This window comes from Balaenoptera acutorostrata, chromosome 6 (assembly GCF_949987535.1).
Source record: "Balaenoptera acutorostrata chromosome 6, mBalAcu1.1, whole genome shotgun sequence".
Taxonomy (NCBI): Eukaryota; Metazoa; Chordata; class Mammalia; order Artiodactyla; family Balaenopteridae; genus Balaenoptera; species Balaenoptera acutorostrata.
In genome coordinates this window covers 119,025,346-119,150,392 of record NC_080069.1, presented here as the reverse complement: position 1 = coordinate 119,150,392, position 125,047 = coordinate 119,025,346, and the positions used below count along the sequence as shown (strand labels likewise).

The following is a 125,047-nucleotide window of genomic DNA, read 5'->3' as shown; positions in this document are numbered from 1 at the left end:
TTTGGGTCTTCCCAGAATTTTTACACTGCATCTATGAAAACGTATGATAAACATCTTGGCACACGTTGCTTCCACACACCCCCCACCCCATTTTGGATTATTTTTTGAAGTGGGGCTTAGAGGTAGAATTACTGGGTGAAAGCATGCAAACATTTTCGTGGCTGTTGGTACATTTTCCAAAAGGCTTGTGCTGATGTTTATGCTGTGACCCCTGCTGGTGATTTGGGATTTGCTTGTTTCTTTGTCTTTGGATCAGGAGCCTGCGGCCACCTCTGGTGATCTGTGTGGGAGAGGGCCCTTGTTCTCCCAGCTCTGTGCCTGGTGGGGGCCCCACAGCGCCCTCCAGTGGCAGGCAGCAGAGGTGCAGGAGCTTTGGTCCCCAGCTGGTGCCCAAGGAGTGTGGGCTTGGAAGGGACAAGGGAAGAGCCAGGTTCTCTGAGGAGGGAATGTGCAATTTCACCCCAGAACAGGGAGTATTTTGACTTCCCTAAACTCCACCCCTTGCTCTGTGTTTTTCCACCGTAAACACCACAGCGCTCATTTATGGAGAGTAAATCTGCCAACAACCCTGTGAGGTGGCTTCTGTTATCACCCCATGTTACAGAGGAGGAAACTGAGGCCCGGAGAAGTGCCTTGCCCAAGGTAAAGCTCTGGTCTTAATTTCTCAGCTTTTGGGTTTTGCAAGAGCCAGACTGCCTTTCCTTCAATTTCTCTCTCTTTCTCTCGACTCAAGTTTCTTTATTTCAAACAAAAAAAACAGAAACAGATACATTCAATGCCCTGTCCCAAGCTTGCTTGGCCGAAAGGGGAAAGGGAATCAGAGGGAGAAGGATTCCAAGTTCTCCCAGCCCGGGACGGGGCCTCGGGTACCTTATCCTCACGGAAAATTATATCCCGGGATGGGTGCCCAGGAAGCTGCCCACACAGCCCTGCAATTAGGGCTACAATAGCGACAGCAATGTTGGAATATATTTTCTTTCACAAGGAGGGCCTCTGTGGCCCCTCCCTCAGCTCCCCAGAGCAGCATGTGTAAACGATTAGGCCGGTCTGTTTTCTCTTGAGTGCTTGAGAGGAAGTGACATTGACATCCTTGTGGCCCGATGGCGGGGCCAGTGCCTCTGTGGGAACTGGGCCCATGGCTTTTTCTGAAGCTGGTGTTCTTGATACCCACCTTCCAGGCCTTAGTGGGAGCCCCCCGCCAGTGTGACCCCATCTCTGCTGCAGGCAGCCCCAACCTGGTGATGCTTCACGGCCCCTCCCTCTGGACTGAAAATAGAAAGACCAGATGTGCCTTCATCTGAGGTCTGGGGCACTGCCCAGGGCCTGGGTGGGCTCGTCCACGTGCTCACAAAAAGGCCGCTCTTCCTGGCTGCCCGTGAGGGCACAGCTCTGGGCCCTGTGGGCCGGCCCTTCGCTGGTGCAAATCCCTGGGGTGGGTGTCAGCTCCTTGTGAGGGAGGACCCTGCTCAGACCAGGACGGCCCCAGCGCTTGTCTGGGTGGAAGGGCAGGCCAGCATCTTCCCGACCCCTCTATCAGGTGGGTCTTATTTCCAGGGTCTCTTCCTCCCAGGCATCCATGTGCCTAAGCCAAGTCCTGGCCCCCTGGGCTCCCCCTTGTTCCCCAGCCCAGCATCTAGTCATCAAGCCCTGTCCCTGCTGTGTCTGGGACACCTCCCAAATTGCCCACTCTGTCCCCATCTGGTCCAGGCTGCCACTTCTCCTGCCTGGACATCCAGCCCAGCCTCTGCAGGGGTCTCTCTGCTTCCAACAGGGTCCAAGGGGCAGGTCCCTCCACCAAGCAAATCCCCTCTATGGCTCCTCACTGCCAGGGTGACATCCAAACTTTATTTATTTAAAAAACAATTTTTTTGGCAGTGCCACACAGCATGTGGAATCTTAGTTACCCGACCAGGGATCGAACCCGTGTCCCCTGCAGTGGAAGCACAGAGTCCTAACCACTGGACCGCCAGGGAAGTCCCGACACCCAGACTTTAGATCTGGCCACACAAGCCCCACGTGAGCTGGTCCCTGCTTCTCTCCATCTTCATCCTGCAGGAGATCCAGGCCCAGAACTGTCCCCGCTGGCCCCAAGAGGCAGCTTCTGGCCTACTCCAGGGCCTTTACACTTGCTGTTCCCTTAGCCAGAAACACTGTTCTCGCTCCCCTCTTTGTCTGGTGGACTCTTCATCCTTCCAGGACACTTCCTCCAGGAAGCCTGCCTGGATGCCTTAGACTAGGTTTGGGGCTCCTTGGGCTTGGTGTGGCCTCTGAAGCCAGGGACCCCGTGTCAATTCTCTGCTTTCTCCTCAGGGCCCGGCATAGGGCCCTGCACACATATAGTATTTCGTAATATTTGTTAAGTGAATGAATGGCAAATAGAAGCCCAGAAATCACTTACCCAAGGCAGAGGCCAAACTGAGCAAGAAAACACAGCTCTGGCTGTACCCCCCGCACCCCCTTCCCCCGCCATACACACACACAGTACAGGGCACAGGCCAACCCTTTGCCCTGGCTGCCGTAGTCAGGCCGGCAGAGCCAGCTCCATATATCAGCAGAATGCCCCCTCCCCACGCCTTCAGCTGGAGTCTGTGCCTCCCCCTCATTGTTTCCCCCCTCCCCGCCCCGGGCAGAGTCCCAACTGCCCAGCCACAGGGAAGTCACATGACGATGGTCCCCAGGGCCTGTTGGCCCATCTGAAGGGGACAAAGCTCACCCCACAAGAACTGTGTTTTCTTTTTTGTTTGTTTGTTTTGTTTTCTTATTTATTTATTTGTTTATTGGCTGCATTGGGTCTTTGTTGCTGCGCGCGGGCTTTCTCTAGTTGCGGTGAGCTGGGGCTACTCTTCGTTGCGTTGCACGAGCTTCTCATTGCGGTGGCTTCTCTTGTTGTGGGGCGCGGGCTCTAGGTGCGCGGGCTTCAGAAGTTGCAGCACACGGGCTCAGTAGTTGTGGCTCGCGGGCTTAGTTGCTCCGCAGCATGTGGGATCTTCCCGGAGCTGGGCTCGAACCCGTGTCCCCTGCGTTGGTGGGCGGATTCTTAACCACTGCGCCACCAGGGAAGCCCAGACCGTGTTTTCATGGTGGAATTCCCGATGGAGGATGGGGAAGAATCTCTGGGGGTAAATTGGGGGAGATGGGGAGGGTCCTCACCTCACTCAGGGGTTAGTTACACCTTCTAAAACAAAAATGGGGACCATCCCTCGTGTTAGGATTGTCACGTGGCTTTGACCTATTCAAGGTCACCTGGAAGATGCAGCCTGTGGCTGGTGGGGGGGGACACTGGCCCTTTGGGGGGGCTTTGATGTGGTGTGGGTGGGGCAGACTAGAGAAACGGGGTCCATCCATGGAAGTCCAGAGGTGTGATGTCTGTGTCACTGTGAGGGCCGCCCCTCTGGAGGGGCTGAGCATCTTTGCGTCCTCTGGGGGTCGGGAAGTGTTGTCTCACTTTCTGGGGGCTGGTTGCAGAAATGATCGCTTTATTTTATTTTATTTTTTCCGGCCGCATGGCTTTTGGGAGCTTAGTTCCCCGACCAGGGATGGAATCCGGGCCCTGGCAGTGAAAGCAGCGAGTCCTAACCACCGGATGGATCACCAGGGAATTCCCAGAAATGATCTCTTAACTTCCCTGGAGGGTGGGCCCATCAGGAGGCGTGGCATGGGGCCAGGTGGAGAGGGCTGGCTTCAGACCATTCCCCTCACCCCCCATTTTTCTGCAGACTCCTCATAAGTGATGTCAGTGCCTGGTGGCACATGTGTCCTCTGTCACCCCCAGTGATCATCTCTGAAACGGCAGGTTGGAGGACTTGGAAGAAGGTCTCTGGTGGCCCTGTCTGTTAGGACCACCCGTCTGTCCTGTGAGCCCACCTGGGACCTCCACTCTGCACCCCGACATTCTGGGCCATCTGCCCGGGTCCCTCACAGTCAAATGCCCAGGGGACCCCCAGCTTCTGCATGCCCAACAGCAAGGGATTTAATTCTAGCGTCTGCCTCCACACACCCTCTGCTCCTGCCATAGGGCAGGGGAGACACTCCCTGCACAGAGAGGGTTCGGGTCCTGGCCAGGGTCACACATCAAGGTTTCTCCCAAACACCCAGGTGTCAGGGGTTCCAGGGCAGGTCTCTGTCTTCCTACCCCGCTCCCCACCCCTGGGGCTCTACAGGGTGATGGAGGACTTCCTGCAGAAAGAGGCACACAGACGAGGGCAGCGGGCCCCAAAAGGCCGTTCCTTCATCGGTTTGCTGCCCTTGTCCGCCCTCCCGCAATCTTTTGGGGCTTAAAATTTTTTTTTTTTATTTCTTAAAGACAACAGCTTTTTGGCTTTAATACACAAAGTAAGTGAGGTCCTTGGTGAGCCGCTGCTCTAGCCTTCCAGCCCAACACCTCCAGGGGTCAGGGGCCGCAGTCTCCAGCGGCCGTGGATGAGGGGCTGAGCCAGGCTCTGGGCATCTCAGCAGCCTCTTGGGCCCAGAAGTCCGGGCTGAAGAGAGGGGCCAGGAGAGCCCACCCAGCCTGTCCTGGAGACAGGGGACAGGAGAAGGTCACCTTCCTGCGTGTCTGCCCTCTTTTCTGCTGTTGTGAGACCAGGGAGGCAGCGGGGTCCTGGTGGGGCTGGCTGTCAGTTCACCGTGGGCACCTGGCTATGATGCAGGCTGAACTCCTTGGCCTTGAGACGGAGGCTGGCGATGCTGTTGGCCATGTTGACCCCCGGGGTCGCAGGGCCTGAGCCTCCTGGGCTGTACGGCGGCACCGTGCTGGGGGCGACATAAGACACAAGGACATATTGCTGTGGCTGGCAGACTGCCGGGGGCTGGCCACCTCTGGTGGCCAGTCTTGGACCCCAGCCTCTGGTCCTCCTGCCTCCCCTCCTCAGCTCACTCGGCTGGGAAGTCTTCCCCTGGGGCTACAAGACTGGGGGGAAGAGGCAGAAGTGCCCACAGTCAGCCCTGGGACATGGAGCGGCCCCGTAGGCTTGTGGTCCTTCCTCGCTGGACCAGGAGCTTCCTGAGAGCAGGGCCTGAGTCCTTTTCACCCCTAGCGCCTGCCCTGGGCCTGGCACACAGCAGGATGGGGCTGGGATGAACGCACACCTGTATGGAAGGAGGCCTCTTGGAGGTCCTCCTGCCCCAGGTAAGAGCAGGGCAGGGAGGGAGCTGGGAGAGCTGTGAGGCTAGCGTGGGCATCACTAGGACTCAGATCCCACGACCCACTGGCTCTTGCCTCTCACGAGACCATGGCTCCAGCAGAGCTGCTCGCACAGACTAAGGGGTGGATGGCACTCCCTGGAGCTGCGGGGTGCAGAAACCCAACTCGCCAGCACCCTCCTCCCTCTCCCTTCCTGCCCTGCCACCCTTCCCCAGCTTTGACCGGGATAAAACTGCCCCAGACTTTGACTCTGGGTCCCAGCCAGGCCCCTGGGACAGGGAACCACTCCCTCGGCCCCCCGGCCTCTCTCCAGGATGGTTGACGAAGGGTGCTGGGCCGCTCGTGCCAGCCTAGAAATCTGCAGGTTTTCAGCTTCCTCAGGATGATGTGGGTTCTCCACTCCTTCCAAACAGGCCTCATTTTCTCGCCCCTCCACACACTCACACGCTTGCCCACACACCCCTTGGTGCACCCCAGGTCCACGGGGCACTGGGCACCTTTCCCAGCTCTCTTCAGATCCTCAAAGGAGTCTGGGCCCTAAAACACCCCACGGGGTCCCCTGGTTGCTTGCGACCCAAAAGGGTTCCCGCTCTCACCTGTAGGGGGACGAGGCCGTCCAGGAGAGATAATCGGGGCTCAGGGCAGTGGGCCGGGGAGCCACGGGCTGCTCGATGGCGGCTTCCTGGCTGTAGGACTTGAGCAGTGAGGCTGAGCGGTTGGCCAGCATGGCCCGCTCATTTCGGCGGAACTTGGCCCGGCGGTTCTGAAACCAGACCTGGGGGCGGGAAGGAGGGGTGAGCGGGCTGCCGAGGGGACCCAAGTCCTTTCGGACCCAGTGTGTGCCTGCTCTGCCACCCACCCTGCACTGGCAACTTCACCTCTCTGAGCCTCAATTTTCTCATCTGTAAAATGGGGGTGATAAATGGTGCCTGCCGCCGGGTAAGTATGTGTTGGAGAATGTGCAAGTGGATGAAAGAAAGAATGAATAGATGAGCACTTAGCTGCTGTGAGGTTGTAATGAGAGAGGTGCATGCTGGGCACTCAGCTCAGGGGTGGCACGGAACAAGCACTGAACACTTTAAAACGACTTTTATTTATCCAAACCCCCTGTGCCAGGCACTGCTTTAAGCTACAAAGATATCAGCTTCTTTCATTCCCGTAAGAACCCTATAAAACAGACCCACGTGATCCTCATTTTACAGGGAGGCACCTAAGGCACAGAGAGGCTGAGTAACTTGCTCAAGGTCACACAGCTGGTCAGTGGCAGGGCTTGGATTTGAACCTCAGCCCTCCTGGCCTCAGATGGTCCTGCTCTTAAACACCTCACTTTGGCAACTCCTTATCCCTGGGTGAGTGGTGGCTGCACGCTCCCCCGGGGGGCCCACGGATGGGAAGCACTCACCTGGACACGCGCCTCGCTGAGGTTGACGCGCCGGGCGAGCTCCTCCCGCACGAAGGCGTCGGGGTAGTGCGTGCGCTCGAACACGCGCTCCAGCGCCTGCAGCTGGCTGCTGTTGAACGTGGTGCGGTTCCGCCGCTGCTTCTTCTTCCGCTTGGCGGCGCCGCCGCGCCCGGGGCTGGGACACTCACCTGCGGAGGGGCCCGAGGGTCAGCGGGGCGGCGGACAGCGCGCGGTGGGTGCCCGCAGCGCCCCCAGCCCGGAGGTGCCGAGATGGTCACGACTCAGGCGCCAGCTCAGCAATGTGCTCTGAGCCTTTTACCTGTGTCTCCCTCTGCTGATGGATGGTGCAGCCCGAGAGCAGCAGCACCTCCCTTTAATTCACTCCTTCATTCATTCCTTCATCCATCCATCCATTCTGCAACACATTTACTGAGCACCTACTAGGTGGCAGGCACAGGACTAGGGCCCTGGGGATATAATGGTGAACAAAAGCAGCCAGGTCCCCATCTTGCGGAGCCTGGGGACAAACACCCACCGCCATGAGGGACAACTGACCTGGTTGGGGTGGGGGGCGGGCCGCTGGAGACATCTACGTGTCCTCGGCTTCTAGCTCAGGCTCTGGGGCATGGTAAACCCTCCACGGGTATTTGTTGTTGAATTATATTAATATATTAAAAAAGAGCAGTGAGAGTCACAGTTCCAAGGGTCCACTGCAGGCACCCACAGATCATTGGATGCTCACAGGAATCCTATAGACAGGTGCTCTTCACACCCCATTTACAGAGGGAGAAGGGAGGGGGGATGTTCAGCTACTATTTCCACATTTCAATTTTACCCAAGGGCTGAACTGCTGACCCTTCCTCCTGCAGGGCCCAGCTCATTGTTCACTCCTCCAGGGAGCCCTCCCTGACCACTTGAGTCCATATGGAATCCCCTCTCCTCCACTGCACTCACCCAGCACTTAGAACCAACCCTGTCTGGTTCAGGGTCTGGTGTACCTTAATAAAAAATGTATATTTTATGGATAAATAGCAAGGTCTTACTATATAGCACAGGGAACTATATTCAATATCTTGTAATAAACCATAATGGAAAAGAATATGAAAACGAATATATATATTTAACTGAATCACTTTGCTGTGCACCAGAAATTAACACAACATTGTAAATCAACTATACTTCAAAAAAAAAAAAAAAGAATATTTAATCAAACATTAAAAAATCTGGATCCTTAAAATTGTACGGAGACACAAAAGACCCCGAATAGCCAAAGCAGTCTTGAGGGAAAAAAACAGAGCTGGAGGAATCAGACTCCCTGACTTCAGATTATACTACAAAGCTACAATAATCAAGACAATATGGTACTGGCACAAAAACAGAAATATAGATCAACAGATCAATGGAACAGGATAGAAAGCCCAGAGATAAACCCACTTACCTATGGTCAACTAATCTATGACAAAGGGGACAAGGATATGGAGAAACGACAGTCTCTTCAATAAGTGGTGATGGGAAAACTGGACAGCTACGTGTAAAAGAATGAAATTAGAACACTCCCTAACACCTTACACAAAAATAAACTCAAAATGTATTAAAGACCTAAATGTAAGACCCGACACTATAAAACTCTTAGAGGAAAACATAGGAAGAACACTCTTTAACATAAATCACAGCAAGATCTTTTTTGATCCACCTCCTAGAGTAATGGAAATAAAAACAAAAATAAACAAATGGGACCTAATGAAACTTAAAAGCTTTTGCAAAGCAAAGGAAACTACAAACAAGAAGAAAAGACTTGTTTGTTGTTTCTGAATGGGAGAAAATATTTGCAAATGAATCAAGGGACAAAGGATTAATCTCCAAAGTATATAAACAGCTCATGCAGCTCAATATTAAAAAAACAAAAAACCCAATCAAAAAATGGGCAGAAGACCTAAATAAGCATCTCTCCAAAGAAGACATACAGATGACCAAGAGGCACATGAAAAGCTGCTCAACATCACTAATTATTAGAGAAATGCAAATCAAAACTACAATGAGGTATCACCTCACACCAGTTAGAATGGGCATCATTAGAAAATCTACAAACAACAAAGGCTGGAGAGGGTGTGGAGAAAAGGGAACCCTCTTGCACTGTTGGTGGGAATGTAAATTGATACACTATGGAAAAAAGTATGGAGGTTCCTTAAAAAACTAAAAATAAAATTACCATATGACCCAGCAACCCCACTACTGGGCATATACCCAGAGAAAACCATAATTCAGAAAGACACATGCACCCCAATGTTCATTGCAGCACTATTTACAACAACCAGGTGATGGAAGCAACCTAAATGTCCATTGACAGACGAATGGATAAAGAAGATGTGGTACATATATACAATGGAATATTACTCAGCCATAAAAAGAACTAAATTGGGTCATTTGTAGAGACATGGATGGACCTAGAGACTGTTATACAGAGTGAAGTAAGTCAGAAAGAGAAAAACAAATATCGTATATTAACACATATATGTGGAACCTAGAAAAATGGTACAGATGAACCGGTTGGCAGGACAGAAATTGAGACACAGATGTAGAGAACAAACGTATGGACACCAAGAGGGGAAAGTGGGGTGGGGGGTGGTGGGATGAATTGGGAGACTGGGATTGACATATATACACTAATACGTATAAAATAGATAACTAATAAGAACCTGCTGTATAATAAAAAAAAGAAAACAACAAAAAAAGAAAAAAAAAAAAAAACCTCAGTGAAGGGTCCACTTAAGATTTCTACACTATTGTATGCAAACTTTACCTCAAAATTCAAAAGTAAGAGAGAAACATAAATAAATATTAAATTTAATTTTTAAAAAATCTGGAGATTTCATGTAAGGAAAAAAAAAGTATATTTTAATAACCAAATAATGTCCCTGCTTGTTGCAGTAACAGATTCAAGCAACACAGAAAGGCACAAAGTAAAACAAGCTACTCCTTTCTCCCGACTCTGCTCCCCAAGATTTACAAAATTACAAACGTGCATTTAAAAAAACTTACAAGCATGAGATCACGCTGAACACACTGGTGCTGCAACTTGTCTCTCTCTTTTTTAAAAAAAATATTTATTTAGGCTGCACCAGGTCTTAGTTGTGGCATGCATGCGGGATCTAGTTCCCTGACCAGGGATTGAACCCAGGCCCGCTGCACTAGGAGCTTGCATTCTTACCCACTAGACCACCACGGAAGTCCCAAAACTGAAGCTTGCCTCTTCGTATTTAATTGGCTCCAGAGATCACTCCACCTGGCCCAATAAACCCAGCCCTCTTTATTTGCATTAATTTCCATATTATATTTTCCCTCCTGTTCCCTCCCTCCACATATCAGAACAATTTTTAAATTAGTCTTTGCTCTATCCTTCCAGCATTGCTTTTTTAAAAAATATATATTTTATTTATTTATTTATTTATTTATTATTTATATTGGCTGTGCCAGGTCTTAGCTACTGCATGTGGGATCTTTGGTTATGGCATGTGGACTTCTAGGTTGCAGCATGTGGACTCTTCGTTGTGGCATGCATGCGGGACCTAGTTCCCAGACCAGGGATCGAACCCAGGCCCCCAGCATTGGTAGCACGGAGCCTTACCCACTGGACCACGAGGGAAGTCCCCAGCATTGCTTTTTGCAAATATTTTTTTCAAGTATAATATTTTCTCCCCCTCTTCTACTGAAAGATAGCAGACCATCTCCTGTTGTGCATCTCCCTTTTTTCCCACTGAGCAATACATCCCAGGGATTCCTCCATCCAGTGCAGAGAAGTCCTGCATGTACCTTCTCACAGCTCTGTACCACTCGGTTGTGCGAATGTACCGTGGTTTAGTCAACTAAAACCAGAGCCCTATGGATGGGCACGTAGTGTGTTTCCAATCTTTTGCAATTAAAGAATGCCACAATTAATAACCTCGTGCAAACATGATTTTCTGTTTTTGCCAGCGAATATTTGGGACAGATTCCTAGAAGTGGGATTGCTTGGCCAGTGAGTAAAATGCTAGATGTGGCCAAATCCCCCATAACGCTTCCCAGCAGTGGTGGATAGGAAGGTCGGTTTTGCCCACAGTTGGGCCAACAGAATGCATTGTCAACGTTTTGGATTTGGGGCCACACCTTGTATTTTTGCTTCCCCAGTTACACATTCCCTTTATACATGCTATGTTCTTCACACGATGCTGAGAAGTTGTTCAGCTGAGCATCTAGAACATTCCAGGCCCAGCCATGGATACCACTCAATCCTGGCTTTTGAATGAGCTCCCAGGTTAGCAGGGTTTACTGACTCTTGAGCAACCAGCTGATTTGATCGGAGGCTAAATTGTTCCATGAGCCTGGTAAGTAATTGCATCGGGGGTAGGGTCGGGGGTTGTCAGGCAGGAATCAGGCAGGATGCCTGGAAGAAGATGACCTTACTTGGTTTGGACCAGTGGTTCTCAACAGAGGGCAATTTAGCCTCCAGGGGACATCTGTCCGGAGACGTTTCTGATGGTCAGGACTGGGAGAGGGGGAGCTCCTGGGATCGAGGCAGAGGCTGGGGATGCTGCCGAGTAAGGCCCCGCATGCGGGAATTCTCTGGTTCACCGTGTCCATAGAGCTGAGAGAGAGAGGCCCTGGTTTGGAGGGAGGACCAGGAGTTGAGGTCCAGTACTTTTCCCCTTTGGGAAGTACTGCAAACGTGGGACACATCTGGGGGTGGGGTAGGCAATGGCAGGGAACACGGAGCGGCCCCGGGCGAGCTGGCCTCTTCTCCTGGACCCGCTTCAGTCTTCACTCCTCACCCCTTTCCTCCAAGAAAAGGTGAAGATGGATGAGAATGTCTGGTGCCAGCGAATGGCTCTCCCCCCCCCGCTCCCCACCCCCTTGAGCTGGAAGAAACCTTAAACTGAAATAACAAGGGCTGAGCGCTGAAAACCTGTGTGATCAAGAGCCCGAGAGCGGACGGAAGCTTCTGGAACACCAGCCATCGCGAGCCGATTTCCGCCCCCCTTCAGGCAACGCTTCTTGGGCACAAACCCAACGCAGGAGGCATTTCTGCCAAAAAAGGAGAATTTTTCAGGAAATTTAGCAATTCAAAACTGAGGGTGTTGAAATGAAAATCATTTTGCAGCCTCGGCCCCCTCCAAGTGGGCGCCGGAAGAAACAACTCCGCTCTTTGGCCAAACTGCGTGGTACCTTGGAGCTGAAACCCTCACACAAGGGCGCTTAACCCCCCTCCCAACAACCCCAGGCTCTCACCACCCCTGATACCAGCTGGTCTCCACCGGTCTGGAGTCACATCTCCCCGGGGGTTCCCATCAAGGCAGCTATGATGGGATGCGCTCAAGAAAAGTTGGTTTGGGCAGGAGGGATGCCAAGCGCTCTGTCCGCTTCCATCCACTGAATCCTGGCATCTGCCCTATGAGGCATTACCCCATTTCACACACTGGGAAACTGAGGCTCTGAGAGGTTCACCCAAGATCACACAGCGGGGACTGGAATCCGTGTCTGTGGGAAGGTTCAGGCGGCCTGGGCTGTGAGCCTGTCTCCGAGGGGGTCGCCTCCCGCGGTTCCCAGGGAAGGTGATGCGGGGGTCTGTCACACTCTCCGCCCCAGCTCTGGGAGACACTGTGGATCATGTCATCTCACGGGTGCGGAAAGGTCCCCGAGTCTCCATCCTATAGCCCCCCGGGAGGAAGACCTCACCTCTGGGAGCCTTGAGGGACAGCGGCTTGCCTGAGGTCACACAGAGTTCCTGGAGGAGCTGAATTGAACTCAGTGCCAAGAGCATAGTAATCGCTTGATAAATGCTCGCTGCTCCTGGCTTTCTTCCTTGTGTGCAACCCTCTTCCCGCCTGAAGACAAAGATCTTTCTCCCTCCGCCCCGCCCACAGTAGAAAGATGGCTCTGGTCCCTGCTGTGGGCAGAGGCTGAAGAGAGGCAGCCGAGGTTCAGGAAGATTCACAAAGCCTCTTGGAGGTGACCCAGGATTCGAACCCACAGCTTTGGACTCAGCCAGGGCTCTCGGGCTGGACTCTGCTTCCCAGCAGATGTGCTGGATATTCGTTACCATGAGTTCCTGAATCACCCCCTGAGAAGTGGATTGTGGTAGGCGTGTGTCCTCTGGGGGTTCCACGCTTGAGCTTAAAGCATTTGGAAAATAAATACTCTTGAAGCCTCAGGCCAGCGAGTACTGGGGCCAGCTCCGTGCAAGTCAGGGCTGTGCCCAAAGTTTCCTTTTGTTCCGTAATAAAAGTTCTGCTTTCCTCTGGGATTGAAAATAAAGCCTGAAACCACCTCCATTTACGTGGGCTGTTTAGGGGCTATTGTGAGGGGCGGGATGAGGGAAGAGAAAAACAGCCTCACATAGGGGAGGCCAGCCATGCTGTCTCTCCCTTATTACATTACAATGAAAAAGAAGTGACTGGTGCTCAGTTTTCTGCCATTAAATTATTTCACACATACAATTTATTTGGCTGACTTCAGGCCAAAGACATTTAAAAACTCTGCTCTAGGCCAAATGATCAAGTGTTCCTGGCTCCTTCCCCTGCACCCATGGTTTTTCTTATTCCCTGTAATTTAAGGGTCTAAATAGTCTGGAGGGAATTAACTGCAAATTCTTCCTAAGACAAATAAATCTAGCCTCTTCGTTTCTGCCTTTCTCAAGCTGTTGAGAGACACTCTCTGTTTGTTTTTGCTTCAAATAGTCAGTTTGTGCCTGACCCTGGGGCCACGGCAAGCTCCAACCCAAATAAATAACTTTTATTAATTAGCATTTATTCTGACCGAATAAGCAGCCTCCCCCCACCCCAAATGTGATCTCTGCCAACACGTTCACAAAAATAAACAACGCGTCCCCAGGACCTTGACGTGGATTTAACAAATTAACACTGGGCCTTGGTCAAAGGAGCTTCGGAGCTGCAGAAATACTTACAGCCAGAAAAGTCTGAGGAAGGAAGTGGAGGTGGGGGGTACAGAGAGGCTGCCCCCCCCCAAACACCCAGGTCTCTTGGTAGAGACTTGGGTTCCTTTGAAAGACCCCTGGGAGAAGGGCTCAGACAGGAATTCTGGAAACGGTGTCCCTAGTTGCTGCGAGGCGGCATCCCTGGCTCAAATGCCACCAGGAGAGACTTGGGGGAGAATCTCACCTCCTCGGATAGGAAGTGAGAGGCAGTACAGGCGGTTAAGGAGCCGGGGGTCCTCCTGGTTTAGGACCTCAGGCTGGCCCTGGCGCACCAGCAGCGTGGCGCTGGATGAAGCCTTTATTCTGTCCCAGCCTCAGGAATTTCGCTGAGAAACGGAAGTAACAGGAATCACCTCATTGAACCCTCACAACCATCAGACCTGCGTGCTCTTAGCCTGATTTTATGGACGAGGAAAATGAGGCACAGGGTTAAGCAACCTGCCAAATCCATGTGGCCAGTCAAGGCTGGAGCTGGGACTTTTAAACCTGCGGATGGGCACGGAGCCTAGGCTTTTCACCAGTTTGGCATGGGCGGCCGGCCCTAAGAGTACCCCCAGGTCTTCATGCAGGGGGATTCTGGGGGTCTCTCCAGGGGCTTAGGGTGAATGGGTCAGCCAAGAAGAGGGGGGCTGAAGTCAACAAGGGCATCTCTAGAGCTGGGGTCTGTGCTGGAGCCCCCCGCACACAGCGCAGGGGGGCTGTCAACAGCACGCAGGGTGGGGTAGCTTTGAGGGGGTGGGGCATGTGAGACCTGTGAGGGCAGAGCCAGGGTCAGGCCTGGCACCAAGTGCGTCACCCACATTGGAAGGAAGGAAGGAAGGAAGGATGGACAGAAGGGAGGAGGAAGGAGAAGAAGCATGGAGCCTGCAGCCATCTGGAGAAGGGCGCCTGGGCTTCCGGGGGCTTCCCCAGGAGGCCAGCTCCGCCCCAGCCAGCATCTCAAACAAGGAGCTAAGAGCTGCTTTCATGTTTGGACAGGCCGGCCTCAGTCCAGGACACTCAGGGACCAGGGCTAAGGCACAAAGGGGGGTGAGATCACACAGGCGGACTTCCCAGCATCACCTCCCTGGAGGCCCCCAGCAACCTCAAGATGGGAGGCAGGGATGTCTGCCTCACAGAGGAGAAGAGGGAGAGAGGCCCAGAGAGGGGCTAGGACCTACCCAGGGTCACACAGAGAGTGACAGTCCTCCCCCTGCCAACCCCAGGTCCTTTCTTTTCTCCCCTGGTAGCCACTTGGCAGGGAGAACCGAGGGAGGAGATAGCCCCAGCCTCCAGCCCAGCCCTGGACAAACTGACGGTGAACATGACAGAAGGATGGGGCCTTTGTCTTGAGGGTTTTCGGGCTCTGTCCACTGGATGGGGCCCCTCAGGCCCCCTGGGTGGGCAGTGGCAGGTCAGGGGGACTGGGGTGGTCTCAGTGCTGCTGTCCCAGGTTCGCAGCCTCCCTGAGGTCAGGATTTACATTGGACGTGCACATCCTCTCCCCTGTGGACCTCTGCCCGCTCCGTTCGTGGGCTTGCGACTTCTCTCTGCCTCCCTGGCTCACCTTGAGGTCTCCCCAGAATGCCGCTTCCTCCAGGAAGCCATCCCAGACCCCCCATCATAGCTCTGTCACGTTGCAGCGTATATGTAGGGTCATTTGTCTGGCAGGGACTGGAACTTACTGTTTTCTGTCTCTCTGGGACCTGTCACAGGGCCTGGCTCAGGGTAAGCTCTCCACAAATATTTGGTGAGTGTTGAGTGAGTGAATGAATGAAGAGATGAACAGACAAATGAGGAGGCCCTGGAAGAGCGTGGGAAGACTTCAGAGTCTGCCCCGGTCCCGGGCTGTCTCCAGGGTCCAGGTTCTTCCTTATGGAGCCATAGCGACCTGGCCAGGGCTGAGTCATGACAGCATGTGTCACAGGGCAGGAGGGAGGGGCTTGGGGCAGTGGGGGAGGGGAGTCAGCCACCGACACCCACTGTCCAGCTGCCCCTCCGAGGATGTTTCACCTCACTCATTTTGAACAAAAACCCAAGGTGCTGATACATTTTTATAGCTACCAGTCTAGAGAAGGAGAAAATATCTCAGGAAGGAAGACACAGCGGGGCCCAGGGAGTCAGAGAGGTCCCCTGGGGCCCTATCCATGTCCCTATGATCTCACAGGCCTCAGACAGCATGTAAGAACACAAGGTCGTGGGCCACCTCAGCCTGGGACTGCTGCGCCCCCCACCCCCTCCCAGCCCTAGCCCAGCCCTATGAGGAGGCCTCTGCAGGCTTGGGGTAACCCTGGAGTCTGGAGGAGGCCGGGGGAGGCCCCTGCATGTCCTCTCGAATCCTCAGCAGGGTCCTGGAGGCAGCTGCAATGCATCTGGATCTCTCTGGGGTCTAGAACCTCTTCTGTATATGCACTAAGGACATGGCATGCTGCACACACTTCCATCGGGCCACTGGACCCCCCCACCCAAGAGACCTCAGTGGAGGGGCCAGTGCGCCAAGGTGATTTGCCTTACCGGACAGCAAGAGCTCCTGCCACCTCAGGGCCTTTGCACATGCTGTTCCTGGCCTGGAGCACTGCACCCCTTTTGCCTGGCTAATGTTTCCCGGCCTTTAATCTCAGACTAGATGCCCTGTCCTGGGGGGTCTTTCCCAGCCCTCAGACCAGAACAGATCTCCTTGTTACAGGCTCCTGGGCCCTCCTCCCTCTCCAGTACATCTGTAATTAAGTCATTCTTCTGTTTTGGTTTTCTGCTTCATGCTTGTCTCTTCCATTCCATTCTAAGCTCTAGGAAGGTGGGGGCTGGGTTTGCCTTGTCACTGCTGTATCCCCAAGACTGGGCAAGTAGTTTGATTTCAGAAATATTTCTGAATGAATGATTATATAGATGAAGGAAGCCCTCATTCCAAAAAGGGATGAAAGTCTCAACTTCCAAAGCCAGTTCCCTTTACCCTCAAAAGGGCCAGACAGTGGTTTCTTAGATATGACAGAAAAAGCACAAGCAATTAAATGAAAAAAAAAGAGAAATCGGACTTCTTCAAATTTAAAACTTTTGTGAACACCATCAAGAAAGTAAAAAGAGAACCCACAGAATGGGAAAACTATTTACAAATCATATATTTGATAAGAGACTTGTATTTAGAAAATATCAAGAACTCCTGTAACTCAACAATAAAAAGACAAATAGTCCAATTTAAAAATGAGCAAATGATCTGAATAGCCATTTCTCCAAAGAAGATATACAAATGACCAATAAGCACATGAAAAGATGCTCAACATTATTAGCCATCAGGGAAATGCAAAGCAAAATCACAGTGAGATACCACTTCACACCTACTAGGATGGCTAGAATCAAAAGGCAAATAATAAGTGGTGGGAAGAATGTGGAGAAATCAGAACCCTCAGGCACTGCTGATAGGAATGAAAAGTGATGCAGCCACTTTGGAAAACAGCCTGACAGTTCCTCAAAATGTTAAAAATAGAGTTAGCATATGACCCAGCAATTCCACTCCCAGTTGTATACTCAAGAGAAATGAAAACATATGTCCACACAAAAACTTGGATACGAATGAATGTTCATAGCAGCAATACTCATAATAGCCCAGAAGTCGAAACAACCCAAATGCCCATCAGCTGATGAGTGGGTACCCCAAATATCCATACAATGGAATATTATTCGACTATAAAAAGGAACGAAGTACTAATCCATGCCACACCGTGGATGACCCCTGAAAACATTATTCTGAGTGAAAGAAGACAGTGCCATTGACAAAAGGGCACATAATGTACGATTCCACTCATATGAACTGTCCAGAATAGGCAAATCTATAGAGACAGAAAGTAGCTTAGTGGTTGCCAGGGACAGGGGGAGGGTGATGGGGTGGGGTGAGGGGGTGAGGGCTAAAGGGTGCAGGGTTTATTTCTGGGGTGATGAAAATGTTCTAAAATCGATTGTGGTGATGGTCGTACAACTGAACAGACTAAAAATCACTGGATTGTATGCTTTAAGAGGGTGAATTGAATGTCATGTGAATTAAATCTCAATAAAGTCGTCATACAAGTAGAACACAGAAAAAAGGGAGGGGATAGAGAGAAATACTGGGATTGGCTGAGAAGAGCAAGGAAAGGAGATCCCCTGAACGCTTGGCGGGGATGTGACAGGGAGTTGGGGGGGGGGGTACAGAATCTCTAAGGCCCAGATAGTGGCTCAGTACTGCCTGGGAAGCCCCAAAGCCACTCTGGGTCAGGGTCTTTGGGGAAATGCTCAGTAAGACAGCCGCCACAAGGCGGGGTTCTCCGGACAGAATGTCTCCACGTGGGGGCCGCCACAGGGGGATGCGTGAGGCCAAAAAACTTCTTCAGAGACCCAGGAGCCTTTGAAAAATGTGATCATTGGGCCCAAGTAGGGAAAAAGGGATGAAGCTACCAGGCAGAGAACACGTGTGTCCTATTCTTAGGCACAGAGAAGGGTGGGAGGTCAAAAGCCAGATACCCCCGACCATCTCAAAGGCTCTGGGGTCCCTGGAACCTCCCCTGCTGCCCCCAAAACCTCTGGGTCCGGGGCCTGATCACCTCCCACCTCAGCATTCCAGGACCCAGAAGTTCACATCTGTGGTCAGCCCTGTCTTCTCTGTTCCCGACACCCCCAAGCCGAGCTCCAGAAAGTGGGTGCACATGGCTGGAATGGGGGTACAGGGGGATTGGGAGCCCGGGAACCAATCAGGACGAAGAGCAGCCCTTTGCTTAAAATTTGGTCTAAGAAGAGGGCTAGCGTCTGTCCCGTCTGGTTTTAATCTAAGGTTGGTGGCCAAATGCCAGATTTATTGTAAAACCTACATTTTAATAAGGGGCTGGTATCTGGAGGAAAGCTCATTAACCATTTCCAGACCAGGGTGAAGTTGCCGCTCAGGGCTCAGTGTGGGGTTTCCTCTCCCAGCTCTGAGCTCCTGGGCCTCTCGAAGCCCACAGCCAGCACCTGCTGGGAGTCAGGGCGAGGGCTGGGGGTCGGGCGCAGAGAAGGTCCGATTTCGTGTGGCTTGGTTCTGAAACAAAGCTGCAAATGGCTCTGGGGATCTCAAGCCTGTTACGCTTGTCTTCTCAGGACTCAGACCTGAAGGATCCTTACAGATTATCTGTCAAAGCCCCTCATTGAAAAAAAAAATTTATTTTAATTATTATTATTGTTTTTGGCCGCGCTGCGTGGCATGCGGGGATCTTACTTCCCCAACCAAGGATCGAGCCGTGCCCCCTGCAGTGGAAGCGCAGAGTCTTAACCACTGGACCGCCAGGGAAGTCCCCAAAGCCCCTCATTTTTGCCGATGGGGAAACTGAGGCATGAGGGGGGGCAGCAACTTAGCCAAGGGCTCCCAGCAAGGCAGTGGGACCCCAAGTTCTTTCCACTGACGTCCAACCCCCTGAGAACACACATTTTCCTCCTTCCTGCTCTCTCTCTGTTTCTGGGTTCCCTGGGGAGGGGCGTGCAGGAGCGCGTCTCTGACCCAGCAATTGGGCACGGCTGGCAGGGGGCGGGGCAAACCAGCAGCCCAGCAAGAGAGCCTCTCCCAAGCATCTGAGCTTGAGGAAAACGTTACCCTGTGTGTCCTTAGTCAAGAGACTTCCCTTCTTGGGCCCTTGGTTTCACCATCTGTGCACTGGGGCAAGAAGAGTATCTATGCCTCCCTCTCAAGCTGACACAGAGAGGATGGAACAGTCCAGGGCTTTCCCAAGAACATGCTAAACGCAGTGGGCTACACAGATGCCCACTACTCTATTACTTTTCTTTCTTTTTTTTTGTGGCCGCGCTGCACGGCATGCGGAATCTTAGTTCCCCGACCAGGGATCAAGCCCGTGCCCCGTGCAGTGGAAGTGTGGAGTCTTAACCACTGGACCCAGGGAAGTCCCCTCACTATTACTTTTCCAAAATGAAACCCAGGCCGTGGCTCATTGGTTCTTCCTCCATTTCAGTCATGAACCCCTTGAGGAATCTGAGGAATTCTATGGACCCTTCCCCAGAAAAAAACAGGTGCACACAGAAGTTTGCAGGTAACTTTTTTGGGGGGTGTGGTTCATAGACTTTCTGAATCGTGTGCACAGACCGCCACGCTAAAAAGTCAGCTTGATGGAGAGTCAGCTTTTGTGCCCCAGGAGAACCTGTCCCTTTGCCCCTGTTTCACCTTGGGGTCCCTTGCACAGCTCCCCACAGATAGCAGCTGAGATAAAGGCAGTGCCCATCGGCCCCTCTTCCGAGGCTGGCGGGACCTCCCCTGACCCCAGCTCTGGGTCGATGCTGTACTCCCAGAGAGGGTGACCTTTAAAGCATCACTGCAGGTTTTTATGACCCATGTGTGAGTTCCAGGCACGCTGGAAAATGTGAGTTTGAGGTTCAGCTCAGAGAAGCTCCAGGCTGTCTTTGAGTGTTTCTGCTGCCCTGCTCACCACAGTGTGGGCATGTGGTGAGGACAGGACTCCCACTTCCCACCCTTTTTTTTTGGCTTCCATTTACTGAACTTTTATTGTGTGCCTGGCACTGGGTTACAAAGCCCTGCCTTCTATGATGCAGAAGGGGCTGTTAGTAAGCCTTGTTCTCAGTCGGGGCCAGTGAGGTTCAGAGAGGTGAAGTAGCTGACCCAGGTCACACAGCCAGGCAGCAATGAAGCGGGAGCTTATGTCCAGTCTGTCTGTCCCCTAAGTAGCTGGCATCTGGCAGTGGAAGCTGCCCTCATTAACCATTTCCGGACCAGGATGAAGTTGCTGCTAAGGACCCAGTGTGGGTTTTCTTTCTTCCACTTAAGAGCTCCGGACCTCTCAAAGCCCGCAACCAGCACCTGCTGGGAGTCAGGACGAGGGCTTGTGGCTGGATGCAGAGACCACTCCGGTTTCCTGTGGCTTAGCTGGCCCCCCTGTTCTACTTGAGCACATCTGAGTGCTCTGCCCACACCCCCCCCACCCCACGCCCCCAGGCTCATGAGCCCTGGTGCCCTCAAGGCTGAGTATCCCCTGCTGTGTGTCAGTGGGGTGGGCGCCTGTCTGTGTTCCCGGCCTCCACCAGCCTCTCCGGCAGGGTGCACTCAGAGCTTGGGGGGCACAGAGCCATCTGTGACATCTCTAACTGGTCCCAGTCACACGCAGATGACAGTCAACCCTGACTCTAGAAAATTCTCTATTGCAGTGAGTCATAATCCCTTTCCCTGTGGGTCCCCCAGTTTATGCTTCAAGCGAGGGACAGCACAGAGGAACTCTTCCCCAGGGCCACCTTGCTAACATTTGAAGGCAGCTTTTCCAGTGCCTCTCCTGTGATTCTGGGAGCCTGCCCTGCCCCCTCACCACTCCAGTGGCCCCCAGGGGAGGGGCTGATACCAGATCTTCCAGATTTCTCAAAGGGTGACCACTGACCATTTGCTTCAAGACTCCCTGGGAAGCTCATTAAAAAGGGACACTGTGGGACTTCCCTGGCGGTCCAGTGGTTAGGACTCCGTACTTCCACTGCAGGGGGCGCGGGTTCGATCCCTGGTCAGGGACTAAGATCCCACATCCCACGCAGTGCCGCCACAAAAAAAAAAAGAAAAAAAGGGACGTTCCCATCCCATCTCCAGGGATTCCGATCCAGCAGGCCCAGGGCCAGCTGAGAGTCTGCAGCTCAGTCTCCCTCACCTGCGAGGTTAGGAACCACGGGCTTCAGTGCAGCAGACAGAGAATGTCATGACTCGACATGAAAAGCGCCGATCCACCCGCTAGCTCTACACTGGTCCATGCAGCTATCTAAAGTCAAATTTACATTGATTAAAATGAAATAAAAACATAAATCCTGTTCCTCGGTCACACCAGGCACACTTCAAGGACTCAATAGCCACATGTGGCCAGTAGCTGCCAGATTGAAAAGCACAGATAGGGAGTATTTTCCTCATTACAGAAAGTTGTATCAGATAGAGCTGCTCTAGATATTCTAATTTTTCTTCTTCTTTTTCCTTTTAAAGGATGGGGAAGAACAACAACAAAGCCCAGCACTGAAGGACTTTTTTTTTCTTTCTTTCTTTTTTTTACGAAGCAGGTTCTTATTAGTTATCCATTTTATACACATCAATGTATACATGTCAATCCCAATCTCCCAATTCATCACACCACCACCACCCCCCACTTTCCCCCCTTGGTGTCCATACGTTTGTCCTCTACATCTGCGTCTCTATTTCTGCCTTGCAAACCGGTTCATCTGTACCATTTCTCTAGATTCCACATATATGCGTTAATATGCGATATTTGTTTTTCTCTTTCTGACTTACTGAAGGACATTTGAAAGGAGAAAAATCGTCCTTAAATCCCACCATGCCAGCATATCTATTAAATTTTTGGCAGACTTTTGGACCCATGTCCACATGTATCCAGCTCACACATGAGTCCACTTACAGTGTGCATGAATATCATTTCCTTTTTTGAATGGGGCATTAAGAGGCCAGCATTAAGATCAGACACACCCAGGGACAGCATGTATGGTTGAGCAGGTTGTGCACTGCACAATTCCATGGCAGCATCCCTATAGACTACAGTGTGACTGGTGCCCCCTATAGCTATGCAGTGGATAACCTGCTCAACCGTACCTCTCTTTCCTGGAAATAGCTGCATTCAAGTCCTGGCTTCACCACACACCAGCTACATGAGCTCTCTGGACAAGTGGCTTCACCTTTCCGAGACTGGGTTTCCTCACTGTAAATGGGGTTGGCAGTACCTAAAGTGCTTAGACAATGTCTGGCACCTAGTAAGCGCTCAAGTAACATTAGCTATTATGCGGGTGACCGGTATTACCTCACCATTTCACGGAGCAGATTCAACGTGACAGTTCAGGTAAAGTGTTTCTTGCTGTGGGTGGCATGCACCAGGGCTGAGCGTGTGGTGGATGTTCACTTAACCTCCACGCAAACCCCAGCTGCTTCAGTGGACGTTCTTACAGCCACACCCTCCCCTGTGCCAGGACTTTCTGGGTTCTTTCTCGCCACCAAGTCAGTCAGAACAGGCTCCCCAACAAAAGCATAAAAGGTGATTCACCCAGCACAGTGTTACAAACTAGACTCCGGAGTTAGCTTTCCCTGGTTCATATCCCAGCTTCACTGCTGTGTGATCCTGAGAAAGTTACTCCTTTTCTGTGCTTCTGTTTTCCCATCTAGAAAATGGAGCTAATGACATCTCCCTTATAGGGTTTTTGTGGGGATTAAATGAGTTACCATATGTAAGGTTCTTAAAACAGTGCCTGGGACACAGTAAGTGCTGAATCACCTTAGCCGTTAGTACATTTACTTGAAGTCAGATGGGTCTAGGTTTGAGTCCCAGACTTGCCATATATTGGCTGTGCCGCCTACTGGCAAGTTCCTTAACCTGTCTAAACCTCATGTTTGTATCTGTTGAGCGGAGACTCTATTGAGAGGATCAAGGATGCACTGAAGCCTTGCTCCTAAACAACAGCTTGTAGGACACTTTTTCCCCAGAGCTGTCCCGAACGTGCCCGAGGAATCCGTCCTTCACGGATGCTTCTGGAGAAGCTGGGCTGGATCAGGCAGGAAGCCCTGCCACAGTCACAGACTGAACTCGCCTCTTTATTATCAGTGCCTGGCACATAGTAGGTGCTCAATAAATACTGAACAAATACATATATGATTGACTGAACGGAACTTGGGTCCCAATGGGGAGGTAATTTCAGTTCTCTGTCCATCCAAACATGTGAAGACTTCCGTGCCCTATAGACTGGGTGAACTGTTACAAGCTTTCCCACTTCCCTGACCCTCTTATCTGCGGAAATATATTTACTTAATTGGTTTTTTTTTTTTTTTAAATTTAGGGGTCAGAACAGGAGCCAGAGAAATCCCCTCCAGAAGGGAAAGGCTTCAGCCTGGCGCTCAAGGCCAGAGGAATGGGGGCATCATTCTACCCCTGGGGGAGGGGGAGGGGGAGGGGGAGGGGAGGGGAGGGGAGGGGGAGGGGAGGGGGAGGGGGAGGGGGAGGGGGGCCTGGGCTGGAGCCACAACCGCTGAGCCTGCTTGGCAGGAAAGGGATGGCTGGACTGCACTGGAGGGGCGCCTGGCTACCCTGATCCCCTCTCCAACTGGGGCCACCACCCTCCCTCTTCCTTGATCCTCCAAACGCAGAGGGAATTTGATCCCAAGCCCAGTTTTGTCTCCAGAGCCCAGCAGCCTGGGTTGGAATCCCACCTCCTCCACTTGCCAGCCCTGTGACCTCGAGCCTGTCACTGCTCCTCTCTGGGCCTCAGTTTCCTCTTCCAGAGGGCACGTGATGGTCCCCGCAGGACGCCAGGGATGTCAGAGGGAGCACCCACCGCAGCATGACAAACGGCCAGAGCTCTGGCCGCCCAGGGCTGAGCCCTCTGCATCCTGAGCCCCTGGGGACGGTGCAGCCATCTAGGGGAGACTCGTCTTGCAGTGTCTGACGTTTACGGGGCTGACCTCCCCTCCCCCCACTCAGCATCTCAGCTCCTCATTTCCAGAACAAGGAAGGCTGGCAGGGCTGGGAAAACCCAGTCTTTCCACAAATCTTCAAAGGTCTTCTATGAGACACTCTTCTAGAAAACACGGGGTAGAGCTACAAACCGAGGGAACCGCCCCCAATGCAAAGGCCCTGCGTGAGGCCCCCTCCGCTGCAGCCAGAAAGGGCTGGCCCAGCCTGACAGCACCGCCCTGCCCTCTGCCTTCTTTCTGCTCTCAATTCCTCCTCCATCTAGTGGTACCAAAGCGTCCCCTTTCCATGCCCCCACCCCCTTCTTCCTAACCTCTCCTGCTGGGAGCGGTTGCTGCCCGAGCCCGGGAGCCCAGGCACTGAGACCGGGGAGCTCTGGGGGCCCAGCTCCCGTTGCTCCCCTTACAGGACCCCGGAGGAGGCCCAGAGGGGAAAGCAGGGCACCCCAAGGCTGCCGCGGCGTGAGGTGGGGCAAGCTGCTGACTCGCAACCAGGGCTGGGGACCATCCTGTGGCTGACGCAGATCTGGGGCCAAGCTGGGACAGGCCTCAATGAAATCCTTGTATTTCACCCGCCGTGGGTGAAAAGCCCCCTTCCGAACCCAGGCGTTAAAAAGCCGCCAACCCCTACGTTTCCTTTGCCCTATTTCCTGCTCCCCTCCCCCCATTTTGGCATTTCTCGGCATGGCCCAAGCTCCTCTTCTTAGGGGAAGCTCTGACTCAGAACTTTAAAAAATCTTACACACAAACTTAAGAAAACAAACTTGGGGGGCGAGGCGGGAAGAGTCCCCGGCCCTTGTAGGGGGCGTGGAGGGGCTGGGCTTTCCGAGAGGGATCCGTCCCTCGGGAGACAAGGCCGGCGGGCTCGGTGGACCCCACCCGCGGGAGCCCAGCGTGCCGGGGCCACTTTCCCTTACTGGCGGGGCACCGTCGGCGCTGGCTAGTGGGCGGGGGTGGGGCTTTTCCGCACCCGCGGGTCTGGGGTCGGCCCCGGAACCCCGGGGGTGCCCGGCCCGGCGCGCCAGCCGCCGCCCGCCCCGCCTGGCCATGTGCGCTCCAGCCCGTGCGTGCGAGCGCGCCGCGCCGGTGGCGGCCAGAGCGGCGCCGCGGCACATCTGGTTCCAGGCGAGCCTCTGGCGCCTGCCTCGCCGCAGACCCGCGGCCCAGACACACAGACGTTAATAGATCGGCGCGCCCAGCCCCGCGCGGCCCGCGCCCGCCGCCGCCAAGCCGCTCAGCGCGAGTGAGAGGCGGCCGCCCGCGCGGGAGGGTGGGCGCGGTCGGAGGGGTGGGCGCGCGGCGGGTGGAGGCGGGGGCGCAGTGCCCACCCTCCGTTCCGCCTTCCAGCTGCCTCCTTCCCCAGCCCACCCCTCCCCCAGGCTCCGCTAGGTCCCGGGCTGGAGCTAGCACTGGACTTTCCCATCCTAGGAAACCAAGTTCTAGGAAATCCAACGCCAGTTACTAACAGAGGCAGTTCCTGTTTACCCGGCGCGTACCAGGGGCTCAGGGGTGGGCTGGGCACTGCCCTTCGCGTCTCCGCATAATAACCCTATGCGACAGGTACCCTATGCGATGGCTGCTGCCATCTCCGGTTCCCATTTCACACTCGGGGAAACTGAGGCTGCAGAGGCCACTCGCCCAAGACCGCAGAGCGAGAAGGCAACAGCAGAGCTGGCGTTCAGCTGCACTGTTGGACCCCAGCCCCCAGGCAGATCCACACACCTGGGGCCCAAGGCCTCCCAAAGCTGACAGCAACACACGCCTTCATCTGGGCGCCCCTCCCCTCCCTTTCTCGGAGAACCTCTCCTCATCTGCACCCCTGGTCCCTTAGCTGAGGTCCTCCGACCCAAGCACTTGGGGGCAGTGAGGCTTCCAAGGGACTCCCAGGAATCTGGGTGGATGCTTTCCCTTCAAAAGGTTCCAAGATGGCTGCTTATTCCCAATCGCACCCCACATCAAACCCTGAACTTGGAGGGTAAACTCCAGGCCCACTCTTGATCCCGAGAGAGCTGCTCTGTGGTAGAAGCTCCTTTTTATTATTCAAGGCTAAATGACGTGTTCTACTTCTAAAGGGGGGCTATGGTCTTTAGGAACAGTCCGTGTACCAGAATAAAGGGTTATTGGTCTGAGTGAGCGAAAGTGGGTCGGTGAGCCCAGGTGGGTTTTGTCTTTCTTGTTACTTTCTTTCTTTCTTTGTTTATTTTAACCATGGCCTTTAGCCCCTAAGGGCTAAGCATGTGTACTTGCAAATTGCAAGTACTGTGTTGGGTCCAGGTTAAGTTTTAGCCTACCCCTCCTCGGAGGGGACTTTATAAGGACAGGGGCCCACATCGAAGTGCTACACTCAGCCTTAAACCGGAAGAAGAGGCTTCTTCTGAGAGGCTTACATTACAGCGAAGGAGTCCCATTCATACCCTCTGAATTCACTTGGGGGGCTTATTAACTCGGGCTGTCAGAAATTCTGGGTTTTAGAACAAAACCACACTTTTAAAATTCCCAGGCTGAAGGTAATAAGCTCTGTAATGGCCTCTATGGACATGCCCAGGCACTGGAAACCAACGGAGAAAGGCGTATTTTTACTTACCAGCCAAGTCACACGGTAAAGGTTGCCGACTGGGAGGTGGGGGTCTGGGGCAGAGCAGCACGGTGCAGGAAGGGGAGGCTCAAGCAAACTGGGGGCTCCTGACCCAGCTCCCAGCTCTCAGCCCCCGATCATGGTGAGACCGGCCCCTTCCCCGCCGGGCTCGGGAGGGGCTGAAGGTCAGGCCACTGGCCAGGACTAACTGACACTGGCTCTGATGTGTGAAAACTAAACCAAAGAAGCACACTGCTCAAGTGGAGCCTGGAGCAAGTGACTGAATTTGGAGGGAAGCCGATTCTACAAGGCAGATGTCACTTCTGCATCCCTTCTCCCTACAAAGGCAGATTCTTCTGTTCCTAGAGAGGGCTTGTGGCAATTTCTGGTCACAGAACTCAGTCTCCTTGTCTTTCCTTCCCCCTCGCTCCCCCTGAGTCAGAAACTTCTGCAGGGAGTGCTGATTGCAGGCACTGTGTCCACACTCCAGGGCTGGCGGTGGGGGAGGGAATCCTGGAACTTCCAGAGCAGCCCTGATCTCCATGAGGCCCATGAGACACTGAAGCTTCCAGGCCAAAGGCTTGGCCCAGCCCCGAGGCCTTTGCTTGACCATCACAGCCATGTGCAGACACCACAAAGGTTATCAAGATCTGAAAGGGGCCCCCGCAGCTGCCCTCCACGGAGCCCCCTATGGGCCAGGCACTTTACAGGCGTGACTTTGTGGAATCCTCACACCTGCAACCTTAGGAAGCAGGTATCATCAACCCATCAGACAGAGGAAGACACAGGATCTGAGAGGTCTAGTAACTTCTCTAAGGTCACACAGCCTACTGGCGGAAGAACTGGGACTCACCCACACCCTGATGCACCAGATTGCAGCACCTGAGCTCCCAACTACTGAAACATACTACCTCCTGTTGGGAAGTTCTCTGCTAAGCATGGGTAAGTCTGTGCTCACCTCCACCCAGGCAGCATCCAGTACAGGGTCAGAGTTGCAAGGGACTTTAGAGAGTGCTTAGACCACGGCTTGCTCACAGCGTCATTTCCGCCCCCCCTCCACCCCCCATCACTCAGAATAATAGCCTGGTAATAGCTGCTTGAAACACTGTGTTAAGGAGGATTCTGAGGAGCACCGGTTGATTAGTATTGTCTGCCAGGGGCTCAGGAAGGGGATTCTGACAAGGAGGCAACTATTTGCCAATCCTGCCCCTGGCTCCGATGTGCTCATTCTACAGATCTGGAAGATGGAGCCCAGAGAGGAGGCATGATTTGTTCAAGGGCACAGAGAGAGTTCTGGATAGAGCCAGGTAGGGGACGTGGGCTTCACTCACTGATCAGGGCTCTTTCCACCTTAAGGGACATAGCAAACAGCGTCACATGTGCCACCATCTCACCACCCCTTGCCCCCAGCATGTTCATTTTGGGAAGTTCCACATAGGTTACGAGAGTACATTTGAAGAGAGCTAAGTTAGTTCTGCCTCTTTAAGGAAATTAATGAGTAGCAATCTGGTGTTGCCAAGAGGCAAACCCTTGTCCAGGGACTTGGTGGTGCAGGAAGAATTATCCAGCCTCCTTCAACATTTAAAAACACTGCTGTATGTTATATATGAAAGTTGAGAGAGTAAATTCTAAGAGTTCTCATCACAAGAAAAAATTATTTTTCCATTTCTTTAATTTTGCATCTATATGAAATGATGGATGTTCATTAAACTTATTGTGATAATCATTTCATGATGTATGTAAGTCAAATCATTATGCTGCACACCTTAAACTTATGCAGTGCTGTGTGTCAATTATATCTCAATCAAACTAGAAGGAAAAAAATAGGGACAATATTCTACCTCCTGCACAGAAATACCACATTGCTAGGTTTTGCCACAAGGGAACATTTTTTTAAAGACTATCTACCGTGACAAAGCTCTTTTACAAAATTAAATTATAAACAACCCGATTAAAAAATTGGCTAGAGATCTTAACAGACACCTCACCAAAGAAGATATACAGATGGCAAATAAGCATATGAAAAGATACTCCACATGATAGGTCATCAGGGAAAATGCAAATGGAAACAACAGTGAGATACCATTACACACCTACTAGAATAACCAAAATCTAGAAGACTGACAATATCCAGTGCTGGCGAGGATGTGGAGCAACAGGAACTCTTATTCGTTGCTGGTGGGAATGCATAATGATAACGTACACCGTAAAAAAAAAGTTCGGCGGTTTCTTACAAAATGAAACCAACTCTTCCCATACAATCCAGCAAGCATACTTCTTGGTATTTGCCTAAAGGAGTTGAAAACTTATGTCCACACTAAAAGCTACACATAGATGTTTACAGCAGCTTTATTCATAGTTGCCAAAACTTGGCAGCAACCATTCACCTTCAATAGGTGAATGGATAAGTAAACAGTGGTACATCCAGACAATGGAGTATTATTCAACAATAAAAAGAAATGAACTATAAAGCCATGAGACGATATGAAGGAAGTTTAAACGCATATTACTAAGTGAAAGAAGCCAGTCTCCGAAGGCTCCGTACTGTATGATTCTGGAAACGACACGATATTCTGGAAAAGGCAAAACCATGCAGACAGTGAAAAGATAAGTGGCTGCCAGGACTTGGGGGGATGGGGGGTGGGGAAGGATGAATAGGTAGACCACAGAAGATTATTAGGGCAGTGAAACTTTTCTGCATGATACTGTAATGGTGGATATCTGTCATTATATATTTGTCCAAACCCTATGGATTTTGGGTGATAATGACGTGTCAATTTAGGCTCAGGGATTGTAACAAACATACCACTCTGGTGGGGGAATGTTGATAGTGGGGAGGGTCTGTATGTATGATGGGGGCAAGGGGTATGTGGAAACTCTCTGTACTTCCTGCTCAATATTGTATGAACTTGAAATTGCCCTTAAAAATAAAATCTACTTAAAAGGGAAAAAGAGAAAATAAAAAATTAAAATATAGCCTATGGTGTTCCAGTAAATGTTTTAACAACTGGACCTCTGGGAAAGGGGACCCTTAATTTATAGTGTTTGCCAGTTTCTGGGGTATAGATACTTCCACCATGGCCACTTTCTAGCTACACTGTGACATCAGTTAGGGTGTGCAGAGGCACACCAGTATATAGTGTTTCCACTATCCAGAGACAAATAATCCCAAGAACCTAAATAATAGTAAAATGTAGTAAAATTACTAGAGAGAGGTAAGTTTGGAGTATATATTGCCTTTGTTTTAAATATAATTTGTGTAATTGTAAGTTTATATAATTTAACTTTGCTAGCATCTGTATTTGACAACCAGCTTCCAAAATTCTGGAAATTTAGGGCTTCCCTAGTGGCACAGGGGTTAAGAATCCGCCTGCCAGTACAGGGGACACGGGTTCGAGCCCTGGTCCGGGAAGATTCCACATGCCGCAGAGCAACTAAGCCCTCGTGCCACAACTACTGAAGCCCGTGCTCCACAACGAGAGAAGCCACCGCAATGAGAAGCCACCGCAATGAGAAGCCCGCGCACCGCAAGGAAGAGTAGTCCCCACTCTCTGCAACTAGAGAAAGCCCGCATGCAGCGACGAAGACACAATGCAGCCAAAAATAAATAAATAAAATAAGTAAATTTTTTAAAAAAATTCTGGAAATTTAACAGTTGGTTCTCATGAGAACACTACTATGATTCCTAGCCCACCTAAGGGAAATGGTCTCAGTTTTTGTTTTTTGTGTTTTTTTTGTTTGTTTTGTTTTTCTTTTTAGGCTGTGCCACACAGCTTGTGGGATCTTCTTTTTTTTATTTTTTAATTTATTTATTTTATTTATTCTTGGCTGCGTTGGGTCTTTGTTGCTGCGCGCGGGCTTTCTCTAATTGGTGCGCAGGCTTCTCATTGCGGTGGCTTCTCTTGTTGCGGAGCACGGGCTCTAGGCACGCAGGCTTCAGTAGTTGTGGCGCACGGGCTTAGTTGCTCCGCAGCATGTGGGATCTTCTCGAACCCGTGTCCCCTGCATTGGCAGGCAGATTCTTAACCACTGCAACACCAGGGAAGCCCAGCTTGCGGGATCTTAGCTCCCCAACCAGGGATTGAACCCTTCAGTGAAAGCGCCGAGTCCTAACCACTGGACCACCAGGGAATTCTCAGAAGTGGTCTCAGTTTTGCCTATTTCATCCCATCCTTAACCATGTGCAGGCGTATTTTGTCAGAGCCGGCATCATGGTGTACAGGCTGTTTTGGATCTGGAAACCAGTATTGTAGTGATGGTGATGGCCATTAGCAGCAACCCCCTGCCTCACCTCCCACCCCCGAGGATGGGGAGTAAGGTGGGAGGGATGGAGGTGGCAAGGTGGAACCGGGGTCCTCAGCCCTAGCTGCTCAGTGCAATCACTGGGTGGGGGGGAGGGGGAGGTGGAGCTTTTAAAAATAGAATGCCAAGCTCCACCCCTCCATGTTCCAGAGTCTGACTCAACAGGTTTTGGGTGGCGCCTGGACATCGCATTCACTGACCGCTCTCCAGGTCATGCTGTCCTGTAGTCAGGGTTGAGAACCACTGACAATGCCAAGTGCGTGATATTTGTTTATTAGACAGGCTTAGAGTCAAGTCCCAGCAACAGGCCACTTAGCCAAAATGAGCCAAAATGAGTTTCTTCATCTGCAAAATGGAGATCTACCTCCAGGGTTGTCATAGGTGATAACTCAGATAACCAAGCATGGTGAATTGTACAAGGAGGGAGAAAGGGAAATAATGATGGATCCTGCAAACACGTGTTGAGCGATGCCTGTGTGCAGGGCACTGAGCCAAATGCATCACCCCGGGAATAAGCACTACTACTTACTCCTCTTTTACAGATGAGGAGCCAAGCGTCAGGGAGAAGGAGGACTTGCCCGAGCTCTTCCAGCGAGCTGGGGGGCAGGCTCATTACTCAGGACGTGAGTGCCTTGGGTGCTCAGAGAAGAGTGGCGGGGCGGGAGGGTGGAGATGGCAGAAAAGCTGGAAAGAGGAGGGCTTTGGAAAGGAGATGGGAGTGTGTTAAGGAGCACAGGAGTGTCTCCTTGTGCCATGGGACCAGCACCCCTAAGCCAGGGGCATCTTAAAAACCAACAACATGGAGCATTCCTGGCCTCATGCATACTTCACCTCTTTCCTCTGCAACCCTACTTACTCATAACTTATGGGAAGTCTTAGCACAGTAGGCACTTTCCATTCCATCCTACGAATGAGAAGGTAGGGACGCTAGGCCCAAAGTCACACAGGCAGTGGGGTGATGTGGCATGAGCTGGTGAACAATGGACTCCTACTCATCCTACAAAACCCCACTTGAAAAGCCCTCCCCTGATGCCCAGAACCCCTTGTGCACATGTCTGATTCCGTCTCCTCACACTGGCTTCTGGGCTTGGTCCTCTATCTCAAGCCCTACTAGGCTGTGAACTCCCAGGTGCCTCTTTGGACATAGTATAATTGAACAGAAGTAGAAAGAGTGACAGAAATGTGGACCCAGGGAATCTTCCTGGCCTTTCTCCTTCAGAATCAAATAAACTTTGTCCTGACATTGATGGTGCTTCTTGGAGAAAATGTGAGATGGACGTGCTATTGCACGTGTTTGGGGAGGGGGGAGGAAGCTCCAGAGAGAGGGGCAGACTACTGAGGTGGGCAGCTCATGGTCAGTGCCCATACCACAAAGTCTGGGTCCAGGGTGGCTCTTCAGACAACCCCCTTTCACATCATGGGACGCTTCCAGTCCTCAAAGCCTTTCTCATCCACCCAGAGGGGATTCTGTCATTAACTTGCTTTACAGAAAGAGAAACAGGTGCAGAGGGTTTGGTGTTCTTGCCCATTGCCCAGCTGGGATCTGAGCTAGGGTGTGTCTATCTGCTCTTACTTCCTGGGCCATGCTACTTTTCTGCTCCCCAAATCTCATGTGGATATAATGAGAGTAGCCATCCCCACCGGGTTCTTATCATGATTGCGTGGACTCAGGTACAGTGACCAAAAGGGGCTGTGAGTCAGGCTGCTGATTCTGTGACCCTGGCAAGTCATTGCGCTGCTTCGTGCCTCAGTTTCCCTGTCTGTATAGCACTTCACTCATGGATTGTTGTGGGGATTCCACGGGGTGATACCTGGAAAGTGGTCAAGACAGAGAACCCACAGGTGTCGCCGTGGCTGACATGCACTTGTTCGGCCTTTGTACACCTCGCCTGGCAGGAGGGGATGGGCTGTACAGGCCAAGCTCCTGCCAGCCATCTTTGCCCCTTCCCTTCCATGAAGCATTCCTGAAGGCCAAATGTAGCCCATGTCTCAGGCTCCCAGGACTGAAGGAGCAACCCCTCCCCCATTCTATCCCCCCCCCATCACCCTCAGCGGGGGGGCAGGGTGGGCTGCACCGCAGGGGGCTGTCCCTCAGCCAGCACCAATCAAATATGGTAAAGAGCCTGCAGCAGGCTGGGTGTATTTGCTTAATTCTCCTCTACCCGGGGCCTGGCCCCCACCTGGGTGCCTCTGATTTCATTAGCATTCTGCCCAGGTCCCCCACCCCTGGCCCCCAACCAGACCCACCAATCCCCCTACTTAAAAAATCAGGATGGTGGAGTTTTTTCAGAGAGGAGGGGAGGGGAGGGGTCCCAGGGTGGAGGAGGGGCAGCTGATTGTGAAGACAAATTCCAAGGCTCCTGATGAGCAGAGACCTCTTTCTGAGCTGGCCCTGACATCGAGGGAGCCAAAGGGAGGGAGGCGCTGTCTCAGACGCCCCCCAGCACTTGCGCGGCCCCGACAGTGAGCACTTCCTTACAGTTTGCACCCTTAGTGCCCCATCCCCCTCACCCTAGTCCTGACCCAGAGAAGAGCCAACACGCTGGACTGGAGTCTAGATCCCAGACTTAGGATCCACCGCCCCTCCCCTGGTCTCAGCTGGGTCCCCGACCCCACCACAAATGTCCCACCAGCTGCACTCTGTCATTTCTGTCTTTGCACGTGCTGTTCCTTCTGGCTGGAATACTTTTCCCACCTCGTCACGAAGCCCAACCTACTCTTCACCTCTCATCTTAGGCACCACTCCCTGTAGGAACTCTCCCCTCACAGCCCCAGAAAGGCTCAGGGGCTCATCTGCCTCCCCAGCTGCTTCACTATCATGAACTAAACTCACTTGGACCGCACCAGCGTGTTTCTCTCCATCCCTCTCCAGGGTTCTCTGTGTTGATAGTGGTGCCCGGCACAAGGTAGGTGCTCAGTAAACACTGGATGAATGAATGAATGACTCACAGCCCAGCTCAGTTTAGCCTTTAGGCCCCTAATGCCTAGGGCCCAGGAGCTTTTCAAAGGCTGACCTTTGGGACACCTGAAATACAATTTCTTATTGCCTCCAAAATAGAAGCAGAAGGGTAATGACATGTTGACCGCACATGATGGCATGTCAACTGGACACCGAAAATCCACCACGCCCTTGGCTGTGGATAAAGTATATTAGCCATGGAGTGACTGACAGAATGGGAGAGGGACACTGCTACTTAATGGGGGGCAGCAAGACTTTCAGTGGATAATACATGTGAAGCACATAAAGCAGGGCTAGCCCTGTTTAGGGAACTCTTCCTTATAAATGTGAGCTCTGTTGTGTCCAGAAGCAGCGCTTTGGAGGCAACCTCCCTCCATTTCTGGTCCAAGGGGATTCGAGTGAAGCACACCCGCCCCCCCACCTCCCGCCCCGCAAAACACACTCCACTTCTGGCCAATCAGCACAGACCTACTCTGCAGCCTCTGTGATTGGTTCAGAGGTGGGCAGGGACCCGATGTGGCATGGCAAGATTCCGGTAGAGAGACTAGGGCTGCTCGATTGTTTAAGCCCTGGATCGAGTGGTGCCTGAAGTCCCACCCTGGATGTTTCAGTTTTGCACACATTATCTTAGTTCTGCTTAAGCCACTTGGGGCCGGTTTTCTATCCGTCGTAGGTAACAAGCCCGTCTAGAACACTGCCCAAGCCCCACGTACACCTGGACCCTGGCAGAACTAGAGTACTGTGCCCCCCACTAGGGGAACCCCTACCCCCAAGTTTGCGGTGAATACAGCACCAGAAGGATGTGTATAATCTCTCCTCTGCCGCCCCTGCCACTTGGGCTGGTCGTGGGTCCCTCTCCCAAATGATTTGGGACGAAGGTCTTTGCAGCCTGTTCAGAGGGGTTCCCATTAGCCACAGCATTGTGCTGTGGGGACAGTTAGGATGGAAGGGCTCTGGGGTCTGATCCCACCCCTGCCAGGTGCTGACGGCTGTGCAGCCTTGGGATGGTGACTCCTGTCTCTGAGCCCCAGAGGCCCTGTGCTTCTCAACTTGGAATTTACCAGTACTGCAATTATCAGTTAATTGCCTGTCTCCTGTTACTTGGAAGCTCCTAAGGGGTGATGGGTGGATGTCTGCCCAGTGCCCGCACATAGTACGAGCTCAGGAAATACATGTTGAGTGGAGGAGCCTCTGTTTCTCACCCGTAAGATGGATTTTTTTTTTTTTTTTGTGCCACCACGTGGCATGCAGGATCTTAGTTCCCCGACCAGGGATCACACCTGTGCCCCCTGCAGTGGAAGCGGGGAGTCTTAACCACTGGACTGCCAGGGGAGTCCCGAAAATGGACATTTTTTTAGCCTTTTGTGAAGATGAGGGGTTAGCATGTACACCCTGGGGTTAGTGGGGGCCTCTTCAGTGAGCGGATGTGTTACTGCTACGAAGGGGGTCCTGGCAAGGGCTCCCTGTGGACAGGGAGTTCAACCAAAGAAGTGACATTAAGGGTGGCGTGGCTGGCACCGGGACAGCCGGGGGGGCAGAGGGGGAGGGATGGAGGCAATGGTCTGAGGTCCCCACGACGGAGCTGGAAGCCCCTCCCCTGGGCTGTTCCTGATGCTGCTCTAGTGACAGATGCTTCTCTTTGTCTGCTGTGCCCAAGACTGGGTGGGTAGCACTGAAGACACCCGAGCAGTCCTCCAGGATGGACACAGCTGCTGCTGAGAGAGGGGTGGAGACGCTGTCTGCACCCCTCCCCTCCATCTCACCCTGAACATGCCAACAGGCAACAGGAATAAACAAGCCCCACTCACACTGCCTGCCCCAGGGTGGGGCTGGGGGTGGAGACAGCAGGAGAGCTGTTGCCTTAATGTGGAGATAGCTTGGGTTGGGACAGTTCCCATCCTCATGCTGGGGAGATGAGGGACCCTGGGGACCAGCAGCTGCCAGGGGTGTGCCTGGGTCCTCGGCCTGCCCTCTCGCAGGGACCCGCCTGTGAGTTGCTAATAATAGCAATGGCAGTAATGATAACAGCAGCGGCTGGCCTTGTGCCACTACTATGTGAAAGTACTGCTGCCTATCTGCACCCTCACAATTCACTCGCCATTATCCCCACTTTACAGATGAAGAAACTGGGGCTCAGAAGGGGGAAGCCCCTGGCCCCAGGGAGCCAGCTGGGGTCGGTCGGACTCGCTGGCCTCACTCTGGACCCCCTCTCCCTGGGGCCCTTGGGGGCATTAGGAGGCCACTGGACTCCCACCCTTGGCTACTGACTCCCTAGAGCTGCTGCCCTTCTGCCAGGACCCATGGGAAGGCGGGGAGAGGAAAATCTGCAGTGCAGAGGGCAGACCCACTCTCCCAACCTCTGCTGTTGTTCTGGTTTGAAGAAAGCAGCGAACATTCGCCACCATCCCCACAGAGCCCAAGAAGCTGCCTCGGAGCTCTCCAGAGCCCTGACGTTCTTCTGTGGGGGCTGAGATCTGGCCCGTGGGTGCCAAAGGGGACACACTCCGCCCCTGGCCTCCTTGGAATGGGGCTCACCCAGCTTGTCTCCCTCCTCTCTGATCAGGGCTCCATCCCACGCTGTCTGCCCTGTCCGCAGACCCACTATTCACTTAGAGTTCCATCTGGTTTTGGTTTTACGGGGTGGAGGAAGGGAAGGGTTTAGGGAGAATCTGAGAGCTGGCACCCAATGGAGGTTAACCCGATACATTCGCTTCTTTTCTTGGCGCCCCAAGTTCTGTGACTTTCCCCCTGCCATCCGCCTCCACAAACCCCAGGGCTGTTTGATTATCATGTAACCTGCTTCTGATGGACGCCTGGACATCAGAGTCCTGGGCCGAGAAAGGAGCCAGCATCGAGATCAGCTTTCCTACGAGTGCAAACACCGTGTCTAAACCAGCTTTGCTCAAGCCAGAGATCAGTTGAGTGCAAGCGTGTGTGTGTGTGTGTGTGTGTGTGTGTGTATGCGTGTGCATGTTCTAGACATGTGGTGAGAACCCATCTGTAACCCCTGAGGGAGCATATCTGAATATCTCAGCCTTCCTCCCCAAGCCATCTCATCCACAGACCTTCTAGAAATTGCAATTAATCTCTAATTTGAATTTTTAACCTCAAACGCCACATTATAAAAATAGTTGTGTTGTGTTTTATAGACGGTATTTGTCATGAAATTATACATGGTTATAATTTATGCCGTGGAAAATAAAGCAAGATCCTCATGCCACATGGGAGCAGGGGTCAGTTCCAGCCAGGCTGGGGCTGCAGCAAACTCACCCACAGAGGGCACCCTAGGTCACCAGGCAGGGCTGGGCAAGGGCAGAGGGGTCTTGGTCCTGCGTGTGTGTTGGAAAACTTGTCTCCTTTTTGGAAAGCATAGTTACGAACCAGCAAAGGCCACTGGGGTCAGCTTCTGGGGCCAAGAACTCTGTTCCTAATCTCAGCTCCTCTTCCTGTGGGACCATGGGAAACTTGTCCCTCCTTGTTTTTTCCATCTGTGAAAGGGGCTTGACAGTCCTAAACTGTGCATCTGCCTCCTCCTCCCAAGTGTCAGGGAGAGTGAAAGAGAAAACAAATTGGTGTTTACTGTGCACCTACCTGAGGCCAGGTGGGCCTAGAGCTGAGCCCCTACCCGCTTGACTTTATCAACTCCTCTGAACAACCCAGGCCTCAGGTACTAGCGATGTGCCCATTCTGCAGATGAGGAATTTGAGGCTCAGAGAAACAAGACACTTTCTCAAGATCATCCAGGAAGTGGGGGTGAGGACGGAGCTGGAATCCCACAGCTAAGCTGGGTCCCCACCGGCAGCACATCCTGCCCCTGAGAAGGCGGGGGACCCAATGGGACTCTGGAGCCAACTCTCCACTTCTATGCCTGTATCACCATCGAGTTGCATGGGAATAATGGGGGCCGTCCCTGTCCCAGGATCCTGGCCTGCCTGCCAGGGTCAAGGAGCAGCTCTGGTTTCTGTCCGGCAACCCTGTGCCCTGCGTTATCACCTCTCTCACCCATCCCTTTCTAAACAAACCCGGAGAGGCTGGGCAAGGTCAGAGTGAGCACAGCCAGGGGCTCCGGGGCCAGCAGGGGTGGGGAACACACCAAAAACAAGGGCCTAAGGCCTGGAGCCCCCGTGTCCTCCATACATTGCCCACCTTTCTGGGCCTCAGCTTCCTCATCTGGAAAATGGGGCCATAAGATTGCCTACCTCCTAGAGTATCTGGGAGGAATTAATGACATGATTTACGCAGAGGGTTGAGCACGTAGTAGGTGCACAATAAATGGTCCTGACTGTTGGGACAGTTGTTGACAGTGAAGAAACTGAACACACTCTGATGCCACTCAGTCACCCCAGTCACCCAGCCCCCGACTCAGCCGCAAGCACCCCAAACTCCCTCCACCCCCACCCCCCCCCCGGGAGGCAGGATTTGCAGTCAGACAGCCGGGGCGACCGTCTTCATCTTGCTGATGGGTCTGCTAAGGAAACTGCCATCTCAGAGTGGTTGTGCACCTATGGCACAAAGCCCTAGTGTTGGGTCCATGTCTTGGGTAGAGCCGTCCCACGGATGGATCGGCGAGCCCCATGTTGGGCATGGGGTCCCGCCCTGCCTCGGGTTCTGCACGGCTCCTGGACCCACCCCTCTCTGACTTGGGATGTCAGATCTCACAGCAGCTGGGCCAGAGCGGACAGTTAGGGCTTGTGATCTGCTCCTTTGGAGATGGGGCACCCCAGGAGGCTCTGAGCAGCCAGGACACAAGAGCTGTTCCCAAGTCAGCCATTCACGTCCCACAGGACAGACAGAGAACACCCACTCTGCAAGGGCGCTACCAGGGAGGGCCTGGGTGCTCTGGACACTCCAAACGCCCACAGGTGCACAGAAAGCATTCCCACCCCGCCTAACACAAAAATTGCAAATCTTGAAGTAGGCCTTGCTCGCTGGCCCTCTCCACCGGGCTCCCTCCCACCCCCTCTGCTCCTGGAACAGCCAATCTCCTTCTCACCTCTGAGCCTCTGCATCTGCTGTTCCCTCCACCTGCAGCACCCTTCCCAACCTCTTCTTCTAGCTAACTTCAATCATCCCTTTAGGTCCCTTCTGAAAATCCACTTCCTCCAGGAAGCCTCCTCTGAACCTCCAGACCAGGTAGGGGGCCCCATTATCTGTTCTTACCTCCTTCATAGCAGGGAGACCACACCCCCTTGTTTCCTGATGGGACCCCAGGATCCAGCCCTCGCTCTGGTATGGAGTAGATGCTCAACAAATATTTGTGGAAAGAAGGATGGAGGGAAGCCTTCCCCATTTTCCCCCCTTGGAGCTCTGATCTGCCCCCAACTTGAATCCACTGCAACAGCAATAATTTTCTTTAAATAACGAACCCACTTTCAGCCGCTTTAGATCTTTGCCTTTTCTTTTTTCCTTCCCGGTGAAACCAGAGTAGTTCGTTTTTACTTCTTGTCTGCAGCAATTTCCCACTTGGAGCCCTGACACTCTCCTCGCCTCGGGGTGAGGTGGCAGGGCCGCCGGCTCTGCAGGAGAGGCTGGCCTTCCAATAAGAACACGATGTCTCTCGGAAATACGAGATTCCCAAAGGCTGGGGTCCCTCCCCAGCCCCAGCCCCCCAAGCACAGTACAGCCCAGAGCCCTCCGGCCTGGGTCAGCTATGGGTCAGGCTCTGCACAGTGGTGTCCCTGGAAAAGTGGCACCTTCCTCAGGCACTGTGGAGGTTTGGGGTGAGAACCAAGGAAATGGGTGGCACAGTCCCTCCTTGGCAGGGCCTGGGATGCTTCCAGCAAGAGGACAGACACTACGGCTCCTTGGCCATTTGGGAGCCCAGCATGGGGCGGCCAGCGCTGTACCTGGGCTCTGGGAATCATAGCATATTTCCTGGGTGACCTTGGGCAAGTCACTTTGCCTTTCTGAGCCTCAGTTTCCTCATCTGTAAGATGGGGATAGTACTGCACCTGCGTCAAAAGGCTGCTGAGAGGACTCAGCGTGAGGCTGCTTGTGAAGCGCTGAGCTCGGAGCCAGACAGAGGTGAAGAGCTGGGCGTCAGGGAGCTGCCTCCGTGCTCTGCTCCCTGGTTAGGGACCACGTCTTGCCTGTCCACTGATGCCTCAAACAGCACGCATGTGCACCAAATGAATGAATGAATGAATGAATGGGTGAATGAATGAATGGACGGGTGAATGGGTGAATGAATGGACGGGTAAATTAATGAATGGAACCAAGTAGCAAGGCATCTCTTGGAGGGGGACAGGGAGGCAGGGTGTTTCACATACAGTCTCTTGGGGGAAGGGAAAAAGGCCTGTTTTCTCTAGCTTCTTCACGAGGGAAACAGGGAACAAAGGGCCAATTTGTCTTTTCTCCCACTTCTGGGATGTTTTCCTGGATTTTCCTCCCTAGTCTGGGATGCAGTCCTTCCTCCTCCCGGTTTGAGCTGCGGGGATGGTGCTTTAGATCCTGGGGAAGCATCGGGTCTCTTGCCACACGGGGAGGATGTCACATCTGGAGGTCCCCGTGGCTTCCTAGCCCACGGGGTTGGTGGTGGGAGTGCTGGGGGGGGGGGCGCCTGGCCTCAGTGAGGGCAGGGCCGACCTGCTCTCTCTCAAAGGTGAGTTCATTCTCTGCCATCAGCTACCGACTGGACATTCCCTGAGGGCAGGGGCCGTGGCAGCTGCATTTCTGAACGTGCGCCTCACTCAGCACAACAATTGGCTCCTCACTCCGTGTTTCAAGGTCTTGTGAAAAGGGTGTAAACTCCGAGACTCCAAACCTCGCTTCTCCACCCACTGTGGAACCGTGGGCGGGTCACGTAACTGCTCTGAACCTCAGTTTCCCAACTGTAATCATAATGGCAGACACCTTTTCTGAGCTTCTTATGTGATTAGCTACCCAGCTTCCATCACTCCCCTAAATTCTTTTTGTTTGTTTGTTTGTTTTGGGTTTTTTTTTTTTGTTTTTTGGCTGCGTTGGGTCTTAGTTGCTGTGCTCGGGCTTTCTCTAGTTGCGGCGAGCCAGGGCTACTCTTTGTTGCTGGTGCGCGGGCTTCTCACTGCGGTGGCTTCTCTTGTTGCGGAGCGCGGGCTCTAGGCGTGCGGGCTTCAGTAGTTGTGGCTCGCGGGCTCTAGAGCGCAGGCTCAGTAGTTGTGGTGCACGGGCCTAGTTGCTCCGCGGCATGTGGGATCCTCCCAGACCACGGATCAAACCCGTATCCCCTGCATTGGCAGGGGGACTCCTAACCACTGCGCCACCAGGGAAGTCCCTCCCCTAAATTCTTAAAACCACCCTGCAAGGAGGCATGATTCTTCTCCTCATATGACAAACGAGGTGCTCAGAAAAAAGAAGACACTTGCCAAGGTCACACGACTGGTCAAGGTCACACGACTGGTCAAGACCCCCCCCTTGAGTGGAGGGCTGTGATGCCCTGTCCAGGGCACTGTCCCCATGCAAACAGACCCTCGGATTACTGGTTCTCATCCGCAAGAAGAGAGGGCTGAAGACTGAGCTGGAGGAGGATGGAGAGGTGGAGAAGGAGGCCCCCAGGTCCACAGGGTGCCAGGGGGAGGTGCAGGAGAGAAGGGGAGGGGTGCCAGGCTCTCCCGAGGGTCCTCACCATCTCGGGTGGGGGCAGCCAGAACCTGAGCCCCCGGCGGCCCGGCTGCCCGCGGCACCATCTTGAGAGCATTAGGGGCTGCTGTTCACAGATGTTTTCTGTTACGTGTTATTTGTTAGTCTAATGAAAGGAGGTGCACGGGCTTTCAAGACCTCGGCATTCTGCGGGGGCTTTATATGGGAGGCCGGCGCAGAGCTCTGGCGGGGAAAGGAGGCGGCGAGGCCCCTGCCAGGCGCGCCTGGCGGCTCCGGCTTTGATTCCGAGGTTTGCAGCCATCCGCGTGGTAATTCCAGCTCTGGTTAAATGTCATTTTTAATAACGCCATCTCTGGTGTGTAAACGGCTGCGCCCGGGGCAACAGGGGCGGCCAGGAGCGGGAGGCCACTGATGGGGGAAGACAGGCAGGGAGGCGGGATCGGGGACTGGTGGACAAAACCTGGGGCAAGGTGGCTGCCCTCCTGGGGCTGTGGATGTGCTACCCCCGGGGACCACTGCTAGGGGGACCTGCAGGGTTGTGAGAGGCAGGGTGAGTGGAGAGGAGGAAAGAGCAACAGGTGGGCAGGACAACGGGAGGGGGCTTTTCCAGTGATGAGTGACAGAGACCCCCAGCTCAGCAGTGAGGCTTCTGGTCACCCCACCCCACCCTGTCACCCCGGCAGCTAGAGGGAGTCAGGATGCTTGAGAGAGAGAGAGACAGCTCTTCCCCCATGGCAATGCCAGCTCTTTGGGTGGCCTTGGGCGGGTACCCAGTAGGTGCCCAATGAGTGCTGGCAGACGGTCAACAGTGACCGTGCTCTCCTAGACCCAGCAGTGTGGCCTCCAGCGTAGTCAGGGCTCTGGGGACGCTGCTCTGGGGAGCAGCACCCTCCCCCCACATACTGGACCCTTCCAGGTGCTTCCAAATGATGCCCAGCTTCCCTGGCAGCTCCACCCGGCCTCTCCATCCTCCCACAAGAGGACCATTTTCCACTCAGGCAAACTGAGGAAGATGACAGAGGGGCAGCGTTAGCCCTGGAAGGAGCCTCTGAGAGCATGGCAGTGCTCACCTTTTAACGCACATAAAACTCACTCGGGGCCCTGCTAAATGCAGAGGTCCAGGCCCGGGCTCCAGAGGGTGTCATTCCATGGGCTGGGTCCTGGGAACATGCATTTAACCAGCTCCCAGGGTGATTCGAATGCAGTGATTCCTGGGACCACTGTTTGTTGACAAACAGATGGTCCGACCCCCTCAGATGGGGACACTGAGGCACAGACCAGGGTCAGGGCGTGTCCCGAGTTGTAGGGCTGGGCAAGCCCCAGTGTCCTACCTCCTTGTCCAGGGCCCTAGTGCCTCCTGGGCAGCGACGTCACAGGAGGTGACACATCTTCCCTTGTCAGTTCTTAAGCACAGAGGTGCTTGCTCAGCTCTGGGAGGAAAGGCCTCTGTAGAAGCTTCCAGGTCTTGCAGTTCCTGGGCCTCCTGATCTCACTGCCCACCCCCCACCCCAGGACCTTCTCCAAAGACCACAATCCCCCCAGCAGCCCCCGTCCACCTCTCGGGCCACCAGGTCCCAGCTTCTTGGCTTCTCTATAACTCGTCACCCCAGCGTCCTTCTAAGGTCTCCACTGCCGCCCAAACCAGAAGGTCCCGGCTGCCCCTCCCACACACAGGAAAGCAGAAGGGATCACAAAGAAGGACCAAAAGTAATGTCTTCCAGAGCCTGCTTCATTTTTAGGACGCAATAAAAGATATCATTAGCCGTAAAGGACCCCATGTGGACAGCATCCTGTCATCACGGTGGCCCCTTGGAGCCGGGCTGGGAGCAAGCAGCTTCCCAGATGTGGAAGGGACACAGGGCGAGGGGGCCTGACTGGCAGGGGGCAGCGCGAGCATCAGGGTCATTGAGGTAGCGACCTGCATTCCCAGGACATCTGGAGACGCCCCGAATCCCAGGGAGGCACGGCCTCTTCCTGGCAGCCGCGCTGCTCCCTCCGGGCGGGGAGTGCCCTGCCACATGCCTCCGGCCCCTGGGGGCTGCCCGCCACCCTGTCTCCCTGTGTCGGCTCAGCATGGGCGCTTGCCGAGATAACTTTCCCCAACTCTGTCTAAACAGGAAGCTCCCACGGCGCTTTCCTACTCACCACCTCGCAAAAGGCACTTAACCCTTGGCCCATCCCGGCAAGATCAGGCCGCTCATCTATCCACCAGCGGCCTGAGGCCACGCTGGCCATTAAGAGCCTGGACCTGATCATTTGGGCCAGGCTGGAGCCCTCAGGCCGGGGTGTGAGGGTAGGTGTGTGTGTGAGTGAGCAGGTTTGTGTATGGTGAGGCGGGGATCGTGTGTATTGGTCGGGGCGGGGGTGGGGGGGTGGGGGGTGGGGGGTGGGGGTGGATGGGGTGGGTTGTGCACGTCTCCGTGTCTGTGAGCCTGGGAAAGCCAGTCCACCATGTGGTTCCCAAATGCCAGCCCATGACAGAGTTTTCACCGACCTACCGCAAAATGAGAAAAATAGGGGCAATTCGCAAGTTTTTTTGTTAAGCCAAATTAAGTCCGTTTTGAGGATCATCCTTTACTCCGAGATTAAGATGCTGAAAGGTTCTTTTGGGCTTCCCTGGTGGCGCAGTGGTTAAGAATCCGTGTGCCAATGCAGGGGACACGGGTTCGAGCCATGGTCCGGGAAGATCCCACATGCCTCGCAGCAACTAAGCCCATGCGCCACAACTACTGAGCACGCGTGCTACAACTACTGAAGCCTGCACGCCTAGACCCCGTGCTCCGCAACTAGAGAAAGCCCGTGCACAGCAACGAAGATCCAACGCAGCCAAATATAATACATAAATTAAATAAACAAATGTATTTTTTAAAAAAGATGAAAGAAAAAAAAAGATGCTGAAAGGTTCTTTCTTGGACAAACGGATAGGGGCAACAAGATGGTAGTTGTCGTGAGTAAATGGCTTTTCCTGGCAACTTTTAAAACTGCCCACTCTACGCCAGTTCTTCGAAGTGCCTGGAAATTTTCACTGGGGCTTGAAATCTGAAAGTCTGGGCAGGTGGTTGGAGGTCAAGCCCTGACACATAGTTGGTGCTCAGAAAATGATTGTTGAATGAATGAGTGAATAAATGAAGGAAGGAAGGAAGGAATATGGAAGCTAGGGGTGGACTGGGAAAGGGGGCCTGTCCTATGGCTGTTCCTTGGAGTCAGGGACCCTCCGCAGCTCTCCCGTGTCCAGGAGGCCATTCTGGACGTTTCTAGGCAGGAGGGGGTAGAAGACCTCCACTTGTTCTCACTCCTTCCCAAACCTCCCAAGCCAGACGGTCCCCACGCCGCCAGGCCTGACCTGTTTCCCGCACACCCGTGACCCAGGCCAGGCTGCTGAGGATGTGGAAGAGACCCCTCCCTTGGCTGCCTCATGGCCCCCTGAATGCAGCCCACGCCAGCCTGGAAGTGGGCATCCCTGGCCAGACCACCCAGCATTCTGGGGGCTCCGGGGATGGCTTCAGCCAGCGGTAGAGGGCAGGGACTTCGGGACAGGCCTGGGCTGGAAGCCCGTATTCATTCGTGTGAACTTGGCAACTGCTCAGCTTCTCTGAGCCTCACTTTCCCTCCCCATAAGATGGGGATAATAAAAAGACCCACTTCCACGGTTGGTGGGAAGACAGTGAGGCGTAAGGGGTACGGGGCCCCGGCCAGCAAAGAGGAAGCAACTGGTCACTCGCACCACGTCCCATCAAGGGCTCATCCCTTCAACTCCACTCCCATGGCCTCTAACCCCAGGGCAGCACCCTGGTCGGGTTCCAACACTGATGCCCCATTTGGAGGCTGTGTTCAGGGACGCACCGGCTCCCCCTTAAATCACTCCCAAGGTTCTCTTCCACCTGGGGTTACCCACTGCCCTTTGGGTCTGGCAAGCCAGGCAGGCCTCCCAAGTTCTGCCTCGTCCAGGTTGACCTCGCATCCCCGCCCAGGACAAGCCACTGAAAACCCTTCCTTCCTGTCTCTATCCGCTTAGAAACCTAACACGGCACTGAGTCCATCCCAATAGCCCCACTCGGTGCCAGCCCTCAGGGCCTCCCTGCCCCCTTTAGATCCCCAGACAAACCTTAGCCTGCGTCTCCCCAGCAACTAGATGGGGCTGCCCCTCTCCCATTTCTCCAGCCCCAATGCTGAGCTCTGCAGGAGAGAGAAGCTTGGACTTGCAATCCAAAAACAAATCCCACCCCTCCGTTCCCAGGTGGGAGACCTTAGGCAGGTTGATTTGCCTCTCTGGGCCTCCCCAAAATACGAATGGCAATCACTAGCCCTGCCTGACTCACACGGCTGCTGTGAGCATCTCCACGAGCTGTAATGGAGGCCCTTTATTTAGCACCTACTATGCGCCAGGCATGGTCTCCCACAGCCACTGAGGGTCCGCCCTGTAAGGGACATTGCTGTCCAGCATTCCCATTTCACAGATGGCAACACTGAGCCTCAGGGTACTTTCTAGGCCTCAAGGGTGGCGTGCCAGCAGGCATTATCACTTCTGCTCCAAAGTCACTTTTCTGGAGTCTTCTGGAAGGGAACAGTGACAGCACCTGCCCTGTCGAGCTCCTGCTCACCGGGAAGGGCCCTCGTGGGGGTGCCAGCTGGTCCAAGGCCCCCGTGCCAGGCCCCCAAGCGCCACCTAGATGATCTACAGAGGAGCAAGACCACCCTGCAACCACAGATGATGAACGAAATAGCAAGAGCGCTCCCTCTGACAAGAAGCCAGAGATGTAGACCATTGCCCCCACTCCCACCAGCTACCCTGGTAAACCCAGCCGTTCTCAGACTGAACCCCCTGGGCTCTCAGCTTCTAGGCCTGGTTCCTCGGCTCTCACCATTCCTGTCTCCCTGCTCCTGGGCATGTGCTGTGGGATGCCCTCACCTGTCTGGGGGTCCAGGCCCAGCCAGGACCCGGTCCTCAGAGACTCCACCTTCCTGGGGAGACGGGCCCGTCACGGGGCAATTTCTCAGCCCGAATCACCTCATGATGAGAGACAGGAGCAGCCCCACAGACATCTGTGCGCCACCTCCCATTGTTCAGGTGGGGAACTGAGGCCCGGAGAAGGGATGTGACAGGCCCGAGGTCACACACGGAGATGGCAGCAAAAGCTAGGACCCGATGCTGGGTGTCCTGACCCCCCCATCCAAGGCTCATTCACAGCAGATGGCTCTGTCCCCCCTCGCCACCCCTCCCCCAAGGAAATGGATGGAGAGAAAGGAGGGGAGGGGAGAAGGGAGGAGGGAAGGAAAGCAGGCTTATCTTTAAAAGGCCTGGTTCTGAAGAAACCCTTTTGTCTTTATCCCTCACCAGCCCTGCTCCTGTTTCACAGGCCGGCCCCCTCCATCTCCTTCCTCCAAGGCCTCAGAGGCTGCAGCTGCCACCTTTCAGAGCCAGTTAGAAGGAGGCTGGTTAAAAAGTCAGATATGGGGGACTTCCCTGGTGGTCCAGTGTTTAAGAATCTGCTTTCCAATGCAGGGGATGCGGGTTCAATCCCTGGTCGGGGACCTAAGATCCTACATGATGCGGGGCAACTAAGCCCGTGCACCGCAACTACTGAGCCGCGCGCTCTGGAGCCCGCGTGCCACAACTAGAGAGAAGCCTGCACGCCGCAACGAAAGACCCCGCATGCCGCAACAAAGATCTCGTGTGCGGCAACTAAGACCTGACGCAGCCAAATAAATAAATAATAATTTTTTTTTTTTTTTAAAGTCAGATACGAAAAACAGTATGGCAGTTCTCAAAAAATTCAACATAGAATTACCACACGACCCAGCAATTCCACTCCTGTGTATATGCCCCAAAGAACTGAAAGCAGGGACTTGAAGAGATATTTGCACACCCATGCCCCTAGCAGCATTATCCACAACAAACAAAGGGCAGAAGCAACCCAAGTGTCCACCGACAGATGAACGGATAAACAAAATGTGGAACATTATTCAACACAGTGGAATATTACTCAACCTTGAAAAAGGAAGGAAATTCTAACACCTTCTATGACATGGACGAATCTTGAGAACATTATGCTAAGTGAAATAAGCCAGACACAGAAGGATAAGTACTGTATGATTCCACATATATGAGGTCCCTAGAGGAGTCAAATTCATAGAGACAGACAATAGAATGGTGATTGCCAAGGGCTGGGGGAGGGCAAACAGGGAGTTAGTGTTTAATGGGGGCAAAGTTTCAGTTGGGGAAGATGAAAAAATTTTAGAGATGGATGGTGGGGATACAATGATGTGAATGTACTTAACGCCACTGAACTGTACACTTACAAAATGGTTAAAGTGGTAAATCATATGTTAGGGGTATTTGACCACAAGAAAAATCCAAAAATTGAAGGCCATTCGGCCTGTCTCTCTAACTCAGTGGTCCCTTCAGGCCCCCCACTCAGACACTCAGCCCTGCCTTCCACCACTGGCAAGGGGGAGGTAGAGGTCCCCACCCAAACCAGGCTCATGCTTGGCCTCCTGTCACCCATCAACAGGTGTGGCTCAGGGACCAGCTCTGCGAGGGGAGCGCAAACCCCCTGGCCGGGGTCCCAGCCCACCCCGGCTCAGCCTGTGCCCTCAGGCTCCAAGCACCCCACTGTCCTGAATCTCTGTGAAGCAGACCCACTTGGTCCTGGCATTTTCTGTAACACGTCCCAGCCCCACCCGGGCCAGCCAGCCTCCCCGGGCTGGGGGCCTCACCCCTGCCTAGCTCCAGGGGTTTCGTTTATTTTCAGTGTGTCCACATCCCTGTTTCTGCCCTGCCCACAGGAGGGAATGCTTTAAAGAAAATCTCAGTTATTAATGTGGTTTCTTTTGTTGTAAGTCAGTGCAAAGGCAGCAAACGAGAGTTTATTTTCCTAACGTGCTTGGCATAGCTCAGTGCCACGGCCCAGACCTCAGCGTTTGATTTGGGAGGAACCCGAGACCCCAATTTGCTCTGAGTCACCGGCGAAGCCACAGCCTTCCCGGTCAGTTCCAGGGGGAGCCTGGTCCTGGGGAATCATTGGCAAGAATAGGCTACATCTACTGATGACTTGGTGAAAACAAAAGATGGAAAAATATATTCAAAAAACTTTGAGACTGCTAACCTGGCAGGTTGAAAATATATCAATTTTCCAACTCATCAGTTTCCCCATTAACCTTCATTTTTCTAATAAGGCGCACCCCATCTCTGTTTGGTGTCAGTCGCTTTCTTTGGACCTGGAAACAGCTCCAGAAGCCACAGGAAAACCCACTTCTGAGTATGTCCAAATCTTCACTGAGGGGCCAGGGTTCCCTGTGGGTCCAGGACCGGAGGACTAAGTCACAGCCCAGGACCCAAGCCTGCCGGCCTGGGGTCCAGAGTCCCAGCATCCCGAGGTTTGGTTGCCTGCTTTGTAAAGGGGTCCAGTGATGCAGGCTGGGCTCACCAGGATGAGGGGACGAAAGGTCCCCTCTCCCCCAGCTTTGGAGACTTCAGGACTTGGGAGTCCAGCGGCAGTGGTGGGGGGACCTGCTTGAGGGAGGAAGGAAGGAAGGAAAGAAGGGAGGGAGGAAGGAAGGAAGGAAGGAAGGAAAGAAGGGAGGGAGGAAGGCAGGGAGGAAGGCAGGGAGGAAGGCAGGGAGGAAGGAAGGAAGGAAAGAAGGGAGGGAGGAAGGGAGGAAAGAAGGGAGGAAGGAAGGAAGGAAGGGAGGAAAGAAGGAAGGAAGGAAAGAAGGGAGGGAAGGAGGAGAGAAGGAAGGAAGGGAAGGAAGGAAGGAAGGGAAGGAAGGAAAGGAAGGAACGAAGGAAGGAGAGTGGGACACAGGCTTCTCCTCCATCCACTTTCTGTCTGCAGGCCCAGACCCAGCGAGCAAGCCAAGGGATTCTCCCAGGCACGGGGGCTGCCTCAGAGTGCCCCCACCCTTGCCCCCCACCTCCTGGCAGCGGGCACCCCTGGAATGAGCCCAGTTGGCCTTGGGGAGCTGCTTGACTCGACATAAAACATTTGGATTTCATGGCCTAGTGATTTGTTTTCAGTCTGAGGAATGAGTGTACGGTTACCTCCTTTTAATTTTGCCAAGTAAGGACATTAAAATAAAACAATCTCCAGTTATTATCCTTATTTCATAAAAGAAAGGGTGTTTTAACACCAAAAATGAGTAGGAAAGATATAATCCCAAACAAGAGACTCCTTTAAGCTGGATTTTAGAGCTTCAGGAACTCTCCATATTGTCCACGTTGCTTTCCATTTGCAGAGGCCTGGAGCAAATCGTCCTAAGGGCTGAGGGCCAGAAGGACGGAGCTTGGGGGTTGGGGGGGTCCCTCGAGCCCGGCCCCGACTCTGCCTGCGGCCCCTTGTGCCTCACAGATGAGAAAGGCGATCCCCACCTCTGGAAGCAGACCAAGTGAGGGCATCAGGGGCCCCCGACCCCGTCCCACCTGATGCCACACCCAGGGTGTCCTCTGTCCCCGGTACCTGGAAATTCCCCGTGTGCAGAAGCCCCTCCTCAGAGGAAGGGCTCCTGGGCTCTCAGTGAGGGTGGCCTGACCCCAGGGGGCTGCTGCAGAGGCCTGCTGCCCACCCAGCTGTCCGGGGGCTGCCAGTGGCCCTGTCCAGGTACTTGTGACCCCAGCTGTTCTGGGACTCCCCAGGAGAACCCGCCATTCAGAGCCCTTCTATGCTGTGTCCAGGAGAAGCAAGACCTTCCCCCGTCCGTCCCCACGGCCAGGGCCTAGGACGGAAGCGGGCACCCACCCCTGCCGGCACTTGAGTACAAAACGCCCTGCCTCCTTCCTTCTCTCCCCATCCCTCCTGTACTCCTCTCTTCTCCTTTCCTTCCTTTTCCCAATTTGCTCCTCCTCCTCTCCCCAGCCCTCAGGGGTCCCCCATTCATCAGGGCAAAACCGAAGACCTCTCCTCTGCCCTGTGGGGAAGCCAGCTCAGAGCCAGCAGAGACCCGAGGTACTCAAACGACTCAGGCTGGCCGGCCCCACCCCCTCACCAGAGGGCACCCCACTTTACCCTCGGCCCAAACCAGACACCTTCCTTCCACTTTTCCACTAGGGAAAACCCCAACTCCCAGGAGTGGGTCTACCCACTTCCTGATCACCTGGGCGGGTGAACAGATGCCAGCCGCGCTGTGGCTGGCGGGAGGCGGATGCCCCTGGGAAAGATGGCACTAGCTGGGCGCTCTCTGAGGTGCATTATGAAAGCCAGGTGTGTGTCAGGTGTCCCTCACAACCGCACAGCCTCCCGGACAAGGTTTCCGATGAGGCCGCCGTCGCCTCCGTTTTCCCTGCACCTCCTCTCATCTGAAAAGCGGGGCACGCCGCCATCCAGAGCTCCCCTGAGACCAAGGGGCTGGTGCGGGAAGTGGGGGGGCGGGGGTCCCTGGGGACAGGTGGGACGGCTGCTGGAATCAGGTGGGTGAGGGCAGCCTGCTCCCCAGAGCTAGGGGAGCAAGTGGGCAGTGGTCTCAGACGACCCCACCTCCTTTTCAGGGCTTGGGTGAGCTATGGGGACTCCAGTTCTCCCCCTCCCTGCAGGAAACTCTCCAGGGCCGGGATCTTTGCTTTATCTTCGTCTTCTCCTGCCCTAGCCACACCCCCCTTCCTACCAAGGGCTCAGGGCCCAGCAATCCTCTGTGACTTTTTGAAAAAAGCCACTTGGGTGGGTTGTTTGTTTTTAAAGCCCTTTCCTGATGACCTTTAACCTCGGCAGGGGAAGAGAGGCCTAGCTAGCTCTTCAGGGCTGGGCCATTCCCCCTAGAGAGCTGCTAGTGGGGCAAACTGGAGGTGGGGGGGGGGCAGGCATCGGTACCCCAGCCAGGAAATCCATCTTACAAGAGCCTAGTAGTCGCTGGATTGGTATCCTGGAGCTAGAGAAGGGGGCAGAGTTTGAAACTCAGCTGTGCGACCAGGTCACTTTGCCCCTCGGAAGCCTCAGTTTCCCCAGCAGTAATCGCACCCGCGTCTCAGGCTCATTGGGAGTGGGGCCTCCAGGGCTGCCTCCGGGGTAGGGCACAAGGCACACAGCTCCCCGTGCTTCCAGCGACTGGAGGTGGCTCTGGCCAAAAGGCAGTGCCCTCCGCCAGTCGAGAGCTCCCGTCCCGCAGCCCACCCCATAGCGACGTACAGCCTCAACGAGGGCTGCGGCGGCGGCGGCGGCGGGCCCAGCCATCACTCGGGCTGCAGTGCCCGGCGCCCGCACCCCCGGAGGTCCTGCCGCGGCGCCTCCTTCGCAGGCTGGGGTGCGGCTGAGCCAGCGCCCCGCACCCGTCGCCTGCCCCGTGCTCGCCCCTTCGGACCCACGAACCTCTGGCCTCGCACCCCTCCAGTCCCCGCACCCCTCCAGCCCCCGCACCCCCGTATTTCAGTTCCCACGGCCCTTGGCAGCCCCGCCCGAACCCCCGGCCCGGCCCCGCGCCCCGGCCCCGCGCACTCACCGTCCTGCGGCGCCGCCTCGCTGCCGCTGCTGCCCCCGGACGGCTCGCGCGCCGCGCCCTCCCGCGCCTCTGCCCTGGCCGCGGGGCGCGGCGCTAGCCGCCCGGCCGCCGCCACCTCCTCCAGGTCCAGGAGGTGGCTGACCGTGAAGTTCTTGCGCGCCTGGGCGCAGTCGCCGGGCCCCAGCGCTGGCGGCGGCGGCGGCGGCGGCCCCGGGCCCAGCGCCGGCTTGTCCGGGGCGAAGGCGGCGCCGGCCGCGCTGTCCATGCCCGCGGGCCGCCCCGGGGTCGCCGGCGGCGGTGGCGGGCGCGGGTCCGAGGCGGGGGTGGCAGGCGCGGGTCGGAGCGAGCGCGCCCCGGCCGCCCCGCGCTCGGCCCCGCTCCCGGCCGCCTCCTGGCTCCGCGGCCGCCGCGGCCCGCCCGGTGCTGACGTCGGGGGAAACCAACTTTCTTCCCTCCCCTTCTCTGCCGCCTCGCTCGCTCCCAAGTTGCTCAAACGGGAGCTCCTCCGGCCACACGCCCCTTCTTGAAGCAGACCTCGCCCCCTGCCTCTCCTCCTCCCCCTCCTCCTCGCCTCGCCCGCCCCCATCGCTCCGGCGGCTGCGGGGAGGGAGGGGGTCCCGCCTGAGTCTGGCTGGAGGCTGGGGGCGGGGAGGGGGAGAACAAGGGGTGTCCTCCTTTCACCCTCCCCACCCACATTTTGAGAAATGAGAAAGTTCAGTGTTTGGGTGTGTGTGTCTTTTTTTTTTTTTTTTTTTTAAATCCCCCAACAAGTGTCTGGGGAGGTGATAGTGGAGGGATTAGCAGCCCCGCTTCCATTTACAAATTCCTCCGCAGAGGAGGGGGGAGAGACTCTGAGACAGTTGCCAGGGAAGATCTGAAACTCCCAACTCCATTCTCACCCCCATGCACCCCAACGCTGTCCCTGATCTGACGGAGGAGAGTCCTGGGTCCGCCTTGTTCACTCCGCCTGGCCCCAGGTACTCTCCCCCAGAAAGCAGCACATCGTCAAGCTTCTGGGGTGTATGCATCCCCCCCACCAACACATACACCTCAGAGCCCACCTCCAGGATGCTCCAGGCCCTCCCCAAGGAAAACCAAACCGGGAGGAAAGAGTCTCCCCCCAGAATTCCTAGTTTACACACAGAGGGTAGATAGACAGCCAGACTGACAGCCAGACTGACAGATGGGTGACAGGGAAAGAGAGAGGCCAGCCTGAGTCTCTGCTCTTGTTTTTGTTTTGCAAGGAAAGCACAGAAAAGATGCCCCCGGTGGTGAAGCTGAGACTGTAAGCCCTCCAGATGCTACAGTTCTTTCCCCAGGAAGGCTGCTTGGAGGCCTGGCCCTCTGTAGTCCCTGCCACCATTGTAGAGCCATAATGTTATAGCAACAAAGCTAAGCCCACAGGGAGAAGGCCTTCAGAATCTCCTTTCCCCACTCACGCACAGAAAACCCACCCTGCACACATCCCCTGAAAACCTGCAGACCAGCAGCCCAGGTTCTGCATGAATGAGAGTTCTTCCCAGAAAGGAATCACCCCCAAGATGAGGCTGAGTGTCCCCCCAAGGTGGCATTAGCCACAGCAATCCAGAGAGGCACATGCGTGGGTAGGTTGAGGATTTGGAGGTGATGAGATGATGAGATTCTTCTTCTTTGGAAAGTTGCCCCAACGAGTGTCCAGTGAGAAAGACTGGCAAAAGAGGTGGCACCAGGGGGTTCCCAGCACTGCCCACAATGTAAGTGGCTGAATGACTTTCTAAGGGACTGAGCAGGGTGGGGCGGTGACTGGGCTCTAGGGACTGTCTAGAAGGGCCCCCCCCCGCGCTGGAGCACCCGGCAAGCCAAGGGTGGGGGCACTTATCCCAGGAAAAACACAGTCCAGCGTTCAGAACAGCATTGGTGTCAAAGACCATGTGCCAGGCCCAGTCTGCCATACACTGCTGTGTGACCTCAAACCTGTCACCTTCCCTTTCTGAGCCCCAGCTCCTCCCTTGTAGAAGGGGTCTAATGAAGTACCTACCTCCTGGGCACCATGGGGATTCCATGACAGGTGAAATCCTGGGCCTGTGGCCTAGAGCACAGGACGCTGTTAGCATCAGCCTGCAGAGCTGGAAAGGGCCTGGACCTCATCTGGGTTCAAGTGCAGACCCTGCACTTCCTAGCTGTGGACCTTAGCAATCTACCTGCCTCTCAGTTGCCTCAACTGTAAAATGGGCTCTTAGGAGGATTATGTAGGTTGATATATGGGGGTCACCTGATACCTGGCGAGCACTCAATTGGTGTTAACAGTTACCATTTTTAAAACATTTATTCCAAGAAGCCGTGGAGGACAGTGATGGCAAACTCAGACTCTAGAGCTGGGTGGGGGGGGGGGAACACATGAATTTGAATTTGTTCACTGCCATTTACTAGCTGTGTGGCCTTGAGGAGGTCACTTGCTGGTCCTCTCTGAGTCTGATCTATCATCTGTATAATAAAAGGGCCAATTCAAAAGGATCCTTGTGAACTTGGCATTATCAATGCTGTTGTTATCAGGTTGTTACTACCCTTGCCAGTCCTGGGGCTGGTGGCCGGGGTGGTACAGGGATGGCAGAGTGGGGCAAGAGGCATAGACTGCTATTCCAAAGCTCAGCCCTTGAGCAAGAGCTCCGGGACTGACGCAGCCTGGAAACGCACCCAAGGAAACCCCAGTTAACCTGGGAAGGATGGAACTCATTACCCGAAAGGGATACAGCTAAACGATAAATAACTTCCTGGGTGATTTAGATAAATCCTGCGATGCTAACCCAGAGGAAGGAATGAAGGGAGCATAGGATCCCTTGGAACTTCTCTGTTCAACGAGTGGTTATTGAGCCAGGCCCTGCTCTAGGCAGCGGGGATGGGGAGGAAGGGAAGGGAACAGAGAGGGCCCCTGCTCTCCAAAGAGGAGTCCATGAGGAAGTAGCTGATCCTTAATTGGTGCCTCTGTTGGAGGTTGGATCCTGGGCCTGACCACGAGTAAAACTGCATATTTGCCCCAGTCTCAAAAACTTGCATGCTTAAAAGAAAAAAAAAAAAAAAAAGTTAACTTCCCTTATTACAGAAGTAATATGCTTAGGAGATTTTAGAAAACATAAATAAAATTAAGAAAATTAAAACACATATATCCCACTCCCAGAGATTTCTGAGACACAGTAGGTATTATATATATATATATATATATATATATATATATATATATATATATATATATATATATATATGTTGGTTTAATGAAAGAGATTGATGATAATCATCCTATTTATTCAATATTGAATTGAAGACCTAGAAGAAGCAATAAGACAAGAAAAAGGAGTGAGCTAAAAATAAATTTAGAGTATATATCTCTAGCTTTTATCTATATTCTAGATGGAGAGAGATAGTTATATATGTTATAAAAGTCAAACTATGTTGTACTAACTCTTTAATAACTTGCACACTGTGTCATTAGCCTTGTCCACCACTATTTTTAATGAAAGCCTAGTGATACATTATTCCCTATTAATATACATAGTCATTTTCTTTTCTTTCTTTTCTTTTCTTTTTTTATTTTTCAGCCATGCCACACAGCTTGTGGGATCTTAGTTCCCCAACTGGGGATCGAACCTGGGTACCAGCAGTGAAAGCACCAAGTCCTAACCACTGGCCTGCCAGGCAATTCCCCATAGTTATTTTCTTGATAGTAAATACCTAGAAATAGGATATCTGGATGTGGTAGGCAGATAATAACCTCCCAAAGATGTTCATATTATAATCCCTGGAACTTGTGGATATGGCAAAGTGGAATTAAGGTAGCAGATGGAATTAAGGTTACCTATCAGGTGACCTTAAAATAGGGAGAACATTTTTTTAGATATTTATTTTATTTATTAGTTTTGGCTCCATTGGGTCTTCGTTGCCACCCACGGGCTTCTCTCTAGTTGTGGTGTGCGGCTTTTCTCTTCTCTAGTTGTGGCGCGAGGGTTCCAGAGTGCGTGGGCTCTGTAGTTTGCGGCGTGAGGGCTCTCTGGTTTAGGTGTGTGAGCTCAGTAGTTGTGGCGCGCAGGCTTAGTTGCCCCTCGGCATGTGGGATCTTAGTTCCCTGACCAGAGATCCAACCTGAGTCCCTTGCATTGGGAGGCAGATTCTTTACCACTGGACCACCAGGGAAGTCCCAGGGAGAACATTTTAGATTATCTGAGTGGCCCAATGTAATCACAAGGGTTCTTCAAATTGGAAGAGAGAGATGGGAAAGTCAGTGCTGGAGTAATGCAATATGAGAGACTTGACTGGGCAGTGCTGTCTTTGAAGGTAGAGGAAAGCAGCCATGAACTAAGGAATGTGTGTAGTCTCTAGACGTTGGAAAAGGCAAGAAAACAGATTCTTCCCTAGAGCCTCCAGAAAGAAATGCAGCCCTGCAGAATCTTGATTTTAGCCCAGGACTTCTGTCCTCCGTAAAGGTAAGATAATGCCTTTGTATTGTTATAAACACTACGTTTGTGATCATTTGTTACAGCAGCAAATAGACAACTAATGCACTGAGTCAAAGATACTGCAAAAGATTGAAGACTTTTGAGAATGTTGCTATGTAGGCTCCAAAAAAGTTGTATCAGTTTCTACCCCTGAAGAGCATGAGCTATTTTATTAATTTTCTTTATTGATGGCACAGTCTTCATGGTTTTATTTAACATGAATAAAATGTGCACGTGAGCTGTCTATTCACTTTCTTTGCTGCACAGCCTCATGCTGGGATGGGTGACTCTGATGGCCAGCTGGCTGCTCTTCCAGGACAGCTTTGTAGTGGTTGGAGGAAACACTGAATGCTCGCAGCACAGTAAGATCTGTTGCACATCAGCAACACTGTTACTTCCAGCTCCTTGATGCTGTGGACCAGGAACTTCAGGAAGCCACTGGGTAGCATGTACTCATTTCCTTGCTGCTCCCATAACCACTGCTGGGCATCAAGAACAGGCCCTTGAACCTCCTCTGTATCCTGTTGTCAATGCCTCTGGGTTTCTGCCCATTTTCTCCTTAGCATCATACCGCCCTCAGACAGAGGAAGAGGGTTAATAATAACTTATTTTAAATTTCAAAAGGAATTTCTTTATTTTAATCTGCATACCTTGAATTAATCACTGAATGGGAATATTTAATGGTTACTTATTTTTAAGTTTTTAAAATTTAATTTTTATTTTATATTGGAGTATAGTTGATTTACACTGTTATGTTAGTTTCAGGCGTACAGCAAAGTGACTCAATTATACATATACATATCCATTCTTTTTCAGATTCTTTTCCCATATAGGTTATTACTTTGATGGCTACTAGTATTTCTTATTTGCAAAATGTCTGTTTATAGTCACTACTCATTTTTCTAGTGGAATGGTTCTGTTTCTTATGGAGTTATAATCAGGCCATTCTTTCGCTGTAACAACCTCTGCAAGACACTTGACTGTCAGTCACTAAAGGACCAAGCCCATTTCATGGATGGGAAAACAAAGACCAAGGATGACATGGCATCCTGCAGCTCTTCTGTTCACCTGATCAGCCCCCTTAGCCCCAAACCCAAGAGTCTCTTCTGAAGGAGATGGTTTAGCAGGGACAGCACACAGAGGCTCACAGGCCAAACTCTGTTCACTGCTGCACGTCTGCGGAATCATAAACACTGCAGGACGATGTGACTCAGATGTGACCAGGCGTGACCGTGACAGATCACAGGGTTCTGTAAATATTGTGTCAGGCTGCTATCACAGCAGGGCTCCCTGCTCACCCCAGACCCTGGTCCACCCTGTGGGAAGTGGAGTCAAGCCCAACGGGGCAGAACATCTGGTTCTCTCCCTCAGCTCACTGCCCAAACTTTTCCCAGCCTCAGTTTCCTTCCTGAGGACCTCCTAGCCAGGATATCCTGCTGAAGCGACTGGGTCTCAGCTCTTTGCAAGGGTTGAAATATTATACCCCTTTGAAAAATGTTTCTGCTCTACCTGCGAATCCGAAGATAAAGATGTGCTCCATAATAGCAGGGGCTCATATTCAATGAGGCTTACTGTAAACCAGGTGATGTACCGAACCATATTGTTTTGTAGCATCCTTACAACTACCGTGAGAGGAGGGGGAAACCGAGACTCAAGAGAGCTTAAGCTGTCTCCTGGTAAGTTCGTCAGGCTCCTAACCATCACAAGTTATCCCATGAGAATTTAGGGCTAGGAAGTCGTTTGTTTCTCTTGAAGAATTAAAAAAAAAAAAAAAAAAAAAGACTAAATGATGAGATTTGGACAACCCATTGCATTTCCCTTTCTGCCTTGGCTACCAGGAACCCCAGGGCTAATGTTAAGACATAATCACAAGAACTCTATCTGTCCAGGTGGCAAGTCAGTGTATTAGCTTCTCGTTTCCTCTCCTTTCACGTGACTTTTTCATTTTCCTGTTTTGTTTTAAATCTTTTTGATGCAGTGGCCCTGTGTTGGACATTTTCCAGCAGCGTGACATTGATCAGGTCACTTAACCTCTCAGGGTTTTGGTTTCCTCATCTGTAAATTGGAGGTAACAATGACACCTATCTCACAGGGCTGTTGTGAGAATCAAATGAAATGATCTGTGTAAATAAAAATCCCAGCACGAGCCCGGCATGTGGAAAATATTCCATAAACAGCACCTATGAGCGTGAGAAAAGGCTTTGATAAAGTCAAGAGAGCAGAGAGAACCTCTCCTAAATGGGAAGACTTGGCTGGATACAAGGCTGGCCTGCTGTGGACCTGCTGTGTGACTCTGGGTCATGTACTTCCCTCTCTGAGCCTCAGCTTCCCGTCTATAAACTGCTTGCTTTATCCTTTTCACCGTTGTGTCCCCAGAGCCCGCAAAGGAGAAGAAAGGAGAAGTGTTGCAGGCCCTGACCCAGCACACAGTAGGGCTCCATATATGGTTATTTCGAAAGTGAACGGGTGGTTGAATGGCTGGTGGTCAGATTCCCTACAGCCCAGGACACACCTGGCTGGCATGGTGCACTATGCCTGGGCCAGTGCCACAATGGCATTCAGGTGGTTTTTGGGGGCCCGAGGAACCCCCAGGGATGGGACAGGCCTGGATCTGGGTCTGGGGCCAAAGACAAGCTCCTATTAAGGACCTACTGTGTGCAGGGCTCCCAGTGTACGGTACGGCATGGTGCCCATGTGACTTACACTCTGGACCCACGACAACCCCTCTGCTGCCCTGGATGGGGGGGTCGCTGTAGGCTTCACAGGGAGATGGACCAATGGGAAAGAGTCCTGAACAACTCATTCCACAGTGATTTACTGAGCACCTACTATATACTGAGGCATTTGGGGTGAGCACCAGGCCATAGACCTAGGGGGAGTCTCCGAGGACATGCTGCTTTCCAACCTCGGCAGCCGGAGCACCACAGACTCAACTCCGGTGGGCCGGGCACTCTGTTCCAACACAGACATCTTCCAAGTCGTGAGCTCTGGGCTCTTGGGACCGACGTGACTCCCAGGCTGGCCCTTGTTGGAGAATTCTTTTCTGTTACAGGTGGACAAACTGAGGCTTAAAGGGGAAAGGACCAAACTTGGGACGCACCCCACCCCACAGCTCTCCAGAATTCTCTTTCGGTGAACTGCCCCAGCCCCTCCTGCCCTGCCTTCCCCCGGAGTCAAGGGAAGGATGCGGGGCAAGGGGCACAGGCCTAGGCCTAGGGCAGCCCCCAGCCTTCGCAAAGGCTTCCGGAGCCCTCGGGCCCTGCCCTCACTCCCTCACGGGCCCTGAAACATCTTGCTGTGATTATTCTGCGGAGAGCAGAGTGGAACTACACGAGGCTCTTCTTGGCACTCAGCATGGGGGTGAGGGCCTGTGCACGATGGGGCCCCCGTGGTCGCTGAGGACAAGGCAGGGCTGAAGGACAGGGCTGAGGCTTTCCGCTCACCGGCTTAATTGGGGATCTAATCGTTATTATTATTTATAACTCGCTCTTGAACCCTCGCCAGGAGAGAGTGTTCACAGCCTGCACAATCCAGGCAGGCGTTAAATAATTAAACCAAGGGCCTAATCGGCGGTGAAACTCTCCAAGGGCCCCCACTTCCTTAGTTCGCTGATTGCTGATATTTTGGGGGTGAAATATGACCATTTTTACGATCAAAGAGATCAGAGTTCCAAAGGAAAGAAACGGAAAAAAAGGAGGGGTGGTGGGGGACTCTTCCAGTTTTCTTTTCCTCTGACTTAGCGGTCTGGTAAAGTTTCTTTAGACATGCAAAGATTTACACACCTTTCTGCAGGGAGCCTTAAATTACTCCCCATTCCTCACACATTTCCCCAAGCAGCCAGGAACAGTAAGTCATTGAGAAATGAACAGGCCTCCCTGTAATCGCTCCGGCGGCCTTTGAGAAGGAGAATGTCTAATGACTTTTTTTGAAGTGGAGGTCAAGGTTTTTTAAATAAAACAATCTGTATTAATGCAATTTCCTTTTTAGCTATAGCGTTGGATTTTTTTTTTCCTTTTTCTCCTTTTTTTTCTTATGGGGGGAGGGACGGGAGGCAGGGGTGGGGAAGAGCATCATTTTTCTCTTGCCAGACAACGCGTCCCTAATGAGATACATTTATTTAAAACTCTGTATATCATCACCCTGTCAGGGCCTCCAAGTGGGACCCCGAGTCTCCCTCTTGGTTTGTTTCGGATTAGCGGGGCTTGTGGACGGCCCTGCAGTCTGGCTGCTTTGGCGGCCACCGTCTCTTCCCGCTCCCTCCCTTAGCAGGGCCTTGACCGCTGCATTGTGTGCCTGAGCCCTCACCCCGTCTGATCACCCAGATCTTAGTACAGCCCTTTGGCCTCTGGTCCTTGGCTTTCCCGTCCCCCCTCCACCCCAGCTGCCTCTGCTGCTCAGTGCTGGCCCCTCCTCGGGGTCCTTTTTTCCCTGCCCCACGAGGAAATACGGCTCTGTGGTTATGCCAGTGACAGAACTGACATGACCGCCCCCGACAGAACTGACGAGTTACAGTCCCAACCTGGTCACTTTCCAACCTCCCCCATCTCCCCAGTTTTCCTAAGGCTTCATTTACCCATCTGTTCAATGGGAGGATACAAGAATTACATGCACACCTGGGGGCTGCAAGAAGCTGCTGGGCCTCCCTCGCATCTGCCCGGTGTCCAGCCCGCAGAGCACATCCACTTAGAGCAGCGGCCACTGTCACCACCGTTACTGCTCCCCCCAACCTAGAGCAGAGCCTGAGGGCAGGACCCAGCCTGTCCCCCCTCCCCCAGCCCACCCCAGCTCATAGGCTAGTGCACCCAAACGCAGGGCTTAGTACCTCTATCAACACTTTTTTTTTTAAAATTAATTAATTTATTTGTGGCTGTGTTGGGTCTTCGTTCCTGTGCGAGGGCTTTCTCTAGTTGCGGCAAGCGGGGGCCACTCTTCATCGCGGTGCGTGGGCCTCTCACTACCGTGGCCTCTCTTGTTGCGGAGCACAAGCTCCAGATGCGCAGGCTCAGTAGTTGTGGCTCACGGGCCCAGCTGCTCCGCGGCATGTGGGATCCTCCCAGACCAGGGCTCGAACCCGTGTCCCCTGCATTAGCAGGCAGATTCTCAACCACTGTGCCACCAGGGAAGCCCAACACGTTTTTTAATTGAATGCCTTCCAGTGCTGGGAGCCGGCTGGGGCACTGGGGATAGAGTGGTGACCCAGACAGCCCAGTCCTGCAGAGAAGTCAACAAGCCAATCTCAACAGAGAAGTAAGCGGATCCGGGCTCCACGGGGGAGAGGGCTGGGGGAGGGGCATCAGGGAGGGCTTCCCTGAGGAAGGGGCATTAAACTGACTCTTCAAGCTTGAGCGGGATTTAGCAGGTGACAGGAGACAGTCTAGGGGTAGCCAACAGGAGACCCAGCATGTGCAAAGGATGCCCAGAGCCTCCAACCTTACCTGTTCCGAGCATCCTTTTTGGTCCTGCTGTGTCTCACTTTCCTCTCCAAGCCAAGAGCTTGAATTACATTTTTCAACTGCTCCGCAGGTACCAACGTCATGAGATATCCATTCCACAAACAGGCATCATGCTCCTTCCTCTGCCTGCTCTGGGCTAGGCCTGGGGTTAAGCTGGGGACCACGTTGGAGCTGGCTCCTGCCCTACAGAGGAAGAGTGAAGATGGATACGGAACTCGGGGCTAAACTTCAGCCATCCTGGGCAGGGGGGCGGTGGGCGCGGGGCGGAAGAGGGATCAGAGAAGGGCCCCCAGGCTGCACAGGCTGCAGGGCAGGTGTTGGGTTTTAGGGGAGGAAGGGAATTAGCCCAGAAGTGGTCCGCCCAGAGTGGAGACCCTGTTCCTCCCCTACAGCCCTGGCTGGCAGGAGCCTTGGGGGCCTTTTGGGGCCTGGGGACTCTGGGACCTGGGGAAGGGGGGGTGGTAAGCTTGGAGACCAGGGGCCGGATTGCTAACGTGCAGGAGTCTGGCTTAAAGGGGACTAGGCCAGTGTCAGATGGCTCAGCGACGGGGCTCAAGGCTGGGAAGCCGCCCACCCATCCCCGTGCCCGTGAGCACCCGCTCTGACCCAGCTCCGGGCTGCAGCCTGGGGCCTGGAGGGTCTTGTTCCACAGGGGCAAGAGAGGGACCCCAAGGCCTCTGTCTACACTTCCTCTCTTAGCCAACTCTGGCCCGGAGAGACTGTTTCTCCCCAGAGCCTAGACCTGGGCCCAGCACTGGCTGCCCAGCGAAGCCAGGCAGTACATCTAGACAGTATCAGACAGGCCTGGGATCAAACCACGGCACTGCCACTCGTGTGCTCTGTGACCTTGGGCAAGTCACTTCCCTCTCATCTGTAGCTACACCTCAGGGGTGTCGGGAGGATTCAGCCACAATGTGTTTCAAGCAGGGCAGGCGCTTGATAAATGCTGGCTACCTGAGGGACCCTTGGACGGGCGTGTTGTTTTCTGGGACTTTCTGGGACTTACTCTCTTGGTCTGTGAAGTAGACCTTTATCTCCTGTCACTGCTGACACCTCTGAGGCCAAATCCCAGGGCAACGCCTGGCCGCCCACCCCGCCTCTTCTTTCCTGGCTCTCCCGTCCCTGCCTCTGCCTCAGTGTTCAGCCAGCTCTTCTCCTGCCTCTGTCTGGGCCTTCACCATGGTTTCACTGCCTTTGGTTTCCCTCTGTCTCTGTCTGCCAGGAATTGTGTCCCAGAGGAACCAGTACTCTAGGGCTCTCCTGTGTTCCCTTTTACAGCGGTGAGATGGGAAGAGGGAGGGAGGGAATGAGAGAGAAAGAGAGAGAGAGAGAGAGAGAGGAGGGAAAAAAAATCAAAGCCTACATATTGGTTCCAGATGTGGCTCTCTCTCACAGCCCTCTCCAGCAATTTAATTAAATTCCCCCAGACAGCCAGGAGGGTTTCTTAATGATCAAATTTCCCGGCTCCCCTCCTTGAACGGGCCCACTCTGTCTCCCTGACGGATGGCCGACGGGATTCTTCCTGCCGTCAGCTTTGCCAAGCAGGGCCAGTGGGGGTGGAATAGGGGGCTTCCCCGGAGCACAAAGGACCCGTCCTGCGCCCACCTCTGCCCCCCTCCATCCCCAAGGGCTCTGAGCCCTGCCCACCCCCCAACCACCGAGCCTATCCTTGGCAGAGCCTGCCTGGGCCAAGCTGCAGTGGCTGGAGGGGGCCCAGTGGTCCCCTCCCATGAGCTCTGCCTCTGGGCCAGCCTGCTGGGGACTGATGCCACGTGGGTGCCAGCAGGGGTCAGATGGGGAGTCTGGGATCAGTACTCTGGGCTCACAGACCAGCCAGAGATGGGGCAGGCTCGGACCTCCTGGGCACCCTTCCAAACCCATCTGGCAGTGAGATAGACCAAAGCTCAGAGAGGGCAAGACCGGGGCCAAGATCACACATACCTGCTTGCCAGGGACGGGAAAGGCAGAGGCAGGCTGATCAGCATTTAGGTGGAGAGGCTGTGCCAGGGAGAGACCTGGGATGGTTCCCCCACGTGAAGCTAAGGGTCACTCTCAGGAGGACCCCTCCCTGACTTCTGGAGTGGGAAGGAATCTAGGTGAGCCTTGCAACCACCATCTTCTTGTGCCAGTGAGGCAGTGAGGCTGAGAGAGGGCCAGGCCAAAGCCCAAGTCCCAGACTCCCTCCTGTCTTGAGGCGAGGGGCCTGAGGGCCTCTGAATTGAATGTTTGCGTTCCCCAACCTGCAAATTCATATGTCGAAGCCCTAACCGCCAATGTGATGGTATTAGGAGGCCCACTGGAAGGAGTTAGGTTAGATGAGGTCATGAGGGTGGAGCACCCATGATGGGATTAGTGCCCTTATAAGACCAGGATGTGGTCATGTGAGTGCATGGGGAGATGGTGGCCACCTGCAAGCCCAGAGAAGAGGTTTTGGAACGAAACCTACCTTGCTGGCATCTTGATCTTGAATCTCCCAGCCTCCAGAACTGTGAGAAATAAATATCTGTTGTTGAAGCCACCTAACCTACAGTACTTTGTATGGCAGACCGAGCTGACTAAGACAGGCTGTAAGCACCTTCTCACCCTGTTCTCCTGGGTGAATCCCTAAGGACCCACCTCATCTGGAAGAGGCTGGGGGTCAGGTGGGGCCTCTGATGTGCGCACACAAGGATGGCAGAGAAAGGGAGGATCCCTCATCTTCCCCTCTGAGGCTCTGGGCTGCCCACCTGGGGCTTCACCAGGGCCTGACCCAGCCCATAACTGGCTCTCACAGGCCCCACACCTGGCCAAGCATCGGGACCACCTGGCAGTGTCTGGGTGTGGAATGGGGTGGGGGGATAAGTCAGGGAGGAGGCCGCCCTTGGAGCAGGGGACTCTGGCCAGCAGGGCTGGATTTCCTGGAGGGCGCAGGTGGCAGGGGAGGAGCAGGGCAGGCCACTGGGAGCAGAGATGTCCCTGGGTGTCGGGGTCTCCAGAATGCTCCTGGGTGCTGGAGAGCAAATGGAATGAGGGAGGGGACAGAAAAGTCTTTCCCTGGCCCAGCTGAGGCCCTACCACCCACTCCGGCTCCCAATCCCCTGGTCCCTCAGCTCCTCCCTGAGCCCACAGAGGGCCAGGCCCTTCCGCATGGGGACGGTGGCCAAACAGGGCCAAGCAGGCCAGGCCTCCTGGGGTCTTGAGGGTCAGGGGTCAGGGCGGGGTCAGGTGTGGGGGAGGGGAAAGGAGAGGGAGGGAAGCTGGGCCCGAGGAGGAGGGGTGCAGGCAGAAGGAAGCCCAGGGCGGCGGTCCCATGACGGCACTGGAGGAGTCCGCCCAGCCCGCGGGCTGCTCCCTGCTGCCAGGCCTGAAGCTGGAGGCTCCACCAAGGAGAGGGGGAAGCATATTCCTTGCGGCAGATTGCTGCGTTTTCCAAATATCTCGCTTTATGGAAACTCTGCCAAATCAAAAAGAAAGAGAGAGAAATAAAAGGGGGGCCTTTTACCCAATTTCTCTCTCCAGTGTGTTATAAGGGACAGACCTTGCTGCCGACTGCCCCTCCTGGACGGGGGGCACCAGGAAGGTGGGATGCTGGGCCGGGGCCGTGACACCACCCCTCCTGCAGCCCCTGCCCTGAGAGTGTGTGTGTGTGTGTGTGTGAATGAGTGTGCATGATTGTGTGTCTGAGCAAGTGAGTGTTTGCATGTGAGAATGTCTTGTGAGTGTGAATGCGCTGTCATAAGCACATGTGGGTGTGTGAGGGCGCCTGTGTGTGAGAATCTGTGTGAGTGTGTGAACCGGTGTGCAGGAGTGTGTGAGGGAGGGGAGTAGGACAGAGTGCAGGGGACCGTGGCTGGGCAGGGGGCAGGTGTCCTGAGCCGGGGTCCAGGGAGCCGTTAAGGGCTAGGCTCGGGATCGAGTCCCGGAGGCTCCTCGCTAGCCAGCTGCCCTGGAGCTGGTCAGTTCTCTCTCTGAGCCTCGGTCTCCCAGACTATGACACGAGAATCCTGCTGTCACTTCCTTCCTGGAGCATTATGAAGAGTTGATGAGACATCCATGCTGAGCTTCTAATCTGATTCACAAGGCACAGGACTCACTCCACCAAAGGCTGCTGCTGTCATCAATGTATCATTCATACGATCAGGCTGGGCCCTGCGGTACCCAAGGACTGGGGAGAGCAGTGGGGGGGTGCCCAGGGGCGGGGGATTCAGGAAGGCCTGTGTGCTGGGAAGGATGTCACTAGGTGGAGTTGGGAGGAGAAAAGGTTTTGTGGACAGACCTTGCCCTGGTGTTCATGGCCTTACCTTCAACCCCAGGTGTAAAACTGTGCAGGGCCTGGCCCCCTGCCTCTGGCTGATTTAGTCTCAGATAAGGCACATTCATTGGTAAGAAGGTAGAAGAAACACAGAAGCACAAAGAAGATCAAAGTTCTCCAGATCCCAGCACCCAGAAACAACCACCACTCATATCTCAGCACAGGGTCATCAAGAATTACTCCTGCCCACGAGCAAATGCATACACACATACACACACACCACTTTTTCCTAAATGGGATCAGAGAGTACCTACTGTTCTGTAACTTGCTTTGCTGAGCTGCTATAGGGCAGAGTCAAGCACATAATAAATCTTATATGTCAGCTATTATCACTGTTGGTGTTGGGCTAGAGAGGCCAAACTTCTCTCCTTATGTTTGTTGACAGCAGTTTTTCATCCTTTCTGACTTGCCTATGTCCTTTGCCCATTTTTCTCTTAGTGTTTTTGCCTTCTTCTTGTTGATTTTTAACAGTTCTTTATATATGAAGGTTATCCCCCTCTGTGCATTGGGTAGTCAGAGTGACTCCCAAACTTCCCCGGGAGAAGGAGGCAGGGACAGAAGCTGCCAGGGTCTGAGCACTGGGTGCTTGGCCCCAGGCCCCCCAGCCTGCTAAGAACCCTGGAGTTGGGCATCAGGAAGTGGCTGGGCTGACAGGGCAGTGAGAGGAAGTGGCAGGGAAAAAAGAGAAGGTTCAGAGCTGAAATGAGAGGCTCTGAGCGACAGAGCCTTAATAGGAGGCAGATGGAGGAAACGGGTTGCCCTTGCTGATAGGAAGGAGGTCATGGGTCACGGAGCTTTCTAAAGATAGGAGCCTGGGAGATGGGCAGGCAACAGGGCCTGCTCCATGGTGTGGTGCCCAAGGACTGTGACAGAGCAGGGCTCAGTCCCTCCCTCCAGCATGTCCAGACCCTCTCAGGCCCAGAACCAGAGGAACTGCAGGGCACCTGAGGCCAGGTATACGGAAGAGCCCCCCCCCAAACTTGGGTTAAAGTCCCAACCTAGCTGTGCCACATCGGGCAAGCACCCAAATCTCTCTGAGCCTCAGTTTCCTTGTTGAAAACGGGTGTAATACCATCACCTACTTAGGGTGCGTGTATTAAGATTAGTATGTCAAGTGTTTAGCACAGTGCCTGACGCATCCAAAGGGCTCAGTAAATAAAAGTTAACTCGTGACTGGGACTTCCCTGGTGGCGCAGTGGTTAAGAATCCGCCTGCCAATGCAGGGGACACAGGTTTGATCCCTGGTCTGGGAAGATCCCACATGCCGCGGAGCAACTGAGCCCCTGCGCCACAACTACTGAGCCCATGTGCTGCAACTACTGAAGCCCACGTGCCTATAGCCCATGCTCTGCAACAAGAGAAGCCACCGCAATGAGAAGCCCGTGCACTGCAACGAAGAGTAGACCCCACTCACTGCAACTAGAGAAAGCCCGCGCACAGCAACGAAGACCCAACGCAGCCAAAAAAAAAAAAAAAGTTAACTCATGATTGTCACTATCCTAATCACAAGACAATTATAGTTTTCTTGGTGGTAGAGCCCATTGGTGACATCAAGGACCTCTTCATTGGCTCCAACACTGTCAGAGCTGAAGGGCCTTCAGGTTACAGGTGGGGAAACTGAGGCCCAGAGACCAGAAGGGCCATGCCTGGGGTCATCCATTGGAGCAGCTTGAATTGTGTCCTCCAAAGAGATATTTTCAAGTCCTAACCCTGTGGAAACTATGACAGGGATCCCATTTGGAAATAAGGTTTCTGCCAAGGTAATCAAGTTAAATGAATTCATACTGGATTAGGGCGGGCCATAAACCCAGGGACTGGTGCCATTTAGAAAGGACAGGGAGGGGCTTCCCTGGTGGCGCAGTGGTTGAGAGTCTGCCTGCCGGTGCAGGGGACACGGGTTCGAGCCCTGGTCTGGGAGGATCCCACATGCCGCGGAGCAACTGGGCCCGTGAGCCACAATTACTGAGCCTGCGCGTCTGGAGCCTGTGCTCCGCAACAAGAGAGGCCGCGATAGTGAGAGGCCCGCGCACCGCGATGAAGAGTGGCCCCCGCTTGCCGCAACTAGAGAAAGCCCTCGCACAGAAACGAAGACCCAACACAGCCATAAATAAATAAAATAGTGTTTAAATAAATAAATAAATAAATAAATAAATAAATAAATAAATAAAAAGAAAGGACAGGGAGACTTCGCCGGAGAGACGGACACCGGGAAGAAGGCCATGTGAGGACAAAGGCAGGTGATGCTGCCACAAGCCAAGCCATGCCCGGGGCTGCCAGAACCTTCCCTAGTGTCTTCAGAGGGAGCATGGCCCTGCCTACACTTTCACGTCAGATTGCTGGCCCCCAGAACTGGGAGAGAATACATTTCTGTTGTTTGAAGCCACCCAGTTTGTGGTGCTTTGTTACCACGGCCTTATGAAGCCAGGGCAGAAGCTGGCCTCAGACCAGGCTGTGCCCACCACTCCCAGTTCTGCCCTGGACCCCATTCTAGGTGGGCCTCCTCCAGTTACCTCCACGTGCTCTAGCCTTCTCCAGGTCCCTCAGGGCTCTCACCTGCGCCATGGAGCAAGTGACCCGGGATCAAATGGGGCTGTGAACCCTGGGGGCTGCTGCACCATTCAGGGCCTGGGGATCCATTGAGGGGTGGGGTGTGGATCCTTCAGGCAGGGGCAGACATTCCCAAACCCCCAGGGTAACGCCTGGGGAGACTGAGGCACTTCAGAGCAAACCCCCATCCAGATGCGCCTTGTTGCCAGGTAGGAATTTGGGCCCAGGTTCCCGATCTTCTGATTTTACCAGACAAGCTGGAAATCTCCATTGCTGTGTGAGCAAAAAAATGTCCCAATTTCACTTAAGGAGAAGATACTCCTTCCTGGAGTGAGAACCAAGGCAGATGTGTGCTGGGAACCAGGGACCCTATGGTCTGGAGCCCCTTCTGGCAACCCTAAGCTGGCCTGCCCTAACAGGGCTTAAACCCCACCCCTCTTTCTTGCTCCTTTAGGCAACGGAGGGGCAGGCAAAATGAGGCCTTCTGAGGCCTGATGGGGATTTTAATAGCTCATCACTTGATATGCACAACAACCTTGTAAACCGAACAATAATAATAGTGAGCAATTATCCAGCCCCTGCTGTGTACTCCACACTGCTGGGTACCCACAGCTGGACCTGGAATACCTTGGACTGGGTTTTCTTGCTAAGACTGTTTTTGCTCTTGGCAGGGGAGCCTTATTCTATCTATCTTTTTACATTTAATCATAGACACACGGGGTTGTCTTTAAATTCCTCTCTAAACGTTTTCTACTCCGCTCAACAACGCTTGCCTCTGACAGGTGCCAGGCGGGAGAGTTCCCACGCCCATGTGGTGGAAGTGGGGGTAGATGGGAGACCAAGGCTGCCACGGGCACGGCTGGGACTGGCGCACCTCTTCAAAACGGACTTTCCAGAATCACGAAGACATCAGGGCTCCACTGTGGGCCTCGAGGTTGTGGAGGTTCAAATGCGAGGCCCAGGGCCGGATGCCCACACCCCAGACAAGTGGCCCCAGGCTTGGGCTCCTTCCTGCTAGACTCCATGTCCACCGACAGTGCCAGAGCTCTTGATCCAGGTTCTTGCGTGCGTTTGATTATCCCCATTATACAGATGAAGAAATTAAAGTTCGTTGAGTCCATCAAGGCAGAAAGTGGAAGGAGCCGGCAGCCTGAGGGGCCAGGAGCTCCAGGGGACAGACTCAGGAATCATCCCCATCGCCCGTCGGGTTGGGTGTGGTCCAGTCAGCGTGGGGCGAGGAGAGAGCCAGGCCCAGCCGTGGTCCGACCCGAGTCCAGGGCGGCTCGCGGGCGCCGGGGGTTCGAGTCACCTCCACCGCGGGAGGGAGTTGGGCAGGGGTCAGGCCGGTGTGCTCGCTCAATGGGCGGAGCTCGGACGGCGCCCAGCGGCCGCGGGCGGGATCGCAGGGCGGAGCCGGGCCGGGCAGGCAAGGGACGGGCCCTCCAAGGGCTGCGATCCGGCTGGGCTGCAGGTCCGCGCCCTCCAGTCCCCCAGGGCCGCCCCGCAGACACCCCCAGCTGGCGCGCCCAGTCGCGCCGCGGTCCTCCCAGCCCGCAGAGGGCGCTGTCGTCCCCCGCTCGCTTTCCCGGGCCGGAGCGGGCCGGAAGTGCCAGAGTTACTTCCGGCGCGGAGCAGCTGTTTGGGCGGTGCAGCGGGCCGGCGAGGGGACTGGACCAGCAGTGGCCAAGCCTGGCTGAGACCGCGGCCCCCGGAACGTGCCCAGTCGGCGTCTCGGCCTCGGCGGAAGGTGCGGCCGCCGCAATGCCGTTCCTGCACGGCTTCCGGAGGATTATCTTCGAGTACCAGCCGCTGGTGGATGCGATTCTGGGCTCCTTGGGGATCCAGGACCCCGAGCGGCAGGAGCCGCTGGACGGGTAACTCGCTCCCTTCCCGCCTCCGACCCGGAGCTGCATCCCTTTCATTGTCACTACAAACATGGCGGGGCGGGGCGGGGCGGGCGGTGTCCCCACCTGACAGATAAGACTGAGACGGCGGTGGTGAGGGCTCCCAGCTAGCGCGGGCAGGGCCGGAGGGTGGGGTGTCGGTAGGGCCTCCGCCTCGGGGCCCCACCCTGCGCCCTGCCTGTCCTGTGCCCTCCACCTGGAGTTGCAGAGGAGCAGGGTGGAATCTGCGAGCAGTGCGAAATGCGCTTTCCAAGGCCGAATTTGCATTTGGTATGGACAGGCGCGGGTCTATCCGTGAACCGGTGGGAACGGTGTTAGAAAGTGCATCGTTCAGGGATACGTCAGTGAGCTAAACCCCCAGCCTTCATGATGCTTGTGCTCCAGAGGAGAGAGACCGACAGTCCGAAGTAAACTTAAGTAAATAGTGTATTAGGTGGAACGGAGAAAAGAGCAGATGAAAGGGGCATCAGGTGTGCGTTTTGGGGATCAGCTGGAATTGGCGAGGGAGGTAGGTGGGTTGGGACTTTGTGTGCGCTCAGCCTTCGGAACACCAAACGTCTCTGGGTGTGAGCGAGGGAGGAGGTCTGCTGACTGCCCTGGCTGTGGGGTTGCCTGGGCTGGTCTGGCATCGTCTGCAGCTCAGGGACAGTCACTGTTTGCGGTGGGGGTGTGTCAGTGTCTGGTTCTTGATCTTGGCCACAAGAGTTCCCTTCAGTGCCAACAGCCCAGGTGTATGAGGCTTTGTACCCAAGCCAGGGACTAGATCCTCTGGGCTCCTTGGAGGGAGGCTGAAGACAGCCCCAGTCCTTTCTCAGCAAACCCGAGAAGTCTGCTCCGGTGAGCAGATCCAGCTTGGCCCTCTGTCTACCACCGACCTTTTCTGAAGAGACTTTCAGCCCCACGGAGCCAGGGCCCTGCCTGTGTGTGACAGCAGGAGACTAAAGGCCACCCGCCCACAGGGTACCCAGCCAGCTGGTCCCACTGCTGTTCCCACCCTCAACTGGTCTGCCTCTCTCCTGCCCCAGGCCCGGTTATGTCGCCAGCGAGGAGAGCCGGATCCTTGTTCTCACTGAGCTGCTGGAGAGAAAAGCCCACTCTCCATTTTACCAGGAAGGCGTGAGCAACGCCCTGCTGAAGATGGCCGAGCTGGGGCTGACGCGTGCAGCTGACGTTCTCCTGCGGAATGGGGCCAACCTCAACTTCGAAGGTCAGCTGGAGCCCAGAGGGGCCGGGGTGGGTAGGTGGCTTAAGCGTGGCCCTGCTTTGGGTGGGCGGCCAAGCCTTCAGGCTCTGCTTTCACTGTTCTCTTGGGAGATACTTCCCTCATTTATTTCATGGGTGATGACTAAGGAAACCCACATTGGGTGGCCTCCCATCCCCCTGCGGGCTTTCAAATGGCCCTAAACCGCCTCTGATCAAGAGCGAGTTTGTCACTGCTTCTGCCATGTGATTGCTTTAGCAAACTTTCCCCCAGCTCCCAGCTAAATCCCTGCTTCCATGAATGTGAGAATGTGGCTGTTGGCGCTGTGCCCAGAGCTCAGGGAATGTAATTTTCTGCCGCTCACTCTGAGCCACCTTGCATTCTTGTTCATGCCACAGGGAGAGGGGAAAACAGATAAGACACGCTGGGCAGAAATGACAGCAGGACGGTGTTGGCTTCTAGCTTGTGTGCTGGGGGACGGGGATGGAGCCATTTTCCTTCCCCCTTCGCTTTCACCCCGGGAGGGCAGGCAGAGTCGGCCAGGAGACATGCAGGGCTGACTTGTGGCCGACTGGGGGGTTTTGTGCTGACACGGGATGTGGCCAGGCGTGTCTCCCCTCCCCATTTGAGGACAGGCTCAGAGGCTTCTGGGCTCCTGGAGGGTCAAGGAGCTGAGAGAGGTGGGGGAGGCATTCTGAAGTCAGCCACTGGGAGACCCAGCTTTGAGAATTTGGCTTTTTTTTTTTTTTTTAATTATTTATTTATTTATTTTTGGCTGTGTTGGGTCTTTGTTTCTGTGCGAAGGCTTTTCTCTAGTTGCGGCAAGCGGGGGCCACTCTTCATCGCGGTGCGCGGGCCTCTCACTATCGCGGCCTCTCTTGTTGCGGAGCACAGGCTCCAGACGCGCAGGCTCAGTAGTTGTGGCTCACGGGCCTAGTTGCTCTGCGGCATGTGGGATCCTCCGAGACCAGGGCTCAAACCCGTGTCCCCTGCATCGGCAGGCAGATTCTCAACCACTGCGCCACCAGGGAAGCCCGAGAATTTGGCTTTTATTGCAAGGCTTAAGGCGCTGTCATTCTGGGTGTTCCTCCCAACAGCCCTGTTTAGGTCCCATTTTACAGAAGGAACTAAAACCCAGATTAAGTACCATGTCCATTAATTAGAACACCCCCAGGACCCAAACCTAGGCCTGACTCCATGCACTGTCCGACAAAGACAGCTGTGTCCTGACCCCTCGTGGTGCTGGGAGCCCTTAGGTCGGAGCACTGGGGCTGGGCTGCCAGGCTGGTCCTGGGACCCTGCGAGAATGTGCCGACAGGCAGGACTGACGTAAGCTGTGTCTGTGCCCTCAGACCCGGTCACCTACTACACGGCGCTGCACATCGCCGTCCTGCGAAACCAGCCTGACATGGTGGAGCTGCTGGTGCGCCACGGGGCCGACATTAACCGCAGGGACCGGGTAAGAGCCAGGTCCGGCCTGCTCTGAAGGGGGGATGTGGTCGGGGCCCTGAGCAGCTCACAGGCCCCCGGGCCAACGCAGCTGTGCTTTCTTGACTCAGATCCACGAGAGCAGCCCCTTGGACCTGGCCAGCGAGGAGCCGGAGCGCCTGCCCTGCCTGCAGCGCCTCCTGGACCTTGGAGCAGATGTCAACGCGGCCGACAAGCATGGTGGGTGCCTCCTGTAGAGAAGCAGGGTTGGCCTGGGCCGAATTGCCTCGTGAGGTTACCCAGGGTAACCTGGGGCGATGGCTTGGCGGGCAGGCTGGAGGCAGCCCGTCTGACGGCACGGCACAGCCGGGCGCACGCTGGTGCATTTTGCTGACTCGCCGAAGCCTGAGAGGCAGTGCACCATCGGCCCCGTGAGCGTATCTGTAGGAGGAAATGGGGTACCTGTGCACTCAGCTTCTGAGGCACGGGGCTCCCTGTCGGGAGAGACCCAGCCTGGGTCTCAGGTAGCATCTCAGGGTCTAGAAAAGTCCTACTTTCCCTGGCCCTTCTGTTCCCATTTTTGTGTGAGTGGAAAGAGAATGGCCAGAAACCTGTCATCCTCAGGGCAGAAATAGAGACACAGATGTAGAGAACGTATGGACACCAAGGGGGGAAAGTGGCAGGGGGGCTGGTGGTGGGATGAATTGGGAGATTGGGATTGACATGTATACACTACCATGTGTAAAACAGATAGCTAGTGGGAACCTGCCATATAAAAAATAAATAAATTCAAAAAATAAAAAATAAGGGCTTCCCTGGTGGCGCAGTGGTTGAGAGTCTGCCTGCCAATGCGGGGACACGGGTTTGAGCCCTGGTCTGGGAGGATCCCACGTGCCGCGGAGCGGCTGGGCCTGTGAGCCACAATTGCTGAGCCTGCGCGTCTGGAGCCTGTGCTCCGCAACAAGAGAGGCCGCGATAGTGAGAGGCCTGCGCACCGCGATGAGTGGCCCCCGCTTGCCACAACTAGAGAGGGCCCTTGCACGGAAGCGAAGACCCAACACAGCCATAAATGGATGGTTAAATAAATAAATAATAAAAAATAAAATAAAATAAAATAAAATTCGAAAAAAAGAAACCTGTCACTCTCAGCCCTAGCTGAGAGGTCAGTCATTTTTGAAGTTCGTTTTCTGATCCCGAGGGTCTGTATTTCCCTTCCACCTCTGGGGTTGGCCTGACCTCGGCTTCCCAGCCTCCCACTCCCCCTCACTCACTCTCCCTCCCCAGGAAAGACTGCTCTGCTCCATGCTTTGGCCAGCAGTGACGGGGTGCAGATCCACAACACTGAGAACATCCGGCTCTTGCTGGAAGGAGGTGAGCCTTGTCCTTCCACGCTGCCCCCTGGACCATGAAGCATTGCTTTGCCAGGGTTTAAGGCCTCCTCCCACCTTCTCTTCTCCCTCCTGGTTCTTCTAGGGGCGGATGTCAAGGCTACCACCAAAGACGGGGACACCGTGTTCACCTGCATCATCTTTCTGCTGGGCGAGACGGTGGGAGGTGACAAAGAGGAGGCCCAGTTGATCAACCGCTTCTGTTTCCAAGTAACGCAGCTGCTGCTGGCTCACGGCGCCGACCCCAGCGAGTGCCCGGCCCACGAGTCCCTCACGCACATCTGCCTCAAGAGCTTTAAGCTGCACTTCCCTCTCCTGCGCTTCCTGCTGGAGTCCGGGGCTGCCTATAACTGTTCCCTCCACGGCGCGTCCTGCTGGTCCGGCTTCCACATCATCTTCGAGAGGCTCTGCTCCCACCCAGGCTGCGCGGAGGACGAGAGTCACGTGGACCTGCTGCGCAAAGCTGAGACCGTCCTGGATCTCATGGTGACTAATTCCCACAAACTCCAGCTGCCTGAAAACTTCGATATCCATCCCGTGGGCAGCCTGGCAGACAAGATCCAGGCCCTTCACTTCTCCTTGAGGCAGCTGGAGAGCTACCCCCCACCCCTCAAGCACCTGTGTCGCGTTTACATCCGGCTCTACCTTCAGCCGTGGCCTGTGGATGCGAAGGTCAAGGCCCTACCTCTGCCCGACAGGCTCAAGTGGTACCTCCTCAGTGAGCACAGTGGCACCGTCGAAGACGACATCTGACAGCTCCGACTGCAGGGAACAGGGTCTGGGCAGCTCAACCTGTTGGTGGATTTAAGTACCTGTGGCGGCCTTAGGGGAGAACCTTCAGTCCCGTCTGTCAGAAGGTGCATGTTGGAGGTGAGACTGGATCCTTGCTGAGGACAGAGAAAGCCAGGTGGAAGGTGGCAGCTGCAGGCACTCCAGCGGGGAAAGGCTTCTGTCTTCCAGGGAGACTGCCCCGCTTCCCTCTGGCAGCACCCCCAAGTCTCACCCCACAGTGGAACAAGGGACAGGGTTTAGATTGGGGACACGTTTGTATCCTCTTAATCTGAGGGAAGCGCCGGGCATTTAGAGAAGCAGGGTAGCTCCGAGACCGGGCCCTCCTGCGGGCTGCAGGAAGCCGGCCTGTCCTGCGTGGAGATGCGGCTGAGGCCGGAGCAGGCAGGAGGGGCCCGTGGGGTGCAGTCCAGCCGAGACCCTTTACACGCGCCTCTTCACTCCATTCTGTCAGAAAGTAAGTGCTTTTGGGCAGGCAGGGAGAAAGCTGCGCTGATGCCTGCGGCTTCCGCAGCTCTGGGCCCAGGTCGCCCACCAAGGTGCAGGGCTCTGCTCTGGTGGCAGCTCTGTTTGTGCCAAACCTGGGGTTTTGGGGACCATGCCTTCTAAAAAGCAATCGTGCATGACCAGGGGCTGTCTTTCCAAAATGTCTCGCTTTCTGAGGGTTCATGTGATGGAGAAAGCCACCGAGACTGAAAGCCAACCTCCACCCTGTGCTGAGCCCTCACCAGGCTGTCTGCAAGTCACAAGATGGTCACTGTGAATTGTGTAAATGCCTGGGAGATGAGCTGAGACAACCAAATGATATATTATAAAATTAAACTGATTTCCCTTGGCCTTAAAGGTCCTTGTATAACATTTCGGCCCCGCCCCCCCACCCCCTGCCCTTTCCCGAGTTCAGGGTAAAGGATCCACGCAGCCGGAAGAGGTGGCAGGCACGAGGAGATGCCCAGCTTAGGAGAGCAGTTTTCAAGCAGCACAACACTGTTGTCCCAGTAAGGAAAAGCACCACTCCAGACTGGCGAAGGCCTTACCAGTACAGGGGTTCACCCTTTTATTTGTGACTGAAAATGCCCCCTAAGGAGGAGCCACAAGGCACAGCCAAGAGGGAAGCTCCAGGCCTCTCCCCTCCCTGCAGGCTGTTGCGGCGATCACGTTAAGGGCGCCAGGGCCCCATCGCCAAACAGCACTCGGAACGTGGACGTCCATCCACTGCACCACTCGGCAGGCGCCACGTAGGCTCAGCGCAGGCAGGAGGGCGCTGAGAGCCGCAGGCTCGGCTGGCCCAGCTCCGCTCCCTTCCCCTCTGGAGGTATAAAGTCCTCAGCAGCCGCTTTAATGGTTACTCTTCCTCTTCAGCCAGCCAGGCCTGTGGCAGGAAGGCCAGGTGGTGGTACTGGAGAGCAGGGAATCTCACTTCTGATGGGATCGCCGGATTCCCGCGAGGTGAGCACCAGGGGCCCAGGCAGGGGTCGCACTCACTGTCCCATTCAGCAGCACCCCTCCCAACTGGGTCCCCTTATGCCTTTTTAAAAAGAGTCTGTATAGTGAGTGGACGGCAGACAGGTGTATTTAGCGGCCCCGCTCGACACTCCCGAACCGCCGAGGTTGAGCTTGTGGACCTCACCCGGCTGCCAGCCCTCCCCCACCCCACACTGGTCCCTCTCTCCTGCCAGCCCTGCTCATCTTAGGGCTAAGCTGTAGACGTGGTAGATCTCGTCCGGAAGGTTCTCCTGCCGCTCCTGGGCCAGGAGGCTGAGGCCCGCGCTGTGGACGATCCTGTGGACCACGTCAAGGTCCCGGCACACGCTGCTGTCCACATCGTCCAGGATCACGCCCTCCTGGGCCATGTTGTCTTTGATGACGATGATGCCGTTGGGGCGGAGGCCCCGCTTGCAACGCCGCAGGAACTCGGCCAGGTGCTGATCGGTCAGGTGGCCTGGGGGAGGCAGAGGCCGTCACGAGGGAAGGATGCCAGCCCCTCCACGCCACTGCGTGTTCACTTGCTGAGCACTTATCGGTGCTGAACACACAGGGCCACTGGCTTTCAACAGCCCAGAGGGGTTTACCAAACCCCATTTTAAGAGGAAACGGGCTCAGAAGTCACCTACCCAAGGGCAATCACAAAGTATGCTGCTGGGATTTCACCCTGACTGGGTGACTTCCAGGCCGTGCCCAACGCCTACACTCCACCCACCCCTCCTAGGCCTGGATCAGCGGAGTGTACCAAACAGAGTTCCTTCCCTACGTTACAATTCCTAACAGGCTTTTGAGGACCACAAAATACAGGGCGAATCCAGCGTGTTCCCCGCAGGCCTGTGCCGCCCACCTGGAGGAGGTGGCCTGCTGCTAGGTCGGCAGCCTGAGGAGAGCACCCTGGGTACGCCGTCAGGCCAAGTGCGTGCAGGACCGGATGGTACACCAGGGCTCGCTCACCGCGAGCAGCAGAGGGGCAGCCAGGACTTCAACTCTTCCTCTTACTGAAAACCCCTTCTTTATGAAAACTCATTTCCACATTCTTTGAATGCAGTAAGTTATTGATAATTAAAACTTTTCAACAAGAAAATCTGTGCCCAAATGGGTCACAGCAGGTATTGAGCTGAAACAAAACATGGAAGCAAATGAACCTTCTCGGTGGAGTCCTGGGGAGTGCAGGGAGGATTCGAGGGACCCCCGCCGGCCGCCTCTGCAGCAGCGCCGGGGCCTCAGCTCCCAAGGCCTCGGGAAGCCCGGCCTCTGCGGTGGGAGATGTGCGGGCAGGCGGAGAAGGGGCGCGGGACGCTCACCTATCACCCACTGGATCCAGATAACGTCGTAAGAGTGCGGCTCCGGGCTGAAGTCCTGGAGGCCGCAGCAGAAGAAGTTCCTCACTCTCTTGCCCTCCTCACCCAGGTAGCTCTTAGCCTTGAGCAGGAAGTCCTCCGTCACGTCCACCATGTCCACCGCTCCGAAGAGAGGCAAGAGCAGCCTCTTGGTGATCCTTCCAATGCCAGCGCCGCAGTCCAGGGCATACGAGGTGCCCGTCTTGTTTGGGCCTTCCTGAAAAAGCAGAGAAGGCACTGACTATAAGGAAGGGTTAGACAGCCAGAGGGACCCTGTCACTGCGAAGGGGCCTTTCCTCACGAGCCCCTGGCACTACTCAGATCAGGCCTGGGCACAGGCCGGCAGCTGGCACTGGTGGGCCGGCAGTGGGCGTAAGCACAGCACAGCCTTTTTCTGGGCCACATGTTTCTAACATGAAAGCCAACCTCCACTTAGGGGTGTTAACTCAAATAGGTGCGTTCATCTCCTATCACTCCTGAGACCCCATTAAAAGGACAACAGCAGAGACAGAATAAAGAATTCAGGCAGCGAAAGGAGGGAAGAGGGCACTCAGTGAACAGATCTGGGAAGACGGAACGCGGGTAGAGCAGGGGGCAAGCGGCAGCCTCGGTGTTTGCTGAGGGACAGGCAGGGAGGCTCCAGCCACGGCGATGCCAGCCTGGCACAGAGGAGGGTGGCAGGGCAAGGAACTAGAAGCCTGTGTTGGCAGAACGGCCAACACCCACAGCCCAGATGCTTGCAAAGACGGCAGGAGAGCAAAGGTTTTGCCTCTGGAAAAACAGAACGGTTTGTGAGAAGCCTGCTCCACTGCGGCACCGAGAGGCCCCAGCGCGCCAGCCGCCTCCTGTCGGGTGACCTGGAGGCAAAGCCTGTGAGCCACCCCGCCCCTCCCGCGCTTCAAGGCCTGGGTCGTGGACACGACGGGGTGACCCTGCGGCGGCGAGTGTGAAGGTGGCGCCCCACGCAGAGCAGGCAGTGCCACCAGCGCCACAGCCTCTCCTCCGGGAGAGCACAGCAGCCCTGCCTACCCTCAGAAACCTCTGCAGGAACTTCCGGGAGCTGTTGATGTCGATGCTGGAGATGTGGCCGTACCCCCCGAGCATGCCGTCCACGGTGGCCGGGACCTCCTTCCAGTACGTCTTGGCCTTGGAATAGAATTGTTTCTCGTCCTCGATCACCTCGCTCGTCATGCTGTCGCCAGCCACGTCTCTGCTCAGGCACCAGACTCAGCAGCGGCGTCCCCTGAATTAAAAAAGGAGGGAAGCAGCCAGGTTGAGGGCCCTGGGCTCCCCGCATGCTTCTGCTGGTCACACGATCCTGCCTGACGCAGAGGAGTGGCCAGTGTCCCCCAACCTGCTTCTACCCATTAGAGGGCACTGCCTCCCGTCTCTTGCATTCAAGTCATTTTGCAAAGCTATCTTCATGTCAGAGCGGGAGACCCAGAGTCCTGGCTTCTAGTTCTTTCCTTACCCTACATGACACCTGACTCAGTGGCTTCTGAACCCAGGGTACAGAGAACCCCGATCTACACTTAAGAGAAAGGAAAACAAAGCAAGGAACCCAAGCCTCCTACAGCGGACATTCCGGCTGATCCCAGCAGGGCCCGAGGAGCCCCACGCCTCCCTTCCTCTGTCGCGAGCACAGAAACAAGCTCACCGCGGGGTCCAGTCCACGGTTACCCATGAGCCTGACTCTGTGCCAGGTGCTGTCTGTGAACAGCGAGACGGCCAGGCGGATACACACGCTCACGCGTGTGTGAGGGCTGCGGAGAGGTACGAGGTGCTGGCAGAGCACAGGTGTCAGGAGAAGCGACACACCAGCTAACATCAAGGATGAGGAAGCGTTCGCTTCATTCAGCAACGAAGAAGACTGCTCCAGGAAGACAGGAGCGTGCGCTGCCCTTCCAACGGGAAACTCGGGGTTCTAAGGGTCACGTTTACTAGTTCAGACTTCACGCCAAAGAGCAGCGAGCTGGAACTACTCTAGGTGAAGCAGGGAGTGGCCTGAGATGTGTGCTTCTGGAAGGCCACAGGGGAGAGTGAAAGCAGACGGCCGGGCCCTGAGGGCAGAGCAGAGGCCGAGCGCCGCATTCAGCCAGCTGGGCCACACCACGTGGGGGATGGAGGGTCACACCTCTCCCGAGGCACCGCGCTCATCTACAGACGCTCACCGTGCGCAGGGCTGTTCCAGCTGCTGTGAGGCTTGTCCAGATAAAGTTCAACACCCAGAGGCTTACAGCAGGGGAGACAGGGAAGAAATGGAACCAACGAGAACACGAGGCAGAAACGAGGACTCTTCGTTGAGCCAAAAAGTGCTATGGAAACTTGAGGGATAGAGGAGTCCCTTCCGAATGGCAGGCGGGGCAGCAGCCAAGAGAAGGCCGGGCCCGGAGGACAAGGAATGCTCTGGAAGGGGACAGGGACAGAGCAGAGGTGGCATGGCACGCGTGCCGCACAGAGGGCTGGGGATGGCCGGGCTAGCTGCAGTGTGGACAGAGAAAAGAGTGTGGGAGGTGAGCCCGGCCTGGCAGACGGGGCCTGGAGTACAGCGCCCCGCGTGCAGCCTGGGGCCGTGGGTCCAGTCTGTCAACAACGGGAAACTGATCAGCTGAGTTTCTGAAGGGCAGGGGTGTGCGGGGACCCAGCCTGCGGGGGCTGAGCGGCGGCGGTGCGGGAGTGGCAGGGCCGTGCCAGGAGGCAGAACGGGGGTAGCAGCCACCCATCCTCTGCCCACACGCACTGCGCACTCTTCGCTGGCCACTGGACCCTCACGACTCAGCGCGACCCAGGCACCCCACGAGCCCTGTGCGGAGGAGGGAGCTGACGCACACGGTGGCATCCTACCCAAGGTCAAGGGGCCCGTGCGTTCGCCGAGCCCTGGGCCTTCCCACGTGGGCAGCTGATTTTCAACACAGGGTTCCACTTAAGTGTCACCTCAAAGAGGCCTTCCCTGACCAGTCTAAGGCGCCTTCCTCCAACACGCTTACCCGGTCCCCGTGGTTGCTGCCTTCCGAGTGCGTATTTCTAGCTGAAATGACACTGTTTACTGACCGTCTGGCCTCCACTGGAATGGAAGCCCCCGAGGTAGGACCTTGCCTTTTCACCACTGCGTCCCGGCACCGAGCTACAGGAGTCCCTCGGTGCAGGGGTGAAAGCCCCCCGGTCCCCCAGGAAAGCTGTGCACGTCTGTGCTCCCGGGGGCTCGCTCCGCCCCCTTTACAGTACTCCACAGGGCTGTAGTTAAGTCACTGACCTCCCGGTATGGTCATCAAAAACAGCTGAAAACCCCCTAAGACCGAGAAGTGCGTTAAGAGCTTCAAGAGAAGTAACAGAAAAGTGCCCTGAGGACAAGCATGGGCCTTCGACACGTAACTTAGAGACGAGAAGGAGCGAAGGGGAACAGAACATGGGAAACGCTGAAGATTCTCACTGCCATGTCTGTAGTTAGCCTCCAACATACACCTGTACTCTGAACTTGTCCTGGAAGACAAGGAACCTTCCAGAAGCAGCAGGCCCACCCCAGCCAAACAACTCAGAAACGCTGCTCCCTGATGCAATTCCACTTCTGCCACGGCCAGCCCTTTCTGGAGACGCCCGCCAGCCAGTGGGGGCACCAGGGGTGGGCCTGGCCTGGCTGCTGGGAACAGATGGGAAGGGGGCCTCCTCCTCGTGCCCGGACCCGGCTCCTTCTGCGGACCCGGGCATTCCCCAGGAAAAGGGTCACACGCTGGCCTTCTGAGGAACAGAAGGGAGCCGACAGCAACCACATGCCCCACCAGGGCCGCCCTGAGACCTGGACTTTGCCACTGTTTCCACCTTCCGTAGACCCCTTCCACTGTGCCCCCGGAGACCCCTGCTCCACCCCCTCTTCAGGTTCTTGAATCAGCTCTCAGACGGATCCCCTCCCTTCCCTGTTCAGGTGCAGGGCTTGGGACTCCAAAGAGGACGGTTCCAGTTACGGCACCAACCCAAGAGCCCTTTGGGGTAACAGGCTGGGGGGGCCTCAGTTCTAAATACTGCCCCCCACCCCTGGCTCACGGCAATGTCCCACACCCGTGTCCCAGCCCCTGAAGCTACTACCCCCAGCCCACGAGGAAGAAGTGGCATGCTGCTTGTGAGAATGAACTCTTGTTCCAACCTTGAGGAACATGACAAGCAAAAGAATGTGGAGACCTGCCAGTCCCCAAGAACGCCAGCTGTGGCAGAGTAACTGTCACTGTAGCTCCCTGAGAACGGACAGGAAAGGGAGCCACCAGCTTGAATGTTACCGTGGAACTTTACTGGGTTTGGGGGTATGTGGATGTGGTCTGAAAGGCCAAGCGGGCTCCCCAGCCCCTGCCACTAGGCACCGCAGCAACCCTTTCCCAGCCCCTCCGCCGTCACCCAGCAAGGACAGCACCAAAGCCAGCCACACAGCAATGTTCCCACTCGGACGAGCTCAGCGAGTTCGGCCCTGTCCCCCTCACACAAACTTCTGGTTTTGTATTTGTGTCTATCTCCCCACTCGACTGGGAACTCCTTAGAAAGCAGTGGCGACACCCTGAGATGTATCACTGTATTTCGCTTGCGTCTCATGTAGCTCATAGGTATTCAACAAAGTTCCCTTCCGATCAGATGAACAGAATAAATCCGGGGCCAGACGCTTCCCTGGCTGTACTCTCTCTGCCTATCTGTCTGCCTTCCCTCCCAGGAGGCAAGCTTCCAAGGCCCAGGGACACTACATCATACACCGTTAGCCTAACACCTGCTACAAGGTGGGTGTTTACTAACTGGTTGCTGAATGAATCATAGAAGGACCTTTGTGCGGCTAGTCATTCTGCACTTTTAAGAAAATCCTACAGACAAAAATCGAATCATTCAAACCTGATATCACTGAAGCCCTTTACTGACGATACAATTTTTTGCTTTACCAAAAGCCTTACAACATGATTCCTTTAAATGTCAAGGTCCCCCGAATAATCCAATTTACAAGAATTCCACTTACGGGGAGATTCTAGGAACAAGCCAGGGGAGGCACATCTAGGCCAGGAAATGGCAAGTATTACTTTGACATTTGTTCTAACAGCTTAGATTCATTAGTAAACATGACTTCTGGGGCCCTGTGTACACTTTGCCTCCCAGCGTCCAGATTGAGGTGGGCAGGAGTTCCCTAGGGGTCAGAGGGAACAGCGGGGTTGTCAGTCAAACAGCAGGAAGTCCTCCTACACTCTGTCCAGATCACAGTGAGGAGCCGCATGGCTGCAGGGATAGGACAGGGGCCTGGGCGGTCTGGCTTCGTGCGCTCTGGGCTAGCTTGGAGGGGAAGTGAAACCCTTTGCTCGTGGGGAACTTCCGCTCCTCAGCAAGTGGAATGTGCCTGTGAATCCTTCACGATCATCTGCCCACCTACCCACGCCCCCTCCAAGGTGTTTAGGGCCACCGCGGCCAGCCGCCCCAGCTATTACTCTTCTCCCAGGATCCATGGGAGAATGGTGTTGGAAATGTCACCATCAGGCTCTGCAGGCCCATCTCATCCTCCTCATTTACCGGTCTCTAAGGAAAAGCCTGGAAGCATCAGGAGGCAAGAGCCTGCCTGATGTTACCTCTTCCTTCCCACACCCTCGTGGACAGGGCCTGTTCTCCCTGGCTCTGTGTGGACAGCTGTTGGACTTCTGAGAATGGCAGGGTGTTCTATGAAAAAGAAAGGGAGGGAGGGAGTAAAGAAGACCAAAAAAAAAGGGGGGTGGTGGGATTTAAAAACAAAGGCTCTGAGTTGAATGAACCAGGTCTGAATCCTGGCTCAGCTTCTCACTGGCTGTGTAAGCTCAGATAAGACACAACCTCAGTTAAGTGTCTTTATCTATAAAATGGGAACAGCAACATTGACTTTATAGGAAGGCTGTGATGATTAAACGTGGATATAAAAGCATAAAGTGGGGCTTCCCTGGTGGCGCAGTGGTTGAGAATCTGCCTGCCAATGCAGGGGACATGGGTTCGAGCCCTGGTCTGGGAAGATCCCACATGCCGCGGAGCAACTAGGCCCATGAGCCACAACTACTGAGCCTGCGCGTCTGGAGGCCTGCGCACCGCGATGAAGAGTGGCCCCCGCTTGCCGCAACTAGAGAAAGCCCTTGCACAGAAACAAAGACCCAACACAGCCGAAAATAAATTAAAAAAAAAAAAAAAAGCGTAAAGGGATCCATACACTGCTGGGCATGCAGTAATCTCAAAAGTCTCTGTCAAATGAAATTCTCATCAATTCTCTCTGCCAAGTGTGAAGCTCTAATGAGAAAATGTGCTGAAAGGCCCTATAAACCAGAGTGTTGGCCACACCTAAGGGATTATTACTGTTACTGCTGGGTGGTCTTTCCAGTGACTCAGCTCTGCCAATCGGCAGAGGGGAGTGAGCTTCCCATCCATGGAAGCACGGAAACCCTGCTGGTTTTGGTGACTCTGTCTTTGTGATTCTACGGCTTCTGGTCTCCACCAAAGCATTCTACATGTACTTCAACCCTCCCACAGTCCCTAGTTCACAGAGAGAAAAACCATTCCACTCATGGAGTGATGCACACACACAGAAAACCAGCAATAGAATAAGGACGGAATCCAGACTTCTTACCAGGTCAAGGCCCTAGTTCTCCCAGGGGTTCATCCCATCTCACTGGGCAGATTCCATACATCCAGACCGTGTGCAATACTGCCCAGCCCCACCCGCAAGGCCTCTGACACCAGCTGGTTCTATGCCTTATTGTACAGAGAAACCACGGTCCAGAGAGAGATCACACAGTTGATGGGCAGCAAAGCCTGGGCCTTCTGATATGGCAGCCTCTCTGCCAACAGGCTGACCTTGGCTCCAAGGGCCTCTCGCGGCGGGCTGTCTTTTGAGCGGCACCTATGTTGACCCCTAACCGGGGTCGGGTCCAAGGTGAAATATGATAGCAACGCCTATGTAACCGGGCACTGCCCTGTGCCCGACTCTGATCTGAGCATTTTACTGAATCCTCACACCCACCCTCCTAGTGGGTGCTCTCCTTACCCGTTTCTCACAGGGGAAACTGAGGCTCAGAGAGGGAAAGGAACTTGCTGCGGCGGGGGCCGGCGTGGGGGAGTGCCCTGATCAGGCTTGGGGGGCCTCGGCCTTCCTCCTCCCACCCCACCTGGGGCCCCGGGCCGGCCGGCGGCGGACCTCCCCGGAGCGCGCACGTGGGGCCCTGCCGGCTCGCGCCCGGGTCACGTGAGGAACCGGGGCCTCAGGGCGCCGAGGCGGTTGGGGGCCGGGGCCTCCCCTCTCCCGGCGGCCGCCGTCCCCCGCTCCACCTCGCGCTACTCACCCCACGCGGGGGCTCCTAGGACCCGGGAGAAGAGGACGGGGAAGAGGAAGGGAGGGCGGAGGCGGCGGCGGCGGCGAAGACCCCACCAGCCCCCGAGCACCTCCGCCTAACCTCTATCAGACGCGACACCTCGCGGCGCGCGCCGCCTTTGTCCGCTTACGTCACTTCCGGGCTCCCGGGGGCGGGGCCGCATCGGGCTCCGCCCCTCGATCGGCTCGCCCCGCCCCGTGGGCTCCGGACCTAACTCGAGTGCTGACCCGGGAAGAGCTTCCCAGCTCTAAAAAGCCGCAGCGCCGACTCTGTCTCGCCTCCAGCTTGTGCACCAGCTCATTTGGAGGCGGCAAGGCTGGACTTTTAAAAACGAGCGTTCTGTGGAATTTCCACTGGGTGAAAAGGGGAGGAGGAGCCTTATGCAAGCCTTAATCCCACCCATAACAATTAACATCTTAAAATATACAGATCAAAAAGAAAAAAAAAGGAAGAAAAATACCCTTGACAGTGCCAAGGGGTTGCCACTCCAAATAAGCAGAGCAAATCCATGAAATTTCTGTTCCCAAAAGGTTGCCCTCCCCTAGGCTCCTCCCATACACAGAAATTCTGGAGCGGTCCCTGAAGCAGCCTTGATGGAAATGAGAGTTTGCAGGTAGGTAGTAGACCTTGTGAACCTTTCCAAGCCTCAGTCTCCACTTCTGCCAGATAGATGGAATGCTCTGAGGGTTAAATTTGTGGGATATTATGCGTCAAGCCTTCTGCCCTGTGCTTGGAGCCAGCTCTCAGTAAATAGAAGCTGATTCATAATATTCATCACAATATTCATCTATGTCATAATATTCACAATATTCATCATAAGTTCTTTTTTCCTAAACTGACATCCTGGCTTAGATTTACAGTGCCTTCCTCTGGGCGTTGCACAAAGGAGGGGCTTAAAGTGTGTTTGCTCTAATGAAGTGAAAGCTATGGGGGGGGGGTGCCCTGAAAAGCCCCACATGCTTTTGAGTCCCCCAAATCTGTCCATATTATGTGGCATCCTCGCTAGGGCACTGCAGGTCAGACTTGGTTCCCCTGGCCTGGGCTCCTCTCCCAAGCTTCATTTTCCATGTCTCTACGGCAAGGGGATAAATCTTGGGCAATCTCAATCTGGAGGTTTCTATAATCTTTGGGGGGCAGCTCTGAGCCTAGCTTTTTCAGGGGTGCCTAAAAATCCACCCCTACCTTTTTTTCCTGTCAATGGAAGACAAACTCCCTTCCCTACACCTGGACTCCAAGGCCTTTCTAGGTCTGGCCAGTCCACTAACCTCAAAGCCTCTTGCATCTCTGAATTCCCAAGCCTCGCACATAGTAGATGCTCAATAAATGTTTGCAGCTGGAGGCCTCCTTAGAAATCATCTAGGTAGTCTGGTGTTCCTCATCCATTTTTTAAAAACTCACATACCCTTAGAATAAACATAAAAATTTCTCACCTTCCCCGCTCAATATTCTGTCTTCCCAAGGAGGTATGCCCTTCCATCCCTGGTTGAGGAGTATTTGCGGAAATATATTACATTGTCTGGGATGCTTCCTCCAGGCAGACATCTTGTAATTTGAATTCCAAAGTCATTTTTTTCATTTTCAAATTGTAAAATCCTACCAGGCCAGTGAAATTACTGGTCCAAACTACACTCGTCCCCCACTCAAGTTTTACAATACAAGCTTTTTCCCTGCCCCCTCCCAGCCAAGAGTCACAGGTGGACCCCAACAGTCCATTTTACCATGGAGCCCTGAGAAAGGAGCGATTTATCCAGCACCACACAGCAAGCAGGAACAGAGCATGGACTCACAACTGGTTCCTCGTAGTTTCCAGGCCCACCGCATTCTTACTACCCAGCCTTCTATGGAAGTTCCACCTCCAAAGACACCCAGCCCAAACATGACCCACCTGAGCCTCCCAGCTCCAGAGAGGGTAGCTGAACCCAGGGCCCTCCATCCCTGGCTTGGGCCTGACTGCCCTGGCCAGGAGTCCCACGCTCCCTTGTGACTGCAGCCTTGGCATCCTGAGCACAACAGCCCTGCCCTCTGCCCCCAGCCTCAGTGCCCACTTCGCCTTGGGTGAGGGGTGCATCATAATGACCCTGAAGAGACCATGGAGGCAGCAGGGAGGGGCCAGCAGATGGACCAAGCCGGGAAGATGGGCTCTTCCAAGGAGCAGCCCACCTGGTAGGGGGCTCTAAATTCAGGGGACCGTCTCCAGCCCCGCCCCAAAGCCCCACTAGGGTGAGTGTGACACTAGAAACCAGCTCAGAGCTGACAACAATCTGGGAGTGGGGTGTGGTAGGGAGGAAGCAGGCTCTGAGAACCCAGCGTCAGAAGTTGGGGGCGGGTCTGGGGCTCTGTCTCCCAAAGGGGGAGTTTGTTAAAAATATGTCTTGCCCCACCCCAGACCTCTGAATCGGAATCTGGGGCATCTGTATTTTTCACTAAGCTCCCACCCAAGGGACTCTGGCGATCCAGAAGGAATGGGCAGCTGCAGGGCAGGTCACCCTTTCAAGCTGGTTCCAGGTTTCCCAATTCCCACCTCAGCGCTAATAACAGTAAGAGCACGTTGAACACTCCAGATGCTAAGTGCTCTCTGCCATGTGGTGCTGTTTCATTCTCACAAAGGAGCAGGCGCTGGTTTATCCCCATTCTGCAGATGAGGGCACTGAGAGCAGTTAATTAATTGGCTTGCCCAAGGGTACAGCTAATAAGTAGTGGAACTGAGTCTAAATCCTAAATAATAATTTTAAAATATAATAACAGCAGCAGCTAGGCTTCGTTGAGCACGTACAACGTGCCTGTCATTATTCTAAGCCATTTACATGTGCTCGCTCATTTAAACGTCACAGTAACTCAAAAAGTGGGTACTCTCACCGTCACCGTTTTTCAGGTGAGGAAACAGAGGATCGGGACGCTCTAGCCTGAAGCCACTTACTGTCTGGCGAGCCAGGGGTAGTAGCCCCGAACCACGCTGCCCCCGCTCCAGGCGCTATGGCCTGGAGGCTGGTCTACGCCCTCCTCTCCACTTAACACGGCACCGCCCCCACTGGCGTGAGGATGCCCTGAGCTGAGCGCAGGGCCAGACATGCCCCGGCGTCGCCCCAGCTCCTGTGCCCAGCAGGTGGCGCCCGAGGGGCTCCCTGGCGGTGGCGATCGCAGACGGAGAGACCCGCTGCTGCCGAGGCTGCTGCTGCCCGAGCTCCAAGCAGCCTCTGGCGCGGGGGCCTCCGGGGGCTCCAGGGCTTCGGAGGGCGGCGCCGAGTGGTGGGAGGCCCCCGCGTGTGAGTCCTCGCACTCGGATCCCGGGTTGGGCGTCAGGCGCCCCCGGTCGCGCCTGCCCGTCCTGCCCACCGTGGCTCAGCGGGCGGCGCGGAACCGGACAGGGCTGAGGTCGCCGCTGCTGCCGCCCATGCTCTTGGCCGGCGAGCCCCGGGAACCGGCGCCCCGGGCCTGGACAGTGCAAGGACCCCCGCAGGGGCTCGGCCAGGGAGAACTCCGACTCTTTGGGCGACCTCCTAGGAGAGTTCCTCCCCGGCCGGTCCTGGCAGTTCCTGCGCCAGCTCAGGGCTGTCTGCGGAGAAGCCGCGACCACCGAGGGAGGCCCCTGCGGCCCCCACGGGGGGGGGGGGGGAGGCTGAGTCATTTCCGGTGGGGGTCCCACCACCTGGCATAGAATAATGGCAGTGTTAGCAGAGAATGCCTGGCAGAGTCCTGGAGATGGCAACCACCCCTTGAGGGCGGGTCTACCACTGCCCCTATTGTACAGATGAGTAAACTGAGGCCCAAGGCCATGCAACCAGGAAGAGCCTGGTAAGGCTTGTCCCCAAGAGAAGGCTCATAACTATTTCCACCTCCTCCTGGCTCCCAGCTTCCTCAGCATCACAACATCAAAGGGGTGTGTCAGAACACTCTGGAAGTCCTCCTCAGTGTCCCCGCTACTCCTTCCTCCCAGACCTGGAGTAAGTGTCAGTGACCTGCTGGTGGGGACAGGGCTGTCATCAATGCTCTGACGATGGGGGACCCTGATCACTCATGCCAGGTGTGGCCTATTTGTCTTCAAGGGGCCAGTCATTGTACTTCAAGAATAGTCTTAAGAAGATTTTGCTCCATCAGATACCTGCCCTGGGGCCCTTCAGGAGAGATCACTCACAATTCACCACGGTCGAGAAGACCAATCAGTGCGTTATGGGAGGATGGGGTAGGGGAGTGGGGAGAAAGAGCATTTCTTTCCTCTGCCTTTCACCCATGAATGTATCCATCTGTCCACCTATTCATCCATCTGTGTGTCCATCCATGAATCAGGTCTTCTCCCAACCTGTTCAAGGATCATCCATCAACATCTATGAATCCATCCACCCATTAATCAGGTCTTCTACCAACACCTTCATAATTCATCAATGAATCCATTCATATATTCATTCTCCCATTCACCCATCCACCCTTGCATACATCTTATCTGTGAACCAGGTCTTTTACAACCTATTCATGAATCTCTCCATCCATCCATCCACCCATGAATCAGGTCTCCTGTTGATCCATTAATCCACATATCCAGCCAGCCAGTCATCCAACTATTCCCAAATTCCCACAATTCTATCCATCTACCCATGAATCCAGTGATTGATCATCTACCAATCCTTCCATCCACGTGTAAATCCAGGATGCTATCCATCTTTAGTCTTGAAGCCATGTACAAGTCTACACACTCATCTACATAAGCATTCATCCACCCACGCATCCATACATGTGCCCATCCTCCTAAGATCCAATCCTTGTATTAAGACCTTTTCGGGAATTCCCTGGTGGTCCAGTGGTTAGGACTCGGCGCTTTCACTGCTGTGGCCCAGGTTCAATCCCTGGTCCAGGAACTAAGATCCTGCAAGCCATGTGGTGCAGTCAAAAAAAAAAAAAAAAAAAAAAGACCTTTTCATTAATTCATCTATCTGTCCACCCACCTACCCAGCTACCCAGTCTTCCATCCTTTCACACAACCCACCATTCATTCATCCATTTCTTCCTCTAACTTTTATTAGCTTTTACTATATGTCAAATATCAGGGGAAGTAAAATAAGGGATGGGGGTAGGAAGAGCCTGGGCATTAGAGCTTAACTGGGCCTAGATGCTGTAGCTCTAATGGAGGGGGAAAAGAATGCAGAACTAATTCCTCCTGCTTAAACAGGCTTAAACATGGATGAAAGGTGAAGAGCATTGCCCATGAGTTTGAAGACCAGGGAGAGGAAATACACTAGACATGCCATTCCTTCTCATCCTGGACCCATGGCAGACAGTATTAACTGATCACAGCACTTTTCCCCCACTGAGCCTCAGAACCCTTCCTGACACAGTGCTCCAGGCAGACACGACCAGTGGATCAGGGTAGGTGCCAGAAATGAAACACATTTGCCAACCCAGGAACTTTAAATCAATCAGACCAAATAAACACACTACTTCTCACAAGATATAATAAATAAGAGTATGGAACTCATTATCTCGAATGTAAGCAACAACAGGGATGGATACCTTCACAGTGTTTCACATTCAGGAGCTAATTCTTGAGCATCTTGAGGTGTGTGGCGTTCCCTAGTAGGCCCTGCTGGAGACAGCTGGGTGCATTAGAACACGCTCCAGCAGCATTTGAGAGGAGAAGCTGAGATTTCAGACCAGTGGGCACAGCTGGGGCAAGCCTTTGGCTGGTCCTGAGGCCAGCACCAAGCAGGCATGGATAAGCAAACAGCTGTTGCATAACTAGGTCCCAATGCCTGTAGCTGACACTGTCTTGGCCATCTCCTGGATGCCTGGCTCTTCAATGGGCTTATGAAAAGCGTCCCCTCTGTGTCCAAACGGACATAAAGATGTGGTCAGATAAATGGAGTCAGATATATCAATAGGCATTGTACGTAAGGTCAAATGTGGCATTTCTGAATAACAGAGCTGTGGATGGATCAAGCAAGCCCTCCTGCAGCCTTGCTCTGGAGGCTGAAATTAATAAATGTAACCATAACAGATCCCCTTTATTGAGCACAGGTCCCTTGCCAGGCCCTGTACCAGATGCCTCACGTAAGTTATTTGATACTCACCAGACTCTTACAAGGATGCTATTATTGTGTCTACAATACATAGTACATAATTTAAAGGGGAAAACTGTAAAATGGAGACTTGAGGGCGGTCTGCCCCATGTCACAGGACTGGGAAGGGGCATAATTGAAATTGACGATTATAAGAACAGTTCTCAGTTAGAGGTGCTTACCCTTGGCCCTGCAGACCCTGGCGGGGGTGGTGGTGCGGGGGACAGTGCTTTTCAGTCCCTATCATCTCTTCACAACCCTGTATGGTGGGCACAACAATGATCTCCATTTTACAGACAAAGAAACTCAGGCTCAAAAGAGTTAGAATTGAAACCGAGGACTGCCTGACTCCGGAGTTCATATCCTTATTGTCTCTGCTGAATTGCTTGATATATAAGAGAGCCGGCTCTGGAACCAGAATTCAGATCTCGGCTCCACTCCTAACCAGCTGTGCGATCTTGGGCAAGTTGCAAAAAACAAAAACCAAAAACCCTCTGTGCCTCAGTTTCCTCGTCTGTAAAATGGGAATAATAATCATGTTTCACAGGGCTGTGTGGGTTTGGTGGGCTGATGCCTGTTACATGCTTGCGCCATTGCCTGAAGGGCAGGAAGTGCTCAGGAGAGGCCAGCTGTGATTGTCAGGATCCCACAGGGAGCTCCGGCCTGGTGGATGTGTGTTGTCAGGGTGGCATGGGGGGCTGGGGGCTCAGGCCCTGTTCCTCCCCTGCCCTTCTCATCTCTCTCACCAGGCCCCACGCTACACAGGCCCCCAAGCTCAAGGCTGTGCTCACCCACAATTCCTCGGGGAAAGGCTCAGGGCACCGCAGGCGGTGTTGCCCTTTCCACGTGCGGTTTGCGGATGAGACGCTACGGGACACAGCGCTCCACTACTGGGAACGCAGCTGTGCAGGTGAGCAGACAGGAAAGGGAGCTCCAGGACTCCAGAAAGTTCCTGCCTGAAACCTGAAGAGCAGAGGCTGTGGCCCTGGGTCCTGGGAGTTAGGGGCCGGCCAAAAAGCCCAAGAGGCCATTGATCCTGTGGAGGAGGCCCTTGAATTGGCCCCTCCAGAGGCTGTTAGGGTGACCTTCAAGTACCAAGTAGAGGGTCTGAGGTCCAGCAGAGGTGTCCCAAGGCTGCAGCTGTGGCCCAGGAAACAGTGGCTGTCCAGGCCTGGCCACCACGGAAGGATTTCTCACTGCCAAGGGTTCCCACACGCTGTATCTGCCCACCTTGGAACCCACAACCTCAGCCTGCAGACCCCGCACATGGCTTCCAGGGGCTGGAGAAGGTAGGAACAAAGGCACCCGAAACACCTTTTTCCCATATCCCTGAAGGCAGACCTCACAGGCCTGGCTTGGGAGGTGCCCAGAAAGTTTTAGAAGGTCACACCTCCACGGAAGGCTGGCACTGCCTGGTCCAGCAAAGAAGCTAGGATCCAACCACCAGGCCCAGGTTCCCAGGCAGAGCTTTGTTCATGTTGGCACAGTTTCCAGTGTTTTCTGAAGTGGGTGTCAAGAGGCAGGAAGAATACACGTCCTTGCTCTGGTATGGTCTTTCCTAAGGCCTGCTTTCCCCATCTGCCCAGCCCCTTCTCTTCTCAGGATCCAGCAGTCCAACGGCCTCATCTATTTATTAAGCACCGACTGTGTGCGCTCTCAGGGAACAGCTGCCCCAAAGCCCCGCTGGGGGCAAAGCCCTCAAAATCCAGAACCTTGGCTGATTCAGAAGGAACCCGACCCATCCCCCTCAGGGTCATGGGAAGTTGGAGGTGGAAGCTGCAATTCTGCCCAACTTCTGGTTGTTCGATGGGGCAGCCAAGGCCCTGAGGGCACATGACACAGCAGCTGAAAAGAGAAGCCAGAGTGCCCCCTGGCCACCCCTGCGAACACAAGGAAAGGGGGCACCTGGAGAAAGTTTCTTGGGAATGGCAGTTGGCTGGCATGGGAGACACTTCCTTGTCAGCCACTGGGCTGTGGTCATACCCCAGAACACCAGAGTGGCGCTCAGCGGCTGCTTCCCAGCCCTTTCCATCCTCAGGAATTCGGGGTTCCTGACCAGCCGGAGGGGCAGCTGTTGGACAGGAAACACTCTCCATCCTCGTAGGATTCTCAGCATCGTCTCTTGGATTTACATGGTGGGACGACTGGCCTTCCCACTGTGGGAAATGGGGCCCATTTGGGGCTGAAGCAGGAGTGGGGGTGTGTGTGGGGGGTAGGGGGCACAACTTCGGTAATAAAGGCAGAAACAGTCATGCAGGATAGTTTTAAAACCAGAGCCTTCCCTGGAGGCAGCCAGAAGGCACTGGGAGCCTTGGGTTGCCATGGAGACAGGACTCTGCCGATCTTGCCTGCCAGAGGGAGGAGGAGAGAGGGGGGTATAGGTGCCCCGCCCGGGTAGAGATCTCACCCGTGCTCTCTCTCCTCCAGTCCGGCAGGGCATCCTCGAGAACAGGACAGCCAGCGGGTCAGCAGCGTTGGAGCAGGTGTTCGGGAGTGTCGGAAGATGGCTGGAGAGTTTGCCCAAAGCCCTGTATCCCAGGGCCAAGGAGGACACCATGGCCAACTCATTCGGCTGGGACTTCCCTGGCCTGTGAGGCTTTGTGGAAGGGGACGGGATTCATGCATCTCCTCATCCTGTAAACCTCTGTGTCCAGCTGTGGTCTGGGCCCTTGAGGGTTCTGCCAGCCATGGGTGGACCTGGGACTCAGGGTCCACACAGTTTTATGGGCTCCTGTCCCCCTTAGGTCCACCCTGGAGCCGAAGGGCCACCTCTCTGAGGACACCGCTATGAACAGCAGCCTGCCCTTCATCCCCAGAGGCAGCGGGGGGACCTCAAAACCTTTCTGGAGCAGGTGGGCAAATCGCCCTGTTCCTGGAGCCAGAAGCTAGTGAGCAACTGCTGGCAGCCAGCCACCTGGAGCCCCCCTGCCTGGTGGGGGGGTGGTGCCCAGTGGGGTGGCCAGGGCTCTGGGTAAAACCCCCGTATGTGCTCGGCTAAGGGGTGTGCTCTCAGGCCAGGCTGCCTGGGTTCACATCGCAAGCTCCTAACTTTCGATCGGTGGGGTCTTTTTCGTGTCAGTTTCCACATCTGTAAAATGGGGCTGACCACAGTGCCTGCCCCCTTGGGCTGCGGTGTAGAATCCCCCTGGGCCCAGGGAACCCCATCTCCTGCCCAAAGGCCCCCAAAACGCCCAGCTGGTTCTCCTTCTCGCCCTAGGAGTCCTTCCTGCCCAGCTTGGTGTTGCACACACGGTCCTGAAACAAGGCCGCCCTAAGGGGCACCAGCTCCTCCTGCCGTCAACATCACGTTGCGCTCAGAGGTGAATGGCTGCTGGTGCCCAAGCCCAGGTGTGGACACGGGTGAGGGGTGAGGAGAGGCCTTCCCTGACCCACAAATAAACACACATCCCTGGTGGCTGGTATCTGCTGTCAGGTCTCACCCTACAAACCTCTCCTGGTTGCTGGTCTTTGGGGGTCCTGGGCCAGGGGGAGGGCAGGGGCGGAGTCACAGCTGGGATGAAGATGGGGGGGCAAGGCATCTTCAGGGGTCAGGCTTGTTCCAAGTGAGCCCCTCTTCTGGGAGGTGGGAGACCCTGCCACACACCTCAAACCTGGGACCAAGCCTCTGTCAACCTAGATCAGCCCACACCTGAAACAGGCACCTGCCCCAGCCTCCCCCAGCCCAGCCTCCATCTTTGACAGGAACCAAAGGCTGCTTGCGGACCTCCCCTGTGGGGTGAGGGCATCCAGACTGTGGCCAAAGGGACAAACATTTGTCTTCTGTGTTCCCCAGGCCAGGGTCTCATCTGGTCCCTGGAGGGCAAGCATCTGGGTGGGCAGGGGTCAGATGTTTCTCTCCCACTTAGGGGGGCAGTGTTCAGAGTCACACAGGCGGTGGCGCAAGACAAGGTGGCAGGAAGTGCCTGGAGCTTTTCTTACCGCTGCACTGACCCAGCAGTGCCACCCCCATTTGCCTGTCTGCCAGGTTTGGCCCTGCCACACACCTGCGTTCCAACTGCTGGGCAAAGTTTGGCCCCCTCCCCTCTCTCCTAGAAGCAGCGCTTTGGCTCCAACCCCTCGCCAAGCCCGGGATCGAGGTCTTTATCGCCACCTCCTGGCCAGTGAAGAAACAGCCACGGAATCCACACCCAGACGCAGTGCTGAATAGGAAAGGCTGGGATTGGGGTTGGACCGGCCGTGGGGATTTTAGGGCCACGACGGGTTGTGGATGGGGGAGAACTGTTTCGAAAGAGGGCCCTGGCTCCAGAAAAGGCCACGGATCTACCAACCCTGTGGGGATGGGATGGAGCAGTGCTACCATTCCCTTCACTGGGGAGTGTAGTGGGATTTCGATCCCTGGGATGATCTGTCCCCTCCATCCCCACTTTCTGGACTTTCACCCCTCCCCCCCCAGTACTTCTATTTCCTGGAGAGCCTGCGGGTCCCGGAGGCCTGATTCTACCTCACCTTTTCCTCGTGGCCTTGCACAGCCCACCTCGCCCTCTCCGAGCCTCAGTTTCCCCGGCAGAGCCGCGGCGGACCCCAAACCGGCCACCGGCTGCAGCGCCGCGCCGCGCCCACGCGGGGGCAGTGTTGGCCTGGCTTTGGCGCCGCCCGGCGCGGCCGAAACTTCTCAGCCTCTTGCTAAAGGGTCGGAAACTTTTCCCCTCGCGCGGCGCTCGCGTCTCCGGCCCCGCGCCGCGCCACCTCCTTCCACCTGCCCGACTTCGCTGCCGGACCGCGGGGCGGGGAAGGGAGGCTCCCCAACCCCCAACTTCTCTTTCTCGCTTTTTCGTTGTTCAACCAAAAAACTGCTAAGCTTGCAACAGCGCCGTCAGCCACGAGCACTGAAGATTGAGTCCCACGTGCAGCGCACAGGGGCGGGGAAGGGGGCGGGGGACGGCCCTGCGGCATCGGGCCTCCCAAAGCGGGGCGGCCGGACGGCGGTCTCCCGGCGGGGGCCTGTCCGGTGGGGTGGGGACGGCGACCCGGCAGGCGGCCACGCGGCGTCCCGCAGCCCGGTTTCTCGGGGACCCCTCCGCTCCCCGCCCGCCCGCCTGCCTGCCTCGCCCGCCTCGCCCGCCTCGCCCGCCTACCTTCCGCTCGCATCGCCCCCCTCGCCCCCGCCCCAGCCCTCCATTTCTTCCTTCCCTCGCTCCATTCTCCTCCCCTCTCCTTCCTCCGCTCTCTCTTTCCCTCCTCGACAAACATGGATTCTGTGTCAAGAGGACCTTGAGCGGCAGCCCCGAGCCTCCCCTCCCGCCCCTGCCAGCAGAAACGCAGGGACACACAGGGACAGCCGCAGACAGGCCCCCGGAGACGCGCCCCACGCGCACACCACACACTCGTCGCACACACACGTCACACACGCACACAGATAGGCACCACAAACACCTCCACACCCACACCCACACGCATGCAAAGACTCACACCACGACACTTAGAAACCCCACATACTCACGCAGGACACGCGCATGTCCTCCCCAGCTAGGGTCTCCCAGCGACCGCACCCTGACATTCCAGAGTCCACGTGTTGTCTTGGAGGCCCAGACGCAACCTCCACCCCAGCCCTCTGTAGATCTTCCCAACATGCCCCTGCCCCTCTGCAGGCAGAGCTTGAACTTGAAGGTGGGGTGACCAAGAAGGGGGAGAGGAGGGGAGGGAGTGCTGCAGGGAGGGGATGGACCCCTCCCCAGGGTCCCCAGCAGGGTCCTTTCGCTGGTACATTTCCACTCAGGGCTGGCAGGTGGCCAATCCCGCCTGGGCTCCTGGGAGCAGTGCAGCGGGAAGGCTGGGGAAGTGGCCGTGGCTGGAGCTGGTGCCCCAGCTCTTGCTCCCTACAGCCTCAGAGCCCCCCTGAATCTCTGGGGGTGGGCAAGGCAGGCGTACCCCCCACCGGTCTCCTCCAGTTCCTGTCTGCCCTTATCACTCTGTGCAATAGCAGCCCGCACCCCATTCCATCTCCCACCCACACCCCGGCCCTGGACCATGGGCAGACCCGGGCCAACCCAAGCTGGGGGGCAGTGGGAGCTGGTCTAGTTTGGGGGGTGGCGGGGAGGGAGGAATGACTCCCAACCCAGGGCAGAAGGAAGTGATGGGAGAAGCAGGAAAATCTCTGCTCCTTTCTCCCGGCGGTGCCCACCTCACTGGGCCTCTCCACCCGCTGCAAGGGCATCTCCTTAGCTCCTTTGCAGATAAGGAAACCGAGGCCCAGAGAAGTTAGGGGGTCTTGCCCAGGCCGTGCCAAGCGCAGGAGCCGGAGCTGGGACTAGGCCCACGCGTGTCCTATGCCAGTGCCCAGCCTTCAGCCACCCACACCCGTGTCCTCTCACAACCATTTGTCGCTGGGAAACCGAGACCCAGAGAGGTGCATCTCTTTCTCAAGGTCACTTCGTTTTGAAGGGTTGGAGTCAGGATTCAAATTCAGCAGGAAGAGGTGCCGACGTACAATCCTGGGGTTCCCTCGCCCCAGGGCAAGCAGAGTGGTCTGGAGGACCCTTCCTGCCCCAGGTCCTTCCTTCTGCATGAAGGGCACCTTGGAGGCAGGGAGAACAGGGCAAGGTCAGGGAGGGAGAGAGATGTATTTGGAGGTGGTGTTTGGGGAGGATGTGGAGACTGGCAAGCGAAAGGACAGGAGCAAAGGGTCCTGTGAGCTGGAAGCCTCAAGAATTGCCCAGAGGGTGGGGCTGGACCCACGGGGAGGCAGGAGGGCAGCGCTGCCTCCAGACATGGGCGTGGTCAGAGAGCCCCCCCCCCAGCCCCCGAGCCCGGATGGCAATGAGGTGCCACTGGAGACGTGGAACCCGAGAGAGCCGGTCCCACGGTGGGCTCCGGGGACATGAGCTGCCCCAGGGGCTCATTCACTTTCATTCTGCCGGCAGTTCGGTGAGCACCTGTTTGCCACTCACACGCTGGGCCCTGGGACAGTCTGGTGGGGGACATGGACTCGAATGGGCGATTGCAGGACACAGTGACAAGTGCTGTGAGGGGAGGCCCGGGCTCTGGGGGCACAGAGTGGGGGGACCAAACCCACAGTTTGGGGCACGGGGTGGACACCTGGGCCTTTTGACGACAGTGAGATGGAGGCATGGTCAGACCCAGACAGCAGACCAGGAGCACGGGAAGGGACGGGACTGCTACAGGCCCTGCAGCGAGGCTGGTGCCGCGATTCCTAGCACGGGTCAGGGCAGGGCAAGGGGCCCAGGAGGGCTGTGGATGAGGCAGGAGGAAGCGCCGGAGCTCCCCTAGCCAAGACAGGCACACACACACACCCCCTCTGCCCGGCCATGTGGGGCTGCGCACTGCTCATTCCTGCTGCCTTTGTCTGTGCCATTTATCCTAACTCCCCCCGAGCCCCTGCCCTGCCATGTCCTCCCTTTCCCTGACATTTCTCCCTTTTGGGGTCCTGTTGTCCTTCCCTCCCAAATATGCCCTAAGTGACAGATGGTCTGCAGCTTCCAGGGGCTCCTGCCGAGGGCCGTCAAACCCCTCCATGGAGACAATGCATGCTGCCACCTCCACAAGCCTCAACATTCCCCTGTAAACAGCCTCAGGAAAGGGGGTGACACTGGTGATGTTCATTGTGCTGTCTGGGCCCATCGGAGCCAGCTTCGGATGCTGGGTGGAGTCCGAGCCAGCAGCAGAGATTGGACCCATCACTGGCTTCTGGAACCCTCTTGAATGGTGGCACTTGGACCCAAAGAGCCAGGGGCAGCTCATCTGCCATCTCCCATCATGAGGCCTTGGGGACCCTTAATGACTCACCCGCCAGGGTTTCCGGATTTATTGTCTGCACCTGGCAGCCCTGGGGATTGTGGTGACACCCGCAATCTCCCAGGGAGCCCCCATCTGGGCTCTGGGCTGGCTTCCAGCTCCCCCAGCTGCAGGGCACAGCAAACCCCAAAGAATCTTCTTCCAGAAACCTGCTGGCCCAGGCAGCCCAGATCCCCAGTGTGCATTCTCCAGGGGACGATGCCTCCCTAGGATGGCTCCTGAGTAACTTCTGACAGCCCACAGCCATTCCATAATGTTAACCAAGAATCCACGTGAGCAAGACAGACCTGGGCCCTGTCCTCATGGAGCTCAGAGTTCGCCGGGGATCACAGAGGCATAGTGACAAAGGCTATCGAGCAGGTCCTTGTACAGACATTGGTCCAAAGACTGCCATGCTTCGGAGCTTACTGATCCATGAAGGAGGGCGCAGCTCTGTGAAGTAGGCACACCCTTAGCTCCATATTACAGATGAAAAAACCGGGTCACAGAGAGGTTAAGTCACTTTCCCAGGGTCACACAGCTGAGCTCCAGATAAGAAGTCAGTGAGAAGTGCTGTGATGAGGGATGTACAGGCAGGTGTGCAGGGGAGCACAGGGCAGCTGCCTCTTCTGAGGTGAGGGTTTCCTCCTCCAGAAAAACTAGCCCCAGATTTCCTCTGGCCCAGAGGGGAAGGCCCAGGAGGGCAGGACTGTTGCCAGCGTACACAGACTGCCCATCGATGGTAAACTCTGCCCACGCCTCAGTTATGTTCCTTCTCCCATATTCATTCACAGAGCACATTTATTGGGCATCTACTGTGTACCAGGCTCTGTGAACATGACAGACACACTCCTGCCTCAGGGAGCCCACATGGTGGTGGCCAGGCAGATACAGATGGGGCTGGGCTCGCAGTGTGTGACCCCTGCAGTGAGCCACACAGGGGCTTGCCTAAAAGGGCCCTCCACTGAGTTTAAAGCCGTCATCTTGAGATTCTTAATCAATTTTGAGCAAGGAGCCCTACATTTTCACTTTGCCCTGGGCCCTTGCAAATTGTATAGCTGATCATGGACACAGACATTAAACTGGTGGTGAATGCTGGGCTGGGGCTACAGGGAGGGCTGGCAGGAGGGTCCACGAGGTTTGTTGGAGGTGGCAGTAACAGATCGGCTTAGGAGTGGGCTTTGTCCTGACCCCAAATCCTGTCATGGGTCCCCAGCTCCCTCAGGGCAGCTCCCTGGGAGCTGGGTCAGCATCAGGCAGGAGGTCAGGACCAGCAAAGCTCCAAAGGGACTTTAAAAATACCCCTGCGTGTCTGTATCGACTAAATAACGCATGCCCAGCATCGGTAGGCAGAGGCCAGAAACCAGAGAGAAGAAAGCCCCGCTCAGCCGTCCCCCCCGAGGCCCTGGTCCCTCCCACTAGGTAACAACGTTTGCTGGGCACTTTCCTGAGTTATTCTGCATCATACAAGGAAGTGCTTACACGCGTGTATTTTTGTATTGTGATACTGATTTTTTTTTTTTTTTTTGGTGCGGTGTCGATTTTATATCCATTCTGCATTGCACACACTTTCTGCTCCTAGTGTTCCCACTTGTCAGTCTAACTGGGAAATCGGAGAAGGCACTTTCAAGGTCATTTAATTGTAGAGATGGAGAAACTGAGACCCAGAGTGTCACAGCAAGTGTGGGTGTTCTGGTGGCCCAGGCGTGGCTCCTGGCCTTGGCATACTGAAACTCATGGTCCTTCCACGTGCTCATATATGCCCAGGCCTCCCTGACAGCCTCTCTCCTGTCCTAATTTCAAGGACTACCGTGGAGGGAGCCAAAGCTCTATCCTGTGAAGGAGGTACTGTGATGATCTGCATTTTCTACATGAGGCTCAGAGAGGTGTGGCCACCATCTTGGGGTCACACAGCTGAACCAAGGTTGGAACCTGCAAAGCTGCACTACCTCCCAGGAGCAGGTTCACATTTCCCTGGGGGGGGGGGGGCACTGCCCCTTGCCATATACTCACAACTTCCAGGATGCCAGATGGGGAGGCCCCTGACTTCAGCAGGTGAGAATTGGGCAAAGGACCCTTCCAGCCTGACAGAGCCACCAGGATGGAGCTGGCGGGAGTCCCAGCAAGGCTTGGAGGGCGGGGCTGAGCCAGGTGGCCTGCTGAGGGGGGGGGGCAGGTGTGGGTGCCTGTCCCCTAGGCCCCAGATGCATGGAGGCTCCTGGCAGGCGCCCCTTGGTGGGCTGTGCCTGTCGAGAGGGCTGGCATCAGCTGGTTGAATATGCCTGGGGCTGCCATTCAGCATTTGGGTTCTAAGGGTTATTTTTATTGTGTTTTGTTTATTCAAAGCTCGCCTTTGAAATCTGTTTTCGTGCCTCCCCCATCCCGGAGAAGGGAGCTGGTTTAGATACAATGTGCTGGGTTGTCTCAACCTTAAAAAATAATTCCCCTTGGGCTTCCCTGGTGGCGCAGTGGTTGAGAATCTGCCTGCTAATGCAGGAGACACGGGTTCGAGCCCTGGTCTGGGAAGATCCCACATGCCACGGAGCAGCTGGGCCCGTGAGCCACAACTACTGAGCCTGCGCGTCTGGAGCCTGTGCCCCGCAACGGGAGGGGCCGCGATAGTGAAAGGCCCCCGCGCCGTGATGAAGAGCGGTCCCCGCACCGCGATGCGGAGTGGCCCCCGCTTGCCGCAACTAGAGAAAGCCCTCGCACGAACCGAAGACCCAACACAGCCAAAATAAATAAATAAATAAATAAATAAATAAATAAAAGGAATTATTCCCATGGCCTGTCCAAATTATTTAAAATAATAATAATAATAATAATAATTCCCCTTGAGTTGGGGGCTCATTATCCCTGGTCACACATGGCCTCCCAAGTGCGGGTGCCGGTGGTGGGTCAGCAGGACAGCCCGACACCCACCTGCCCTGCCGAGCCACCCCAGGCAACAGGCAGCCCCAGAAGCTGGGCCCTCCAAGCACTGGGGGTGCCATCGACGCTGGCGAAAGAAGGCGCAGCTTCGGGGGGTCATGAAACCTTCTGACGAAAGCTAAGGACCTTATCTGTCCAGAAAAATGTACCCACACACAAAGCTTTGCAGTCAATTCCAGGAGCTTCTAGGACTTACTGAGGCCCATCCACAGACCCCCCTCCCTCCAGTTTAGAACGTGTTCCTAAAGGAATCCCACAGTCAGCCTTTTTGGAATAATAAGGAATAATAATCGTAATAGCCAAAACTGAGCACTTACTCTGTTTCAGGGGCTGTAGCGCAGGGTTCCTCAGATTAACTCACGTATGCCCCATGATTGAGGGTCACTCACCCAAGGTCACACAGCTGGTAAGGGGCTAAGCCAGGATCTAAGCCCAGCCAGTGCAGCCAGTCTGTACTCTTAACCTAACCTTAACATATACGCATGTGTGCGCAGGTACATACACGTGTGCGCGAGGGTACACACACACACACACACACACACACACATACACACACACAGTGCCTCAGTACACCTGTGGGTTAGCCCCAGGGAGAGTCTGCGTGGGGAGCCCCAGGTCAAGCACCCAGGCTTGGGAGTCTGGCCAAGCTTCATGACTGGGGTCCAGTCCTTGTGGGGATCAGATGAGACCCACCTGGAGATTCCCCAGGCTCAGGGCCAGCGTCCAGGCTCCACCATCCCGGGAGCTGATATTATTTAGAGGGAAGGAACCAAAGTGGGTGTCCCACAGTGCAGACACCCCTCGAAGACTGCCATCCAGCACAAGGCAGGCTCCTCCTCTCCCTCCCTCGCCCCTCTTCCCTCCTTCCCTTGCTACTGTCTCTCTCCCTCCCTATTCCATCCTCCCTCCCTCCTCCAGAGCCCCCCTCCCCCCTCCACAAACAAGGCAAAGACTAGGGTGGAAACAGCTCTACCCTGTACACAGCACACTTCTGAGAAGCCCAGACCCCATCTTGGGGAGCCACCAGCTCTACTCAGTTTGCATGTTGGCTGAGCCCTCAGACCAGGCCAGGCTGCCCAATCCAGTCGGCCCCTCCCTCCTGCCCCAGTGCAGGGTGGACAGGGCCGGGCCTCCATGGGCCTTCCAGGCTGGGCTTTTCAGCGTTTGTGGTTAAGACCCTAATACTATTTTCCAACAGCTTTTGGTGGTTTAATAGAATTGCGGGTAAATCTAACTTGCAAATTTTCCCTTTTGATCTCCTTCCTTTTTCTTTTAGTAGCTCAACAGAGTTGGGTTTAGAACAGGGCTGGAGACAGCTCCCACCTTAATCCTGCTCCCAGCCGGGGTTCTCTCAAGGAGATTTGAAGTCCTGGGGTGTCACCGAGGTGGTTGCCAGCCTTCACTCTCCCCTTCCCCTCACCTTGCCTCTTCTCCTGCCACCAGGCACTGACCTGGCCCAGGCAGGCTTTTCCGAGGTCCTGCCCCTCTGCCTTCTCCTTGGCTTCTCCCCTCTTCTGCAGCAGGCCAGACTCCTTCATGCCCCCAGGGCCTTTGCACTTGCTTTCGCCTCTGCCTGACATGCTCTTCCCACTAGCTTCACTGACTCCTGTTAAACATCAGGTCTCAGCTTAGATGTCTCCTCCTCAGGGAAGCCCTCCTGGATCAGAACTGAACAATGGTTACATGACTGATGTACAGAGGACCACTCTCATCAGACCCTGAGTTCCAGGAGTACAGGGACTGAACAGGTCCCCAGCCCAGACCCTACCACACAGGAGGCCCTCAATAAATGCTGGGCGAGGGGGCTCCCTGCTGTGTTCTGCGCCTCAGTTTCCCTGCCTGTAAGGTGCTGTGTGATGATTCTCTGGTGCTCCCTGTGGGTTTCTGGCAAGGATCACACTCATTTCACGGTATGTGACTTCCTTGATTATCTGATTTTCCAGGGAGGAATTCTAAATCTCTGGGTTGGGGTGGCATCTGCCTGATACCCGGGCACCCATCCCATCCCCCCAGACTGAGTGCACCTGACATCCTGGGGAGGCCCATTAAAACCGCCCTCTCTTGGCAGATAAGGCCCTGCACAGAGAAGCACTTCCAGGCTCTGTATCTGTGTGTTGTTTGGCCCGTGAGGTGGGGGATGGTGGTGGTGACACCACTGCTCTCTGTGGCCAAAGCTATCAAATCAGGCACCGCGGCTCAGTGTGGGTTCAAATTTTGACTTGGTCATTTCCCGTGAGACTGAGGCCCACCCTTCACTCCTCTGTGCCTCAGTCCCTTAGCTATATAATGGGCATAATAACGGTACCTCCCAAATGGGGTTCTTGTGTTGACTGAGATGGTTCCCTGCCTGGGCTCTGGGGAGCCCTGCCCTTCTCATCCCGGAGGCAGCAGCTAAGCTTCAAGTCTCTGGAGAAAAAAACAAAACAACACAACAAACAAACAAACAAACCCAGGTCAATACCCAGCTCTGCTACTTAGCCGGCTGTGTGACCTCCCAAGGCCAAGGTTTTCCCATCTGTAAAATGGGGGTGATAAGTATAGCTGCCTCTTAGGGTGGCTGCCGACCAAGGTGAGCCCTAGCTCCCTGCTCGGATCTCAGTAATCCAGACATTAGGGAATCTGCCCAGAATCTTCCCGGTGCTAGGGCTTCCTGGGCAGGGAGGAGGGTAGCTGTGGAAGCCGAAGCACAGAGAAGGCAGCGACAGGCCCGAGGTCACACAGCCCAACCAGGATGGAGGCTCTGCCCCTGCTGGGCCCAGCAGCGCAGCCTCGAGGCCCCATCAGCCCCTACCTTCCCTGACTGCCAGGCCCTGTAGGGACATGCCCTGCAGGGACGTGCAGGGCCTCCCGGAGGGCGCGCCGGCCGAGCCGCGGGATGAAAGGGGAATCCGCCCCAACCTGCCTCCCTCCCGGCTCGCCCGCCACTCCAGCAACCGGATCAGGCCGGGACGGCGGGCTTTGATGTCGGCGGAGTAGCAGCGGCCCCAGCGCCCGGCCGGCTCGGAGCCTCCGGGAGGCAGACTTGAAAGGGAAGCGGCGGGTCCAGCCTTCGCGGACCTCCCGGAGGAGGGGAGGAGGCGGGGGAGGGGGTGTGGAACGCCCAAGCCCCGCCCATGGAGCGAAGAAGCGGGTTGTCCTCGGCGTTCAAGGCCCCAACGGCGGGTACCATGCCAGCACCACCGGTCGTGATGCTCCCACGCAGCCCCTGGGCCAGACAATAACTGTGGTTCCCAGATATTGCCCTATCTCGGGCCCTAGCATATGCTGTTCCTCCTGCCTGAGAAGCCCTTCCCATCTTTTCCTTCCAGGCCTCAGGGTCAGCTCTTGGCTTGGGGCTTTCTCTCTTCTTGCGGGCCTTCCTCAGAACCACTCCCCACCCCTGCCAGGTGCCCTCCTCCTGGTCCACTGCCGCAGCGCCCCCCGTGGCAGCCCACGCTCTGGTAACCCGCCCCCCCGCCCCCGCCACAGGCCTCTGGCTGTGAGCTCCAGGACTGCATCCTTATCAGCTGTGGGTTCGCGCTTGGGAAACAGGGAAAAGGAATCTTTCAATAACAGCAGCCATAATAATAAGCCTTAGGGACAGCCAGTCTGGTGGGGGGAGGTGGAGGGCACCGGGAGAATTCCAGGTTCCCGGTACACTGTATCCTCCAATTACAAAGCTGGGTGGCCTTTCTCCCCACCTCCAGCCCGGGCCTTGCCCTCACTGCAGAGGGGCTCAACCACGGACAGCTTCCAGAAAGCCCCAGCCTCCTGACTCCCTGCCCCAGTGTCCCATGATGCCTCCTTGAACCCTCTCCTCTGCCCGCCCAGCTGACTTCCCGCGCCTGTCCCAGCGCCCCAGAGTGGCAGGCTGGGGACGGAGTTCTAGTTCCAAGTTGTAGATGGGAACACTAAGACCCACAAAAGGGTCAGGTCCCAGAGCTTGGGGGACAGAGCTGGCAGTGCTAGGCCTCAGGAAAGAGAGGGAGCCCCTCAGGCTAGATTCAAACCTAGGACTCCATTCAACCAAGGCCTCCTGGGTCCACTCACCATCCTTTTGTGGAGGGGTGGGGCTTTCGTATACTAAATACAGGAACAAATTGGCCGCAAGCCTCAAGACAGGTTTCAGTGTTCTGTCTCAGGAACTGATGTTTAGATGCATGCACAGCACCATATAACTGGCTGTATGTGCACACAAATCCAAGGGCAGCTCTGAAAGGGCCCTCCGGTGCTTCCCCAGGAGGGGGAGGGTGGGGCGTGGTTAGGCGGGGTGTAGAGGTGGATGTGAGGCCTGCAGGAGCTGAGGCCTAGGTGGGCCAAACCAGATGCGAGCTTCAGTCTCCCCTCCAGCTCCAGCTTTCTGCCTCCCCAGGGGACTGGGTATTCTGTCTGCAGCTCCTTCCCACCCCTCTCACTGCCCCCACCCCCACCCCACGGTCTGCTCTCTCCTGGGTTAAGCTGGCAGAGGGGAGAAGGGAGAGAGAATGGAGGGCTCACCCCGGGGACAGGAGACCTGACTCCCGCCTGGGCCAAGCCTCTCAGCCTGTTTTCTCATCTTTCCTGGAAGTTTGGACTAATTCTCCTACTTCCTCCCTTTAATAAGTGTTTGCTGAGCACTTACTCTGTGCCAGCCCTGTGCTAAGTGCTGTGGGTGCCTCTGTGGACAGGATCAATTCATCATTTAGTGGGGGGAACAGACACGAATCAAATAGATCCATAAATACAGGCTATGATGGTAGAACTACAGACAGTTCAGAGAAAAGGCTCTACTCCAGACATCAAGGAAGGCTTCCTGGAGGAAGTGGCATGGATGAATTGAAAGCAAAGGCCAGGGCAGGTGAGAGTAAGTGGTGGCAATGGCAGAGGGCACAGTGGGTGGGCTGGATTTTGTGAGTGTGAGAGAGGGGACGCACGGCAGGAGGGAAGAGCAGGGTGGTGTGGCAGAGGCCAGGGGACAGCAAGGGGTCTGGGCAGGGTCCTGGTTCAGCAGGGCCTTGCCGGACCTGGGAACCCACAGAATCCAGCCCAGAAGGTCCCCACTGCCCGGTTGAGGGAACGCAATGGGTGTGACCAAAAGAAGCAGGAGGGATTAAATTGGGGTTAGAAGACAATCCCAGCCTGTATTTCAGACCCCACCTAGAATGGACTGGCCAATGGAGAAACCAGAAGCTAGGCTCTGAGGAGGTATGATGGGTGGGGCTGGCTCCAAAGTGCATGGCAAGTAGAAAGGGGGTGTGATCCACACTCCTAGAAGACCTTTTCTTCCCCTAGGCACGTGGGCTCTTCGTAGTGTGGTGTGTGGGCTCTTTAGTTTGCGGCCTGCGGGCTCTCTGGTTGAGGCCTGCGGGCTGTCTGGTTGACGGACACAAGCTCAGTAGTTGTGGCGCACAAGCTCAGTAGTTGTGGCGTGCGGGCTTAGTAGCCCCATGGCATATGGGGTCTTAGTTCCCCAACCAGGGATCGAATCTGAGTCCCCTGCATTGGAAGGAGGATTCTTTACCACTAGATCACCAGGGAAGTCCCCCCTCAGGACCCAATCTAAATGTTCCCTCTACTGTGAAGACTTCCAGAACACACCTCCACCCTCTACCTCTGTCCCCTCTATGATTTCATGCACGGTTCACCCATGTGTTCTAAAACAGCCATCTTTCATTGGACCCCTACTATGTGTCAGGTACTTGCTGAACGCTTTGACTCAGAGAGAGAAATAGCTCGCCTGGGTGCCACAGCTGGGAAGAGGCAGGACCAGGCTAGGGGCCCAGGACCACCAGACTCCACCCCAGACTTGTGCTCCTGGAAGGGTGGGGGTCCATCTTCATTCCTTTACCTCTCCTCTCCTCCTCCCACCTCAGATCTCAGCTCGGCTGTTCCCTCCTCCCAAGGCCCTCCGTGAACTGTCCTCCCAGAGTCAGTCAATGCCTCCTCCACTCCCCCTATTGTTCTCCATTCTCTTGTTTCATTTCCTTCATGGCTCTTTTCACAACTGCAATTATTTCCTTCTTTGTTTACATGGTTATGGATCCTCCACAACTCTCAAGTCAACTGAAGTCCCCACGAGGCAGGGACTGTATGTCTTCCTCACTGCTGCATCTCTGCGTTAAAAAGGATTTGGTTGTGCTTCACACAGGGCAGACTTCAAATATTAGTGGTTTAAGCAAGAAAAGTTTCTATTCTTTGCTGAAATAAATACAGGCAGTCAGGGCTGGTATGAGAGTCCATGGCCACTGGGGACCCGGGCTCCTACTGTCTTGTTGCCCTGCCGTCCTTGACACACAGCTGCAACCTCGCAGTGCACAATGGCTGCTCCAGCTCCAGCCTCCGTGCTCACATTCTAATCCCAGAAAGGAGAAAAAAGGGAGAAGGTGTCCCCTCTGTCCTTTAAGGAGACTCCCAGGGAGTGAGCCCCAGCACTTCTGCCAACATCCCATTGGTCAGAACTTGGTCACATGGCCACATCTAGCTGCAAGGGAAGGTGGGAAATGTAGTCTCTAGGCCAGGCAGTTCTATGCCTAGCTAAGAATGGGGGGTGCTATTTTTATGGTTGAAGAGAAAAGAGACCTAGCAGCCTGTGTCAACAGTTCTCATCTCCTGGCTTATAACAATAATGATAATAATAATAATAGCTGATGTGTATTTATTACGTTACTTTGCAGTTGTTCATTTAATCCTCACAATAACTCTCAAGGTGGGGAAACTGAGGAACAGTATCAGTCAAATCACCTGCCCAAGGCCACCTGGCTGGTAAGTGGTGGAGATGGGATGCGAACCTAGGGCCTTCTAGCTCTAGAGCTGATATGTCTCTACTTCTCTGCAGTGCCTGATAAATTGCTGCACAATGAACTACTGACCTGACTGAATTTGCTCATCTCCATGTGCCCCGTAAATGCACTGGGCACCCCTCAGTGTGGGTTCCCCCCTTGGGCTGGCTCAGGGTCTGGGCTGTGGCCTCCAGGACTGAGCCTGGCCTGATGCAAGGGGACTCAGCGAGGCCAGCTCCTGGACGGGGCAGGGGGTTTTACCACTTGGAGGGGACGGAGGGGCAGGGCTGTGATGGAGGGTTCCAGAGAACCAAGGGGGAGGGGCGACGTGGAGGCAACCTCTGGCCTCCAAAAACTGGGACTGAATCAGTGTGAAAAGATCTTTCCAGGGCAGTGTGGAAGCTGGGGTGGCCCTGCCCCAGCTTCTGGCTCCTGGGGTGTCCTGCTCCTGGGGGAGCATGCAGGTGAGCCTGGGGGTGGGTAGGAGCCCAGGGATGTTGTCTCACCGGCATTTCTCCAACGTCTCCCCTGGGTGGTGGTTGCCTCCCCATGGGGTGTCTTGCCAAGGAGCTCTTCCTGGGGACATCTACCTACTTAATCCATCTGGGTGTGGTGCAGAGAGACGAGGCCTGGAAAGGCCAGTCTCCAGCCTTGAGGCTCCATCCCTCAGGGAGAGAGGCCCAGACGACCAGAGAGCCCCGTTCTCTCTCCACCCAGCCCCACCTGGGTACCAGTCACCCATCTGCTGGGCCCCCTGCCAGATTCCGCCAAGCTCTTACTTCTTGCTCACGGCAGAGGTCAGCTGAGTGCAGGAGGGCAGCAGCTCCGCTGTGGGTCACCTTCTCTCCAGGATCCAGGTGGAGACATAGCTGTTTTCATGGTAAGCCAGGGCCCCACGAAGGCCCATGTCTGCCTACTTTGCAGGTTTGAACTGTTCTTAATACGCAGTACGTGCTCAACCAGTTGCCCTGAATCCCCACATGACCCAGGAAGAGGGCTCCACGATTATCTCCGTCTTCCCAATGGGCCCCTGGGGCTCAGAGAGGGGGTGAGACTCCCCATGGGTGGCCCAGCAGGGACATGGCAGAGTAGAGACTCCCTGCTCCAAGCTCCCTGGAGTGCCCTTGGTTCCAGGTCCTGGAGCCCCCCCCTTCCCCTTTGCCCCCAGGAGAGGTCCAGAGCCTGGTGGGGCCCAGCTAACTGGCTGCTGGCATTGTTCCCCCAAAGTGGGAGATACCAATCAGGCCTAGGGGAATTCATACAGGACTTACGGGTCCCCACCAGCTCCAACTTCAACTCCTCCTTGGCCAGCTCTTACCTCTGGCAAGGGAGAGGCAGGCCTCAAGTTTGGAGCCAGAGAGCCGAAGACCTCGGGAGCATCTTGACTCCTTCCCAGGAAGCCTGGATGGGGCTCCCTGTCTTCTAGGCAGCAGTGGTGGGCCCCATGCCAATCCTGGGCAGTGCGTAAAGGCTGGGGGAGGAGGACGTGGGAGAAGCACTGCCGAGCCCTCCAGGGGCTCACAGTCAGGCTAGCGGGGTGGGCCCATCGTAATCACAAGAGAGGCAAGAAGCGCAGAGTCAGAAAGAGAGATTGGAAGGTGCTGTGCTGCTGGCTTTGAAGGAGGATGCGGCCACAGCCAAGGAAAGTGGGCAGCCTCTAGAAGCTGGAAAAAGCAAGATTCTCCCCTAGACCCACAGAAGGAACACAGCCCTACTGACACCTGGACTTTGGACTTCTGATCCCCAGACCATAAGAGAATACATTTGGGTTAAGCCACTAAATTTGTGGTTATTTGTTGCAGCAGCTACAGGAAACCCATACGGGGGTGTTGCACCAGCTCTTCTCCCAGGTCTTAGCCAGCCCTGCTGTTCCAGAAAGAAAAGAAGTAACATGCAGTGATGCTGCTTTGCAAATGATTAAGGGACAGAGGTGGGAGCTTTCTGAGGTCATGGGGTCACAGAGGAGCCCTTGTCTGGGATTTTCCATCTGTATTTTCTCCAGGAAACAAAACTAGCCCGTTTGACTGCCGAGCCTGGGGTTGCTGGGGGGGCCTGAGAGGTGAGCAGGAGAAACCGGAGAATGTGCTTCCAAAGCAGAGCTGTGGTGCCCCTCTGGGCTGCTGTCGCCGCTGCCTCTCTTCACCAGGAGACCTCAGAGCCCAGGGGTCACAAGCTTAGCCTGGAGACCGGAGCCCGGGCGCTGCTTCTCTGCTCTGCTGAGCTGTCACATGAGTCTCTGGGCAGGTCCCCCCACCTCTCCGAGCCTCAGTTTTCTCTGCGGTAAAATGCAGAGAATAGGTAGGACTTAGCTGTAGGGCCCAACTGGATGCCATGTGTGTGAAGAGCTCAGCACAGGGCCAGGCACACAGGTGTATCCCTGCGTGTGTCCGGGTGGGCAGGCATGTGTGTACAGGTACTTGTGAACAGGTGTGCATGTGCAGGTCTGCGTGTGCCAGGACCTGTGTGCAGGTACATATGCAGCCTGGATGAGCATTCTGAAATTCACCTTTGACCTGTCACTCCCCGACTCACAGCCCCCTGTTGGCCCAGGGAGAAGTTCACCTCTTCACCATGGCCTCCAGGACCCAGCGCCATCTAGCACCTGCAGCCTCTCCACCTCCCCAACTCCCCAGCTTGCACCCTGAGATCCAGCCCTGCCTGCTTCCACTCCGTTCCTTAGGCGGTCACGTTCCCGTGGGAGTCCAGGCCTTCGCCCATGCTATTCCCTCTGTCTGGAACACTTTTCCCTTTTCCTCCTCACTGACTAGCTCCTACTCAGTCTTTAGGTCTTGGAAAGGTTACCTCCTCCAGGTAGCCTTCCCTGACTGCTACCCCCACTGGGATGATTACCCTTTGACCTCACGGCAACTCCCTCCCATGTGCTCCCCTGGTCTCAGCACTAACCACAGGGTAGGATAATCGCTTGTGAGCGTCCTTCCTCCTTCTGAGGTCCTGTTCTGAGGGCAGAAACCTAGACTGCCTTGTTCTCCCCTGTCACCAGCACTCAGCATGGGGTCTAGCCCACAGCAGGTGCTCAGAACTTTGTGGAATGAATGAATGAACGAGTGAATGCACAGGTGTGGGTACATGAGCGAGGAGGCTGCGATCACACGCGTGTGCACATGCGTGCTTGCTTGATGCAGGAGGGGTATGCAGCCCATATGTTCCTGCAGGTAGTGATGGGGGACACTGGTGGAGCCAAGACTGTGCCCCGGAGCGGGGCTGGAGCAGGGGGAGGCCAGAGCGCTCCACTCCCCACTCTGGTCCCCTCTCCCCTGCGCAGACCGTGGACTCAGGGAGGTTGCTTTACTGTTGGAGGGGGAGGAGAGAGTGGGAGAAGGGAAGAGTATGCCTGCAGCCTTCAACGCTGACACATTCTGCTCCTTCCTTCTTCCCTGACCTCCCCGTGACCTCCATCCCCCAGCCTGGGCCCCTCCACTGAATGGGGGAAGGGGCAGAGACCTCCCCTATCCCCAGGGGACACCAAGCCAGGCACTACTTCTCCAGGCAGCACCCCCCCACCCCCTGCATCCCCCTGCCCCCCTCCCGCACCATCCCCCCAACTCTGGCTGGGGTCCTGCGGGGGACCTGCTCAGGCCAGGAGGAGGGCAAGCTGGGGTGCGCTGGCGGGGTGAGGGGTGGCCTGGCCCCTTAGCCCAGACAGGCTGCCTGGTCCCTCCCTCATCCGTGGGTGAGGCGGGTCATGCCACCTCTCTGACCTTTCATCCTGTCGTCTGTAAAATGGCAGCACAGCACTCCCTGGCAGTGTTGCAGCAATTAATGAGGTCCTGTTTACAGAAGGTTTGACACAGTGTCTGGGCATGGAGAATGCTCGTGGGTATAACTTTGTCAATATCGTTATCACCCCCCCCCTCCTCCCCAGTGGCCATCCTGCCCTGAGAACCGCGCAGGTTTGGCCTCAGCGCACCCTGGGACAGTAAGACAGCTCTGTCTTGCTCTTATTTACGTCCCCAGCCTCTTGCACAGTGTCTGGCACCTGGCAGTGGCTCAAAAAATGTATGTTAAATGAATGAACCAGCACACTCACGTGGATGTAAAGCACTTCCTCTCTCCAGGCCTCAGTTTCCTCGTGTGTAAAACTGTGTGTCCACAAACTAAGACTCTCTGAGGTCCCTCCCAGTTTGAAATCAGGACTGGATTTTTTTTTAAATTTTTATTGGGGTATAGTTAATTTACAATATTGTGTCAGTTTCAGGTGACAACTGGATATTATTGTTGCTGCTGTGCTGCGTTTTGCGTCTTTTTTTTTTTTTTTTTAATATTCATGACAGCTAACACATCCCCAGGCCCTCTCACCTGGACGCACTGCTGACCTGCCTTGACCCCATTCTCCATCACGGAGAGCTGGTGCAGGGGTCTCAAAACACAAATGTCTGCCAGAGAAAGACAAGAGTCTAACGTGCTCGCAGGGCCCCACATTGCCTAGCCCTTGGGAGTCTTTCCAGCCTCATCTGAAGCCTCCACCAGCTCCACTCCACAGGCCTTCTCTCTGCCCCTTCTCCCCGTGGCCCTCCCTGCGGCCCTCCCTGCACAGGCCCTTTGAACAACACACGATGTTCCCTCAAGCTGCCATGCTGTTCCCTCCCTCTTTAGCTAGGCCACTCAGTCTTCAGATCTCCGCTCTAGGGCCCCGCCCTCTGGGAAGCCCTCCCTAACCTCTCCTGAGAGTGGGTCAAACCACCCCGTTACTGACTGCCTTTCTCTCCCAGCATCTGTTGTGATCAGAAAGTTCATTGTGTGTGTTTCCCCCACTAGACCATGTGCTCTTGGAGGTCAGCCCTGGTCTGCCTCTCCCTTCCATTGCTACAGCACAGCAAAGAGCCTGGCACACAGGAGGTGCTTGATAGCGGTTGGCCACTGCCAGCATCCCCCGCCACCCCCCGAGTGGGAGTCTCTGAGGGTCTCTGCATAGCATCCTCATGGCCAAGGGTCAGGCGGCCACATGATAATGAGTGTGGGTAAGGTGGAGGTTCATGCTTGTCCTTGGGGGAGTGGAGCACCCACAGGGGGAGGATCAGGGCAGTGGCAGGGAGGGGCATGACCTCTGGGTACACATGCCCAGTCCCTGCCCTCTGCCTTGCATCATAACCTGCTCTCAGGGAAAGTCCCGTGTCGTAGCCACAACATTTTGGAATTAATCCCATTCTTTGAGTTTGGCCTCTGCTGCAGAGAGCTCGGTCCTGAGACTTGGGATGAATCCCAGCCCCACCTCTCATTGCTGTGCATCCTTAGGCAGAGCCCTATCCCTCTCTGGGCCTCAGTTACTCATATAGAAAATGGAGACAATACTAGTTCCTGCTGCAGGGGGTAGGAGTTAGTGAGGTGCTCTGTGCACAGTGCCCAGCTAGGACAGGAGGGTTCTCACTGGGGAACTGGGACACAGGGAGCAAGGGAGGTGTGGTCTTCAGGGGGCACCCCCCAAAGCCACTCTGTGGCTGGTCTGCAGCAGGCATGAGGGAAGGTGGTAGAAAGAGCCTCAGAGTGCTGAGGTGAGTGTGGAGCGTGCGTGAGTGTGTGTGTGTGTGTGTGTGTGTGTGTGTGTGTGTGTAATGCTGCTGGAGAACAGACTTCAGAGGAAAGGCGGGAGGGAATGAGCTGGCAAAGCTTAGCGCTGCAGCAACAGCAGAGCCAGAGGCCCAGAGGCGGGGAGCTGGAGGGAGCTTCCCAAGGCCAATGCAGTCAAGGCTGGAGAAGGAGGGGTGGGCCTGGATAGAGGGAGGGGCTTCCCAGACGTGGGAGGGGAGACTGGGGATGCTGGGCCAGGGGGGTTTGAAGACTTACTGGGTTCCTAGTATACCTAGTGTGGAGGGCTTGCACTCTGCCGCCCAAAGACCCCTGTTTGCATTTGGGCTCTGCTACTCACTAGCTGTGTGACCCTGGGCGAGTCCTTTGCCTCTCAAAGCCTCTGTTTCTTTGGTTGTAAAATGGGACGATAATAGAATATACCTGTGTATTGGTTTCCCAGGGCTGACGTAACAAAGTGCCACAGACCGGATGGCTTAAACAACAGAAATTTATTTTCTTCCAGCCTGGAGACTAGAAACCCATGATCAAGGTATAGGCAGAGTTGGTTTCTTCTGAGGCCTCCCTCCTTGGCTTGTAGACGGCCATCTTCTTGCTGTGTCTTCATGTGATCCTTCCTCTGTGCGTGTCTGTGTCCCAATCTCCTCTTCTTAGAAGGACACCGGTCATATTGGATTAGGGCCCATCCTGATGACCTCATTTTAACTTAATTACCTCTTTAAAGACCCTGTGTCCAAATACAGTCACATCTAAGGTACTGGGTGTTAGGACTTCAACCTACTAATTTGGCGGGGAGGGGTTAGGGACATAATTCTGCCCATAACACCTGTTTGGTCTGGGCTCCCTGAAAGCAGGCTAAAATAAAGGCTGAGATACACGTAGTTTGTTTGGGAGTACAGTTGCAGGGGCAAGAGTGAGGGATGGGGAGAGGGGAGAGGAAAACAGGAGAGGAAAGAGAACCAATACAAATGTGCATTCCTGAGTTCACCATTAAGGCAACCTGGGTGCCCAGGCCCCCAGGGTTGTCCGAGATTCCTTATGAAATGCATCTTGGGACCATCTGCCTGGGGGAAGAAGGGGGGAGGCACCCCATAGCTCCGTCTCCCTTGGATCAATGGTTGGCCTGAATGGTGTTACAGCTGATCGCTGAGTGGGTTCCTGATGGGGAGAGGGACATCCCATATGGGGCATCAGTGAACTCCCAGGGCAGGAAGAGAGATGCAGCTCAGGGTGAGGCACTGTTGGCCTGCAGTTGCCTGGCCAGACCCTGCAGGGGCTGTTTATTCACTGCCACTGGGCCTGGATTAAGAGGCAAAGCCAAGACGTTGGAAGTAGCGCAGGAAGGGTATTCAATACAGTCCACCTATTGCAGGACTCAGCTCTGCCCCTGCCCTGCACTGGGCCCGGCCCATTAGAGTCCATTTAAAGGAGCTGGCCATCCACAGTCCCTGCAAAGACTTGACACAAGCCTGTTACTGAAGCAAACTATTGCCCCCACAGCTGGATCTGGGGTAGATGACCCACCCCTGAACAGTAACTCCTTTCTCGGCCTGCTGGTCCCTGGCATGAGGCCTCCAAAGTGGTCAGATGGCAGTCACAGCTTTGAGTTCAGCAGGACCCATTCTGTGCCCGGTGGAGCCCTCCCTCCACTTCCTGTTCCCTCCCTCCACTTCCGGTTCCCTCTCTCCAGCTCTCTCCCCCCACCCCCCCCCCCCGCCACCCCACCCAGTCCCAGGGAACCGGGACCTCTTCTCTGACAAAATCTCAGGCTGCAGGGAGGAGAAGTACAAATCTACAAGTGAGGCACTGGAGTGATGGAGGCGGGCACAATCCTATTTCCACAGCTTGTTCCTGGACCGTGTGTCCTAGTTTTGGGGGTCACAGCACCATTGATTGGCTGTGGGTTCTGGACACAGGGTGTCGCACGAGCTGGCTGCCCCAGCGTTCCGTCAGGCCCATTGCTCCTGGGTCAGACCAGTGGCTACCGTGCTTGCACACCCACTGTGCTCCTTCCTTGCCATAAAGTAGGGCCCTTGGTCCAAGGCCCAGGGGGACGGGATCCCATATCTCCAGATCAAGAATTCTGTAAGGCCTTGGATGTCGTCTGCCATGGTGTTCTGAGAGATGGGATGGACTGAATATACATCCCTCTGAAAAGGGAGGCTTGGTCTCAGTGTAGAGGCTGAAGTTGCCCTGCATGGCCTCCCATGGCATCAGCCACCATCGGGTGTGGGCAAAGGGGCAGCTGCTAGGCTGACCCACACAGGCCCTTTCTGAGATGACTGGCAGCCAAAGCCACCAGTTGAGGGACAGGACAAGGGGACTCTGAACACTCTGGCCTGGTTTCTGCCTGGGATCCTCAAATCCTTCCTGATAGGCAATCATTCCTCCCAGTCTCGGGACAGGCGGACAGGGCTCTGGGTCAGGCACAGCCTCCTGGCCGTGGGACCCCCGGTGGGTCCTGGTCTCTGATCCCTCATCTGGCCTTAGGGGAACTGAGGGACTGGACATGATGCTGGGAGCCAGACCCTTGACGTGGCTGTTGTTAGTCCAGCCAAGGCACAGAGGGGCACCCAGGGGACATCAGTCCTACATTGACTCCCAGTCCGGTGCTCCTTCGACTACTCCTCGAGAGAAAGCGTGGGGGTCATGGGGAGAGGGAGAGGATGGGAGAGGCAGGACCTTATGCCCACTCCCCTCCATACTGCCCCGCACATAGTAGGTGCTTACTAAGTGTGTGCTGAATGACTGAATGACTGTCTGGGTGGGTGGATGGATGGACAAACAAACAGGTGGGTGCGGCCTAGCTCCGTTTGTTCCAAATCCCAGCCACCCAATCCAGCCCTTCCCTCCCCTGCTAACCTCATTTGGTTGCTAGCAGTCTGGAGCTTTCACTTCTGCCGAGTCACTGCTCTCAACCCCGTGATGGGGCTGGGTGTGCCAGGGATCCGGAGGGAAGGAGACAGACAGAACCTCAGAACTTCACCACTAACTCCATTTTCGAGATGAGGAAACTGAGGCAGGGGGAACGTCCTGAGGTTTGTCCAGCCCCAGAACAGGCCACCTCCCCAGCAGCCAAGGGCCCCGCCCCCTGCCTGGCTCACCCACCGTCATGCAGAAGCCTTAGGACTCCTCTGTCAGATTTGGGTAACTGGTTTGGAGGGGAGGCAGGTCGGAGGGAGTCTGGTCAGCAGATTGGGTTCCCTGAGTCATTCCAAGTCATTCCCAGTCCTCCCGAAGATGTCCTAACACAACCCATGTTGCTCCAAGGAAGCTCCCAGCCCCCCTCTGACCCAGCCTCTGGGCTGCCCCCACCCCTCCCTACCCTCGTGAGTCTCTCCTCTCTTCTCTCTTCCTCTCTGGCCCTTCTCACCCTTCTGCAGGGTCTGGAGCCGAGACCCAGGAGCCCACCTCTGACCCCCACATGTACTGTGGCCTTGGGCAGGCCTCTGCCCCTCTCTGAGCCTCTGTGGCCCAGTTGGGGCGGCTGGCTACCTGAGTACCATCCGACCTTGACCTTCCAGGCCTCCTGGCCACTGGAGCTCTGTCCTCCCTTCTCCCTCTGTCTGCACACCCCCTTTCTCTCTAGACACCCCCCCCCATCTCGCCTTCTCCCCCCTCTGCTCTCCTTCCTCCTGCCCACCCTTCTCAGAGAATGCCAAGTCTGCAGCTTTCCCTGACCTTGAGCAGACAGCAGGCTGGGAGCTTTGCAAAGGGGGCAGCTCAGAGCTTTGCAAAGGGGCCTCTGGCAATGAAGCCCTGCTCAGTTGGTCCTGGGGGGCTGCACTGCCCTTGCAACCACTCCTCACACCCTATGCCACACGCCCTAGTTTACTTTTCTCCGTGGCTTTTCTCGTCTTCTCACTAGTTACTTCACTTACATGTTGTTTATCGTTCATCCCCTCGTTAGAAGGTCAGTGCCACGAGGGCAGGGACTTTTGTCTGCTTCATCACTGCTCTGTCCTCAAGCCCAGAACAGTACCTGCCGCACAGTAGGTGCTCAGTGAGGAAATGAGTGAAGATTTCCTCCACTCTCTAATGACAACCGCCATTTACCGAGCATGTACTTGCGCACTCCCATCTACAGCCCTGCGCACCGAGGACTATGCCAGCCCCTTTGGGAAGATGGGGAAACTGAGGCTCGGAGAGGAAGAGCCCAAAGGGCAGAACCAGTCCAAGGTCACACAGTGGTAACTAGTAAAGGCCGGATTCGAACCCTCGTGTCCAGACCACGGCGCCTGCGCTCTTGGTCCTCCCTCCCAGAAGTGATGGGGCGGGCAGGTGCGCCGCTGGCCCGCCCAGGGAAAGCCGAGGGGGCGGGGTCAGTCCAGCCCCCAGGTCCTCGGCCACGCCCCTACTTGTGGAACAGAGACACTGAGGCCCTCCGGCTGCCTCGGATACCCTGGAAACCTCCTTCCCAAACTCGAGTCAGTCCGGGAACCGGCCCGCGCTCCCCCGCCCCCCCAACCGCCCCGGCCCGAGGCGGAGCTTCGCCTGCGCCCACCGGGAGCCGGGGAGGGAGAGAAAAATGAGTTTTCCTGCCGCCCGGTGGCGGTGTCAATTGATCGGGTGCGGGAGGGGGCCGCGCGCCGGGCTGGGGGCCTTGCTCGCAGCTGCAGGCGCACAATTATCGGGAAAAAACTGGGGCGGCTGCTGCGGTGAAATTAGTTATCGATCCCTCGGCGGGGCCGCGGGGCCGCGCTCGGCGCTGAAGGCTGCAGACCCGGGCAGGGGCCGCCAGGCGGGGTGAGGGGAGGAGGGGGCGGGGGCGGGCCCTCTCTCCCTCCCCTCCCCTCCCCTCCCCTCCCCCTCCCCTCGGCAGTCCTCCACTTCCTCCTCCCCCTTCCCCCCTTCCCCCGCGCCCGCCCTGCCTCTGTGCTCTCTCCTCGCCCATTCATCCCGCCGCTGTATCGACCCAAGGCCGACCCCGCGCTGACAGGCGCCCCCCCCACTACAACCCGCTCTCCCCAGCTTGGCCCCGCCCCCCGCGCTGGCCGCCCCGTCCCGTGGGCCTGGCACCGGGAGCCCCGCTTGGGTGCGGAGAACGCCCCTAGTGTGGGCCCTGCCCCTGGAGAGCCCGAGAGCTGGCCGGGGAGGACCAACCCCTGCTCCCAGTAGTTTGGAGCTCTGCTGCCTCGGAAAGTGCGTGACCTGAGCCTCAGTTTCCTCTCCCGTATAAACCCGGGAAGTTCCTACGTCTAGCTTGCTGAGAGGATAAAATGGGAGGCTTTATGAGGCGTGCCTGGTCTTGTCGCCCGGAAGGAAGCGTGTTGGGGGTTTATTTCACGTTTATACCACCATTTCTTACCAGCGACTCTAGGAGATGTGTCATAACCCCATTTTATAGATGAGTAAACTAAGCTCAGAGAGGGGAGGTGCCCTGTCCACCCCATACAGCCAGCAAATGGCCCCATGACACTAGAACCCAGCTAACAGAGGGGAGATGGGGGGGGGGGTCTTCTCAGTGGGTGCTGACATATCAAAAGGCTGGGGGAGTGGTCAGGGAGGAAGGGGGGTCAGGTCAGGTCCTCCAGGCCCACTTGGCTCAGGGCAGCTCGCCTCTGCAGCCTCCAGGGAGGAGGGAAAGGGGAGGAGTGGGGGAGGCCTCTCCTCTCCCAGTACTAGGCTGGTCCAGGGGAGGCGGTTCCAGGCTGGAAAGCAGGGGATCTGAGCTCTAATCCTGTCCCTCCACTCACCAGCATGTGACCTTGGGCAAGCCCCTTTCCCTGTCCTAGGCCTTCAACAAAAAGGGGTTAGGACCTTATGTCCCCCCAGGGAGAGGTTGGCAGGGCCAGGTCATGGAGGGCTTTGGAGTGTCCCAGCGAAAGGGAGCACAGAGAGGCTTTGAGCGGGGGGATGACAGGGTCAAGTTCGCCCCCACAGCTGGAGTCCTGGCTCTCTTCTTGGTCTCTCTGAGCCTCAGTTTCCTCCCCTGTGAAATGGAGATAATGATCTCCACCGCTGTACGGGCTGTGGGCTTTGGACTGGGTCAGCCCTGGGTTCAAGTCTTCCCTTAAAGCCATAGGCCCTTGGGTGCTACCAACAAGTGGCTCAATCGAAGGGGCAGGGTGGTATAGAAACTCGGGGTCTCCGTGCTCCCTCTCCCAAGGTTTCCTGGCTCCCCAGATGGCACTCCAGAGGCGGTGCTGAAGGGGAGGCGGCCCCACCGCCGGCCACAGGGGCCCTGGCCTGACGCTGAGGAGAGGCAGGGCCGGAGCGCTGGAGGCTGACGGGCTGTTTCTGCCTTTTCTCCCTGTGGGTGGCAGGGACCCTGGTAAAGGGGTCCTGAGCTGAGAGGACGAAGTGCCCCCTTGCTGGCTGTGAGGGCAAATAGAAACTTATGGGGGCAGGCGGGGGGCACAGGCCGGCCTGCGGGGGCCTTAACGTTCTGTAAAAATTGACCTTCATACGCTCTGGGGAGCAGGATATGTTCTATTTTTTTGATTTGGATGCTGTTTAGTTATACAGGTGGGTTCACTTTGTGAAAATTCTTACAGCTGAACACCTAGCATGTAACTGAGGCCCAGAGAAAATCAGTACCCTGGCCGGGTCCCCCAGCACTAAGATAGAGCCAAGCAAGACCTGCCTTCCTGGCTGCAAGGCCATGGGTTTTCTGTGACACCCCGCTCCCTCCTGCCCCATCTGACATTCCACCTGCCATCAGTATGTGTAGCAGGGGAGAATCAGTGGGGAAGGAGGGGAGGAAGAGGGGGGGGGAGGAAGAGGAGGGGGGGGAGGAAGAAGAGGAGTAACCATCCTGAAAGCCCCCCTCCCCAGCCACCGGGCCCATCCCAGCCCCACTCACTCACAAGGGACCTCTGGCCACTCCCCAGACTATCTGTCGCCCTCCTGCCTCTGAGCTTTTGCCCAAGCTGTTTCCCAGTGTTTGGCTCTGCAAACCTCTGGGCACCACGCCCTGAGCTGGGCTTCAGGGGTGCAGCTGTGAACGAGGGGGCCGCAGTCCCTGCCCTCATGGCACTTTCAGTGTAGCATGAATGTGTTGAGCGCCTTTAGTTAGGCTTTTCTAAGCATCCAGATATATATGAGGACATATCTGCACGTGCATTTTTGTATGTGTGTATTTGTGCGTTGTGTACCCGGGCATGGCTGTGCACGTGTGCATGCATGTACACATATATAAGCATGAGTGGCTCTGTATATGCACAAATAACTGTGTGTGTGTATGCATGCATACATTTATGTAAATGTGCATCTTTGTGCACGTTTGTATGTGCGTCTTGCATGTGCCTGTGTACGTCTGCTTGCACTTAGTTTTCAGTGCGCATTTGTGTGTGGGGTGAACGTCTCTGTGAATGCTTATAAGCACGTGGAATGGGCATCTCTGTGGATGTGCGGAGCTACAGGGATGTGTGTGAAATGGCCGTGTGTGCCTGGACATCTGCTCTATGTTTGCATTCTGGGTGCGTAATGTGTGCACGCTGGCATGCGTGGGTATGCAGGTGCACGTGGTGCAGGTACTCACCTTTGTGGTTTCATGCCTTCCTTGTGTTTGCATACGCCCATGTGTAATTCCTCTACACACATGCCCGTTAGTGTAGGTAGCTCCTCCCAAGCGCATGCACATTTCCGAGGTTGCTTACATTTGTGCCTGGGTCTCTGTCTCCACGCACGTTTGGAGCATACACACAGCACCCTGGGTGTGTGTAACCCCACTTTCATTAGGGAGCACAGTGCGCTCCCAGGGGGAGGAGGGCACTTCCCGATCTTTCAGCAGAGTGCAAAAGGACAGAGAGATCGGGGCAGGGCTTGGCTGCTGCCTACCTGGTAGAAGATTCTGAAGAGGGAGGTAGAAGCTGGCCAGGACGGCCAGCTGCCCCCAGCACCCAGCTTGGGTCCAGGGAAACGGCCTCCTCCCTGCACCCCCCGGGGCCTCTAGGGCTGGCAGGGGCAAGAGACAGCAGGTGGCCCTGCCGAGCAGGCTGAGTCCTCCCCCGGGCCCCTTGCCAAGAGAGGCTCTCCTGAGCCTCTGAGCTTAGAGAGGCAGGCCGCCGCATGCCACGTCCCTGCTTGGGCCTCTCACACCTGCGCCCCGGCCTGTCTGCTCTGAGCTTCCTCGGGCTCCAGTGGCAGGCCGTGGGGCCTGGCTCCTCTCGACTTTTGCACCATCCCACTGCCCTGGCTTCAAGGCCCAGGTCGGGGCTGGGCCAGAGCTCTCCTCTCAGGAGCTGGAGCGTCCTGTGAAGGCATGCACAAGCGCATCCTTCCTTAAGCTGCCTGCCTGGGTGGTAGTGATGGAGCCCGGTGTGCAGAAAATGAGCTTGCTTGCACTCTCTTTTTCTCTCTTTCTCTCTCCATAGGAATCTCTGTGGTTCGTAACCCAAGTCTGTGATGCTCTTCCACCCACCACAGCTTGCCTCTCCCTCCACCCCCACCCAACGCCCTCACCCCTCTGTGGTCCCTGGGATCACCTCCTCACCCCGGCTTGGCCCCTGCACTGTGGTCCATGCTGACCTGGTCCTCACTTCCACGGCTGCACTTCTGAGGTCTGAAATTCAGACATCCCCGCCTCCACCCCATCTCCCACCCATCTAGTCCTCACTCTTGCGAGAATATTTTATGCTTGCCACCCTCTTCCAGACCCCTGGGGTCCCAACCCTCCCCAGGACATCTACCACTTTCTGTACAATATCCTGAGACAGTCCCGCCCTGGGACCAAGCCAGCCGCACCAGACTTCACCTCTGAGTGACAACATGGCCACTTTAGACCAGTCTCTCATCAGGGCCAGTCCACCTGGGTACCGTGCTCCTTGGGTTTCCCTCCTCCCTCTCTGCATGTCCCTTCTCAGCTCCCCATGTGGCCCTTCAGGCTCTGTCTCTTGATTAACTGATGGTGTGTCCTGGGGTCTGCCCCTGGCCCTCAGCTCTCTCCGGCACGGCCCACCAAGTCCATGGCCTCCTGGACTTCTATCTCCATTCCATTGCCTTCTGAACACTAGACCCATCATGCCTGCTGCCCTTGACACCTCCATCTGTGTCCCTAAAGCTGACACAGATCCCACCCTACCTGCCCCCCTGCAGGCCTCCCCCTCAGAGAATGGTACCCCAGCCATGCCTCCTGGGCCAGAAGCAAGGACATCACCCTTGTCTTCTCCTTCTCCTTCACCCTCCACTTCCAGTCGGTCACCAAGCATCTGTGCTTGGGGTTCATTGAGCTTCTTGGATACAGGTTTCATTAAATTTGGAAATTTTTCATCCATGATTTCTTCCAATATTTTTTCTGTTCCCCTTCCTCCTTTCCTCTGGGACTCCCCATATATTCGGCTGCTTGGAATTATCCTACAGCTGACTGGTGTTCTTTCCATTTTTTAAAAAAATTCTTTTTTCTCTGTTTCATTTTGGATAGGTTTTATTGCTGTGCCTTCAGGTTCATTAACTTTTCTCCTGTCTTGTCTAATCTGCCACAAATCCCATTCAGGGTATTTTTCATCTCAGACATTGTAATTTTCAACTCTTAAAAGTTAATTTGGATCTTTTTTTATAACTTCATGCCTCTAACATTTTGCAAATATGGAATACAGTTATAAAAACTGTTTTAGAATCCTTCTCTGCTAATTCTAACATCTGTGTCAGTTCTGGGTCAGGTTCAATTGATTGATTATTCTTTTCTTTATGGGTCATGTTTTCTTGCTTCTTTGCACACCTGGTAATGTTTAGTGGATGCCAGATGTGATTTTTGGATATTTTTGTATTTTTATAAATCTGCTTGAGCTTTATTCTGGGAAACAGTTAAATTACTTGGGACCCAACTGATCCTTTTGGGTCTTGCTTTATGATTTATTAGGTGGGTTTTTAGCAATGCTCAGTTTAGGGCTAATTATTCCCCACCTCTGAGACAAGACCTTCCTAAATGCTATACCCACTTCCCTGTGAATTATGAGTTTTCCAGTCTGACTGGTGGGAACAAGCAGTATTCCCAACCCCGTATGAGCATCAGACACAGTTCCCTCTAATCCCTTCAGATGGTTCTTTCTTGAAAACCACTGTTTCATGTATTTTGTGTGTGTGTGTCTGAATTTTTTGGTTGTTTCAAGTGGGATAGGAAATCTGGCCTCTGTTACTCCATCTTGGCCAGAAGCAGAAGTTAGTTACCAAGTCTTAATGATTCTACTTCTTAGTAATGCTTGGATCTATCTACTTCTCTCCCACCCCGCTGCCAGCGACCCAGACTCCACTGCCTCTTGCCTGGGGTGACACTCATAGCCTCCCAGGCTGCGTCTACTCCACTCCATCATTCCATGCGGCGGCAGCAGCCAGAGCCACCTTTCCAGCAGTCTGACCATGCCTCTCCTTAGTTCGAACCCTTTTACTCCTCATTGTCTTGGAGTTAATTTCAAACTCCTACTTGTGGCTCATCAGGTCCTTTTTTTTTTTTAAGATTTACTTTTTAAAATTAATTAATTTATTTATTTTATTTCGGCTGTGCCGGGTCTTAGTTGAGGCACGCAGGATGTTCGTTGCGGCATGCGGGACCTTTTAGTTGCAGCATGCAGACTGTTAGTTGCGGCTTGCGGACTCTCAGTTGCGGCGTGCAGACTTCTTAGTTGCGGCATGCGGGATCTAGTTCCTCGACCAGGGATCGAACCCAGGCCCCCTGCATTGGCAG

At 55.2% G+C, this 125,047-nt stretch overlaps 4 protein-coding genes across 9 annotated transcripts; 2 read left to right on the top strand and 2 right to left on the bottom strand.

Annotated features, from left to right (window-relative positions):
* Window positions 1–3,461: 3,461 nt before the first annotated feature.
* Window positions 3,462–52,263, bottom strand: PRRX2 (paired related homeobox 2). The gene is made up of 4 exons (XM_057548910.1): window positions 51,784–52,263; window positions 6,546–6,733; window positions 5,740–5,918; window positions 3,462–4,752 (listed from the first exon to the last, which is right to left on the bottom strand). Exons 1-4 carry the CDS (start codon window positions 52,046–52,048, stop codon window positions 4,617–4,619), a joined length of 768 nt encoding a protein of 255 aa, XP_057404893.1. The 5' UTR covers window positions 52,049–52,263; the 3' UTR covers window positions 3,462–4,616.
* A 17,907-nt stretch (window positions 52,264–70,170) lies between these two features.
* ASB6 (ankyrin repeat and SOCS box containing 6) lies at window positions 70,171–76,087 on the top strand. Of its 2 annotated transcripts, XM_007194515.3 has the most exons (6): window positions 70,171–70,414; window positions 71,470–71,651; window positions 72,998–73,104; window positions 73,205–73,313; window positions 74,358–74,444; window positions 74,547–76,087. In XM_007194515.3, the coding sequence occupies exons 1-6, from the start codon at window positions 70,302–70,304 to the stop codon at window positions 75,212–75,214; spliced, it is 1,266 nt and encodes a 421-aa protein (XP_007194577.1). In that variant the 5' UTR covers window positions 70,171–70,301; the 3' UTR covers window positions 75,215–76,087. The 2 variants fall into 2 exon arrangements, with proteins under 2 accessions (XP_007194577.1, XP_057404562.1); XM_057548579.1 differs by lacking the exons at window positions 72,998–73,104; window positions 73,205–73,313.
* Window positions 76,088–76,276: 189 nt separating this feature from the next.
* NTMT1 (N-terminal Xaa-Pro-Lys N-methyltransferase 1) lies at window positions 76,277–96,942 on the bottom strand. 5 transcript variants are annotated; one of them, XM_057548583.1, is made up of 4 exons: window positions 96,921–96,942; window positions 79,102–79,315; window positions 78,037–78,289; window positions 76,277–77,189 (listed from the first exon to the last, which is right to left on the bottom strand). In XM_057548583.1, exons 2-4 carry the CDS (start codon window positions 79,261–79,263, stop codon window positions 76,933–76,935), a joined length of 672 nt encoding a protein of 223 aa, XP_057404566.1. In that variant the 5' UTR covers window positions 79,264–79,315; window positions 96,921–96,942; the 3' UTR covers window positions 76,277–76,932. The 5 variants fall into 5 exon arrangements, with proteins under 5 accessions (XP_057404566.1, XP_057404565.1, XP_057404563.1 ...); XM_057548582.1 differs by lacking the exon at window positions 96,921–96,942 and adding an exon at window positions 85,494–85,534; XM_057548580.1 differs by lacking the exon at window positions 96,921–96,942 and adding an exon at window positions 85,383–85,527.
* C6H9orf50 (chromosome 6 C9orf50 homolog) lies at window positions 88,480–94,755 on the top strand. The gene is made up of 7 exons (XM_057549179.1): window positions 88,480–88,675; window positions 89,263–89,353; window positions 89,456–89,572; window positions 92,209–92,369; window positions 93,887–94,049; window positions 94,204–94,311; window positions 94,677–94,755. Exons 1-7 carry the CDS (start codon window positions 88,480–88,482, stop codon window positions 94,732–94,734), a joined length of 894 nt encoding a protein of 297 aa, XP_057405162.1. The 3' UTR covers window positions 94,735–94,755.
* Window positions 96,943–125,047: the final 28,105 nt, after the last annotated feature.

What these genes read in the sequence shown, in the direction of transcription:
- PRRX2 (XM_057548910.1), bottom strand. Translation starts at nt 52,048, where the DNA reads ATGGACAGCGCGGCCGGCGCCGCCTTCGCCCCGGACAAGCCGGCGCTG. An exon ending in CGAGGCGGCGCCGCAGGACG is followed by an intron (nt 6,734 to 51,783) that starts GTGAGTGCGCGG and finishes GCCCCTCCGCAG; the next exon opens with GTGAGTGTCCCAGCCCCGGG. An exon ending in TCAGCGAGGCGCGTGTCCAG is followed by an intron (nt 5,919 to 6,545) that starts GTGAGTGCTTCC and finishes TCCCGCCCCCAG; the next exon opens with GTCTGGTTTCAGAACCGCCG.
- ASB6 (XM_007194515.3), top strand. Translation starts at nt 70,302, where the DNA reads ATGCCGTTCCTGCACGGCTTCCGGAGGATTATCTTCGAGTACCAGCCG. An exon ending in ACATTAACCGCAGGGACCGG is followed by an intron (nt 73,105 to 73,204) that starts GTAAGAGCCAGG and finishes TTCTTGACTCAG; the next exon opens with ATCCACGAGAGCAGCCCCTT. An exon ending in CAACGCGGCCGACAAGCATG is followed by an intron (nt 73,314 to 74,357) that starts GTGGGTGCCTCC and finishes CTCCCTCCCCAG; the next exon opens with GAAAGACTGCTCTGCTCCAT.
- NTMT1 (XM_057548583.1), bottom strand. Translation starts at nt 79,263, where the DNA reads ATGACGAGCGAGGTGATCGAGGACGAGAAACAATTCTATTCCAAGGCC. An exon ending in TCCTGCAGAGGTTTCTGAGG is followed by an intron (nt 78,290 to 79,101) that starts GTAGGCAGGGCT and finishes CTGCTTTTTCAG; the next exon opens with GAAGGCCCAAACAAGACGGG. An exon ending in CTGGATCCAGTGGGTGATAG is followed by an intron (nt 77,190 to 78,036) that starts GTGAGCGTCCCG and finishes TGCCTCCCCCAG; the next exon opens with GCCACCTGACCGATCAGCAC.
- C6H9orf50 (XM_057549179.1), top strand. Translation starts at nt 88,480, where the DNA reads ATGCCCCGGCGTCGCCCCAGCTCCTGTGCCCAGCAGGTGGCGCCCGAG. An exon ending in ACGGTCGAGAAGACCAATCA is followed by an intron (nt 89,573 to 92,208) that starts GTGCGTTATGGG and finishes CTCTCTCACCAG; the next exon opens with GCCCCACGCTACACAGGCCC. An exon ending in TCAAAACCTTTCTGGAGCAG is followed by an intron (nt 94,312 to 94,676) that starts GTGGGCAAATCG and finishes TTCTCGCCCTAG; the next exon opens with GAGTCCTTCCTGCCCAGCTT.